The following is a 144,179-nucleotide window of genomic DNA, read 5'->3' as shown; positions in this document are numbered from 1 at the left end:
CTATGCCCCCTGCAGCTGAGAACTACTTTGACAGCATTATAAAGCATTATAAAGTGAGATTCTCAGAATTTCAAGGTCACTGCTTCGTATAGAGTGGAGCTGTTAATGTAACAATATCACAGATCAATTGTAAAAGTCTCAGTGCCATTGGTAAGATGTCTCAATATCGTTGTAAAAGACTCTCGCAATAGCTATAAGATCTCTGAGTGCATGCATATACATATATATATATATAGTCACTATAGTTTAATTGTTGGTTGCTGTATTGTGAGACTGCCTGACAACATGAGTGAAGGGAATCTCTCTGAGCCTGTCTGTCATCTAGGCTGCGCTCTGTCAGCTTCACCTGCTAAACTATTATAGTATATTACACTAATGTGCTTTAGAGGTATTTTCCTCAGTTAGCTATCACGTTGAGTAATCTGTTGGCCAGATTTAACTAGTATAACTTCCCAAGTCTTACTCTTCCCCTCCCTCCCGCAACTTTATCTCTATTTTGGGAATATGCTGGCCACTAAATTCTACTACAAGCCCACCTACACCTTAAACTACCTTGATTATACTTCCTCCCATCCAATTCCTGAAAGGACAGAAATTCATTCTCCTAATTTTCCTGTCTCTGCCGTATCTATTCGAACAATATCACCTTCCACACCAGAGCTTCAGAAATGCCTTTCTTTTTCCTCAGCCAAGGATTCCTCTCCACTGTGGTTAACAGAGCTCTGGGCTGTGTCAGACCCATTTCCTGCACTTACACCTTCACATTTCCACTCCCTCCCAGACCACAATGGGGCCCTTTAGTCCTCATCTTCCATATCATCAGCCTCCACGTCAATGGATCATCCTCCAGCATTTCCATCACCTTCAATGCCATGCCCCCACTGAGCACAGCTTCACATCCCCTCCTCTTTCAACATTCTGATGGAATCATTTCCTCCATGACATCCTGATTCACTCTTCCATCGCCACTACTAGCTACTACCCTTCTCCATGCAGCTTCCTATACAAGTGCAGGTGATGTGACATCTGCCCCTTCACCTCCGCTCGTCTCACAATTCAGGGTCCAAAAGATGCTTTCCAGATGAAGCAGTACTTCTTCCAACCCAATAAAGTCTAATTGGTACTCAAGACGCAGCGGCCTCTACATTTGGAGAGAGCAAACACAAATTGAGTGATTTCTTTGTTTGAACACCTCCATCCAGTCCGCAAGTCTAACCTTGAGCTTCTGGTTTCTTGTGCTGACCCAGTAAAAACACATACAGTAAAAACACACTGTTGAAATAAAGGGGCTAGTCACACAACAATGCACAGCATGTTGAAGAATAGGGGAGCTGGGTAAAAAGGGGCCAGGGCACAAAGATGGCCAAGAAATTGCAGAAAGTATAGAAAAACAGGAGATGTTTCCAGACACAATCCTTGTACGTACCAGATAAAGGAGTCTCCATGGATACGAGATATGATTAGATCCACAGTAGACAATGGGAAACTGTAAAGAAATGAAAAGGTTCTCACTGAACGAAATAAGTAATTATCAGTATGTCATTATACCAGACCCCTATGAGTTAGTAAGAGGGGTGGGTCTTGGAAATAAGATTTAACCCCTGACTGAAACTGGGGAAGGCACGAGTTCCCTGGGGAAGAACACTCGAGAAGACACCCTGAGCCAAGGGCTCAGAGAGCAGAAGAGCAGCCGCAAGTCCGAGACTGATCACCTCGTGCCTTGATGGGTAGTATACTGCGCATGTAGTGAGAGTTTGTATTTATTGATTTAGTGTGTGAATAAAACATTGATATACCTTTCACCAGTCAGCTTCTGTGAATTGTTTAAGAGTAAGTGCGGATTATGCACAACATAATTGGCACCCGAATGGCTGTCCATCCGACTGCTCACTACCTCTGGTCCAGTACACCTACTCATCATCTATGCTCCAACACTCTGCTCCCCACCTGAAGCTAAAGACCAGTTCTACGAGGAACTCCATAATATCATTAGTAACATCCCCAACACTGAACAGCTGTTCCTGCTGGGGGACTTTAATGCCAGGGTTGGGGCCGACCATGATTCATGGCCCTCCTGCCTTGGGCGCTATGGCGTTGGAAGGATGAATGAGAATGGACAGTGACTGCTTGAGTTGTGTACCTATCATAACCTCTGCATCACCAACTCCTTCTTTCACACTAAACCCTGTCACCAGGTTTCATGGAGGCACCCAAGATCACGTCGTTGGCACCAGCTAGAGCTCATCGTCACAAGGCGAGCCTCCTTTAACAGTGTTCAAATCACACGCAGCTTCCACAGTGCGGACTGCAACACCGACCACTCCCTGGTGTGCAGCAAGGTTAGACTCAGACCAAAGAAGTTGCATCATTCCAAGCAGAGGTGCCACCCGCGCATCAACACGAGCAGAATTTCTCATCCACAGCTGTTACAAAAATTTCTAAATTTACTTGTAAAAGCCCTTCAAAACATTCCCACAGGGGATGCTGAGACCAAGTGGGCCCACATCCGAGACGCCATCTATGACTCAGCTTCGACCACCTACGGCAAACGTGCGAAGAGGAATGCAGACTGGTTTCAATCTTATATTGAAGAGCTGGAACCTGTCATAGCCGCTAAGTGCATTGCACTACTGAACTACAAGAAAGCCCCCAGTGAGTTAACATCCGTAGCACTTAAAGCAGCCAGAAGCACTGCACAAAGAACAGCCAGGCGCTGCGCAAATGACTACTGGCAACACCTATGCAGTCATATTCAGCTGGCCTCAGACACCGGAAACATCAGAGGAATGTATGATTGCTTTCAGAGAGCTTTTGAGCCAACCATCAAGAAGATCGCCCCCCTCAAATCTAAATCAGGGGACATAATCACTGACCAACGCAAGCAAATGGACCGCTGGGTTGAGCACTACCTAAAACTGTACTCCAGGGAGAATGTTGTCACTGAGACTGCCCTCAATGCAGCCCAGCCTCTACCAGTCATGGATGAGCTGGACGTACAGCCAACAAAATCGGAACTCAGTGATGCCATTGATTCTCTAGCCAGCGGAAAAACCCCTGGGAAGGACAGCATTACCCCTGAAATAATCAAGAGTGCCAAGCCTGCTATACTGTCAGCACTACATGAACTGCTTTACCTGTGCTGGGACGAGGGAGCAGTACCTCAGGACATGCGCGATGCCAATATCATCACCCTCTATAAAAACAAAGGTGACCGCGGTGACTGCAACAACTACCGTGGAATCTCCCTGCTCAGCATAGTGGGGAAAGTCTTTGCTCGAGTCACTTTAAACAGGCTCCAGAAGCTGGCCGAGCGCGTCTACTCTGAGGCACAGTGTGGCTTTCGTGCAGAGAGATCGACCATTGACATGCTGTTCTCCCTTCGTCAGATACAGGAGAAATGCCGCGAACAACAGATACCCCTCTACATTGCTTTCATTGATCTCACCAAAGCCTTTGACCTCGTCAGCAGACGTGGTCTCTTCAGACTACTAGAAAAGTTTGGATGCTCGCCAAAGCTACTAAGTATCATCACCTCATTCCATGACAATATGAAAGGCACAATTCAACATGGTGGCTCCTCATCAGACCCCTTTCCTATCCTGAGTGGCATGAAACAGGGCTGTGTTCTCGCATCCACACTTTTTGGGAATTTCTTCTCCCTGCTGCTCTCAGATGCGTTCAAGTCTTCAGAAGAAGGAATTTTCCTCCACACAAGATCTGGGGGCAGGTTGTTCAACCTTGCCCATCTAAGAGCGAAGTCCAAAGTACGGAAAGTCCTCATAAGGGAACTCCTCTTTGCTCACGATGCTGCTTTAACATCTGACACTGAAGAGTGTCTGCAGAGTCTCATCGACAGGTTTGCGGCTGCCTGCAATGAATTTGGCCCAACCATCAGCCTCAATATTGGCGACCACGCTCTGGAAGTGGTTCAACAGTTCACCTACCTAGGCTCAACTATCACCAGTAACCTGTCTCTAGATGCAGAAATCAACAAGCGCATGGGAAAGGCTTCCACTGCTATGTCCAGACTGGCCAAGAGAGTGTGGAAAAATGGCGCACTGACACGGAACACAAAAGTCCGAGTGTATCAAGCCTGTGTCCTCAGTACCTTGCTCTATGGCAGCGAGGCCTGGACAACGTATGTCAGCCAAGAGCGACATCTCAATTCATTCCATCTTCGCTGCCTCCGGAGAATACTTGGCATCAGGTGGCAAGACCATATCTCCAACACAGAAGTCCTCGAGGCAGCCAACACCCCCAGCTTATACACACTACTGACTCAGCGGCGCTTGAGATGGCTTGGCCATGTGAGCCGCATGGAAGATGGCAGGATCCCCAAAGACACATTGTACAGCGAGCTCGCCACTAGTATCAGATCCATGTCACCGCTTTAAAGACCTCTGCAAATGCGACATGAAGTCCTGTGACATTGATCACAAGTCGTGGGAGTCAGTTGCCAGCGTTCGCCAGAGCTGGCGGGCAGCCATAAAGGCGGGGCTAAAGTGTGGCGAGTCGAAGAGACTTCGCAGTTGGCAGGAAAAAAGACAGAGGCGCAAGGGGAGAGCCAACTGTGTCACAGCCCCAAATTTTTCTGCAGCACCTGTGGGAGAGTCTGTCACTCTAGAATTGGCCTTTATAGCCACTCCAGGCACTGCTCCACACACCACTGACCTCCTCCAGGCGCTTACCCATTGTCTCTCGAGATAAGGAGGCCAAAGAACGAATTGGCACCCGAATGGGGACTTGGTTGTCGTGCCATTTCAAGTTATTTTGAATCGCCTCACCGAGTTCGAACTAGTTTATAAACCAAGTTACGAGTTTGATGGATCAGATTGGTGAACGGTTGAGTAAGTGAGTAGACAAAACAATACAACGGTTGAGTAATTATGGCCCTGGCCAGGCCAGAGTGGGAGTTTGAACTCCAAAAATGTTTGAAGGGTAAGTGGCCCTTGTGGATAGATTTTGCAGTTAAACAGTACACGGGCCAGGGGACGGTCGGGGTACAGCATTGGCAGGATGCGCGTACCCATCTAGACAAAAGGACCCCTAAGTTAGTGAAGGCCACTGCTTGTATGAAGGAATTAGATGAAAAAGAGAATGAAGTTGAAAGATTGACGCTGGGGATGCAAAAGTCAGAAAAAGAAAAGAATGAGTGGCGTGATCGGGCCCTGAAGGCAGAAACAGTTAGTGCAGCACAGATGGTGCATTATTCCAGTCTCAGGCCCGAAAGGCTGAATACAGTGGGAAGAAGGCTGAGAGGGAAGCGGACAAGACGAAGGAACAAAAATGCTCCGACTTACAGACCGCAATGACGATTATGCACCGCTCGCAGATGGAGCGGGCGTACCAATCAGCGGATCATACCAAATGTCAGCAGGAGATAAGTAAACTACAGTCTCAACTCTCAGCGCAAAGGGGTATAATATGTGTGTTTGCGGATAGGGAGGATGGTGACAATGACAACTTTAATCGGGCCGACTTGGCAGATAAGGCCAGTAAGTCCCATGACGATTGTTACAGTCCTTGGCATGACCACCCCCCCGAAACGCCCAAATCCCCAATTGAGCCTTCGGTCCCCAGCCTGGCCTTACCTATGGCCCATTTATAACTGGGGGTCAGAAGGCTCCATGACTAAGTTTATGGCAGAGTGATATAAAAAGACTATGCTTTAGTGAAATTTCAAGTGAGTAAAAACAAGTTACTGCGTCTTTTGATTCAAATGTGTGAATCTTGGAAGCTTCCACGAATGAAGAGAATGTCCTTGGGATGTGCAGCTTGTGTTCTGTAGAACTGACAATTATTAACTCTTTGTTGTCTGGCCTTAATGTTGAAAGCATGAGTCTGTTACTTGTTCTATTTTTTTGCATGTGTGTATTTTGTGGGAACCTTGAGTCATGTTTTGGTTGTGAACTAGTTGAACCTGTGTGTTCCGTGGCATCGGGACAGAGAATTTGATACAGATTTTGGTACTTTGAATTCATAACCCATTACAGGAATTAGTTTTCTAAGTTGTTTGGAATTGAATGAGTGTGAAAAGTGATTGTTGAGTGTATTCATTTCAATTTAAGATTGTGCACCCAGGAATGGGATATAAAATTGAATTATATTTTAAGTTAAAGTTTTATTTTTATTTTAAAAATTGGTTTTGCAACTGTGAAAAGGCAATGAACAATTTTCTAAGAGATAATCTTCAGCCTTGAAGGTCTGACGATGTCTGGCAGAAATTCAATTTGAAGTTTAAAACATTGCTTTAATTTGAGTTCCAGTTTAAAATATGTTTTTTTTTGCAGTTTGTATTAAAGACATGTTTTACTACTTTTTTAAATAGCAAATGTCAGGAATGAGATAAAAGCAGGTGCTGGAAATCTGAAATAAAAACAAGAAATGTTGGAAATACTCAGCAGGTCTGGCAGCATCTGTGGAGAGAGAAGCAGAGTTAACGTATCAGGTCAGTGACCCTTCTTCAGAACTGACAAATATTAGAAATGTAAAAGTTTTAAGCAAGTAAAGTGGGGGTGGGGCAAGAGATAACAAAATAGAAGGTGTTGATAGAACAAGGTCACAGAGAATAACTTACCAGAAGGTCATGGAACAAAGACAAACGGTATGTTGACGGTGTGCTGAAAGTCAAAGCGTTAGTACAGAGAGGGTGTGAATTGACTGTAAAGCACAAAGCACACCAAGCACAAACATTATTTTTTTAAAAAACAGAAACTGTGGGTAGGCACAGTAGAAACAAACTAACCAAACTAAAAAAACTAAAATAAAATAACCAAATAAAAAAGAAAAAAGCAAAAAAGAAAAAATAACTAAACATAAAATGGGGAGGGTGGGGGGGGGTGGGGGGGAACGTCATGCTCTGAAATTATTGAATTCAATGTTCTGTCCGGCAGGCTGTAGCATGCCTAATCGGTAAATGAGATGCTGTTCTTCGAGCTTGTTCGCTGGAATACTGCACCAATCCCAGGACAGAGATGTGTGCATGAGAGCAGGGCAGGGTGTTGAAGTGGCCAGCAACCAGAAGCTCGGGGGCATGCTTACGGACTGAACGGAGGTGTTCCACAAAGTAGTCACCCAATCTGCGTTTGGTCTCCCCAATGTAGTGGAGACCACATTGGACCAGGAATTGGATATTGGTTTCAGGGAGAGAAGGATAAACAAAGGAGATATGAGAAAGATTCTGTCTGTTTAAAGTTTGTTTAAGAAGTTGGTGTTAAATCTTTTGTTTTAAGAATGTTAAATAACTTTTTCTTTAGTTTTTGTTTTATTACAGTCGTTTGAAAAGGCGCCTGAAGGAAGAACAAGAAAAATGACGTAATTTACCTATCTTTAAAAAAAGCACGTGCTATTCTGTTCTGTGTGTAGTTAATAAGTATTATAAGTTAATAAGTCTGAATTAAGTTTATGCTATTAAGATTAACTGATCTGTTGAGTTGAGAAAACTGAAAATTTCATTTGTGGCCACAATGAACTTTCAAGTTTATTATGCCAAGTTTTGAAGGAGTCTTTAATTCTGGACATAAGACTCACTCGTATAACATTGACAGTTTTGATTTTTAAATATTCATTGCAGTGAATTGGAATTTGGAATCATCTTTGTTGTGTAAAAGACAATCCTTGGATTAGAAACCTCTCAAAAAAGATGCTAAAAGTTTGGAAACAATTGGAGTTTAATCTAAAATGCTGTCTTTCCTGATGGAGATGCTTTCCTTTGAAGTTAATAATGTTACTAATGATTTTGTTGTTTTCAAACCCTAAGGATACCAAAAGAATGGAAAAAGAACAGTTTAAAATGGATTGTAGTTCTTTTCGATAGAAAAAATAAGGTTACGTGAAGTGACGCAACTGAGAAGGTTTTGCTCCGTCCCCTTGGAGACAAGCAAAAAATTAACTCTGCTGCAGCTATTGTTTTTCCATTTAATGCACCACACAATTTTTGCATTGCTGAGAGTATAATTTATATATAGGACATTATTAAATCTTAAATTTTTAAATTAACAGATATAATTGGACAAATTAACCCATTGGGCTCAGGGGCAGGGCCACAATAGATTCTTTGTGTTTTTTTAAGCAGATGATGGTAGGTTCCAAAGCCACATGAGAACTGATGCCACAGCAAGAAATCCAGCAGCTTTAAGAATTTAAGAACTTAATTGCAGGCATCAAATGTCACAGCATCTTTATCAATGAGACAAAGTGCCTGAGAAGGAGAGATAGTTGCAAGCACTTCTGCCTTTAATGTTAAAAAAATGCAATACCACCAAGTCTGGGCATAAGAAATTGGAATCAATAAACAAAATTTAATTGATATGAGTGGTTAGTTAAAGCACTCAAAGGGAAATTTATCTGACATTTAAAAGGACAATCAAAGTTTTAGAAAACAGAAAAACAAAAATAGTCTAAGTGGTTTAGTGTGTTGGACATTAGCAATGGGGTTTGGTCCATACCGCTGGCACAAGAGTGTCAATATAAATTTGCGTTTACTTTCCAGGGACAACAGTAAATCTGGGCATGTCTCCCCCAGGGATTTCATAATAGTCCATCAATATTCCACCAGCGCTTGGCTCAGCGGTCAGGTCCTTTCTCCTGATCAGAATGTTTGATGCAATATGTGGATGATCTACTACTCCAAACGGAGAGTAAGGAGGAGCACCTAGAGCTACTTGAGGAGTTCGTTCCACTCCTCTGGAAGGTCAGAGTGAAAGTTAACCCTAAAAAGGCACAGATAATGAAAGAACAGATTTCCAATTTGGGTAAAGTGATAACACAGGGAAAGCATGAGATAGGGCAGATGCAAGTACAGACAATCCTCAAACTTCCCCTACTGCAAGATATTAAGGCTCTGAGATCATTTTTGGGCCTTGTTGGGTATTGCAGGTACCATATGGATGGATTTTCCTTTAAGGCAGCCCCTTTATATGATCTCCTGAAAAAGAACCACTACGTGCTTGGTGGACAATTTAACCTACCCGGGTGAACCCCATGAGTGTCAGGTTTTGACAGCAAAGGCCCTCAAGGGACTTTTTATATCAAAATCACTGGGGGATGTACAAGGGAAGGAGCCAGCAATCAAACCAGCAATCAAAATTTTTGTTGATGGTTCCTCTACAGTGGGTTTAGGCAGACAGAGTGCAGATTACATGTACAAGCTCATAATGGAAAAAACCAATTGAAGACATTGCCTTACAGTTATTGGCGAGTTTAAGTGTGCAGGGTGCAGAACTAGCTGCAGTTGCTTTTGCAGTGACACAACCACACATGTTTCCCCCACCGGTTGACATTTATTTTGATAGCATATACGTGTGTAACAGTTTAACTGAGTACCTACCCCTCCGGGAAGTGAGAGGTTTTGTGTCAGCAGATGGAAAACCTTTGCCGTCTGCCCCATTACTGAAGAGAATAGTAAATGCAGCAAGGAAAGGGGAAGGTCAGTATGGGATCATTAAGGTAAAGGCTCATAGCAAAGAGACCCCCAAAGGAAATAAGAGGACGATGAGTTGGCAAAGATGGGAGTAAAAGCAAGGAAATATTGGGATCTGAGGGGAGATGACACAAACCCCATAAGTGCGGTAATAGTCTCCCAGCTTAAGATTGAAGACCTGGTAGAGGCACAAAGCCAAGATTCCATCCTAAAACAGATGCAGAAGGGAGAGAAATGGCCAGAAGAGTATTCTAGATGGGAGTCTAAGATACAGACAGATACAAGAGTGGTGCTGAAGGAAGGAAAATATGTAGTGCCGATACAGGATAGGAATCAAATATTTATTCAGTGTCACAATGTGTAAGGACATCAAGGTGTGGAGGCAACAGAAGGTAGGATAAAGGAGTTGTGTTGGTAACCAGGAATGGGGGAAGATGTGGAGCATTGCGTGGAAAACTGTTCGATTTGTGCTCAAAATAATCCAAACCAGTACGCACAGAAAGGAGAATTACGACACACACATCCGGTAGAAGGGCCGTGGATGAATCTGCCGATTGATTATGTGGGGCCATTGCCTCCGTGCAAGGGAGGATTTAAATATGTATTGGTGATCATTCATACCTTCACTAAATGGGTAGAGGCTTTTCCCACTAGGACTAACACAGCACGAGTAACTGCTGACATCCTAGTGCAGCATGTTTTCACCAGATGGCGGCAAGGAGCACCAACCACAACGATTACTCCCACATCCAAACTACCGATGGGTAGGGTTACCACCCCGCAGTCACAAGTGACTGATCTCCCTTGCCCTGCCTTAACTGCAGGACCAGGAAATGGACATGCGATAATAAAAACAAACAAAATTGTATATGATAGTATACAGTATGCGTTGGTACCGGTAATATTGAACATCTCAGATATCCAGATACCTGACTGGTGCCTTGAGAAGACCTGAGAGTTATACAGGTATTACTGCAACAATTGTTGGGACAGGAATTCGGTGACGAGATAGTAATAAAGGGAAAGAGACGGAAATGTAGTTTAGTGAAAGATGCAGTCACAGTCTTTAATGCGGGAATTTCAATTGTCAATACTATAGATTTGGAAAATGTGGACCAGAAGGTTAGAACGCTCAGTCAGCTAGTAAAAGATATTTTGAAAAAGGAACAAAAGGGACAGAGTGGTGTAGCTAAAGTAGGACAAGATTTCACGAACACAGTAACAGGACTGGTGAGAGTAATGGAAGGTCATGCTCACATTATCAATGATATAATAGAAACGGTAAAGGAAGTCCATTACATTTCAAATAATGAAAGTGTAGTACGTGTGGTTTGTGGATGTCAGAACAAATTTGGGAAAATTTGAGGCAAATTGATGCAGGACAGGTGCCAGTTTCGATAAGTGACGCCCAGTTGGAGTATTTAGCTAGTCACAAAAATGATAAAATTACCAGGTGCTAACTCAGAAAACTTATGAGTATGGAAAGGTCAGGAGTGTGTGATCTATGAGTATTGGAGTAGTATTAGGAATACATGTAATTCAAAGAGATAAGTTAGGGATGCATTTATACGAAGTAGAAAATATAGGGATGATAAGGGGAAAAGATCACATAAAATACTATGATATATTACCCTATGTTGTGGAAATTGAAAAAGAGATAGTTGGAACAAGGTTGTCTGTGTGTAGTCTGGAAAACCAGGTAGTCATATGTCCTCATCCTATAGATAAAACAGCAGAATCAAAATGTGGATTTAATGCTACTGTGAACTGCACCATGGCGACTAGGAAAGCATTGTCAGGGCTAACCCATGTGGCCTATATGGAAAAAGGGAGATATTGCTTAACCACCACGGTGAAGGAATACCAGTACGGACAAAACCGAACTTGTCTGGTAAGCAACAGTACGTTTTGTTTCAACCCACAAATACCAACCAGAATAGGAAAGATGGAGTTGGTAGACATACATAAACGAAAGACAGAAACGATAACTGTGACAGAAAGTATTAAGGAGGATTTGATAAGTTACCTCTGGGAATATGAATATACTATTCATCCATTGCCCACACGCTTGGGTAAAGAGAGGCAGCAGCTAGAAGCCATTGGTGTAGTGTATTACAATCTGGAACAACAGTCGAAGAAGCTACAAGATGAGATTGACGAGATAAATGATTCTACCTGGTGGGAGGATTTATGGAACTGGGGGTCAAGCGTACAGCTGCACTTCTGGTTTAGAATTATCTCCCATGTCCTGATAGTGGTTTTGGGTATCCTGGTGATATATGTGACATACCTAATTTGGAAACTTAAGAAATTGATTAAGGAATGCGAGAGAATGTATGAACACAGGTTGGACAGCTACATTAAAGGCAATCAGTATTTGAATTTGTTCTATAAAAAGATAGACAATTAATTATATAACAAGAGGGTAATTGTATAACCTATTCATATATACTTAAAATGAATTAACGAATGATCAATGTACTCTAAAAATGAAATTGCGACGGTATTATGTTCGCCCAAGTGATTATGTAATGAAATGCTTAAATTGTGCTTTCTTTAATATTACACTGCTTATGCTTTTGCTTTGAAAATGAAATTGTAATTGCACAAGTGTACTACCTAAGAGACATGAGAGTGTGATTCCTTGGGCATAGCCCTGCAGGATCAAAGGGGGGACTGTAAATCCAGTAAAAACACATACGGTAAAAACACATAAGAACTTAGTTGAAACACACAACAATGCACAGTATGTTGAAGCATAGTGGGGGGTGGGGGGTGGGGGGGGGGCTTGGTAAAAAGGGGCCAGAGCAAACAGATGGACAAGAAATTGTAGAAAGTATAGAAAAATAGGAGATGTTTTCAGACACTGTCCTTGTATGTACCAGATAAAGGAGTCACCATGGATACGGGATACGATTAGACTCACAGTAGACAATGGGAAACTGTAAAGAAATGAAAAGGTGTTGACCAGGTTCTCACTGAACCAAATAAGTAATTATCATTATGTCATTATACCAGACCCCTATGAGTTAGTAAGAGGGGTGGGTCTTGGAAACAAGATTTAACCCCTGACTGAAACTGGGGAAGGCAAGAGTTCCCTGGGGAAGAACACTCGAGAAGACACCCTGAGCCAAGGGCTCAGAGAACAGAAGAGCAGCCGCAAGTCCGAGACTGATCACCTCGTGCCTTGACGGGTAGTATACTGCGCATGTAGTGAAAGCTTTTACTTGATGATTCTTGATACTGTGCAAGTTAGTGAGAGCTTGTACTTGATGATTTAATGTGTGAATAAAACATTGATATACCTTTCACCAATCAGCTTCCATGAATTTAAGAGTAAGTGCGGATTATGCACAACATACCTGCCACTTTAGTTCTCCATTCCACTCTGACCTCCCGGTCCTTGGATTCCTACAAATTTCAATGACGTTTAATTCAAGCTCAAGAAACAGTCCTATGATATTCACTATCACTCATGTTCTCTCATGGGCAATTGGTGCTGATATTGGAGATTAGCTGCACAACAGTCACTGGAGGAGGTATGAGCTGGTGCTTAGGATGGCAATCCCTTTCACGACCAGCGGTGTGGTCCACACCCCTGGGATCTACCCACCTTTCTCCATCACATTCCTGAGCTAAGGGAACCTCCTCTCCTTTACCAAATGTTTCATGCTTCCCTCTGCTATTCTGCTGTAACCATTTATACCTCCTTCACACGTATAATTTTATTCAGTATTTTTCTCACTATCTCTTCTTTTTTACATCATCCCTTGTCTTTTAATCACTCCTGCCCTCTACCCTATCACAGATCTCTCCTTTCTGCTCTTTTCTTGCCCCTGTTTTTCTGTCTCTTTACTCCAACAACTTACAGCTCTGATGAAGGTTCATTGACCTGAAATATGAACTCTGCTTCTCTCTCCACAGATGCTGCCAGACTTGCGTAGTTTTTCCAGCATTTTCTATTCTTATTTCAGACCTCCAGCATTTCAGTATTTTTCTTTTGTTTAATTACTTGTGTGAACCGAAAAAAATAAATCAGTAATCTCAATGGGATGAATTCATCTGAATCTGACACTGAATACAGTATTCTTTATCATGTATCATCGAAAATTACCATAGTTAAATTTTCATAGGAATCTACATTTCAAAAGGACAGTTTGACAATCAATAAACCCTTGGGCCCTTTAGTACACTGGACTAAAAAGTGATTCATTGCAATTGTTTGGAGCATTCTGAATGTAAAAATTGCAAAATATATCCAATTAACAAACCCATCTTAACTATTGGCCTTAATCAGTATTGTGAAGAAACAAGTCAAGTGAGATGTTCTAAATCAGATAACTTCAGATGTGAACAGAGGAACACAGGAACAGGAGTAGGCCATTCAGTCCATTGAGCCTGCCCCACCATTCAATAAGATCATGGCTGATCATCCACTTCAATGTGCTTTTCCCACATTATCCTGATATCCCCTTATGTCACTTGTATTTAGAAATCTGTCAATCTCTGCTTTAAACATACTCAATGACTGAGCTCCCACAGCCCTCTGGGGTAGAGAATTCCAACGATTCACCATCCTCTGAGTAAAGAAATTTCTCCTCATCACTGTCCTAAGTGGCTTCCCCCTTATTTTGAAATTGTGTCCCCTTGTTCTAGACTCCCCAGCCAAGGGAAACATCTTAGCTGCATCTATCCTATCTATCCCTTAAGTATTTTGTAAGTTTCAATGAGATCACCTCTCATTCTTCGAAACTCCAGAGAATACAGGCCTAGTTTCTCCAATCTCTCTTCATAGGACAGTCTCGCCATCCCAACAAGTCTGGTGAACCTTTGTTGCACTCCCTCTGTGGCAATAATATCCTTCCGAAGATACAATTGAAGCAATTGAAGCATTACCCCTGTACTCAAATCCTCTTGCAATAAAGGCTAACATACCACTAGCCTTCTTAATTGATTGCTGCACCTGCATGTTAGGTTTCAATGACTTATTGACAAGGACACTCAGGTCCCTTTGTACATCTACACTTTCTAATCTCTTACCATTTAAGAAATACACTGCATATCAATTCCTCCTACCAAAGTGGATATTCCCACATTTTTCCACATTACATTCCATTTGCCACGTTCTTGCCCACTCACTAAGTCTGTCCAAATCCCCTTGAAGCCACTTTGCATCTTCCTCACAACACACATTCCCACCTAGTTTAGTGTCATCTGCAAACTTGGAAATACTACATTTGGTCCCCACATCCAAATCATTGATATATATTTGAACAGCTGTGGCCCAAGCACTGATCCCTGCGGTACCCCACTAGTCACAGCCTGCCAATGTGAGAATGACCCATTTATTCCTACTTTCTGCTTTCTGCCTGTTAACCAATCCTTAATCCATGCCAGTATATTACCTCCTAGCCCATGTGCTTTAATTTTGCTAACCAACCTCCTGTGGGGACTTTATCAAAAGTCTTCTTAAAATCCAAGTATATCATGTCCACCAACTCCCCTTTATCAATTCTGTTAGTAACATCCTAAATAAACTCCAACAGGTTTGTCAAACATGAATTCCCTTTCATAAATCCATGTTGACTATGCCCAATCAGATCAACATTATCCAAGTATCCATTTATCACATCCTTAAGAATAGATTCTAGCATTTTCCCAATGACTGATGTAAGACTAACAGGTCTGTAATTCCCTGTGTTCTCTCTCCCTCACTTCTTCAATAGTGGGGTGACATTTGCTACCTTTCAATCTGTAGGAACCACTCCAGAATCTATAGAATTTTGGAAGAAGGTCACCAATGCATCCACTATCTCCATAGCTATCTTTGTCAACACTCTGGGATGTAGAATATCAGGTCCTGGGGACTTATCCATTGAGTTTCTACTTCTTGGAGATTTCTTGTATCTTCCTCAGTGAAGACAGACACAAAGTAATCATTTAGCTTCTCTGCCATTTCTCTATATCCCATTATAAATTCTCATGACTCTGTCTGTAATGGACCCACATTTGTCTTAACCAAATGTTTCCTTTTTACGTACCTGTAGAAGCTTTTACATTCTGTTTTTATATTTGTTGCTAGCTTACATTCATATTCTATTCTCCCTTTCTTTATCAGTTACTTCATCCTCCTTTGCTGTATTCGAAAATCCTCCCAATCCTCAGGTTTACAACTATTTCTGGCAACTTTATAGGCCTTTTCTTTTAATCTTATACAATCTGTAACTTCCTCTGTTATCCATGGTTTACTGTCTTTACTTTTGGGGTTTTGGTGCCTTGAAGGAATGTACCGTTTCTGTAAACTATATAATATTTCTTTAAAGACTACCCATTGCCTATGTACTGTCATGCCTTTTAATGTATTTTTCCAATCCACCTCAGCCTATTTGTCCCTCATACCTTCATAATTTCCTTTGTTCAAATTTAACACCCTGGCTTCAGATTGAATTACCTCACTTTCAAACATAATGTTAAATTTTACCATTTACTTTAGCCTGGTAATTTGGTTTGCTTCCCTCAGTTCACACAATGCTATGGCTTTTTCACTGGCATTAGCTATAGGTGGGATATATAACCAAAGCATATTTTTGCTCTGCCCTCATTATAGCACCCCTATTGCACAAACAGATTTTTCTATTTCTATTATTTGAGTCTACCTGACAATTTACTGACAATTAGTGCAGTCTTGTCCAGTGGAGCCATACAAACTAACAAATCATCATGCATTTATATAGCACTTTTAATATAAAGAAATATCCTATAGCAAACAAAAATCATATCAAGAGGGGAAAGTTTAGGAAGGATGACAAAAGGTTTTGGTAAAGAGATGAGTTTTAAGAAGAAATTTAATTGTGGAAAGAGAGGTGGAGGTGTACTGTGAGGGTATTCCAAAGAATAGAGGCAAGGGTGCGGAAGATGTACCAGCACTGAAGTGAAGAATAGTGGGTGCAGTTCACAAGAGGCCAGAGTAAGTGGAACAGTTTTTGGGAGGGGATATCGGGCTGGAGGCAATTGCAGAGAGGGAGCGGAATGAGGTCATAGAACAAGGAAAAGAATTATAAATTTAGTGCACTGGGAATGGGGTGCTAACATTAATCAGCGAGATGGAACTGATGGGTGGAAAGGACTTTCTGGAAGATTAAGGGTGGGAGGCCAGCAAGAAGAGTATTAGAGTCAGCAAGCCTGAGAGTAACTAAGATACCTATAAAATTTTCAACCATGAACAAACTGAGATACGGGCAAAGGTTACAGAGGTGATGAAAGCAACTGATTTGAGTCTGCCAATAGTAATTAGTTTGCTTTGGAACTCTTAATATGATCATAAGGAGGAGGTGTGCTTCCCCTCATACTGAGCTGGATTTGGATGACGATCTCGGGCTGAATTTTACCTGCCCCTCGACGCCGTGGGTCGCAGTGTGGGGGCTGATAAAATGCTGCGGGGAGAGGCCCGCCTTGACCCGCGACGTTGGGAAAGACCCACTGCATATTACCGGTGGCGGCAGGACCTCAGTGCAGCCCCCCCACCGCTGACTGGCGGCCGGCCCTTCATCAGCATATTTAAATTAATATTTAAAATATATAAATAAACTTACCCGCAGGCGGTGGCCGTCCCACGCCGATTTTACAGCCTCTGTTCGGCCTTCGCGTGCCTTTGGAACTCTATATGGAGTTCCGGGCAAGAACCTGGTGGGGAGGAGGGAGGAATAAAATTTTCAGGTTGGGAGGGATGGAGGAGGGGGGAAATCAATTTTTATTGGATGTGGGGATGGTGGGAAGGGTTGGAGGACAAAAGATTGAAGGTTAGGGGGGATGTTTGGTAGTTGAACAATCAATTGATGGTTATTTCATTGCCTGAAATGACCATGGGGGGTGGGGGTGGGGGGAAGGTTGGAAAAGGGCCTCAATCACTTATTTTTATATGTCGTAACAATCATTTCTATTTTCCCTTTGAAAATTATCCTTATTTGTAAGGGCTTAAAGCCCTTTAAAAATGGCGTTGGTGCCTGCGCGGTGGCGGCGGATGCCATTGCCGGGGACACGGAGACTTCCTCCTCAGGGAGGGCCGCTCCGCCCCCTCTCTTTAAATGAGCCCCCGCACATAATATCGCGGGGGCTCAGGGATGGCGCAGCTATTTTTAGAGTGCGCCGCTGCAAACTGCGGCGCACACATAAAATTCAGTCCCTAGTATAATTCGGATACCTCTGCAGTAGTTCCGCCCCTGCATGTCAGTCATGCACCACCTTCATTCTCCCTTGTTTTTCAAGCAATGTCTCCTGCATCTCGGAGAATTTAGACAGATGATGGCTTGGCAGAATCGTTCTCACTTGTCTGCCAAACATGATCTCTGCTGGTGACGTTAGGCCCATATTCATAGGTGTGACTCTGAGGTGTAACATGACAACACAAAAATCTTGTTTTGTTGTCCTACACTTCAGGATAAGTGATTTAACTGTGTGAACCATTCACTTGGCAAGACCGTTAGACCTAGGGTAATGTGGTGAGAATGTCACACGGTTTACACCCCATTTGTAACACATGTCCCTGAGAGGTCTGCCCGTATACTGTGGCCCATCATCAGAAATAATGTCTTTAGGTGCACCGAACAGAATATGGCACTCAATGTGTCTGCAATGTCTACATTTGCAGTGTCTTTTACCTGACTGACAATTGGAAATTTTGAGAAATAATTGATGACTAAAATAAAGTCGTCTCCATTCATGGTAAATAGATCAGTGGCGATTTAGACTCATAAGGCTCACTTATTTGCCCTTTCCCCCCCTCTCAAACACTTACCATTTCATTCCATGAGTTCTAACTTTGCTGACAAGCCTGTTACTTGGCTCTTTATCAAATGCCTTTTGGAAGTCCATGTATTGCCTTCTACCACATTACCCTCATCAACCTTCTCTGTTATCTCATCAGAAACTCAAGAAGGTTAGTTAAACACAATTTCCCTTTAACAAATCCATGCTGGCTTTCCTTAATTAATCCACATTTGTCCAAGTGACTGTTAATTTTGTCCCATATTATTGTTTCTAAAAGCTTTCTTGCCACCAATCTTAAACTAACAGGCCTATAGTTACTGGTCTTATCCTTACACCCTTTTTTGAACAAGAGGGTATTTGCAATTCTCCAGTCCTCTGGCACCACTCCTGTATCTAAGGAGGATTGTAAGATTATGGCCAGTGCCTCTGCAATTTCTACCTTTACTTCTCTCAGTCTCCTTGGATGTATCTCATCTGGTCCGAGTGGCTTATCCCTTGTGACAGCCAGCCTATCTAATACCTCCTTTTTATCAATTTTTATTCCATCCAGTGTTTCAACTACCTTCTCTTTCACTATGACTTGGGCAGCATCTTCTTCCTTGATAAAGACAGATGCAAAGTATTCATCTAGTACCTCAGCCCTGCACAAATTGCCTTTTTAGATCCATAATCAGCCCACTCCTCCTTTTACCAACCTTTTACTATTTACTTGCCTATAGGAGACTTTTGGATTGTCTTTTATGTTAGTTGCCAGTCTCTTCTCATACTTCCTCTTTGCTTCTCTTACTTGTTTTTTCACTTCCCCTCTGAACCTTTTATAAACAGTCTGGTTCTCAATTGTATTATCCACTTGACATATGCACCCTTTTTCTCCTCTATCTTAGCTCAATCTCTTTTGTCATCCAGGGGGATCAAAATTTGTTTGCCCTACCTTTCCCCCTCATGAGAATGTACCTTGACTCTACCTGAACTATCTTCACTTTGAAGATCATTGTTACATTACATTTTTGCCTTCTAATCTATGATTCCAATTTACTTGGGCCAGATCCGTTCTCACACCATTGAAGTTGGCCCTCTCCCAATTAATTATTTTTACTCTAGGTTGCTCATTGTCCTTTTCCATAGTTAACCTAAGCCTTATAATACTATGATCACTGTCCCTTAAATGTTCCCCTAATGACACTTGACCCACTTGACCCACCTCATTCCCCAGAACCAGATCCAGCAATAGATCTGTTAGGACTGGAAATGTACTGATGTAGAAAATGCCCCCAAACATACTCTAGAAACTCTTGCCCCCCTCTGCCCTTTACACTATTACTATCCTAGTTTATATTAGGATAATTAAAGTTTCCCATTATAACTACTCTATAATTTTTGCAGTACTCTGCAAGTTCCTTGCAAATTTGTTCTTTTATATCTGTCCCACTAGTTGGTGGCCTTTAGAATACAACCAACAATATAATGGCACCTTTGTTTCTTAGCTCTAACCAAATAGATTCTGTCCATGACCCCCTAGGTCATCCTCTCTCTTCAGCACTGCAATGTTCTCCTTAATTAATACTGCTACCCCCTCCTCCTTTCTTTCCTAATTTAGACTTTATTACTTCCCTCTTACCCTGACCCCACCTAATACCTTACTATTTCCTACTCTAGTGCTATTTGTCTCTCCCAATCCTCTGTATACCTTGGTTTTCCTCTCTAATATATTATCTCCTGGTTCCTACACCCCTGCCAAATTAGTTTAAACCCTTCCCAATAGCGTCAGCAAATGGCCTCACAAGGACATTGGTCCCAGTTCTGTTCAGGCACAACCCATCTGACCTATACAGGTCCCATCTCTCCCAGAATTGGTCCCAATGTCCAAGGAATCTAATGCCCTCCTGTCTGCACCATCTCTCCTGCCACACATTTATCTGCTCTATCCTATTTCTATCCTTACGTGCAATGCTGGGAATAATCAGGAGGTTACTACTTTTGAAGTGCTGTTCATATTAATTGAGGATAGTAGACCTTGGGTCAAAGTAACAGGGGTCTTAGCTGTAAGGTCCTTGTGACATCACATCTGCCCATCAACAGCTTATGTACATTATAATACACCTTCCCCCAAGTCTCTGACTTTATTCATCAGGTCTCTAATGCTGTGGGGCTCTCTCACCTCTGCCATGGCATGTTGAGTCATTGAGAGATACAGCACCGAATCAGACCCTTCAGCCCACCGAATCTGTGCCAACCATCCATTTATACTAATCTGACATTAACCCCATATGCCCTACCACCTCCCCACCATTCTCCTACCACCTACCTACACTAGGGGCAATTTACAATGGCCAATTTACCTATCAAGCTGCACGTCTTTGGCTGTGGGAGGGAACCGGAGCACCCAGCAGAAACCCACGCAGTCACAGGGAGAACTTGCAAACTCTGCACAGGCAGTACCCAGAACTGAACCCGGGTCGCTGGAGCTGTGAGGCTGCGGTACTAACCACTGCACCACTCTCACTTGCTTGCAGTATTGAGTCTTTCAGCTCTTGGTTCTCACTTTCCTATGTGTGAGTGGAACTCATATTGGATGACTCATGTTCTCTGTTGTTGGTTGTATCATGGGTTCATCAGCTCTTTCTGGTAGCTGATTCTCTTGATCTAAAATCATCTCTTCTGGATGGTATCATTCCTTTGCGAGATGGAGGTGAACCATAACCATCCCTTTTGCATGAGAGAGGTCCTTTTGATCCACTTCCTCTTTCCCCCATTCCTCCACTTCACACTGGCTTCGAAGGAAGGGGCCTTTTAGTTTTTTTTTATCTGTTTGTGGGTTGTGGGCGTTGTTGGCTAGGCCAGCATTTATTGCCCATCACCAATTGCCCTTGAACTGAGTGGCTTGCTATGCCATTTCAGAGGGCATTTTAAGAGTCAACCACATGGCTGTGGGTCTGGAGTCACACATAGGCCAGACCAGATAAGGAGGGCAGATTTCCTTCCCTAAAGGGAATTAGTGAACCTGTTGTGTTTTTACAATGGTTTCATGATCACCATTAGACTAGCTTTTAATTCCAGATTTATTAATTGAATTCAAATTTCATCATCTGCCGTGATAGGATTCAAACCCATGTCCCCAGAGCATTAGCCTGGGCTCTGGAGTACTAGTCTAATGACATTACCACTATGCCACTGTCGTTCCTCTTTACTCTTGAGGTAGCACAGTTCTTTCTCCTGAATTATTCACTGTGCCCACATTTTTGAGTGGGACTTCTCATTCCTCCTCGAATCCTCCTAGGAGGACCATGGCTTCTTGCGGCAGAGGTGGTCTACATCATCTACTATTTTCAAATGCTGGTCTAGTAGCTTGCTCAACTTTAATGGGTTTTCCATCCAAAGGCTTCCCATTCATATCCCTGGCTGCATTCCTCGTATCTCCTGGGCTTTCGAAGGTAACAAAAGCAAAACCCCTCAACTTATTTGTTTCATTGTTTTTCATCAGCAGGACTTCTTCTATTCTTCCATATTTGCCAAACACTGCTTCAAGTGCCTTTTCATTTGTTTCTGTATTCAGACCCCCAATGAAGTGTTTTCCGGGAGGATCTGCTTCCACCCTGCATTACATCTGTAAGGCTAGACAAGCTTTCTTACTGAGTAGTGAATAGGCTTTGTTCCTAATAACATACAGGGTTTCTGGAATGCTGTTATTTCTGTATGTTGAGGTTGTCTGTAGTTCTCCCACAACCTTCAACTGAATCCCTCCCGGCCCCTATAATTTTTTGTTGGTTTCCTAAACTTTTCCTTCCTCCGCCAAGGTGTTTGCTCAGACAGGATAGAAACCGCTGCCCCTAACTTGAAATCAGTTTTATTTTCCTCCACTAGGATTTATGCTTCCCAGCAATCTTCATTTTTCTCTTGAACTTCCACAAGAAAGGAAGTACTGATTATTTGTTCTTTCTTTACTTCTTCTATCTTTTTACTAGTCTGCAGTGATTGTTTTCTGCTGCAACACACCCGCTGAAAGTCCCCCCTTTTCTTGCACCAGAAACATTCAGCTTCCCGGGCTGGGCAAATTTCCCACCAGTGCTGCTCTCGGACACACTTACTGCAATTTAGAATTGCTGCCTGTAGGTGTCTTTCCCACCTCCTGGCTTTTTGGTGCCATTATTCTCTGTCTTCTCAATGGACTCATCTGATTTCAAAACTTTCAAGGCTGCACTCCCCTGATCCCTCCAAACTAGTAGATGATTAAATTTTTGGACTTCTGCCTGCTAAATAGAATGGCTTTTCTCAAAGTCAAATCCTCTTTTGACTGAAGCTGGTCTGACAGCACTTCATTTATAGCCCTGACTACTATTCTGTCCCGAGTCAGTTCCTCTTGTAAACTCTCATAGTTGCAATCCTCAGCTACTTTATACAGATCATTAATAAATGAACCGATCCTTTCTTCAACTTTTTGGGTGTGTTTATTGAACTTCGCCCTTTCCACAATTACATTTTTCTGACCTGAAAGTATCCCTCCAATGCTTTGATTACTTTGTCATATGGGGCTCCTTTGTCATCGATCCCCAGAGTAGTCAGAATGTCATTTGCACTGTCTCCCATGTCCGGCCGTGCTGTTAAACCCGATGTGGAATGGTACCTGCCGAATTGTCGAATCCACCTTGGCCACGCTTCGGCCTGGTTGGGCCCCACCACTCACTTGAAGCTCTCTGGTAAGGGTATTGATTTTTCTGTCTTTTTCTTTGAAGTTTTGGATCTCTTCTGTTTTCTATGCTACAGAAGTGTTTTTACCGCTGCAACTATATATTATATTGTCAGTGTGCTGTTCGTATTAACTGATGATAGTAGACCTTGGGTCAAAGTAACAGGAGTTTATTTACAGGGGTCTCATCTTTAAGATATCTACATGAACACTGAACAATATGAGGTTCAAACTCGTAACATCACATCCTGTGATAATGCTTAAGGTCTATACACATAATCTACCCAGCAACAGCTTACGTACATTGTACTACACTTTTCAGCTCCCTAAACTCTGCCTGCAGGACCTCATCCCTCTTTCTAACTATGTCCTTGGTACCCATATGGACCATAACCATTTGCTGTTCACCCTTCCCCCCACCCCCCCCCCCCCCCCCCCTCAGAGTGCTCTGCAGCTACTCAGTAACATCCTTGACCCTGGCACCAGAGAGGCAATATACCATCCTGGATTCATGCCTGCAGCTGCAGAAACACCTATCTGTTCCCTAACTATCCAATCCCCTATCACTGTTGTTTTTTGATTCTTCCTTCTGCACCCCCATACAGCTGAACCGACCATAGTGCCATGGGCAAGGCTCTGGCTCACACCCCAGATGAACCATCACTCTCACCAGTATTCAGAATGAAATACTGCTTGGAGAGTGAGATACACTGAGGGAACTCCTGCACTACCAGCCTAGTTCTTCTTGACTGCCTGGCAGTCCTTAAACTGCATGTCCTTAAACTGCAGGGTGATCGCATCTATAAACGTGCTGCCCACAAAACTCTCAGCTTCGTGGATGTAATGCAGTGATGCCAGCTGCTGCTCTTCAGGGGCTGAAGAAAGAATTGCTCTCCTTTCTCTTCTCCACAGAAAGGACAGTTAACAAAAAGCAGCTCTTCTCTCCCTCTGGGTCTGGTGTTTGAGTTTCTCCTTCTGTCTCTGTCTCTTTGGGTCTGGGTCTCTCTCTTTCTCTCTGGGCTGAATTTGATAAGCCTGCCGCAGCGATTCCAAGTATGGAGACTCATTTAAATAGCCAAGGTGGGCCGCTACCCCCCACTCCGCATCCCCCCCCCCCCACCCCCCCGATCAGGTGGAGGTAGGGCTGTTAGCCCAGCTGGCAAATCTAAATATTTAAAGAAATATTTACTGAAATGAAATAAATACATCTCTTTTGCCCCTCGGCCACCCCTCAATAACAGTTAAATTAATTATTTGCCCTTCCCCCCCAAAACACTTACCTTTACCATCTGACCTTTCCCCCCCACAACTGCACAAACTTTAAACTATAACCCTTCCCACCATCTCCTACACCCATGACGCTAATTTGACAAACCCTCCCACCATCGCCCCCACTGCACTGAGAAACTTACCTCCTACTCCCTCCCTATCAGTGTTGCGTCTTGTTTCCCTGGACGGGAATCTGAGGCACAGCAATGCTGGCTGCCAGGATGAAGATTGCGACAGGACTTCAGGAGGCGACAGTAGAGTAATGAATGCAGGTATTTTTATTTATTTAAATATTTAAATTGTGGTTCCCGTCGCTGACTGGCAGGGTGGGGGGATCGCCATGAGGCCTCGCTGCCGCCAGCAATATCAGGCTGGGCCCTGCTGGTGTCGAGGTCTATGGTGGGCCTCATCCGGGACACCCTTCAGGACCACTCGCCACTGATCCTGATGTTGAGGGCTCTATAGGATCCTGCCCTCTGTCTCAGTGTATGTCCAGGTCTTTTCTTTCTCTTTGTATCTGGCGTTTCAGTCTCTCTCTCCCTATGTGTGTGTGTGTGTCTGTCTCTCTCTGTCTGTATCTCAATCCACTCCCTCATTGAGGTTCTCTGGGTCTGGTGTCTAATCTCAGGTGGAATTTTATTCTCTCCCCTGCAGCGGGTTTGGAGGTGGGGAGAGCATAAAATTGGGTGGGATGGTGGTAGGGAGTGGGTTGAGTCCATCATCTCGCCTTCATTGAAATTTGGTCTGAGGCGTGAAGGCCTGTGAGTGGCCTTCCTGCCCCACCAATTGAGACCCCAAACTGGGTAATTAACCCCCAATTAAGGGGCTCTTAGAGCAACATCTGCAATTACCAATGCGGCGGGCGGTGCTGTCGTCACACGGGAAGCAGGGTAAGAAAAACCGTGTGGCTGCTTCCCGGCTCCATGGTGGGGGGGAGCAGGGGGAGCGGTGGGGTGGTGGAGTCCCTCGTTCAAAGGTACTTAGTGCCTGAATAAGGGACCCAGCATCAGGAACGGGGAGCCCACTGAGGGCCACTCCAATGCCATTGCTGTCAAGCCCTCACCCTGTGAGACCCCGCCCGCCCTGACCTACCTGAGGTCTGACTCCAGCAATGTTCCTTGGCCTCCAGGACGGTCACCTCCAGCACCATCCACCACCTCCATGGTGGTGCCGCAGCCACCTGCACCTAATTGACCAGCAGCTCTCCAAAGCCGGGACTTCTGGCGACGGGGTCCTAAATCCTATGGAAGGCCCGCTGCTGTCCACGTAAGTGCTTGACTGGCACTAAATTTGGCAGGACTTCCAGAAAAGAGGCAACATGGGGATCTTGTTGTCAGTTTTCCACAACATCGAGACCCCCGCCGCCAGGGTGAACGTCCCCCCTGAGTTTCTGTCTGTCTCCTTCTGTCAGTGTCCAGGCTCTCGACCCCAGTTTCTCTCCTTCTTTGCATATGTCCCTTCCCTCACTCTCTCTAAGTCTCTATGTCTCCATTTCTGTCTCTGTATCTGTCTCTCTCCCTCTCAGTTTCTCTCCTCTTCTCACTCTGTCTCAGTGTTTAGGCTTTCTGAGTCTCTCTGTTTCTCTGTCCCAGTTTCTCCATCTCTCTCAAGGAATTTATCAGTAGTAAGCTATGCCAATACAAAGGGCCAATCCAATGTGATAATTTCTGTCATTTATTACAGGAAACAAGAGTTGTCATTAATTGCCCCAGCCAATGCTACAAAACCAATGTGCACAAAGGAATCGGAAAGGAATCCTACACCAAGCCCTTGCTGCGAGGTAACTTTAAACAATTAAATCATGACTAGAAAGTTAATAGAGAGAAACTGCAGTTTAAAAATCACAATCAGCCAGTCCAACTGGGAATTTAAATTGTCTTTAAAATATCAGGTGGCATGGATATTTCCAGAACAAAGGACAGGGGTCCTTGGCAACTTTGAAGGAATTAAGTTACTTGTTCATTTTTACATGTAGATGTGTTTTGAGAATGAATGTTATTTTGTCGTAGGCAAATAAACATTTGCATTTCCTTTGATATTTTAATTGCAGTACATGTATCGATTGGACTGGTAATTTGGATTTTTTGAAAATCTTAAAGAATGCTACATTTTAATAAAACATTGAAACAAGGTTAATATTGCGACTTTAATTTGTCGTTCGTGTTTAAGTTTGAATTATAAGTGGAAAACGGGACTATGGTCATTGAGCGATGTCATCGTCCTTGATTCACTTTTATTTGCGAATAAAACATCCAATTTGGACAATGAAATCTCAGGCAAATTCCAACTCGAAAGATTATGAATTTAGTGCTTGTTTTCTGAAAGCACTCTATTAGTAGTATAATGACGTTTCTAAATCCAAGTTTTTGCATATCCTTTCTTTAAATTTGTTTGAAGAGTTGGGGTGGGGATGGGGGTGGGGGAGTGGTGGGGGGAAGAAGCTTCTTCTGAATCACTCCAGTCATTTTCAATGCATTTCCAGACTAGGAAAGAGAAGGAGGGAGATTCATGTGCAACTACTGTGAGATGTGGTCTGTATTTTATGGAAACACCGTCTGCTCATTTCTCTGATAGTTTTAAATATTTCAAGCTCTAAGGTCCACTATGGACTCACAGCTCCTACTTAAACCAAGGCAGTTTGTACAAGATGTTCCCCAGGGACAGTCACTGGACATTCACACACGAACACAAGAAATAGGAGCAGAAGTAAACCATATGGCCCATCGAGCCTGCTCCGCAATTCAATACAATCATGACTGATCTTGGGCTTCAATTCCACTTTCCTGCCCGCTGCCCATATCCCTTGATTCCCTGCAAGACCAAAAATCTATCTATTCCAGCCTTAAATGTATTCAACAATGGTACATCCACAACCCTCTGGGGTAGAGAATTCCAAAGATTCAGTGTAGTAATTTCTCCTCATCTCAGTCCTGAATGATCGGCCCCTTGTCCTGAGACTGTGCCCCCGTGTTCTAGGTTCCCTGACCAGCGGAAACAATCTCTCAGCTTCTACTCTGTCAAGCCCTTTCAGAATCTCGTATGTCTCAATTAGATTGCCTCTTATTCTTTGTAACTCCAGAGAATATAGGCCCAATTTACTCAGCCTCTCATCATAGGACAACCCCCTCATCCCAGGTATCAATAACTGCACACAGTATTCCAGGTGCAGTCTCACCAAAGCCTTGTACAATTTTAGTAAAACTTCTTTATTCCTGTACTCCAATCCCCTTGCAATAAAGGCCAACATGCCATTTGCCTTCCTAATAGCCTGTTGCACCTGCATGTTAACTTTGTGCTTTCCTTGCACAAGTACACCCAGGTTTCTCTGTTAATTAATGATGGTATTAGCATAATAGAGAGGGATGACCTAAGTTCAGGAAACTAGGATGTAGAAGCAGTTTGGGTAGAGGTGAGAAATCATAAAGACAAGAAGTCACTTGGAGAGTAGTGTACAGGCCACCTAACATTAACCACACTGTGGGAAGGGGTATAAAGGAAGAAATAATGGCAGCTGTCAAAAAGGTACAACGATAAATATGAAGGATTTTAACCTACATATGGACTGTAAAAATCAGATGGGCAGAGGTAGCCTAGATGAGGAGTCCATAGAATGTTTTTTGGGATAATATCTTGGAACAATATGTTCTGGAGCCAACCAGAGAGCAGGCTATACTAGACCTGGTATTGTGCAATGAGATAGGATTAATTAATGACCTCATAGTTAAGGCACCCGTAGGTAGAAGTGATCATAATATGATTGAATTTTACATTCAGTTTGAGGGAGAGAGGAATGGGTCATAGACTAGTATTTTAGACTTAAATAAGGGCAATTATGAGAGCATTAAAGCAGAGCTAGCTAAAGTGAACTGGCAAATCAGCTTAAGGGATAGGTCAATAGAGATGCAGTGGCAGACATTTAAGGGGATATTTCAGAAATAGATACATTCCAACCAGAAAGAAAAATTCCAAGGGTGGAACCCACCATCTATGGTTAACTAAAACTAAAAATTCAAGGTAACCAAGCAGCGTCAACATGGTTTTGTGAAAGGGAAATCATGTTTAACTAATTTATTTGAGGTCTTTGAGGGACTTACATGTGCTGTGGATAAAGGGGAACCGGTAGATGTATTGTACTTAGATTTACAGAAGGCATTTGATAAGGTGCAACGTCAAACCTTATTGCAGAAAATAAAAGCTCATGGTGTAATATATTGGCAGGGGTAATATATTGGCATGGATAGAAGATTGGTTAGCTAACGGGAAACAGAGAGTAGGCATAAATGGATCATTTTCTGGTTGCCAAGATGTAACGAGTGGTGTGCCACAGGGATCTGTACTGAGGCCTCAACTTTTTACAATTTATATAAATGACTTAGATGAAAGGACCAAAGGTATGGTTGCTAAATTTGCTGATGACGCAAAGATAGATAGGAAAGTAACTATGTGAGAATCTCTGAATCTAAGGAATTCTGGAAAATCATAGCTACTGCATCCACTATCTCTGCAGCTATCTCTTTTATCAGCCCTAGGATGTAGGCCATCAGGTCCCAGGAACTTATCAAATTTTAGTCCCTCAAGTTTCTCCAATACTTTTTCTCAACTGATATAAATTCCTTTAATTTTCTCACTCTTTTTAGCCCCTAGGTTACTGCCTATTTCTGGTATGGAAATGGCAGAGGCACTGAACAAATATTTTGTGTATGTCTTCATAGTAGAACTTGTGTCTTCTACTTTGAAGACAGACACAAAATATTTGTTCAGTGCCTCTGCCATTTCCTCATTCCCCATGATTATTTCTCCTGTCTCTGCCTCGAAGGGACCAATGTCTACTTTAGCTACTCACTTCCTTTTTATCTACTTATAAAAGCTCTTACAATTTGTTTTATATTGCTGGCTAGTTTACTCATTCTATTTTTTCCCTTTTTATCAACTTTTTGGTGGCCCTTTGCTGGTTTCTAAAACACTCCCAATCCTCAGACTTGCTACTATTTTTTGCAACATTGTAAGCCTCTTCTTTTAGTCTAATATTCTCCTTAACTTCTTGAGTGAGCCACGGATGGGTCTTTCAGGATGAGTTTTTGTTTTTGAATGGAATGTACTTTTATTGAACCCTTTGAATTGTTTCTTTAAATGTTTCCCACTGTTCATTTACCACCATACCTACCTTACCCAATTGACCTTAGCCAGTTCTTCCCTCATACTTCATAATTAGCTTTGTTTAAGTTTAAGGTTCTTATTTGTGATTGAAATGTGTCATTTTCAAACTTAACATGAAATTCAAAGGTATTATGATCACTATTTCCCAGTGGATCTTTTACTATGACATTTCTAATGAATCCTGTTTCATTACACAATACAAGATCCAAGATAACTTTATTCCTAGACAGTTCTACATCATATTGCTCCAAGAAACTGTCACGAAAATATTCTACAAATTCATCTTCTAGACCACAGTTGCCAATTTGATTCTCCCAGTCTATATGCAGATTAAAATCCCCCCACAATTAATATATTACCGTTGTTACAAGCTCCAATAATTTCCCATTTCATGTTCTGTCTAATAATATAACTACTGTTTGGGGGCCTGTAAACTACTCCCACCGGTGTTTTCTGACTCCTGCTGTTCCAAATTTCCACCCAAACTGATTCTACTTCATGATCTTCTGAGGCCAGATCCCTTCTTATTAATGTCCTTATGTCATCCTTTGTGATCAGGGCTACCCCTCCTCTTTTGCCATTCTGTCTGTCTCTCCGAAATATTGTGTATCCTGGAATATTCATTTCCCAACCTTGATCGTGTAACCATGTCTTGGTAATGGCAATTAGATCTAGATCATTTACCTCTGTTCATGCCACTAGTTCATTTATCTTATTACAGATGCTTTGTGCATTCAGATAAATGAACTTTTAATTTGATTTTTCAACCACAGTGGTGCAGTGGTTAGCACCGCAGCCTCACAGCTCCAGCGACACGGGTTCGGTTCTGGGTACTGCCTGTACGGAGTTTGCAAGTTCTCCCTGTGACTGCGTGGGCTTCCGTCGAGTGCTCCTGTTTCCTCCCACAGCCAAAGATTTGCAGGTTGATAGGTAAATTGGCCATTGTAAATTGCCCCTAGTGTAGGTAGGTGGTAGGAGAATTGAGGGAAGGTGGGGATGTGGTAGGGAATATGGGATTAATGTAGGATTAGTATAAATGGGTGGTTAATGGCTGGCACAGACTTGGTGGGCCGAAGGGCCTGTTTCAGTGCTGTATCTCTCTATGACTCCCTAACCTCTATTACCTGAAATGACCTTATTTGCTGATGTACAATTTTGGTTAAACTCTCTGCCCCTTCCTGTCCCATTCTGTTGGCATTTACCCACATCACGATCCTGCTCCAATGCCCTGACCTCTCTCCACGGATTTCTAAATTTCCCTCTACCCAGACCCTACCCCCCCACCCAATTAGTTTAACACCCAGTCCACTGCCCTAGTTATGCAATTGACCAGGACACTGGTCCCAGTCCAGTTTAGGTGAAGCCCATCCCAACAGAATAGCTCCCTCTTCCCTGAATACTGATACCAGTGCCCCAAGAATTGAATCTTCTTCCTTTGAGTTATGCGTTTAGTTCTCTAATCTGCTTGACCCTGTGCCAATTTGCACGTGTCTCAGGTAACAATGCGAAGATGATTACCTTTCATGTTCTGCATTTTAGTTTGGAGCCTAACTCCTCAGATTCCCTAAGCAGAACATTATTTTGGGTTCTACCTATGTCATTGGTTCCCAAATGGACCACAACAACTGGATCCTCCCCCTCCGACTCCAGGTTTCTCTCCAGCCGCGAGGAGATGTCCTTAACCCTGGCACTGGGCAGGCAACACAGCTGTTGGAGCTCCCGGTCAGAGCTACAGAGAACAATATCTATCCCCCTGACTATACTGTCTCCTATCATTACCACATTCCTCTTCACTCCCCCCACTGGAATGGCATCTTTCACTATGGTGCCATGGTCAGTCCGCTTATCCACCTTGCAGTTCTTCTCTTCATCCACACAGGTAGCAAGGACCTTGTACCAGTTGGACAAGGTCAGAGCTTAGGCTGTTCCATCACTACATGCTGATTCCCTTGACCTGCCTCACTCGCAGTCACACCCTCCTGTCAAAGTTTATTCATATATTTAAAAGTTTATAACAGTTTTTAAAAGTGTTTAAAGCATTTAAAAGTATTTAAAATCATAATAAAGTACTCACCTGCCTTTGAGCTGAAGGCTGACCACAAGGGGTCGTGGCTTCGCCAGGAATGAGACTCGCTGCTCGGCCTCACAGATCTTTTCATTGGTGGGTAATACTGCAGCAAGAAGTTAAAATTCTCACCACAGCCAATGAACCAGACAATTTTGTCTTTCTCAGTGTCGCCAGTAGCAAAATCCAGGCCAATGTGTTTGGGTAATATGGCAGTCACAGTTGAATACTTGGCAGTGGGTGCAAGCTGTAAGATGTGAGTGTGAGGCTTTCAGCAGTGCTAATTGTGGGAGGGTGGAGTGAAGCTCTGAATGTTAGGTAGGAGTCCTGATTAATAGAGATTGTTGGAAGATGAGTGAAGGTGTGTGGTCAATTAAGCAGTCTGAGGCTATTGGTGCAGGTGGTGGGATTTGACACTTGAAGATGCACTCACTGACCTTGGCCACTCATGAGTTAATTGAACTTCTTGTGGCACTGCATCCAGATCCTCAGAGCTAAATCTCTGGCATTGATCACCACAGCTATATGGTCCTACACCTCTCGCAAAGTTTGCCTGGAGGGTTTCCTGGCCCCCTGTGGATAGATAACATCTCTCACCTCTCCACTTCTGGCATCAAGTCCTCCAATGCAGGATCAGAAAATCTTGGAGACTGCTCTCTGCCAATATGTGCCATTCTTGTATTTCTCCTCGGTCAGAATCAATCGTAGAATGACTTACAGCACCTGGTCTAGCCAGAATGCACTTCCCCTTTAAAAGGTGCAGACTGACATGAAGTAGCATAGGTTAGTTTTAACTTGTGCTAGTCTTTCACAATTTTGTACCTCTTGCTCAGGTGTGCACTTGCTCAACAGCATGTTTAGTGCTGGCTGCCTGCTGCAATCATATAAATTAAAAAGCAGCACACAGTTTGTGTACTGCCTGCATTGGAAGCAACAGGCAAGTGTTAATCACACATTTTCAGGCATTATCCAATTTTGCAGCCTGAGCCTCTCCAGACCTCAAATCCCAAATCCAGTTAACCAGAGGGTGCTAGTTATGAAAATGAGGATAGCTTATTTGATCAGTTATTATCCTGCTTTAAACAAATATGCAGCAAAGATTTATACTGTACTAGCCCCAGAAGAATGCTCAGCTCTCGGTGGCATAGTGGTATTGTCACTAACTAGTAACCCAGAGACCCAGGGTATTGCTCTGGGGACATGGGTTCAAATTCCACCTCAGCAGAAGGTGGAATTTGAATTCAAATAATAAATATGGAATTAAAAGCTAGTCTAATGATGGCCATGAAACCATTGTCAATTGTTATAAAAACCCGTCTGGTTCACTAGTGTCCTTTAGGGAAGGAAATCTGCTGCCCTTACCTGGTCTGGCCTACATGTGACTCCAGACCCACAGCAATGTGGTTGACTCTGACATGCCCTCTGAAATGGCTGAGCAAGCCACTCAGTTGTACCTAACCACTACAAAGTCAATAAAAAAGAATGAAACTGGACAGACCACCCGGCATTGACCTAGGCACCAGAAACGATAACGGCAAACCCAGCCCTGTCGACTCTGCAAAGTCCTCCTTACTAACATCTGGGGGCTTGTGCCAAAGTTGGGAGAACTGTCCCACAGACTAGTCAAGCAACAGCCTGACATAGTCATACTCACGGAATCATACCTTACAGCCAATGTCCCAGGCACTGCCATCGCCATCCCCGGATATGTCCTGTCCCACCAGCAGGACAGACCCAGCAGAGATGGCGGCACAGTGGTATACAGTAGGGAGGCAGTTGCCCTGGGAGTCCTCAACATTGATTCTGGACCCCATGAAGTCTCATGGCATCAGGTCAAACATGGGCAAGGAAACCTCCTGGTGATTATCACCTACTACCCTCCCTCAGCTGATGAGTCAGTATTCCTCCATATTGAACGCCACTTGGAGGAAGCACTGAGGGTGGCAAGGGTGCAGAATGTACTCTGGGTGGGAGACTTCAATGCCCATCATCAAGAGTGGCTCGGTAGCACCACTACTGACTGGGCTGGCCGAGTCCGAAAGGACATAGCTGCTCGACTGGGTCTGCGGCAGGTGGTGGGGAACCAACACGAAGGAAAAACATACTTGACCTTGTCCTCACCAATCTGCCTGCCACAGATGCATCTGTCCATGACAGTATTGGTAGGAGTGATCACTGCACAGTCCTTGTGGAGACGAAGTCTCGCCTTCACATTGAGGATACCCTCTATCGTATTGTGTGGCACTACCACTGTGCTAAATGGGAAAGATTTTGAACAGATCTAGCAATGCAAAACTGGGCATCCTTATGGATAGAAGTGGGGATGTTTGCTGATGATTGCACAAGGTTCAGCACCATTCACAACTCCTCAGATACTGAAGCAGTCCATGTGGATATGCAGCAAGACCTGGACAATATCCAGGCTTGGGCTGATAAGTGGCAAGTAAGATTCGTGCCACACAAGTGTCAGACAATGACCATCTCCAACAAGAGAAAATCTCACCACCTCCCCTTGACATTCAATTGCATTACCATCGCTTAATCCCCCACTATCAACATTCTAAAGGCTACCATTGACCAAAAACTGAACTGGAGTAGCCATATAAATACAGTGGCTATAAGAGCAGATCAGAGGCTAAGAATCCTGCAGCAAGTAACTCACCTCGTGACTCCCCAAAGACTGTCCACCATCTACAAGGCACAAGTCAGGAGTGTGATGGAATACTCTCCACTTGCCCGTATGGGTGCAGCTCCAACAACACTCAAGAAGCTCAACACCATCCAGGACAAAGCAGCCCACTTGATTGGCACCCCATCCACAAACATTCACTCCCTCAACCACCAACGCACAGTGGCAGCAGTGTGTACCATCTCCAATATGCACTGCAGCAATTCACCAAGGCTCCTTCGACAGCACCTTCCAAACCCGCGACCTCTACCACCTAGAAGGACAAGGGAAGCAAATGCATGATAACACCACCATCTGCAAGTTTCCCTCCAGGTCACACGCCAACTTGACTTGGAACTATATTGCCGTTCCTTCACTGTCGCTAGGTCAAAATTCTGGAACTCCCTTCCTAACAGCACTGTGGGTGCACCTACCTCACATGGACTGCAGAGGTTGAAGAAGGCAGCTCACCACTGCCTTCTCAAGGGCTCTTCGGGATGGGCAATAAATGCTGGCCTAGTCATCGATCGCCCACATCCCATGAATGAATATTAAAAAAATTTAGTCACCTGAAATCATTATTAAGATGATATGGAGGAAAGTTAAAATTATTTATTTCATGTCCACATGAAACAATGACCACTCCAGGTTCTGAATAGTCACCACCTGTTTGTCTATACCTTGGACTCCAGCAGGACCAACTGCAGAATCTACTAATTTTGGTCCAGCTCCATTTACTGTGTAATCAGTCCTGATCACATATCATAGCATCCTTTCATCATTCGCAATGGGAAACTGCCATTTATTACCCAGCCCGGTAATAACACTCATTTTTAAATCAGAAAGCTTTCTTTTAACTTGACAAATTAATTTCCTCTTGAGTCTTCCATTTTAAAGTGATCATTATCTTCATTATTTATTTACATGTATCTGAGAGAGGACAATCAAAACTTAAAGGAAGGGAATTCTGGAAGGACTGTACCATTATCCAAGTATGTAGGGATTTACATAAAAGCACCTCAAATTTATAAATATTACATCAGCACGAGCTTTTTAGTAACACAAAGTTATGTCAAAGAGGGGTTTGCTGAAACTTTTTAGAAGTCTTGGGTTTTTAGTCCTCACTATTAAAAAAAATCCATCTTCCAGCCCAATTGAACAGTGTAGGAGAGCACAGTCTTCCACCATGATATGCTTTGACAGGCATTACAATTTGTCTGAATGTTGCTTCGAGTATTGTATTTTGCAGAGTGAATGAGAGAATGAGCAGATTGAGATTTAGTGAGACATTAAATTGAGGTCCCATCTGCTTGTTCAAGTGGATGGAAAAGATTCCAGTCCAGGAGAATTCGATATGTTGGGCCTCTATTTGACCGTATCAGTTGTCCATTGTCTTGGATGCCTGGCATGGTTTGAACTCACCTTTAGCTACAATGACTGAGTTTCTGCCTGAAATATATCCTCTTACAGGTTATGCCTTGGACATCAAAGTACCCTTGATGAGGATATTAAATCTGTTGGTTATAATTATAGCCAACTAGCTTTAGCCTTTCATACTGGATGAAGTGCTGCCAGAAAGAGGATTTTGTGATACTGGTTAGGAACACAAGAGCAGCAGTAGGCCATTCAGCCCTTCGAGCCTGCTCTGCCATTCAATATGATCATGGCTAATCATCCACTTCAATGCCTTGTTCCCACACTATCCCCATATCCCTTTATGTCGTTGGTATTTAGAAATCTGTCAATCTTTGTTTGAAACATACTCAATGACTGAGCTCCCACAGCCCTCTGGGGTAGAGAATTCCAAAGATTCACAACCCTCTGAGTAAAGAAATTTCTCTTCATCTCGGTCCCAAGTGGCTTCCCCCCTTATTTTGAAATTTTGTCCCCTGGTTCTACACTGCACAACCAGTGGAAACATCTTACTTGCATCTACCCTGTCTATCCCTGAAAGTAATTTGTAGGTTTCAATAAGATCACCTCTCATTCTTCGAAACACTAAAGAATACAGGCCCAGTTTCCCCAAACTCTCATCATAGGACAGTCCCGCCACTCCGGGAACAAGACTGGTGAACCTTCTTTGCACTCCCTCTGTGGCAATAATATCCTTCCTAAGGTAAGGGGACCAAAACTGCACACAGTACTCCAGGTGCAGGCTAACCAAGATTCCATACAATTCAAGCAAGACTTCACTACTCCTGTACTCAAATCCTCTTACGATAAATGGTTATCTGGGATTAAGTATCGAATAGGCACCTGAGCGCCACATGATCTATCTCTGCAGGCTGAAAAGGGCAGTCCTCAGCAAGTTAATCAGAAGAATCCATTCTCATTCAGTAAATGTTAATGACACTTAAATTTGCAGCAGCTTTAGGCAGGGCATAGAATCATTGGCTCATTGATGTCTGAATATAGGAGGCCACCTATTTGACTATAACCTGAGGTCTGAGTATCCTGGTTCATTTTGATCTCTCTAAATGCAGACAATTCTTCTTTCATTTTGTAGACCTGGAGATTGAGAGCTGACATACATGGTGGTATTCTCCATTATTCCTTGTTTAGTTACTACTCAGGACCCAGTATATTTGAGCCAATCGGCCCTGTGGGACCATTGCTGCTTGGATTGTGGGGTTGGCTACAATCAGCAGTGTCTGGAGGGGAAACAATCAACAAGGTTTCCTGTTTCTGACTTCAATCCTATGGTGTTTACCCATCTTCCACTTAGTGGAAAGTGCAAATGAGTAAATGTTGGGTGAGGGCAGGGTTGGTGATATATATTATAGACCGCTGATGTCACTGTCAAGCTCACACATGAAATATAGCCAATTGGATGAGCTACTGGACAGTTTTCAGTGCCCACGGAATTATTCCCCTATGTCAGTCAAATCTATCAGGAAGTGAGAAAAGCAGAGAAATTGGAAGAAAATGAACCATTACGCATTAGGGGACATTACAAATCTACATCCTATTGGCAGAAAGTCACCTTAGAGCTTAATTTACTGGTTGGTGCACTTGTTTTGATTTTAAAAACCTACATTAGGTTGCCAAATATATGAACTTGTCTGGCATCAAGTCCTCTGGTGCAGTATCAGAAAACCTTGGAGCCTGCTCTCTGCCAATATGTACCATTCTGTGCCTTTCCCAGGTCAGAAACAGTGGTAGAATGACTTACAGCACCTGCTCCAGCCAGACTGCACCTCCCCTTTAAGAGGTGCTGGCTGACTTTAAGTAGCATAGGTTAGTTTTATCCTGTGCTAGTTTTTCACGATTTTGTACTCCTTACTCAGGTGTGCAGTGGCTGAACAGCATGTTTAGTGCTGGCTGCATGCTACAATCGTTTAGGTAAGAAGGCAACACAAAGTTTGTGTACTGCCTGCATTGAAAGCAACGGGCAAAGATTAATCGCACATCGGAACCTCCATGCTCATTTCCGGGTTGGGGGGTGGGGGAAGGGTGGGTTATTGAATTTTGCGGCCTGAGCCTTTATACAGACCTCACATACCTCATCCAGTTTACCACAGAGTGCTATTTATGAAAATGAGGATGGCTTATTTGATCAGTTATTATCCTGCTTTAAACTGATTTGCAGCAAAAATTAATACTGTGCCAGTCCCTGACAAATGCTCAGCACTTATATTTAGTCACCAGAAATCAATATTAAAATGATATGGAGGAAGGTCAAAATTATTTGTTTCATGTCAACATGAAGCAATGACCACTCCAGATTCTGGATAGTCACCACCTGTTTGTCTTGACCATTATTAATGACTTGGAGGAGGGAACAGAGTGTAATATATCCAAATTTGCTGACTATACAAAAATAGGTGGGAGGGCATATTGTGATGAGGACATAAGGAATCTGCAAGGGGATATAGATAGGTTGAGTGAGTGGGCAAAAACTTGACCGATGGAGTTTAATGTAGGAAAGTGTGAGGTCATGCACTTTGTTAGGAAGAATCAAAGGAATCATTTAAAGAATCATTTAAATAGATAGAGACTCCAAAAAAATACTGCACAGAGGGATCTGGGTGTTCTTGTGCATGAAACACAAAAAGTTAGCGTGCAGGTGCAGCAAGTAATTAAGAAGGCTGATGGAATTTTGGCCTTTGTTGCTAGGGGGTGGAGTTTAAAAATAGGGAAGTCTAATTGGGTGTTGGTGAGGCAGCACCCGGAGTACTGTGTACAGTTTTTGTCCCCGTTTTTAAAAAAGGATATACTGACATTGGAGGCAGTTCAAAAGAGATTCACTAGGCTGATTCCTGGGATGAAGGGGTTGACTTATCAAGAACGGCTAAGCAGATTAGGCCTTTATTCATTAGAGTTTAGAAGAATGAGGGGTGATCTTATTGAAACGTACAAGATTTCGAGGGGGCTTGAAAGGGTAGATGTTGAGAAGATGTTTCCACTAGTGGGGGAATGTCGAACTAGGGGACATAATTACAGAATAAGGGGACACTCATTTAAAACTGAGATGCGAAGGAATTTCTTCTCTCAGAGGGTAGTGAATATCTGGAATTCTCTACCCCAGAGAGTTGCGGAGGCTAGATCACTGAAAGTATTTAAAGAGGAGGTAGATAGATTTTTGAAACATCGGGGAGTTGAGGGCTGTGAGGAGCTGGCACAAAAGAGCAGTTGAGGTCTGGGGTAGATCAGCCATGATCTTATTGGGGCCGAATAGACTACTCCTGCTCCTATTTCTTATGTGCCTATGGACTCCAGCAGAACTAACTGCAGAATCTACTAATTTTGGTCTAGACCCATTTATTGTGTACTCAGTACTGACCACATATCACAGTGTCCTTTAATCACTCACAACAGGAGACTGTGATTTTATTATACAGCCCGGTAATAGCACTCATATGTTGAATCAGTAAACTTTCTTTTAACTTGACAAATTTATCTCCTTCTGAGTGTTCCATTTTAAAGAGATCATTGTCTTCATTATTTATTTACATGTATCTGAGACAGGACAATCAAAACTTAGAGGAATGGAATTCCGGAAGGATTGTACCATTATCCAAGTATGTAGGGTTTTACATAAAAGCACCTCAAATATATAAATATTAGATAAGCAGGCGCTTCCTGTTAACACTATGTCATGTTGAAGAGGTGTTTGCTAAATCTTTTTTGAAGTTTTTGGTTTTTAGCCCTTGCTGGAAAATAATATCTTCCAGCCCAATTGAACAGTGTAAGAAATAATAGTCCTGCATCATAACATGCTTTGACAGGCATTAAAATTTGTCTCAATGCTGCTAGAGTATTATATATTCCAGAAAGTAAGAGTGAGCAGAATAAGCATTGGCTTAGTCAGACACTAAATTGAGGTCCCATCTGTTTGTTCAAGTGGATGGAAAAGATTGCAGGCCAGGAGAATTCTATATATTGGGCCTCTATTTGACCCTGGCAGTTGTCCACTGTCTCGAAGATTCATCCATAGGATGCCTGGGATGGTGAACTCACCTTTGGCCACAATGATGTGGTACTACTGACTGAAATAAATCACCCTGCAGGTTATGACATGAACCTCAAAATACCCTTGAAGAGGATATCAAATCTGTTAGCTACAACCAGAGCCAACTAGCAGCCTTTCTCACTGGATGAAGTGCTGGCTGAAAGAAGATTCTGTGAGACTAGTTATCTGGGATTAAGTATCGAACTGGCACCTCCGCTCCACATGATCTGACCCTGTAGGCTGAAAAGGGCAGTCCTCAGCATGTTATTCAGAAGAATCCATTCTCATTCGGTAAATGTTAATGACACCATGATTTGCAGCAGCTTTAGGCAAGGGACAGAATCATGTCTGAATATAGGAGGCCACCGATTTGACTATAACCTGAGGTCTGAGTATCCTGGTTCATTTTGATCTCTCTAAATGCAGACAATTCTTCTTTCATTTTGTTGACCTGGAGATTGAGAGCTGACATACATGGTGGTATTCTCCATTATTCCTTGTTTAATTACTACTCAGGGCCCAGTATATTTGAGCCAATCGGCCCTGTGCGACCATTGCTGCTTGGATTATGGGGTTGGCTACATTCAGCAGTGTCTGGAGGGGAAACAATCAACAAGGTTTCCTGTTTCTGACTTCAATCCTATGGTGTTTACCCATCTTCCACTTCGTGGAAAGTGCAAATGAGTAAATGATGGGTGAGGACAGGGTTGATGATATATATTACAGACCGCTGATGTCACTGTCAAGCTCACACATGAAATATGGCCAATTGGATGAGCTACTGGACAGTTTGTGTCAGTCAAATCTTTCAGGAGAGGAGAAAAGCAGAGAAATTGGAAAACATGAATTATTACACATTAGGGGAGATTACAAATCTACATCCTATTGGCAGAAAGTCACCTTAGAGCTTAATTTACTGGTTAGTGCACTTTGTTTTGATTTTAAAAACCTACATTAGGTTGCCAAATATATGAACTTGTCTGGCATCAAGTCCTCCGGTGCAGTATCAGAAAACCTTGGAGCCTGCTCTCTGCCAATATGTACCATTCTGTGCCTTTCCCAGGTCAGAAACAGTGGTAGAATGACTTACAGCACCTGCTCCAGCCAGACTGCACCTCCCCTTTAAGAAGTGCAGGCTGACTTTAAGTAGCATAGGCTAGCTTTAACTTGTGCTAGTCCTGCACAATTTTGTATCCCAGAGAATCATAGAAAGTTTATGGCACAGAAAGAGACCACTTGGCCCATCGTGTCTATGCCAGCCAAAAAACGAGCCATGCAGTCTAATCCCGCCTTCCAGCATTTGGTCCATAGCCCTACAGGTTACGGCACTTGAGGAGCCTATCCAGACACCTTTTAAATGAGTTGAGAGTTTCTGCCTCTACTACTCTTTCAGGCAGTGAGTTCCAGATCCCCACCACCCTCTGGGTGAAAGGACTTTTCCTCATCTCCCCTCTACTCTTTCTACCAATCACTTTAAGTCTATGCCCCCTAGTTACTGACCTCTCTGCTAAAATAAAAATGCCCTTCCCATCCTCTGTATCCAGGCCCCTCAAAATTTTATACATTTCAATCAGATCTCCCTGCAGCCTTCTTTGATCCAAGGAGAACAACCCCAGCCTATCCAATCGTTCCTCATAGCTGCATTTTTCCAGTCCCAGCAACATCCTCGTAAATCTCCTCTGTACCTTTTCTGGTGCAATTGCATCCTTTCTGTAATGAGATGACTAGAACTGCACACACTACACAAGTTGTGGCCTAACCAATGAATTATACAGTTCAGCACAACCTCCCTGCTCTTATATTCTGTACCTCAGTGAATAAAGGAAAGAATTCCGTATGCCTTCTTAACCACCTTATCGGCCTGTCCTGCTACCTTCAGGGATCTGTGGACATTCACTCCAAGGCCTCTCATTTCCTCTACACTTCTCAGTATTCTCCCATTAATCGTGTATTCCTTTGCCTTGTTTGACCTCCCCAAATGCATGGGCTGGAGCGTTTCAGCTATGAAGAGAGACTGAAAAGGCAAGGGTTGTTTTCCTTAGAGCAGAGAAGGCTGAGGGGGGGCATGATTGAGGTATACAAAATTATGAGGGGCATTGATAGATTAGATAGGAAGGAACTTCTTTCCTTAGCGGAGGGGTCAATAATCAGGGGGCATAGATTTAAGGTAAGGGGCAGGAGGTTTAGAGGGGATTTGAGGAAAAATAAATTCACCCAGAGGGTGGTTGGAATCTGGAACGCACTGCCTGAAGCGGTGGTAGAGGCAAGAACCATCACAACATTTAAGAAGTATTTAGATGAGCACTTGAAACACCATAGCATACAAGGGTACGGGCCAAATGCTGGAAAATGGGATTAGAATAGGTAAGTGCTTGATGGCCGGCACAGACACGATGAGCCGAAGGGCCTGTTTCTGTGCTGTATGAATGTATGACTGTATGACTCTATGACCTCACACTTCTCCGCATTGAATTACATTTGCCACTTTTCTGCTCACCTGACCAGTCCATCGATATCTTCCTGCAGCCTACAGCTATCCTCTTCACTATTTACCACACAGCCAATCTTTGTGTCATCTGAAAACGTCTTACATTGCCCCCTACATTTACTTCCAAATTGTAATATATACCACAAAAAGCAGGGGACTCAGTACAGAACCCTGCAATACGTCACTGGAAACAGCCCTCCAGTTGCAAAAACACCTGTCAACAATTACCCTTGTTTCCTGCCACTGAGCCAATTTTGCATCCACTTTGCTACATTTCTCTGGATCCCATGGAATTTTATTTTTTTAATCAGTCTGCCATGTGGGACTTTGTCAAAAGCCCTGCTAAAATCCATGTAGACCATATCAACTACACTACCCTCATCTATATTCCTTGTTATTTCTTCAAAAGATTTGATCAAGTTAGTCAGACAAGATCTTCCCTTAACAAATCCATGTTGACTATCCTTGATTAATCCATGCCTTTCTAACTGACAGTTTATCCTGTCTCTCAGAATAGATTCCAATAATTTGCCTACTCTGAGGTTAGACTGACTGACCTGTAATTATTCAGTTTTTCCCTCACTCCTTTTTTAAACAGAGGTACAACATTAGCAGTCCTCCAATCCTCCAACACCACACCTGTATCCAGTGAGGACTGGAAAATGATGGTCAGAACTTCTGCTATTTCCTCTCTTGCTTCTTTTAACAGCCTGGGATACATTTCATCTGGTCCTGGTGATTTATTTACTTTCACGGATGCTAAATCCCTTAATACGTCCTCTCTCTCCCTATGTTTATCAAATCCAATATTTCACACCCCTCTTCCTTCACTGCAATATCTGCATTGTCCCCCTCTTTTGTGAAGACAGACGCAAAGTATTCATTAAGAACCATACCAACATCTTCTGCCCCTACACATAAGTTACCTTTTTGGTCTTTTATGGGCACTACTCTTTCCTTAGTTATCCTCTTACTCTTAATATATTGATAAAACATCTTTGGGTTCAACTTGCTTTTGCTTGCCAATATTCTTTCATGCCCTCTCTTAGCTTTCCTGATTTCCTTTTTGGTTTCACCCCTCCACTTTCTATACTCTTGGCTTTTGGTAGTATTGAGTTTTCGGTGTCGGACATAAGATTTCCTTTTCTGCCTCATCTTACCCTTACCCTGGAGGCTCCTTGGGGACATCCATGGGGCTCTAGATTTGGGCGTCCCACTGTTTTTCTTTGTGGGAACATGTTTACTCTGAACCCCTTGAATCTCTCCTTTGAATGCCTCCCACAGCTCTGACACTAATTTACCTTCAAGTAGCTGATCCAATCCACTTTCACTAAATCACTCCTCAGTTTAGTAAAATTGGTCTTGCCCCTATTGAGAACTCTAACTTCTGTTCTATCCTTGTCCTTTTCCATAATTATGTTAAAATTGACTGAATTATGATCACAACCACCAAAATGCTCTCCTACTGCCACTCCTTCCACCTGCCCATCTTCATTTTCGAAAACTAAGTCTAAAACTGCACCCTCTCTTGTTGGACTTGTTACATACTGGCCAAAAAGATTCTTCTGAACGCACCTCAAGAATTCTGCTCCCTTAATTCCTTTTACAATAAAACTATCCCAGTTAATATCGGGGTAGTTAAAATTCCCTACTATTACTGCCCTATTGTTTTTTGCACTTCTCAGGGATTTGTGTACATATCTGCACTTCTATCACCCTCTGACTCTTTGGGGGTCTATAATACACTCCCAGCAGTGCGATTGCCTCTTTTTTGTTCCTTCGCTGGATCCATATGGCCTCATTTGAAGAACCTTCCAACATATCATTCTTCCTCATAGCTGTAATTGTTTCTTTGACCAGAATTGCACTCCCCCAAGTTTCTTATCCCCCTCCCTATCGCGTCCAAAAATTCTGTAACCAGGCACATTGAGCTGCAATTCCTGACCCTCACTTAAGCTATGTTTCTGTAATTGCTATGATATCATACTGCCACGTGTCTATCTGTGCCCTCAGCTCATCTGCTTTATTTGCTATACTCCTTGCATTGAAGTACCCTTGAGCACTGCCAAACTCTTTTTTTCTATTTTCTAACCTTTGTTTCCTCTGTCTTCCAGACTCATCCATAAATTTTCTGCCTTCCATTTTCATTTCTGATTTTGTCCCATCTGAGTCTAGCCCTAGGTCCCATCCCCCTGCCAAACTAGTTTAAACCCTCCCCCAGTGGAACTTGCAAAATGTCCTGCAATGTACTCAGTCCTGGCTCTTTTCAGGTGTAGCCCATCCGGCCTGTACAGGTCCCATCTTCCCCAGAGCTGGTTCCAATGTCCCAAGAACCTAAAGCCCTCCCTCCTGCACCAACTTTCCAGACATGTATTCATCTGTCTTATCTTTCTATGCCTGTACTTACTTGCACATGGCACTGGGAGTGATTCGGAGATTACTACTGTTGAGGTCCTGCTTGCTAACTCCTTACCTAGCTGAGTAAACTCTTTCTGCAGGATCACATCTCTTTTTCTGCCTATGTCGTTACTACCAACTTGAACCATGATTGCTGGCTATTCACCCTCCTCACTCAGGATGTTCTGCAGCCACTCAGTGAAATCCTTGATCCTGGCACCAGAGAGGCATCACACCATCCTGGATTCACCTTTACGGCCACAGAAATGCCTGTCTGTTCCCCTGACTATTGAACCTCCGATCACTATTGCTCTTCCAGTCTTCCTTGTGTCCCCCTGTGCAGCTGAGCCACCCATGGTGCCATGGCCTTGGCTGTGGCTGCACTCCCCAGGTGAACCATCACCTTCCTCAGTATTCAGAATTGAATACTTGTTGGAGCGTGCGATGCAGTCAAGGGTCTCCTGCACTACCTGCCTGTTTCTTCTTGATTGTACGGTAGTCACGCATTCCCTCTCTCCATGCATACTCTTAAGCTGCAGGGTGACTACATCTTTAAATGTGCTATCCACGAAGGTCTTATCCCCATGGATACACCGCAGTATCAACAGCTGCTGCTTAAGTTCTGAAACCTAGAGCTCAAGCTGCTGCAACTGACGACACTTCTTGCACATATGGTTGTCCAGGATATGAGAAGCATCCTGGAGTTGCCACATAGCACAGGATGTGCACTCTAGAGGTTGTAGCAGCCCTGCCATTCCTTTATTTATTAGTTAATAAACTTGCTACCGCTAATAAACCTTTACCAATACTAATAAACCTTACTACTATTAATAAACCTTACTAATGTTAATAAGCCTTATTAATACTGATTAACCTTATTAATATTTAATAAACCTTATTGATAGAAATAAAGTTACCATAAAAAAGCTAAGACACGTCAGTTTATTTCTACGTTTAGATAACGAGGAAATACGCACCAGCCAATCACCATCCTGCTTCCCTGTGATGTCACACCTCGATTTTTCTTTCTGAACACCAGCAGACCAATGGGAGTGGCAGCAGCAGCAGTCACAGATAGCCTCACTCTGCTCTTGCTATTTTCCACTCTCTCAGTGAACTTTTGCTCTCTCTCTCTCTCCTGGGCTCTTTATGCGCCTTCTGCTTGCACTGTTTCCCACTTTCTGACTGAACTCTTGCTCTCTCTCTTGCAGGCTCTTTATGCCCTGATCCGCTCTCGCTGTTTCCTGCTCTCTGGGTGAACTCTCATTCTCTCTTGCGGACTCTTTATGCCCCAATCCATGAACATTGTTTCCCACTCTCTGAATGAACACTCATTCTCTCGCAGGCTCTTTCTGACCCACTCTGCTCTCGCTGTTTCCCGCTCACTGAGTGAACTCTTGCTCTCTCTCTCTCTCTCGCGGGCTCTTCATGCAACGCTCCACTCTCGCTGTTTCTCGCTGTCTGAGTGAACTCTTGCACTCTCAGTCTCTCTCGCGGGCTCTTTATGCCTCACTCCGTTCTCACTGATTCCCGTTCCCTGAGTGACCTCTCGCTGTCTCTTTCACTCCCCTTGCTCAAGTAAGCAGTTGCTCAACAGCATGTTTAGTGCTGGCTGCATGCTGCAATCATTTAAATTAGAAGGCAGCACAAAGTTTGTGTACTTCCTGCATTGGAAGCAACAGGCAAGGGTTAATAGCAAATTGGAACCCCCATGCCCATTTCTGCAGGTTTTCCAATTTTGTTTTTAGCTCCCCCTTGGTGAATCCTTGTTCACTGCTTTCCAATTATAAGGCAAAGAAACCAGCCCAAAACAGGTTTTCTTAGGTTTAAAGAAGAAAGGTTGAAATTTTATTAAACTTAAATTCTAATTCGGTTAACACCAACGGATACACAATGCGACTATGCTAGCATGCATATGCCATACACATCTGCAGACAGAGACAGAAAAGAGTAGAAGAAATAAAGTGGAAAGGTTTGAGGCAATATCTGAAGATGGGTTTTTGTTATGGTTCCTCAAGCTCTCTGCAGAGTCCTTGACTGTAGGTAGGTCTTGCTTTTTGTTGGGGCCAAGTATTCTTCTTAAACCTTATTGGATATAGGAGACTTTTCTCTCTTGGGGTTCATATGTCCTCAGTGGATCTGGAGTTCCGTGAGAAAGAGAGGAAGAGCCAGACAGACAGGAGAGGTCTTTTCCAGTCCAGGAGTAAACAGACTTTCTGAGTTCAAACTCTCTGTGGCGAGTTCAAAAAACCCTGGACCAGCTAATTAGTCATGTAACCAGCTGGTTTAACCAGTCCTGGCTTTTGTGGATTGTATCACCTTAACAGTCTCTGGAATGCTCTTCTTTACACCTTCTATGTCTGGTGATAAAAATCCATTGTGGGTTGAATGTGTCAGTGAATGGTCCTTTGTCTCCACAAGCTCTGTTTGTTAGTATGTAAATGTTTTTTCCAGCCACAGCTGATCTGTTTAATATGTCATTTCTTCACTCCAGCAACAGTTTAAAATCAATGTTCATATGACAAAATTAATATGCCTCATTCCTGGCGGCTAGGGGCCTGCATGGGAGCATATTTTACAAACTGAGAGGTGACCTAGCGAAAGTGGACTGGATACAGCTACTTGAAGGAAAATCAGTGGCAAACCAGTGGGAGGCATTCAAAGGCAAGATACTACAGGCACAGTGCAGACATGTTAAAGCAGAAAAAGAAAGCTTATGATGATTATAAAAATCTTAATACTTTAGAAAGCCTAGAGGAGTATAGAAAGTGCAGGCATGAAGTAAAAATGGAAATTCAAAAAGCAAAGAGAGGACATGAAAAATTATTGGCAGAGAGGAAGAGCCAGACAGACAGGAGAGGTCTTTTCAAGGAAATCAAAAGATGATTTATCAATACATTAAGAGCAAGAGGATAACTAAAGAAAGGGTAGGGCCTATCAGAGATGTCCAAGGGAACTTATGCGTGGATGCAGAAGATGTGGGCAGGGTTCTTAATGAGTTTTTTGTCTCTGTCTTCACAAAGGAGAGGGTGTGGAACCTGAGGTGAGCCACCCTCGGACAAGGGGTGTGGGTTTGCCTGGTCAATATATTTCTCACACTAACTGTTCCTTAGGAATGTGTCATGTCTGGGTGATGAGATAAGAAGGGTGTTGTTGAAGCATAATGTCTCTTCCTGTTATTGCGCTGTACCAGCTGCAAGGCCAATGGTGAGATAGATATGTAAACGAAGGATTGAAAATTACTGTATCTTATTCGTTCAGAGCAAAAACTGAATTGTAATATGATTGGTGCTTTAGAATGCAAATTAAGGATTGAACGATTGTTGTAAGATTATTGGTTGCAGAATAGTATAATTGCCATTGTTTTACTGAAATTCTTCAGAACATCGCACTGAGTCTCAATGTGAGCTCTACTGTGTTTGTTCTCCTTGTGCAAAAGTTAATAAAGTAGGTTGTAAGTACTCGCCGTGCCAAGTCTGTTTATTTTACTACAGTTTCTTCGACAGTTACTTGGAGGTCCCACCGAGATGACGAACCCCCGGAGTGCTAGCATGAGAGAAGAGTGTGGTGCCTTGCGGGTCAACGGCTTGATGACCGCGGTTGCCTGATTTCAGCATTACGAGGTTTTGACCGAGGAAACGCACACGCTCACCTGTGTAGCACTACCGGGGTAAGTCAGAAGTTGAGGGAGGTTAGAGTCCCTCTCGGAGGGTGTTTAGAGTCCCCCTCGGGGTTAGAGTCCCTGTCCAGATCTGGAGAAGTTTGAGGGTGGTTAGAGGCCCCCTCGGAGGGTGGTTAGAGGCCCTCTCAGGGTTAGAGGCCCCGTCAGAACCAGGTCGATGAGATTGGTAGGTAATTCAGAAGCTGGCCGGCAAGGTAAAGTCTGATTAGCTTTTGTTGTAATTATGGCAAATTCGTTAACAAAGGGGACTGGGGCCCCCCCCAAGGGAACACCTAATGCACATATGTAGATACATTATGGGCCTGAAAGCATTCTATATGTCCCGAGATGGGTGAAGTGGACGCAGGGTAGGGAAAAGATGTTCCCACCCGACGGTATCTTTAATAAGGACCGAATGCAGAAGCACTTAGATGAGTCGCGGAAGAAGAGTCAGGAAAGTGCACGAAGGTCTGAGGAAGTGAGACAGGCACCCAAAGCCAGGATCCTGGTCGTGCAAACACAAAAGGGGCTGGCTCCTAAGAAGTCTGAACCTCCTGTTGAGCAGGAGGAGGAAATTTCAAGTGAGTAAAACAAGTTACTGTGTCTTTTGATTCAAATGTGTGAATGTTGGAAGCTTCCATGAATTGAATGTCCCTGGGATGTACAGCTTGTGTTCTGTACAACTTGTGTTCTGTAGAACTGACTGTCGTTAACTCTTTGTTGTCTGGCCTTAATGATGAAGGAATGAGTCTGTTACTTTTTCTATTTTTACACGTGTATATTTTGTGGGAACCTATTTTGGTTGTGAATTAGTTGAAGCTTGACATCAAGACAGGGAATTTGACAGAGATTTTGGTATTTTGAATTCATAACCCGTTACAGGAATCAATTTTCTAAGTTGTTTGGAATTGAATGGGTGTGAAAAGTGATTGTTGAGTGTATTAATTTCAATTTAAGATTGTGCACCCAGGAATGGGATATAAAATTGAATTATATTTTAAGTTAAAATTTTATTTTGATTTTAAAAGTTGCTTTTGCAACTGTGAAAAGGCAATGAACAATTTTGTAAGAGATAAGCTTCAGCCTTGAAGGTCTGAAGATGTTTGGCAGAAATCCAATTTGAAGTTTAAAACACTGCTTGAATTGGAGTTCCAGTTTAAAATCTGTTCTAGTTTTTTTTTGGAGTTTAAATTAAAGACATGTTTTACTGACTGTTTTAAGTAGCAAATGTCAGGAATTGGATATTGGTTTAAGGGAGAGAAGGATAAACAAAGGAGATATAGGAAAGATTCTGTCTGTTTAAAGTTTGTGTAAGGAGTTGGTGTTAAATCTTTTGTGTTAAGAATATTAAATAACTTTTTCTTTAGTTTTTGGTTTTATTACAGGCATTTGAAAAGGCACCTGAAGAAAGAAAAGAAAAATGATGTAATTTATATATCTTTTTAAAAAAAGCACGTGCTATTCTGTTCTGTGTGTAGTTAATAAGTATTATAAGTTAATAAGTCTGAGTTAAGTTTATACAATTAAGGTTAATTGACCTGTTAAGTTGAAAAAAAAACTGGAAATTTCATTGATTACCACAATGAACTTTCAAGTTTAGCATGTCAAGTTTTGGGGGAGTCTTAAGTTCCGGACATAAGACTCACTCATATTACATTGGCAGTTTTGATTTTTAAATATTTATTGCAGTGAATTGGAATTTGGAAACATCTTTGTTATATTGAAAAAAATCCTTGGATTAGAAACCTCTTACAAAAGATGCTAAAAAATTTGGAAACAATTGAAGTTTAATCTAAAATGCTGTCTTTCCTGATGGAGATGCTTTCCTTTGAAGTTGATAATGTTACAAATGATTTTGTTGTTTTCCAACCCTAAGGATACCAAAAGTATTGAAAAAAAAGATTAAAATGGATTGTAGTTCTTTTCGATCAGAGAAGAAAAGGTTTTGTAAAGTGATGCAGCTGAGATTTTGCTCCGCCCCCTTGGAGACAAAAAAAAACCCAGCTGCAGCTACTGTTTTTCCATTTAATCCACCACACAATTTTGCATTGCTGAGAGTAAAATTTATATATAATGGACATTATTAAATTTTAAATTTCTAAATTGACATATAGAATTGGACAAATTAACCCATTGGGCTCAGGGGCAGAGCCACAATGGATTCTTTGTGTTTTTTTTAAGCAGGTGATGGTAGGTTCCAAAGCCACATGAGAACTGATGCCACAGCAAGAGATCCAGCAGCTTGAAGAATTAAAAAACTTAATTGCAGACATCAAATGTCACTGCATCTTTATCAATGAGACAAAGTGCTTGAGGAGGAGAGATAGTTGCAAGCACTTCTGTCTTTAATGTAACAAATGCAATACCACCAAGTCTGGGCATAAGAAATTGGAATCGATAAACACAATTTAATTGATATGAGTGGTCATTTAAAGCACTCAAAGGGAAATTTATCTGATATTTAAGAGGACAATCAAAGTTTTAGAAAATAAAAAAAATAAAACAGTCTAAGTGGTTTGCTGTGTTGGATATTAGCAATGGATTCTGGTCCATACCGCTGGCACAAGAGTGTCAATATAAATTTGCGTTTGCGTTCCAGGGACAACAGGACGTGTCGCTCCCAGGGATTTCATAATACAGGATCTATGAGTATTGGAGTTGTGTTGGGAATACCTGTAATTCTGAGAGATAAATTAGGGATGCAATTACATGAAGTAGAAAATATAGGGGTGATAAGGGGAAAAGATTACATAAAATACCATGATTCTTTACCCTAAGTTATGGAAATTGGAAAAGAGGTAGTTGGAACAACATTGTCTGAGTGTAGTCTAGAAAACCAGGTGGTCATATGTCCTCATCCTATATATAAAACGGCAGAATCAAAATGTGGGTTTAATGCCACTGAAAATTGCACCATGGAGACTAGGAAAGCATTGTCAGAGCTAACCCATGTGGACTATATGGGAAAGGGGGAGATATTGCTGAACCACCACAAAGAAGGAGTACCAGTATGGACATAACCGGACTTGTCCAGTGAGCAACAGTACGTTTGTTTCAACCCACAAATACCAACCAGAGTGGGGAAGATGGAATTGGTAGACATACAAAAACGAAAGACAGAAAATATTAAGGAGGGTTTGACAAATTACCTCTGGGAATATAAATATACTATTCAGCCATTGCTCACACGCTTGGGTAAAGAGAGACAGCAGCTAGAAGCCATTGGTGTAGTGGACTACAATCTGGAACAACAGTTGAAGAAGCTACAAGATGAGATTGACGAGACAAACAATTCTACCTGGTGGGAGGACTTATGGAACCGGGGTTTAAATGTGCAGATGCACCCCTGGTTTAGAATTATCTCCCATGTCCTGATAGTGGTTTTGGGTATCATGGTGTTATACGTGACATACTTAATTTGGAAACTTAAGAAATTAATTAGGCGATGTGAGAGGATGTATGAATACAGGATGGACAGCTACCTTAAAGACAATCAGTGTTCAAACTTGCTCTATAAAAGATAGACAACTAGTTATGCCACACAAGGGTGATTGTATAACCTATTCGTATATACTTAAAATGAATTAATGAATGGTCAACTTGCTCTAAGAATGAAATTGCGGCTGTATTATGTTCACACAATTGATTATGTAATGGTGATGATACAAATGCCTAAATGTATGGGACACAACAATGTGCTGCTATTACTGTAGCCAAGTTACTGTTACGTGAATATGTGCCTAGGTTTGGAATCCCTGAAATCATTTCTAGCGACAATGGCCATTGACTTCTTGCTGGCGGCACAAGGGGGGTGGGGGCGTCTGTGCAGCTCATCCTGTACGTTGTCATCCAACTCTTCCTCTGTTGCATCCGCTCCGTTTGCCGGTCACAGAATCTCCAGGATCCTGGTGGCAGTCCAACAACCCATCTCCTCCCTCTCCTCAAGAGCTATGACCCCACTAAGGATGAAGCCCAGCAAACATAGAACTTGAGTGAGGACTGGAAGTTGTCCTTTTAGGACAAAAGGGGGGAGGTGTGGAACCTGAGGTGAGCCACCCTTGGACAAGGGGTGTGGGTTTGCCTGGTCAGTATATTTCTCACACTAACTGTTCCTTCGGAATGTGTCATGTCTGGGTGATGAGATAAGAAGAGTGTTGTTGAAGCATAATGTCTCTTTCTGTTATTGCGCTGTACCAGCTGCAAGGCCAATGGTGAGATAGATATGTAAACGAAGGATTGAAAATTACTGTATCTTATTCGTTCAGAGCAAAAACTGAATTGTAATATTATTGGTGCTTTAGAATGCAAATTAAGGATTGAACGATTGTTGGAAGATTATTGGTTGTAGAATAGTATAATTGCCATTGTTTTACTGAAATTCTTCAGAACATCGCACTGAGTCTCAATGTGAGCTCTACTGTGTTTGTTCTCCTTGTGCAAAAGTTAATAAAGTAGGTTGCGAGTACTCGCTGTGCCAAGTCTGTTTATTTTACTACAGTTTCTTCGACAAGGGTTGATGCAGTCATTGTAGTTACAGAGGAGGAGTGTGAAATATTAGATATGATAAGCATAATGAGAGACGAAGTACTAGAGGGTCTGACATCCCTGAAAGTGGATAAATCGCCAGGGCCGGATGGATTGTATCCCAGGTTGTTAAAGGAAGCCAGGGAGGAAATAACGGATGCGCTGAGGATCATCTTCAAAGCCTCACTAGATGCAGGCAAGGTACCAGACAATTGGAGGTCTGCGAACATTGTACCATTGTTTAAAAGGGTGTGAGGGATAGGCCAAATAATGCAAGGCCAGTCAGTCTGACCCCGGTGGTGGGTAAATTATTAGAATCAATTCAGAGGAACAAGATAAACTGCCCACTTAGAAAGGCATGGATTAATCAGGGATAGTCAGCATGGATTTGTTAGGGGAAGGTCATGTCTTACGAACTTAATTGAGTTTTTTGAGGAAGTAACAAGGAGGATTGATGAGGGTAGTGCAGTGGATGTGGTCTACATAGATTTTAGTAAGGCATTTGACAAGGTCCCACATGGCAGACCGGTCATTAAAATGAAAGCCCGTGGGATACAAGGGAATGTGGCAGGTTGGATCCAGAATTGGCTCAGTGACAGGAAACAAAGGGTAGAAGTCGACGGATGCTTTTGCAAATGGAAAGCGGTTTCCAGAGGCGTTCCACAGGGCTCAGTGTTGGGTCCCTTGCTGTTTGTGGTATATATTAATGATTTGGACTTAAATGTGGGAGGCATGATGAGGAAATTTGCTGATGACACAAAAATTGGCCATGTAGTTAATAGTGAGGAGGAAAGCCGTGGACTCCAGAATGATATCAAAGGTTTGGTTGAGTGTGTGGAAAAATGGCAAATGGAATTCAATCCAGAAAAGTGTGAGGAAATGCATTTTGGGAGGGCAAACAAAGCAAGGCAAATACACAATAAACAGGAGGATATTGAGAGGGGTAGAAGAAGTGAGAGACCTTGGAGTGCATGCCCACAGGTCCCTGACGGTGGCAGGGCAGGTAGACAGAGTGGTGAAGAAGACATATGGAATGCTTTCATTTATTGGCCGAGGTATAGAATACAAAAGCAGAGCTGGAACTGTATAAAACGCTGGTTAGGCCACAGCTGGAGTACTGCGTACAGTTATGGTCACCACATTACAGAAAGGACATAATTGCTCTGGAGAGAGTACAGAGGAGATTTACAAGAATGTTACCAGGGCTTGAAAGTTGCAGCTCTGAGGAAAGATTGGATGGGTTAGGGTTGTTTTTCTTAGAACAGATGAGGCTGAGGGATGACTTAATTGAGGTGTACAAAATTATGAGGGGGGCCTAGACAGAGTAGACAAGAAGGACCTGTTTCCCCTAGCGGAGAGGTAAGTTACCAGGGGGCACAGATTTAAGGTGATTGGTAGAAGGATTAGAGGGGATATGAGGAAACACTTTTTCACCAGAGGGTGGTGGGTGTCTGGAATTCACTGCCAGGAATGGTGATGGAGGCAGAAACCCTCAATTCTTTAAAAAGGTGCCTGGACATACACCTGACGTGCTGTAACCTGTAAGGTTATAGACCAGGTGCTGGAAGGTGGGATTAGATTGGGTGGCCGGTTTTTTCAGCCGGCATGGACACAACGGGTTGAATGGCCTCCTCCTGTGCCGTAATTTTTCTATGGTTATAAGAATCCATTCTTATTCAGTAAATATTAATGACAGTAGGTTTTCCAGTAGCTTTAGGCAGGAGATAGAAGCATTGGCTCATTATTATCTGAATGCAGGAGGCCACCTACTTGAGCAAAACCTGAGGTCTGGGTATCCTGGGGCATTCTGTCACTGATGGGGGGACTGGATGGTGCAGTGAGCTGGTAACTTGGATAGAAATTGGAACTCATTGCACCTGTTTTATAGGCATAAATGCACACAATCAGGCACAACTTAGGGGATTGGCATCCTGCACTCCAAGGACTCCTTAAGGACACCCGACCTGATATTGGGTAAGACAATTACTCAAGTGTCTCGGGTGACTGCCTAAAATAGGCATTAGGCCCCTCATTTACATATGTGGGGAACCCCTCAGGAAATTGGTGCCCTGTGGTGTAGAGCAAGCATTGGTTCCACTCAGCTTCACCTGGCATGAAAGTGACCAAAAAGCTGAGTTTTAGTCATTTTCTGTTAAATCCATTTGGGGCCAGAATAAGCAGAAATGCTCCTCCTTGCTCCACAGCATGTCTGCCACCCATTGCCAGCAGTGATTGGCCCACCTGTTTTAGCCCACTCTTGCCATTTACCGGACGCCAACACTGGCTCGGCTGGTGGCCCGAAAGTCGTTCATGCAAAAGGACAATCGTGGAGGCCCGACAGGGACTGACAGCTCAGCCAGTTTCGAACCTTCCACTTCAGACAAACATTGTGGCTTCATTAGTGCCAGAAACTGGGAGCTGATGAATTTCTACCCCACTGTTTTTTGACTCTCTGTGTTCTGGGTTCCAGATGAATAGATGTTGCTATTGCCTTCATGCGTTTGCTGTGAAATAAAATTGGCAAGGCTTAATCTCATTACCAATAGGCTGCAAAATTTAGCACAAACAATTAAAAGCTGCAAATACAGACCAAGGGCGTGAAATTTGGATTCGTATTCAGATCTGGATCTGAAATTTGATTTGAAGCCGCAGGCCCTCCAAGTGGAATACACAACGCCTCCTTTCTCTTCCAGTTTGGCCTGCATGGTGCTCCATGCTGGGAAGGGTATTTGTGCCTATGTGCCGTACATGTGCCAGAAGCCTCTCAACTGGCCAGATCATGACGTCAAAAGCCTTACTGGATGATTTGTCACATGATTTACAAACTTGGACCATGCAGGTCCATTCAGCATGCTTGCTTGTCACTCACCAAAGAACATGTGTCCTGCTGCAATAGGGATCAAGCACTGGTGTTATTTAAAGGATCAGGCACCCAACATGCAGGTAAGATGATTTAAACTAACTTCTGCTATTTCAAAGTCTTTGAAGTATTGTGAAGTGTTTTTGGAAGTGTTGTTGTGAATTGCTGGATTTGCAGGAAGTGTTGCTACATCTTCACGGGAGGGCAGAGGATTTGCCAACCAGTCCACAGAAAGCCTGTAGCAGGTATGGGGGCAGTAGTTGCAGTGCCTCTGGGTCTGCAACAAGACAGAGAGATGGAGCAGAGAATGCGGAGAGGGGAAGCTCTGCACAATGCCCTCTGCCAAATTGGAGTAAGAATCCTCCATGCTCCTTGACAGTGATGGGAGGCTGTTTGCAGGCCTGTCAATGCACCCAGCACCTTGTTGTGCAGTCTCATCAGTGTTTTCCTGTATTCCTGCCAACTGAAGTCCTCATCAGAGACCCGTGCAGTAGAGCACGCCTGCAACCTTGCCCTCCAGGGACTGGCACATGACGTATCCTTTCCTCTGGCCTGGCTGCAGCCACTTGTGCCCAGAAGACTTACCATTTGTAGATTCCAACTTTATACTGGCTCTAAGATTTGTGTGGTGCCAGTATCTGAGCTGGTGGCTATGAATGTCAGATCAAGTGACGGTGCCTCTTCATCACTGCTGTGGTGTTTCTTTCTTCTGCCTGGGTGTGCTGTGGCTGGGCAGACAACAGCTCTTGGGTGTCTGAACAAAGAACAAAGAACAAAGAACAGTACAGCACAGGAACAGGCCATTTGGCCCTCCAGGCCTGCGCCGATCATGATGCCTGTCTAAACTAAAACCTTCTGACACTTCCGGGGTCCATATCCCTCCATTCCCATCCTATTCATGTATTTGTCAAGATGCCTCTTAAACGTCGCTATCGTACCTGCTTCTACCAACTCCCTCGGCAGCAAGTTCCAGGCACTCACCACCCTCTGTGTAAAAAACTTGCCTCGCACATCCCCTCTAAACTTTGCCCCTCGCACCTCAAACCTATGTCCCCTAGTAACTGACTCTTCCACCCAGGGAAAAAGCTTCTGACTATCCACTCTGTCCATGCCACTCATAACTTTGTAAATCTCTATCATGTCGCCCCTCCACCTCCGTCGTTCTAGTGAAAACAATCTGAGTTTATCCAACCTCTCCTCACAGCCAATACCCTCCAGACCAGGCAACATCCTGGTAAACCTCTTCTGTACCCTCTCCAAAGCCTCCACATCCTTCTGGTAGTGTGGCGACCAGAATTGCACGCAATATTCTAAGTGTGGCCTAACTAAGGTTCAGCTGCAGCATGACGTGCCAATTTTTATACTCTATGCCCCGACCGATGAAGGCAAGCATGCCGTATGCCTTCTTGACTACCTTATCCACCTGCGTTGCCACTTTCAGTGGACCTGCATGCCAAGATCTCTCTGCCTGTCAATACTCCTAAGGGTTCTGCCATTTACTGTATACTTCCCACCTGTATTAGACCTTCCAAAATGCATTACCTCACATTTGTCCGGATTAAACTCCATCTGCCATTTCTCCACCCAAGTCTCCATCCGATTTATATCCTGCTGTATCCTCTGACAATCCTCATCACTATCCGCAACTCCACCAACCTTTGTGTCTTCCGCAAACTTACTAATCAGACCAGCTACATTTTCCTCCAAATCATTTATATATACCACAAACAGCAAAGGTCCCAGCACTGATCCCTGTGGAACACCACTAGTCACAGACCTCCATTCAGAAAAGCACCCTTCCACTGCTACCCTCTGTCTTCTTTGACCGAGCCAGTTCTGTATCCATCTTGCCAGCTCCCCTCTGATCCCGTGTGACTTCACCTTTTGGACCAGTCTGCCATGAGGGACCTTGTCAAAGGCTTTACTGAAGTCCATATAGATAACATCCACTGCCCTTCCTTCATCAATCATCTTCATCACTTCCTCAAAAAACTCGGTCAACTTAGTGAGACACGACCTCCCCTTCACAAAACCATGCTGCCTCTCGCTAATAAGTTCATTTGTTTCCAAATGGGAGTAAATCTTGTCCCGAAGAATCCTCTCCAATAATTTCCCTACCACCGGCCTATAATTTCCTGGATTATCCTTGCTACCCTTCTTAAACAAAGGAACAACATTGGCTATTCTCCAGTCCTCTGGGACCTCACCTGTAGCCAATGAGGATACAAAGATTTCTGTCAAGGCCCCAGCAATTTCCTCCCTTGCCTCCCTCAGTATTCTGGGGTAGATTCCATCAGGCCCTGGGGACTTATCTACCTTAATGCTTTGCAAGATGCCCAACACCTCCTCCTTTTTGATAACGACATGACCCAGACTATCTACACTCCCTTCCCTAGACTCATCATCCACCAAGTCCTTCTCTTTGGTGAATACTGATGCAAAGTACTCATTTAGTACCTCGCCCATTTCTTCTGCTCCACACATAGATTCCCTCCTCTGTCCTTCAGTGGGCCAACCCTTTCCCTGGCTACCCTCTTGCTCTTTATATACGTATAAAAAGCCTTGGGATTCTCCTTAATCCTGTTTGCCAATGACTTTTCATGACCCCTTTTAGCCCTCCTGACTCCTTGCATAAGTTCCTTCCTACTTTCTTTATATTTCTCAAGGGCTTCGTCTCTTCCCAGCCTTATGAATGCTTCCTTTTTCTTTTTGACTAGGCTCACAATATCCCTCGTTATCCAAGGTTCCCGAAACTTGCCAAACTTATCCTTCATCCTCACAGGAACATGCCGGTCCTAGATTCTAATCAACCGACGTTTGAAGGACTCCCACATGTCAGATGTTGATTTACCCTCAAACAGCCGCCCCCAATCCAAATTCTTCAGTTCCTGCCTGATATTGTTATAATTAGCCTTCCCCCAATTTAGCACGTTCACCCGAGGACTACTCTTATCCTTATCCACAAGTACCTTAAAACTTACGGAATTATGGTCACTGTTCCCAAAATATTCCCCTACTGAGATGTCGACCATGTGGCCGGGCTCATTCCCCAATACCAGGTCCAGTACGGCCCCTTCTCTAGTTGGACTATCTATATATTGTTTCAAGAAGCCCTCCTGGATGCTCCTTACAAATCTTCCCCATCCAAGCCCCTGGCACTAAGTGAGTCCCAGTTAATATAGCGGAAGTTAAAATCACCCACCACGACAACCCTGCTGCTTTTACATCTTTCCAAAATCTGTCTACAAATCTGCTCTTCTATCTCCCGCTGGCTGTTGGAAAGCCTGTAGTAAACCCCCAACATCGTGACTGCACCCTTCCTATTCCTGAGCTCTACCCATATTGCCTCGCTGCATGACCCCTCCGAGGTGTCCTCCCGCAGTACAGCTGTGATACTCTCCTTAACCAGTAATGCAATTCCCCCACCCCTTTTACATCCCCCTCTATCCTGCCTGAAGCTTCTAAATCCTGGAACATTTAGCTGCCAATACTGTCCTTCCCTCAACCAAGTCTCTGTAATAGTAACAACATCATAGTTCCAAGTACTAATCCAAGCTCTAAGTTCATCTGCCTTACCTGTTATACTTCTCGCATTGAAACAAATGCACTTCAGATCACCAGTCCCGCTATGCTCAGCAACATCTCCCTGCCTGCTCTTCCTCTTAGTCTTACTGGCCTTATTTACCAGTTCCCCCTCAGTTATTTCACCTGCTGACCTACTGCTCTCATTCCCACCCCCCTGCCACACTAGTTTAAACCCACCCGAGTGACGCTCGCAAACCTCACAGCCAGGATATTTGTACCCCTCCAGTTTAGATGCAACCCGTCCTTCTTGTATAGGTCCCACCTGTCCCGGACGAGATCCCAATGATCCAGATATCTGAAACCCTCCCTCCTACACCAGCTGTTCAGCCATGTGTTTAGCTGCACTATCTTCCTATTTCTAGCCTCACTGGCACATGGCACAGGGAGTAATCCTGAGATTACAACCCTTGAGGTCCTGTTTTTTAACTTACTACCTTACTCCCTGAACTCCCCTGCAGGACCTCGTCACTCTTCCTGCCTATGTCGTTAGTACCGATGTGTACCACAACCTCTGGCTGCTCACCCTCCCCCTTCAGAATGCCTCCTGTCCGATCAGGGACATCCTTGACCCTGGCACCAGGGAGGCAACATCCCATCCTGGAGTCTCTTTCACGTCCACAGAAGTGCCTATCTGTGCCCCTGACTATCGAGTCCCCTCTAACTATTGCTCTTCTGCGCTTTGTCCCTCCCTGCTGAACAACAGTGCCAGCCGTGTGCCACTGCTCTGGCTGCTGCTGTTGTTTTTCCCTGATAGGCCATCCCCCGCAACAGTATCCAAAACGGTATACTTGTTAGAGAGGGGTACAGCCACAGGGGACTCCTGCACTGACTGCCTGCCCCGTCCAGCGGTCACCCATGTATCTGCCTGCACCTTGGGTGTAACCACATCTCTAAAACTCCTGTCTATGACGCTTTCTGCCACCTGCATGCTCCTAAGTGCATCCAATTGCTGCTCCAACCGATCCATGCGGTCTGTGAGGAGCTGCAACTGGGTACACTTCCTACAGATGTCGTTGTCCGGAATGCTGGAAGCGTCACGGACCTTCCACATCTCACAGGTGAAGCACTTTACCCCTCTAACTGATGGGCGGCACAGTGGCGCAGTGGTTAGCACCGCAGCCTCACAGCTCCAGCAACCCGGATTCAATTCTGGGTACTGCCTGTGTGGAGTTTGCAAGTTCTCCCTGTGTCTGCGTGGGTTTCCTCCGAGTGCTCCGGTTTCCTCCCGCATGCCAAAGACTTGCAGGTTGATAGGTAAATTGGCCATTAGCAATTGCCCCTAGTATAGGTAGGTGGTAGGGAAATATAGGGACAGGTGGGGATGTGGTAGGAATATGGAATTAGTGTCGGATTAGTGTAAATGGGTGGTCGATGGTCGGCACAGACTCGGTGGGCCGAAGGGCCTGTTTCAGTGCTGTATCTCTAAACTAAACTAAACATTTCTAGCACTAATCAATAAATTAATTTCAAATAAATACTTCAATACTTATTAAATCCTTACTAAATTAAGTTACAATTAACTATATGGTCCCTAGCGCTTGATTTCTACAATAAATATTAAATGTTAAATACAGTAATCTCCTCCCTACTTTTTAGTTACTCCTCTACTTATTAATTAATTAGTTAATTAGGGTTTTAATCAATTTTAATCAATGTTTTATTTTCAAATTCAGTGCAGATTCCCTACCAGCCAATCAGGTCACTGCTTTCCTGTGATGTCACTTTTTCAGGTTTTTTTTTTAGGTTTTTTTCTACCCAAGGTAACTTACCATTCCGGAACTCCGCCCTCCGAGTCTTCTCCCTGGATGTAGACCGTGAATCCCTGAGGTAAGGTTCTTATACTTACCAGTCCAGAACTCCGCCCTCCGAGTCTTCTCCCTGGATGTAGGCCGCGAATCCCCGAGGTAAAGTTTTTATACTTACCGGTCCGGAACTCCGCCCTCCGAGTCTTCTCCCTGGATGTAGACCGTGAATCCCTGAGGTAAGGTTCTTATACTTACCAGTCCAGAACTCCGCCCTCCGAGTCTTCTCCCTGGATGTAGGCCGCAAATCCCCGAGGTAAAGTTTTTATACTTACCGGGCCGGAACTCCGCCCTCCGAGTCTTCTCCCTGGATGTAGACCGTGAATCCCTGAGGTAAGGTTCTTACACTTACCAGTCCAGAACTCCGCCCTCCGAGTCTTCTCCCTGGATGTAGGCCGCGAATCCCCGAGGTAAAGTTTTTATACTTACCGGTCCGGAACTCCGCCCTCCGAGTCTTCTCCCTGGATGTAGACCGCGAATCCCCGAGGTAAAGTTTTTATACTTACCGGTCCGGAACTCCGCCCTCCGAGTCTTCTTCCTGGATGTAGGCCGCGAATCCCCGAGGTAAAGTTTTTATACTTACCGGTCCGGAACTCCGCCCTCCGAGTCTTCTTCCTGGATGTAGGCCGTGAATCCCCGAGGTAAGGTTTTTATACTTACCGGTCCGGAACTCCGCCCTCCGAGTCTTCTCCCTGGATGTAGGCCGCGAATCTCCGAGGTAAGGTTTTTATACTTACCAGTCCGGAACTCCGCCCTCCGAGTCTTCTCCCTGAAAGCAGAAAATTAGAAAGGGGAAGGTTGTGGTGAGGGAAGGTGTAAAGCAAGAGGTCACACTAACAGCAGCTTGCTCACCATGTCAGATTGTATGATGGTGTGCTTGGAGTGGCACCAGATGCACAGGCTTTGTCACAGCTGACCTCATGATGTGGAGAACTATCTCCTCCATAGGGGTTAGCAGATACAGTCCTCCTTATCCTCCAATAATTCTGTTCTGCTTCCTTCCATTGTGTGTGACCTTGTCCTGCAAAAGAGGGGGCAGAATGGCAGTGGTTATGTTGCACTATTATTAGATGATGTGCCTGCCACAGTAAATAGCAATGGGAGCTTGGTATGAGGTTGAGGGTGACGAGAGTCTTGAGGGCCAGGGCTTGCTGCTGCATGAGTGATGGGGATGGGGTGCATTGAGCAGCATGAAAGATTGGTGGATTGGTGGGTCGGAGTTGATATATAAAGATGCATTCACTGACCTTGGTCACCCTTGTGAGGTCATTAAACATCTTGTGGCACTGCTGCCAGGTCCTCGGATCCAGACTCTGGGAGTTGACCTAACTGACTACCTGCTCCTATTCCCTGAGGAGGGAGGTCCTTGAGGGCCCAGAAACATAACCTCTCTCCTCCTGTCCACCTCCACCACTAATGCCTCCAGTGCCGCATCTGCGAACCTAGCAGCCCTCTCTCTTCCCTGGCACTCCTTTTGTGCAGATCCAGTGTCAGTACAGGCAGTCAGCAGCTGCTCTCTTCAACTGAGCACAAGTCCCTTTTAAGAGGGGAAGACTGCCTTTAAGAGGAGCTTGCTGCACCACTAGATATCAGCACATGCTGCTTGGTTCCCCTACTGAGCATGCAGGCAACGGGACTCGCTTGGGCCAATGCTACAATCATAAAAACAGGGGACAGCACAAGCTTGTGTGCTGCCTGCCTACACAGAAACAGTCAAGGGCAGGTCACAAACCACAACCCAGAATCACAAGAGAGATCTGCCCTATGCAGAAGGAAGTACCCTCGAGAGAGGGTCTAAAGTTTGAGGCTCAACTACTTGCAGATGTCCAAGAGGCAGGGCCAACAAAGACTATGCCTTTCCAGGGAGGCTGTTACAGACTCGTGTGCCATGATGCAGGATGACCTGTACCCCAAGGGACTGGGTGGCAATCCAATGCCAGTGGCCCGAAAGGTCACTGTAGTGCTGAAATTCTGTGCCACTGGATCATTCCAGGGATCCACTGGTGACATGTGTGGGATCTCACAGTCAGTGGCACATCGGTGCATCAAGGAAGTCACGAGTGCCCTGTTCAGAAGTGCCAGAGACTATGTGCACTTCCGCACGGATCCCAACTCAAAAGCTGAGAGGGCCATCGCGTTCGGGACCATTGCTGGATTCCGCCAGATGCAGGGGATCATTGACTGCACGCATGTGACCATCAAGGCTCTGAAACACCAGCCAGTGGCTTTCATCAACAGGAAGGGCCTCCACTCCCTCAATGTACAACAGGTCTGCGACCACCAGAAACAGATCCCGTAGGTCTGTGCATGCTTCCTTGGAAGTTGCCACTATGCCTACATTTAGAGGCAGTCCCACGTGCTGGAACTTTTCCACCCTCCCTCCACCCTTCAGGGATGGATCCTTGGAGACAAAGGCTAACCATTCTGGACATGATGACTCTTACTTGTGAGAAGCCCACACACAGATGCAGAGGAAAGGTACAATGCCTGCCATGGGACAAAGTGAGCAGGTCTGCTGAAAATGAGATTCAGGTGCCTAGATCAGTCTGGCAGTGCCCTTCAGTGTGCCCCGGCGTCATGAGTCATTATGGTTTACTGTGCGCTGCAGAGCCTGACTCTGCAGAGGAGGAAGCCAATGAGCTCTGCATCCTCATATGATGAGGATATGGAGCAGGAAGATGGACAAGCCAGACCAGATGAAGGATCCCAGGGGCTACAGGAGTGGCCATGAGAAATGCTCAAGGGAAGCTCATAATGCCCTTATACATTTGCGTTTCCTTTGATCCTTTGTGTCTCTTGTACCTTGGCTAATAAAGACCTACCTTTATATAGCCACGTTGTCGCTGTCCTTCCTTAAGGATGCATTGGCTTATTGAACATTCACGCAGAGCAGATCTGGTGAGGCTCCAGAGTTGACCCATCTAGCATCTTCAGTCGCCTCCAGCCTCTTCACAGGAGCTGGGATGCAACGAAGGGCCAAGCCCTTGACAGAAGAGAAAGGGAAGGAGTCCATGCCAAGTAGCAAAGATTTATTGACATTCAGAATGGAGACTGCCATTTTCATCTGAAACAAACACTCACCCGTGATAACCCCCTGTTTCCATGTGCATCTCTTAATGAGCTCCAGCCGAGGTGGAGTTTGGCTGCTGACCATGGCTATGGATAACCTTGGCAGTCATCTTCTGGATGCTTTGGGTGTGGAGAGTCCCAGCATGCTGTGGGCCTCCTGCACAGAAGCAGCACCACCCTCTTTCAGCAGGGATATTGGAGGAACTGGTGTCACTGGTTGAAGGGCAGAGGAACTGCTCACACCAGGAGCACCCTGAGAGGAGTTCCAGCTGCAGGAGGCTGACACTCCTCCTCAGTATCAAGGCAGACTTCAGCCTCCCTGCTGACCTGAGAGGACAGAGGACCTGGTGGTGACTCGAGGCCCCTGTCTCGTTCTTGCCTTGCCACTGCTGCCTTGTACATATGGGTAGGATTAGGGTATGGAGGTCTGCACAAATATCCAGCAAACACTGAGTGCTCTGCTGGATGTCGCTCTCCATCAGATCCACCAATCTCTCAATAGAAGAGGCCACTCATGCACTGGTCAGAGATAATGTCAAGGTCAAGGCCTGGATGGAGTCCTCCATCGACCATGCCTGGGCACACATAGCCTCTGGTATCTCTGCCACTTGCTGCTGCACCTCCAGCATTTCCCTTGATGCTGCTGAAACCAGAGGCATGGCATGTGCCTGGGGCTCAGCATGGGCCTAGCCTCCCACAGTCCTCCGACTGTCAGAAGCCTGGGCAGTCAGCGTCTCTGTCAGCGGCTCGGGCGCATGTGTGCTGTGCTCACCAGACTTTATGCCCAGATCTAAACTCGAGCACAAACCTACCAAGGTGTAAGTATCTGCACTGGTGGAGGGTGGAGGAGTATGAGGTGCCAATGGACCTTCTGAGGCTCCTTCCATCCCCTCAGAGGTGGCAGGATCCACTGCAGATTTGGTTGTTTTCTGATTTGGCATTGCTTGATCTGCATGAGAAAACAGAGGCATGCAAGTTTCAAGGGCCTGCCCTCCCTTCGTAGCACATACCCCTACAATGCAGACCCCTGTAGGCACTGGATGCCTGATGAGTGGCATGGCTCCATCATGGCAGATGCAGCCTTGTGCCCCATGGCGACCGTACTCACAGTCTTGGGAAGGTGCCCCTGTTTCTCCATCCACCACAGTCTGGCTGTATCACAATCCAGCCAGCGCCGTTGCCTCATCTTACAATTTTGTGAGAAATTTTGCAGCATAGGCAGCCCATGCTGGTCTTCACTCACTTTCTCCAATTATGTATTATCTTCTCCTGCAGACAGATGTTGGTCCACAAGTGACATCAATGCCAACACATAGGCTGCTGGCAATCCAGTTGCCACTGATGGGGGCACATAGACGCCTCCTGCATGTGTTCCCTCACCAGGGATCTCATGAGATCCCACGGGCTGCATTTCAAGAATCCACTGCCTCCGGGCTTTACCTTGAGCACACAATTTCTCAGAGTTCATAGCTCGTAGGCTCAATTAGCCAGCCACTGATGAATCGTGTGCAGCCGGCAGCTCCTGCCACTGACATGCCTTGTGCCCGGTTCCAGTCCTGACAATGGGACCATGCCTCCCAAATGAAATTCGGTCCAATGTGTCACAGCTGTGTTTCATAAATCACCTCATTCACATAGTCACCACTATTTTGCACCTTGCTCTCATTCACACGATCACAACTTTCACTGGATTTCCACTTTGGAGTACCAGATTTAAGCCTTTTAATGCAGAGTTTTTTGGAAACATTTTTTCACAAGTTTCAAACCAGGATAATCTGGGAGTAGCAGTCAAAGCGTTCAATTTGCACAAAGGTTCACAACTGTCAAAGCACAGTCAAAAGCCAAAACATATACGAAACAGTTTAACATGGCCGACTGGAAGTTCCAGTGCCACAAGCATGCTCAGACACATCCGAGTCACGGCGTGGGCATACAAACAAACAGGACAGATTCCTCGGTAGGTGACATCACACACCCGACTGGATATAGCCTATACGCTTACAAATATTTAGCTGCTTTATCGCTACTAAATGTAATCAATTTAAGTGCATCAATTTTGTGTCCGCAAGGCCGAAGATCATTTCCCCTGCCAAGTCCTGTACTCACAACTCTCAAATGGCCAACTTTCTGGGGAGGACAAAGAAAACGCTTCAAAAACACTCTGAAGCGCTCCATGACGTGCAGCTGCATTGACCCTAACGACTGGGAGGAGCTTGCTACCAATCACTCAGAATGGCAACAGCTCGTCCATCAAGGTGCATCACGCTTTGAGTCCCAAAGCCTTAATGATGAGGTAGAGCAACAGAGAGAAGGAAAGTAAAGGAAGCAAATTCTGCACGCCAGATCCCAAAAACTTGTGGGACGACCTGCCTCATGTGCCCAAAGATCTGCAGAGTGAAAATCGACCTGCTCAGTCACATGAAGACCCGTGGTTGAAACTCGCAATCCCGAGTAGACATCACCCTGGAATTGAGGGACAGCCGACTCCACTTATCTTGCATATATACAAATCAAACAAGATCAACAGTAGCATAAATCTTGCTTATAAAATCACATTGTTGTTGCTTGCACTTATGATGACTTGTGCCACTCACGCGGGAGCCAGTCTGGTTGTGTTATGTCACATGAGTTGTGAAGATGAGGATTCTGGCCTGTTCTCTGGTAAGGCCTTGGCTGTGACATTGCATGTCAGTCGCTTGCATTTTGGACCAGCCCACAGACCACCTGGAGGACCCTCGCAGACCACCAGTGTTCCATGAACCACACTTTGAGACCCGCTGCCCTAAAGCGGGAGAGGTCAATTGTCACACCCTCACTGCTCAATATAGTCAGCACGGAGTAGGGATGAACCTGGGACCTGCATGTCTATGCCAGGCGTTGGTCTTACTCAATAGCCAAAGGAATTCCACCTTCCTTCCAAAAATCTTTGGTAGAAATGTGAAGCCCAAGCAGTTAAACATATGTTCTGTGCTTTTGTTTTGATTGAAACATGTTTCCAGTCAGACTGGTGCAATTTCTAAATTGGTCCAATTTTACTTAACTTCCTGTTGGATGGGTTAATTTCCATGCAATAAATTACTGTGTGGTTTACATTTATGTCATGACATGTCCAATTGAGCAATAATTATTGCTCTAACTTCCTCCTTCATGAAGTCACATTTCCAGTTCATGCCCTTTTTCTCATTCCTTCCCTGATTCTCTCACATCTGTTCCTCATTCATGCCCTACCTTCACTCTTGTATAATTTTTGGTGCTTATTTCCTCCATGTTGCAATATGATGGCTCTCACTGTTATCCAGGGTCCTTTGGAGAAACTTGTTCACCTAGCACCACTCAAGACTTACCTCCATTCCCCTGGGGCAGGCAGCGATACCGACCATTACCTGTGTGGTTACCTGGCGTTCTTCAATGATATCAATCTAGTGACCTGCAGCGTTGCCTGCCCCATAGAATTGAGGTAAGTCACTGTAGCACCACGTGAATTTCTCCCCCAGTGTGTTTCTTTCGTTCTGAGCACAGCCCGGCTTTTAGGCAAATATTGGTTTCTATCTTCAAATGTTTTGCTCCTGTTCACTCTATATGTCAGCTAAAACACTGCCTGACAGGATTTCATTTCTTCATGACCTTATCTTTGAGAAGGTACAATACATTTTGTTACAGTTTCATTCCTAAGTTCCAGTTGCACTATATTATTTTTGTGCCTTACTTCATGTTTCCAATTAATCTGTCTTGTGACCATAGCCAGAGAGAAAGTACTTAGAGCCAATTAAGTACTTTTCACTGTTGTAATGTAACTAGAAAGAAAAAAGGTGCATTTATCTAATATGCCATTGTGTTCTCGGAGCATAACAAAAAGGATCACTGGCAATGAATATACTTTTGAAAAGTAGTCACGTTTTGTAGGCAAACAGCAGCCCATTTGTGCACAACAAGGTGCCACTAACAGCAATTAAATAAATGGTATTAATCAGTTTTTGGTAGTGTTGATTGAAGGAGAAATAGTGACAAGACACAAAATGAACATCCTGCTCTTCAACGCGTGGCATGGAATATTTTATGTCTAGCTAAGCAGACAGAGGCTCAGCTTAATACCTCATTTGAAAGATAGGATTACCCTATTCACTTCCTTGACATTGCACTGAAGTATCCAGACAGGTTATGCACTGAATTCCTGAAGTGGGGCTTGAACTTTACAGCCAGCACATTTTGATGTTATTCTGTAAACATAAAATGTGATCAAATCAAATTCCGCTGCTATTTTAATAGTAACAGTCAAATAGTGTGTGATATTATCGGACAAACACATAAAGCATTTAATTGGTGCTATCACATCGTATAATTCCCAAGCTCAGGTTTCTCTGCCAGCTATACCCTGTACATGTTATCTATTTCAGTTTATAGCCTTAGTCATTGATTGTGCCAGTTTTCCCTCTGTGCTACTCCCATTAATCATCAATGTGGAATCATGTCAAAAGCTTTCTCAAAATCCGAGCATATATTATCAATGGCGATTTGCTGTCCTCTCATTCAGTTATACCTATTTTTGAAGGTAAGTTCCACATCTCCCCTCCCTCAAGCACTCTGTCTCAGAAAATAACAAATAATCATGAATGGGCTAAAGCCAAGCCTTGGAGAAACAGGTTTCCCATGTGATAGCAGCCACCTTCCCCACCCCACACCTAACTCATTGTGAAATTATAATCCAACCCATGGTGTCTCACTCTGCGATGTTCATCCAGGGCAAACTAATCAAACAAGGTTTCAATCTCAGTTGTTCATGCTAACTATATTGTATAGAAAGCCTTATTCTAAAACGAAAGCCAGCAAAAGTGCTTTTCATAAAGTAAGTGATGCAGATTATTTGTCTGCATCTGAATGCGGCAGTACCCATTCCTGTTGTGTAACTTTGAATGCTATTTTGAGTTTGTGGAGGTCCCTTTGATACCATACAGTTACCGGGGAGCATGCTGACACATTCATGAGGAGATATGAGACGTGACATTCATAGTCAACTAAATTGTTAATAGATTGCAAACCCCAGACTCTGGACAGCAATTAGGTCCAACTGAAAGCAGATCCATTTCCCCAAGCATATTCCTGTAAATCATGTGGATATGCACTTTCAGTTTTGCCTAGTGCAAGAAAATAATTTTTTTGACACAGTTAAAGTTGCAATATAGACTGGAAATGGCCATTGGTCATGATAGTGGGAAAAGGTGTAATGTATGCCGTCCTCTGTCTGGTTGCTAATATATTCTTTTGGTCTACTTTTAATGGATTACCACCTCTTGTGTCAGCCTTGACTCAGTGGGTAACACTCTCACCTCTGAGTCAGAAGGTTGTTGGTTCAAACTCCATTCCAGCATCCTGCAATCCATCCCAGTGACTAAAGGAGTGCAATGTCAGAGCTGCCATCATACCAATAAGATGTTAAATCAAGGCCCCATCGTCCCTCTCAGATGGATGTAATATATTCCCCGGCATCATTTGAAAAATGAGAAGTTCCTGCCAGTGTCCTAGTCAATATTCATCCCTTAAACAACCATCAGTGAAAAAGATTATCTATCCATTTTTTCAATGCTCTTTGTGGGACTTGTGCAATTTTGGCTGCCATGTTTCCTACATTACAACAGTGAAGACATTTCATAAGTAATTCATTTGCTGTAAAGTGCTTTGGGACATTCCCTGTGAAAGGTGCTGTATAAATGCAAGTTCTTTCTTTGTATATTTTAAGATCGTAAAAACAAACTTAAAAGGCACAGCAGATTCATCAGAAGCTAAAAGGCAGAAGACAGGCTAATGTTGGATATAAAAGCAAAATACTGCAGATGCTGGAAATCTCTAATAAAAACAAAAAATACTGGAAATACTCAGCAGGTCTGGCAGCATCCGTGGAGAGAGAAGCAGAGGTAACATTTCAGGTCAGTGACCTTTCATCAAAACTGGCCAATGTTAAAAATGTAATAGGTTTTAAGCAAATAAAGCAGGGGTGGGGCAAAAGATGACAAAGGGAAGGTGTTGATAGGACAGGGTCATAGAGAATAACTGACCAGAAGCAAAAGCAAAGGATGTGTTAATGGTGTGATGAAAGACAAAGCGTGAGTGCAGAGAGGGTGGTAAATGACAGAATAATGAACAGCCCTGGCCAAAAGCAAAACATGAAAAAAACAGTGGGCAGGCACGTGGTTAAAAAAATGAATGATGAAACAAACTAAAATAAAATAAAAAGCAAAAAGAAAACTAAAAATAAAAAGGGGGGACGGTCATGCTCTGAAATTATTGAACTCAATGTTCAGTCTGGTAGGCTGTAATCGGTAAATGAGATGCTGTTCCTCGAGCTTGCGTTGATGTTCACTGGAACACTGCAGCAAGCCCAGGATGGAGATGTGGGCATGAGAGCAGGGGGTGGTGGTGAAATGGAAAGTGACAGGAAGCTCAGGGTCATGCTTTCGGACTGAGCGAAGGTGTTTGGTCTCCCCAATGTAGAGTAGACTGCATTGTGAGCAGCGAATACAGTATACTAAATCGAAAGAAGTTCAAGTAAATCGTTGCTTCCCCTGAAAGGAGTGTTTGGGGCCTTGGATAGTGAGGAGAGAGGAGGTAATTGGGCAGTTATTACACCTCCTGTGATTGCATGGGAAGGCGACGAGGTGATGGGGGTAATGGAGGAGTGGACCAGGGTTTTGCGATCCCTTTGGAATGCTGACAGGGAAGGGGAGGGGAAGATGCGTTTGGTAGTGGCATCACGCTGGATGTGACAGAAATGGCAGAGAATGATCCTTTGGATGTGGAGGCATTGGGTGGAAAGTGAGGACAAGGGAACCCTGTCACGGTTCTGGGAGGGTGAGAAAGGGGTGAGGGTAGAGGTGCAGGAAATGGGCCAGATATGGTCGAGGGCCCTGTCAACCACAGTGGCGGGGGTGGGGGGGTGGGGTGGAATCCTGGGTTGAGGAAAAAGGAAGACATATCAGAAGCACTGTTGTGGAAGGTAGCATCATCAGAGCAGATGTGTCGGAGACAGAGAAACTGGGAGAATGGAATGGAGTCCTTATAGGAGGCAGTATGTGAAGAAGTGTAGTCAAGGTAGCTGTGTGGGAGTTGTTGGGCTTATAATGAATATTATTAGACAGCCTATCCCCAGAGATGGACTCAGAGAAGTCGAGGAAGGGAAGGGAAGTGTCGGAGATGGACCATATAAAGGATATAATGTGAGCCTTCACCCAAATTCAAATCCCCAAATTTTCTTTTGAAGATATTGACTTACCTTTATCGTCCTGAAATTATTTAAAGTACAAATTGCCCAATTAAAATTATTACAACTGTACAGTCAGTCCAGGCAATCCCCATGTCTGTCTCTGGACTGTAGAACAGGGACAGGTGCAATTGGGAGCCAGTTTTCTTTTGTGAATGTCGAATGTACTGCTGGTTGGCATTATTGTAGATGGTGTTGTAGAAGACTTAAGGTCTGAATTTGACATGATATATCTGGGTTAGATTCCCAATAAAAGGAACTTGACATTGTAAAGGCGGATTGAAGTATTTCCGACTTTTATATTTCAACTATCTGTAATTCTTCCAGGAGATATTTGGCTTCAAAGAGTTACAAAAGGCCCCAAAATTATGGAAAATATACACCAAATAAAGATTCAGAAATCAATCTTTTTTGGGGGGAGGGGAGGGGGATGCTGGAGTTGTTCCCAGAACTTGCTAAAGAAAATAAATCTCATGCCTTCTGCACTTGCAAACCCTTCAGTGATTTCTAAATCCACCCTGTGTTTTCTGTACATTCGGTTTTTGCTCTACAGTAAAAGTGATGATCTGTTGGTCACAAGTGCAGCGTAAGTTATGACAAGCCTGTCCAACTCCTTATCATCCGATGTCATAAAATTTGATATCTGAGGCTACTTTCTGAGTTGTCGGCTTGTCCCAAGCTGTTGATTGGTCTCGGTTCGTTTTCTAAGTTTTACTGTGAGTCTGGCCCACTCATTAACTGGACACAAATTCCAGTCTCACTGCAGGTATGTAAGTTGTGCACTTGTGTCTCACTAATTAAATAACCTGCTTACAAGCACATTGGCCCAGAATTTGAAGAAAAACCAATGGTGCATGAATGACACAAATTGGCCAGCAACTTGTGGCGAGGAAGAGATTCCCCCTGAATTACCCTAAGATGCTGGATGATTTGTGCCACTCGGCCGTTAGTTTTGTAAAAACAATATCTTGCCCTTAACCTCATTGTAATTTTAATAAAGTTTCTGCGTTTATACATTAATTGCCCATTAAACTCACCACAGCAATTTAAGTTTAGTATTTAACAATGTAAGTATCCTTTTAAACATGTGACAATTGCTGATGACTGCCAATCAGAAAATAAGCAATTAAAAATGTGAAGTCTGATTTTTTTCAGGTTGCATTTAAAAAAACACTTGGCTATGCACTTGAGATGCCATAGTCTACAGGGCTATGGACCAAGAGCTGGAAGGTGGGATTAGATTGGATAGCTTTCTCAGCCAGCATGAGCACACTTGCCTGAATGGTCCCCTTCTGTGCTGTAAAGCCTTTCAATGTTTTTATGAATTGTTGTTGGAGATTTCAAAAAAGTGGAATTTTAAATTTTGGTTTTGTTACTTTTCCTTTCCGTCTCGTTTTCTCTTCCCCTCTCTTTACTTCTTTCTCTGTACCTGATTTGACATTGAATTAATCCATTCTAATTCATGCTGCTTCCTCTGTGTATTTCTCAATCCTTAAATCTGATTGGTGGAGAAGATACACTGTTGTTCCCCTAAGGTCCCCGATGCGCTGTTACTCTTTCTCGTGCTATGATCATCTTGCACTTTATGGGCATTTAAAAAAAAAATTAAACATGCACAAACAGGTTTAAGTAACAGAGAATGCCATGTGATATCCTGCTTCGAAAAATCTGGCCCTATATCTAATTCGTCTCAGGATTTTAGAGGACTTCATCCCTGACTTATGGACTGCTTGGCACAATTTTACTGATGCTGGCAGCTTCCTGAAGCCAGCCATGGAGATCAAAGAGCTACCATAACTCTTAGCTATCATTTCTCCACTTGTTAGGCACTTGAGATCTTTAAGTGTACAATCCAGTACTTTGAGTGCTAAAAATAAGAAATTGCTTTGAAAATATAACTGAGCAGCTGACTACAGTTATATGGTGTGACTGGTGCAAGCAATTGTAATTTACTGCAACAGCCAGTGAACTGGTAAAAATTGGGGAGATTGTTGGAGGAATTAAATATAGCATTCAAATCCATTAGTTTCAGACACACATTCGGGAGGATTCAGAGCTTGAGGTGAGTGGTCAAGGGTCTCACTCTGAATGGGATTAATTACATGGTGTAAACTTCTCATTCACTTTGGGCTGGGTGTGCATGGTTTAAAAAGTCATTTGGACAGGTGAGCTTTTCTTTTAGGGTTGGAATTGGGTTGGAGGTGAGGGGCTAGAAGAAGTATGATAGGAATTCCCAAATCAAATCTTTACAGCTTCGAATCACTTTTCAGGTTTCTACAATAATATTATTTTCTAAGTAGAACTTGGCTAATTTCTTATTTTCATCATTTCACCGTGTCTCGTGCCTGAACACACTTCTTTCAGAATGTTGTCCATCTGGTTGCTGACCGTATTCCTCTTTGGGTATTCCCTGCTTCAGACTGATGCAACAGGTAAGAGACTGAGACCCAATTTCCCTGATGTGGAATTGTTTAAGAGCCATAGAATGTTACAATGGGTCATTTTAGATTAGATGAATTGAGATAGTCTGAATGGACTTTCTCAACGGTAATTATCTTGTGATCTTGTGCCTCAGAGACTAACAAAGTAAGGCAGCTGACTGTTTAAGGAAGTTGACTATCGATGCAATTCCTTCAGAAAAAGTGAATCTTGGTGCCCCTAATATTGACCATCAAAGGTAGCAAGTTCTATCTGTTTAGAATTCTCCCCATATTTCGACTTCTTTACTGCAGTCGCCCTCTCTCCTTCACTTCAATTTCTCTCTTTCTCTCTCCCTTATCAGTCTCTATCACTCCGTCTTGTAGCACTATCTCATTACTTCATTCGTCCGTCTCTCTCCTTCATCAATTTTTTTCCCTTTCTCTCATTTATTAGTCTTTCAGCAGTCTCTCTCTCACTCCCATCACCAACCTGTATTTTTCCTTCACCAATCTATCTCTCCTTCTCTCTTTTACCAGTCTCGCTCTCTCCCTTTCTTTTTCATTGTCTCTCATGCCTCCCTGCTGTTTTGCTATCTCACTGTTCCTTTTACTTCTGTTCGCTTTTTCTCTTCCCCTTTTATTCCCTTATTTTACCACTTTTTCCTGTGTCTAAAACTGTAAAGAGGGAGAGGCAACAGCAGAGACTCTGACAAACGAGCATCCTAGAGACAGCAATATCATTGGTCATACAGTTTGGGGTGAGATGGAAAGGGATGCGAAAGATCCTACAATATGTGTGGGGGGTGGGTAGTGGTGGGGAAAGGTGGGGTGTGGGGAGACCAATGATAACTGCAATTTGATAGTCTCTCGGTTGCTTGCCATCCTTGGCAGGTAAACAATATGTTGGGAGGTAAGGATTCTAGCATTGAAGCAGATGATCTGCGTGCAACAAATAATAATTACAAACTGAAGGATAGCACCATGGCTTTCACAGCATGGCTGACAGGGCCGGGGCTCACCTCCTGCGAGGGGGCCGGGGCTCACCTCCTGCGAGGGGGCCGGGGCTCACCTCCTGCAAAGGGGCCAAGGCCACAAATCACGTCCTGTGACAGGGAAGAACTCACCTCCTCCGAGGGGCCAGGAATCATCTCCTGTGAGGGAGAAAAGATACCTCCTGTGAGGAGGACTAGGTGCTGTCTGATGGGATGTTGGAATCATGGAATGGGCAGATTTGGCCTATGATCAACAGCCCTGCCATAATATCAGAGGGAAAGGTCAAGAGTTACTGTTCTAACAAAGAGTTTGAAGCAACTGTTAGGTATCCATGTTGGCATAACATGAATTAGAATGTTTCTTCTAACTGATTTACAGGTCGGTTGATTAAGTGTATGTATTCAATTTTTTTTCTTTTCAAGCTATGATCAGTAGAAATCCTGTTGCGCTGGTTACATTTCACAAGAGCTTGAACTTTAGGGTAGCAGCTGTATCCTTTTTGTGTCAACAGATCCAGGGGAAGCTCTGGGCAGTCCCTTCATACACAGCGCTGTTCAGCAAGCTATCAAACTGGTGGACAAAGCATAGAGTCTCGAGATGGGTGAGTAATTACCTCAGAAACAATGGCCTCAGATTGGGGCCTGTGTGCAGGCTGAGGTGAGTGACTGTGTGTAAGGTTTTACTAACTGCGTTTTGGGAACATTGATTTGTTCAGAATAACTTTTCTTCTCTCTCCATCTACAATCCTCTCCCCCACCTGACACCCCACAACCACCACCCTAGTATTCACATCAATGTTCCCAGGTCAGTGACAGCAATAGTTAATTGCTAGTAAAATTGCACATACGGACCATAAATCAGCAACAACAGGCCTACAATTTCCTGACCAGTGCATCCCTGGAATTGCCACTGCCATATTCCATGAAAGGATAAAAAAAACTCTACTCTGGGGCACATAGTCAAGTGCTCAGCCCTGTAAGGCTGATGGAGATCACTGAGGTACAATGGAGTAGAGGAACTTGAAGGTGAGGACAAGGATTTTGAAACTGATTGATTTGGAACACAGTGAATCAGTAGATCGACACAAGGTTCAGGCTGATAGAAATGTAGGGCGTTGAGTGACCATGGATCCAGGCATCAGCATTCTGAAAGCGTTCCAATTTATGAAGAGTGGGAGCCGTGTGCTTGGCTTGGACAGTATTAGACAAATTGAGCTTTGTGGATGATAAAAGCAGGGATTAGATTCGCGGCAGCAGTGGGACAGAGGTATGGATGGTGTCAGTGATCATGTGACTGTTGTGACTAAGATTGATAGATTTTTGTTTGGTAAGGAGTTTTAGGGATTTGGAACTAAGGTGTAAATTGAATTAAATGACACATAAGACATGATCTAATTGAATGGCAGAAATGCTCGAGAGGCTGAATGGCCTACACCTCTTCCTATGTTAGAAACTTTGCAGATATACTGCAGGTATTCTCTTAGACTCCACATCGCCAGTCATATCCGTCAGCAGATCTCAGCTCGCCTGCAATCAGGCGTGCACCTTTACTGCCCACTAGCTAGTTAAACAATAACATGACTGAAAAATTGTAACATGGAACCTTTTGTTTCACCTTCTGGATACTGTTAACTTTTACATCCCACCATATATGTTCTCTGTCCTTACAGAAGGTCAACTTAAAAGAATTCTATTAATACAATTATAAACTGGTTTATTTTACATGGGGCATTCCACTGACATCAACTTAGAGTAAAGAAGATTGTCCATATAGTGGCTGAAGACATTTCCTCAATGATATGACCATTTGCTGGTTGAGTTTTGATGTGCTTCTCATTATTTAGAAGCGAACATAACATTACCCAGGCCTCACATATTGTCCAGTGACTATCGATGTTTTAATATTATGTCAAAATACAGCCCAAAACTTTGCTGTCAAAATAAAGGAAGGTGATTAGCATCACCATTATTTCGGTGCAAATGCCACAGCAATTAGATGCATGATGAACTGTGGGAAATCCAAAAGTTGTTGGAGTTGCGCCATTCTGCTGTTGGCTTCATGAACATGACATCTCGCTGCCTGGCTCCCCATCCAAATACATTAAGTGGATTGAAGTTGCTGCATTGTCACAGTAGATACAAACTAAGCTTGCCATAAAAACTTCGGGCATGTCGATTTTAGGATATTTTAGTCTAAGTACCCTTCTATTGCCGTGCCAGCTAGTCAACCTCTCTAGCTCTTAAAATTATCTACTGCAAATGTGAAGTCTCATTCCTTCAGGCTTGTATTTATTGTTGGAGGTTTTTAAAAAATTTTTCTTCTGTCTTTCTTTTAACCTTTTCACTCTCTCTTAATCCAGCCTTTCTTTCCCTCTCTTTATTTCTTTTTCGTACCTGATTTGACATTGAATTCAACCACTCTAATTTACACTTTCTTGTGCAAGACTTGTGCTGTTTATTTCCCAATCCTTCATTCTGATTGGTTAAGAAGATACACAGCTGCTTGTCCTGGTGCCTTAGATCCCAGATGCCCTTGAGAGGGTGTCATGCCATTGCAATCTAGTACTTTGTAAGCAGAATCTGATTTGAAATCAATAACATAACACAGATTAAAACAAAATTCCTTCCAGGCATATGGATAAATGTCCAAAAATACTACTGTGATGCAGTGAATATGGGAAATAAAAGTTAGCTCAGTGTCAAGATACAACCTTGGGTACTGCATCACTACAGCTAGTAGTTGTAGATCGGGAGGCTGATAGAATTGAGAGCAGAGCAAGTATTTACATACTTGGCTGCATAGTTTGGTGAAATCGCTGTTTCATTAGTCTCTCTACTCACTGTCCATGGTTATTTGAGGCAATATACTGAAATTATATCAACCTGAACTTGACTGCATTGCCTGCCAGCCCTCACTTTGTAAACTCACCACAGTAAATCCTGTAACAATTCTCTTTCCGATTTTGGCAATGAACAGGCAGAATCTGGATCAGGAAGTTTCAGAGTGCAATGCTTCAGCTCTTGGCTGTTTTCATTGCGAGTACAGACCTATTCAACCAAGAACAGAAAGAATGTGGCACGCATGCCGACAATCAGGTTATTACTTAATGCACAAATATAACGTGATCCAACTGGCATAGTGGGCTAATGTGACAATAAGAGCAGGGAACTGGAAAACATTGCATGTGGTGTGTCTTCAAGAACAAAAAATCAATTGAAATTGACTTGAAATTGAATTCTGTTTAACTCTTTGGCCTTAAAGTTGGACGGGGCCCAAAAATGGGCACGGGTATCGCAAAAGTTAATTAACCCATGGCCATTGTTTCTGATGCAGGCAGGATGCAAACTTAGTGCTGCCTGCTGATTTGCATGATTTTGCATGCATGATAGCTGCATGCACTAAGTGTGCTGGTGAGTGGCTGCACAGCTCAGCAGGGGTCCTAAGTTGTGCGATGTGGGCACCACTTAAAGCTAGCCTGCACTTCTTAAAGACAGCCTGCACCTCTTAAAGGGGAAGTGCATTCTTACTGCAGCAGGTGCTAGAACTGGTTGCAATAGGCCAGAGAGCCTGCTCCAAGTTTCTCCGATGCTGCACTGGTCACCTTGGTGCAGGAAGTGGACAGGAGAAGAGGAGTCCTTAATACACAGGGGGCCAGAAGGCTTTCCAGTAAACTCTGATAGGTGTGGCTGTCATTGCCAGGAGACTAGCCCCGAGGATCTTGATGCAGTGCCACAAGAAGTTAAATGGCTTCTCACAAATAGTTCAAGTCAGTGAATTCATCTTCAAATGTCAAGTTTCACAACTGCAGGACTAAGCTCAAGCACTGTTTAATGCAACACACCCCCATTGCTCATCTATCAACAATTAACATCAACCATGACTCATACATAACATTTATAGCTTCCTCTTATCCTCACGCATTTAACCACATCTCACAGGTTGCAAATATTGTCAGTTCTTCAAGCGTAACAGCCACACGCCCAAATACATGGCAACAAATTCATAGACCTCCTTCCCTCTCTTTCACAGGAATAGGTGGTGTATAACCAGAGGCAGATGTGCTTAACCAGTGGGGGACTGGTATGGCTGCATGTCTTTCCCTTGATGGCGCAGACTATGCTGACCATCATTGGAGTGGCCATGAAAGGGCTTTGGCCAGCACCAAGGCCACAACCAATGAAGCTGACCATATGGTTATATTTAATCCTCCTTCGCATATCCGACTTCCCCCTCATCCCACAATCTCTTCTAACTTACAAGCTGCAGATGGTCTAAATCTGAACCTCTTGCTTTCTCCCTCTCCCCTCTCCATAACCCTATCATTGTACCTTTCTCCTTTTAGAAACCCAATTACTGCACCCTGGCCAGGCAATAGTGAAAGAGATGGAAGAGCAGGAAAACAGAGATGATGAAGAAACATAGAATCATAGATTGGTGATACCACAAAAGGAGGCCATTTGGCCCATCATGTCTGTGCCAGCTTTCTGTAAGAGCAAGTCAGCTTGTCCCACTACCCCACCTTTTCCTGGTAGTGCTGCAAATCTTTTTTCTTCTGATAATTAATCAATTCCCTTTTGAAGGCTACGATTGAATCTGCCTCCACCACACTCTCAGGAAGTGCATACCAGATCCTAATCATTTGCTGCATAGAAACATTTTTCCTCATGTCGCCTCTGGTCCTTTGATCTATCATCTTAAATCGGTGCCCTCTGGTTCTCAATCCTTCCAACAATGGGAACAGTTTCTCTCTATCTATTCTGTCTTCAGCCCTATCACTCTCCTCTCAGCACCCTCTTTTCAAAGGAGAACAACCCCAGCTTCTCCAATCTATCCTCGTAACTGAAGTCCCTCATCCCTAGAGCCTCTTAAATCTTTTCTGCACTCTCTCTAAGGCCTTCACATCCTTCCAAAAGTGTGGTGCCCAGAACTGGGCACAATACTCCAGCTGAGACAGAACCAGAGTTTTATAAAGGTTAACCATAACTTCCTTGCTTTTTTGCTCTATGCTGGTATTTATAAAGTTCAGGATCCCATATGCCTTATTGACCACTTTCTCAACCACCTTCAACGATGTGTGCACAAACACCACAGGTCCCTCTGCTCCTGCACCCCCATTAGAATTATACCCTTTATTTAATATTGCCTCTCTTCTTTCTTCCAACCAAAATGTATCACTTCACACTTTTATGTAATAAATTTCATCTACCATATGTCTGGCCAGTCTATCGATGACCTCTTAAACTCTCACTATCCTCACAGCTCACAATAATTCAAAATTTTGTGTCATCTGCAAATTATGAAATTGCCCCCAGCACACCCTAGTCTAGGGTATTAATCTAGATCAAGAAAAGCAGTGGCGCTAATACTGAACCCTGGGGAACCCCACTGTACATCTTCCTCCACTCAGAAAAACAACCGTTCACTACTATTATAAAATAAAAACAAGAAATGCTGGAACCACTCAGCAGGTCTGGCAGCATCTGTGGAAAGAGAAGCAGAGTTAACGTTTCGGGTCAGCGACCCTTTGTTCCATGACCTCCTTGTCAGTTATTCTCTGTGACCCTCTGTCCTATCAACACCTTCCCATTTGTTCTCTTTTGCCCCACCCCCACTTTATTTGCTTAAAATCTATTACATTTCTAACCTTTGCCAGTTCTGATGAAGGGTCACTGACCTGAAATGTTAACTTTGCTTCTCTCGCCACAGATGCTGATAGACCTGCTGAGTATTTCCAGTACTTTTTTTGGTTTTATTTCAGAATCCATCCAATGTCTCAGTGCTGCAGTGAAAGCTCATCTTGCTGCCACACAGGCTCATACTGCTGCCATCATAGCTATGGATACCAGTATTCAAATGAGCTTGCAGACTGTCACAGCAGTCCACCAATCTGTCTTCCAGTATTGCTGAGGCACCGCACTGAGAGAGTGGCAGTGGCACCATGGAGCACATACCCGCTGTCCTCTCTCACCGCACTGACACACTGGCTGTCACCCATGCGAGGTGATGCATTCCAAAGACTGGCCTTCCAGGGCCAGGGCTGTATGAGGTCGTCCTACAAGGCCACCTGCAGTCGCCCCAAAATCAGCAGCTTCCACTAGTCATGCTGCAGCCACTGGTGCCACTAGCACAATAGTGCCCTTTAGTTCTGGACTCACTCACAAGAGGAAAAGTCCTTTCCATGTTCACCTTGTCAAGACCATTCAGGATCTTATATACTTCAATCAAGTCTCCCCTCACTCTTTTAAACTCCAGTGAAAACAAGTACAGTCTGTCCAACATTTCCTCATAAGATAGGTATCAATCTAGTAAACCTCCTCTGAACCATCTCCATTGCATTTCCATCCTTCTTTAAATAAGGAGACCAAAACTGCACACCTGTCAGATGTTCCAAATATTGCCTGCTCCAGCCTGGAAGGAACCAGGTGCAGAAAAGATCATGGCCACGGCCACCTTCAAAGGCACTAGTAATGCCGTCCTCGCCCCGCTCTGAGGCTGCAGTTGTGGCTGCCGCAGGTGCCAGATTTCAGGGAGGACCGCTTCAGTAAACCAGAGATGTCTGATGTATTCTTCCTCGCTGAGTTTCAGATGGAAGAATTGCTCCCTGAATACCCTGGGTGGATATTACGTCCTCCTGAGAGCCCTTCTCATCTACTCCTCCCTCTTCCAGCAGTTTTTCCTGCTCTAAGTTGCCTCGTCTCATTCTTCCTGTCACAATATTTCGCGCAGGTGCTCATTTAAATGGAGGGGGCAGAACGACCGCTCCCAATGACATGGGAGGGGGGGGGGGGCAGCCGCTCTGTCCCCAGCAGCTGCGTCCGTGTCAATACGCAGGTGCCAGCGTCATTTTTAAAGGGCTTCAAGCCCTTAGGAACAAATTGAATTTTTAAAGATACATTTCTGTGCATTATTTTCTTTTAAAGTAATTAAAAGCTGGAGGCCCTTCCCAAACCCCCAATGTCTTTTTCATTGGCCTATATCTCAAATATTTATTTTATTCCTAACCTGAACATCCCCCCCATCCCCAACCTCGTCACATTTGTCCTTCAGCCCCTTTCCACCATCCCCACAGCCAATAAAAAGTGCTCTTCGTGCTCCCCTCACTCCCGTACTGATAATTTCACTCCTCCCCACCAGTGTCTCGCCTTGAATCCCCAAACGGGTGTTGGAAGACGTGGGACTTCCGGCCACCAGCCGCAATATCGACATGGGACGGCTGCACAGTCCAGGTAAGTTAATTAACATTTTTTTGCATAAGTTTGAGTAGGCAAATGAAGACCCTGCACCAAAGCCTCGCAACCACCGGCAAAATGCGGCAGTGCCTTCTCGGCATCGGGGGTCAACCCAGGCCTCTCCTGGAAGAATTTTCCGGGACCCCCCGCCAGGACCCTCGACACAGGATGTCTCATATAATTCAGCCCAATATATCTGTACATTTTGAAAGCATCTGGGGAAGAGGTAGCCGAGTCAAAATTACACATATTTAATAATTCATTACGAAAAGGTGTAGTGCCAGAGGACAGGTGGAAATCTGAAATAAAAACAGAAAGTGTTGGAAATACTCAGCAGGTCTGGCAGCATCTGTGGAGAGAGAAGCAGAGTTAACATTTCAGGTTTTGACCTTTCATCAGAACTGGTAAAGGTTAGAAAAGTATGAGGTTTTAAGCAAGTGAAGGGGGGTGGTGAGGAAGGGAACAAAAGGGAAGGTGTGTGATAGGGCAGAGGGCAGGAGAGATTAAATAACAAAGATGTCATGGGACAAAGGCAAAGAGCGTGTTAATGGTTGTGGTGAAAGACAAAGCATTAGTTCAGAGAGAGTGTTAATGGCAAAATGATGAGCAGCTCTGTCCAAAAGCACAACATGAAAATCAGGCACACAGTTTAAAAAATCAAATCAAATAATACTTTTCTAAACTTTGCCAGTTCTGATGAAAAGTCACAGACCTGAAATGTTAACTCTGCTTCTCTTTCCACAGAGGCTGGCTGACCTGCCGCACTTTCTGTTTTTCATTCTGATTTCCAGCATTTTGCTTTTCGACTGGTGGATAGCAAAGACAGATAGAACATGCCCAGGAAACTATAGACTAGTCAGCTTAACATTGGTATTAGGGCAAGTAATGAAATTTCCAACTGAAGGAGAAAATAGAAACCAAAAATATAATAATAAATAAGCATCATAGATTTCAAAAGGGAATGCCTACTTTACTAATCTCAATCAATTCTTTGATGAGATAACAGAGAGAGTAGACAATGGTAACGTAGATTCAATTAATCTAGATTGTCATAAGGTCTTCAATAGTACAACTTATAATAGACTAATAAATAAGGCCGGAGCATGCAGTCAGGGTACAAGTAACAGAACGGAGAGCTGACTTCAAGACAGAAAGCAGAGAGTAGGAGTAAAGGACAGCTATTCAGAGTGGCAGGAAGTCCCACAAGGATCAATGCTGGGACCACAGTTGTTCACAATTTATATTAACAATTTAGACTTTGGAATCAAAAACATAATTTCTAAATTTGAGAAGACAATAAATTTGGAGAGTTAGTAATGAGAATTGCAAGATGGCATGAATAACATTGCAGAATGGGCATATAATTGACTAATTAACTTAGATAAGTGTGAGGTATTATTTTTAGTAAGAGAATTATGAAGATCACATATTACTTAGAAAATACGATTCTAACGGGGGTAGAGGAGCAAAGGGATCTCAGATTTCAATGACACAAATCACTAAAAGTAACAATGCTGATTAATAAGGCCATAAAAAGAACACCAAGCACTAGGGTTTATTTCTACAGGGATAGAATTGAAAAGTAGAGAGGTTGTGCTAAATATGCATCAAGCATTAGACCACACTTGGAGTACTGTGGACAGTTCGTGTCACCATATTATAAATAAGATATAGAAATATAGGAGTGGGTGCAAAAAAGGTTTACAAGAATGATACCATAAATGTGAGGTTATACCTTCAGGAAAGGATGAACAGGTTGTGCCTATTCTCTTGAATAGAGAAGGTTAAGGCATGACGTAATAGATGTTTTTAAAATTATGAAAGATTTTGATAGAGTAGACACAGAGAGAATGTTTCCACTTGTGGGGAAGAGCAAAACTAGAGGCTGTTAATAATAGTAAGGAATTCAGAAGATACTTATTTATGCAGAGAATGGTGAGAATTTGGAACTTGCTACCAGAGGGATTCGTTGAAGCAAACAGTAAAGATGTGTTTAAGGGAAAGGTCAATAATCATATGAGCGAGAAGGGAATAGTGGGTTATGCTGATAGAATTAGATGAGGTAGGATGGGAGGGGGCTCGAGTGGAACATAAATGGCAGCAGGAATGAATGGGCCAAATGGCCTGTTTCTGTTCTGTATATTCCATGCAATTCTATGATTCAGTTTTTGTTGCTTTACAAGTATTTGTGCTATCTGTATCTTATTGTTTTTCTGCTCTTTGTGAGCATCTTAATTGCACTTTTATGCAAGTTCACTGTAAGGAAATGACTGTCAAGAGGCACAGTTGGGGGCCTGAATGAATCGATAATTTCAAGAGACAGTTGGATAAATACCTGGAAAAACATTTGCTGGGATGGGGGGAGGTATAAAAGGTATTGTAGGTTAAGATATTTCTAAGACTGAAATTTTCCAGATCAAACTCAATGGTCTTTTCCAATTGATTAAATACGTGTCAATCAAAAACTAGCTCCCTTCTATGAACAGGTAGGAAAATCTACCAAACAAGCAAACATCACAAAAATAAATGATCCAGTTGCTTATATTTTTTCAAGGCTAATGTTCACAGACCAGCGATGTTTCACACAACCTGCCTGTCACAGATCTATGCTGACTGTCTCTGATTAGCCCATGACTTTCTAACCATTCACTAATTTCATCTCATACTATGAACTAGGGCAAACTTCTATGTGATTTGCCTCGATCTCTTGTGGTAACTTTGATGGAAGGTGGGCAGAAATCCTGTCGAGACAGCATAAACAGCTATTTTCACCATTTTGCTGGGGGTTCCACTGATATTATGCTGAGGTCACAGCAGGTGAACTCAAACAGAAATGCCAGACATTGAAGTTTACCTATGATGTAAGACTAACTCACCTATATGCCTGAGTTAGCTGTTAGACTTTTTGGGTTCAGTCTAAATTCAACATTGTTCCCACTGTTTATGAGCCAAATATGGGCAGAATGATAGCCAATTCACCAAGGCAGATGTCCGTGCTTGAACTGCACAGATGGTTGGACCACTGGTAAATTGGTTGGAGCAACTTTAAACATAAGAAATAGGAGACCCTATGACCCCTCAAGCCTGATTCACCATTCAATACAAACATGGCGGATATGCTTTTGTGCAGGCCTTGATTGAAATAAGGGTCCTACATCCATTTCAAACCTCAGGTTGTTAAATTTATTCAAACTGCATAGTGTTTGTGATGCTCAAGATTTGACTTGTATTTCTGGAATATGAGCTGCCTAACTGACTGGAGACTGCTCCAAAAAAAGGCCCAAAACATACAGGAATGTGGCATTTGTGGAATTGGAAAATGCAGGAGTGCTTTTCCTGGGTTCACAAAACAACTACAGACCATTACTGACCAGCTCTCTCTCACTCCCCATTCTGATCACTTTTGCCACCATGCCCTCAAATCCACAGAATTACCTGTGGCCTTCAGTGCCAAGTGATATTAGATAGGCCTGACAGACAAGCTGTGCCCAGCAGCTAACTGCTGCCTGCAGCTCATCTACATTATTATGATGAGGACCAAGTATGTATTTAGGATGGTCCATGGGCCTCTTTTTTATGATACACCATCGCTATGCGCCACCAGAATTGCACCTGGTTTGGCTCACTAATGAATTTAAGTCCCATGTCACCATCTGCTCCTGTAAGTGAACCCCATATCCCCGATGAACAGGAGTGCACCTGCAGTTACCCAATATTTATTTATTTAGAGATACAGCACTGAAACAGGCCCTTCAGCCCACCGAGTTTGTGCCGACCAACAACCACCCATTTATACTAATCCTACATTAATCCCATATTCTCTACCACATCCCCACCATTCTCCTACCACTTACCTACACTAGAGGCAATTTACAATGGCCAATTTACCTATCAACCTGCAGGTCTTTTGGAGGTGGGAGGAAACCAGAGCACCCAGCAGAAACCCACGCAGACACAGGGAGAACTTGCAAACTCCGCACAGGCAGTACCCAGAACTGAACACGGGTCGCTGGAGCTGTGAGGCTGTGGTGCTAACCACTGCGCCACTGTGCCACCTGGGTAAACACAGTAAAATACAGGGATAAACCAAAGGCAAGTTTCCTAGAATAAATCACATGACCTCCTCAATTTGGAAGTACAAATAACTTATAATGTATTGGACTATGGTTCAGGAGATCAACCAACAGGTAAATGAACAGTATTCAGTACAAAATTTATTTACAGCAATTACAAACCTTACTATTGTCCTTTGTCTTCAATCCTTGAGTCATAGTCGTTCATTTATTACATGGTAAAAATGGCACCATGGAGACTCAGACTGACTGTCAACTGGACGAAAATCAACCATCCATGTAACATTCATAATCCTTTGAATAGAGGCTGATGGACTAAAATTTCACTACCATTCCAGTGCGTTCCCACCACAACTCCTGTGGGAGTATGACAAAAGGGCCAAAAACAGGCCAGATAGAAGAACAATAACTCGCATTTATATAGTGCCTTTATCATAGAAACATGTCTCAGTGTGCTTCACAGAAGCCTAAGGAAATATAGGCACTGGGCCGAGAAAGAAAGATTAAAAGGAGGCCTAAAAGCTTGGTGAAAGAGGTGAGTTGTTAGGGATATCATAAAAGAGGACATACATGGACTAGCAGAGTTTTTCAGGAGAAAATTCCAGACCATGGGGATTGGTAGCTGATGGCACTGTCCCAAATAGTGGAGCAAAAGAAGGGAGGGATGCTCAGGAGGATGGCAAAACAGTGTCATTATTGCACACGCAGAAACTGACTCCATATCTGTGAATGCTCCTGCCAAGGGTCAGCATGTAGATGCAGAAAAGAATGAGGCCAAGGAATGGATCCTTTGTGGAATGGTGAGGTGTGGAGTGGAAAGATAATCTTTTGGTAGAGATGCTCTAATTATCATCAGATAGATAAGAGTGGAACCATTTGACAGCAATCCCATAGAGCTGGACAAGAGAGGGGAAGGACTGGAGGATGACGGACTGGTCAACCCACTGAAGGGATAGTGCACCACAATCACAGAATGTGTCCTTCTGACTCTTCCCAGTCATCTTTTTCACTTCCTTTCTATGTTCTTGGTGCTTTTCCCTTCAGCAGAAACTCAAGTTACTGCAATTTTGTGTCATGAGTTCTGAACTACCAGGAACTGGGCTCAGGCAGAAACTCTTTTCACATTGCAAGCTTTACTGGATGGTTAATTTTTCTTTTCTGGAGGTCAGTGATCAAAATTTTTTTTCCTCCTTTGAGGTCTCTGTATCGATTACAATATTTTAGCATGCTTATTATACATAATGACAATGTCATTTGTGCTACATTGCAGTATCAAACGGAAACTCTTTAAAAGATCTGCAAGTCTAAAGGACCGAATGAACTTCTTCATGCAGCCTATGGCAAGACCAGGACGGCAGCACAATCTGCAGAGTATGTGCAAACTGCACTGGGTCTCATCCAGTATCATGTTCAATGAGTCCACAAATGTTCAATCAACATATCAGGTCAGTTTAAAAACAGCTTTTGAACTGCTACAGTATCAGGATCAGTTTGTATGTTTGCATCAAACTGGAATATTGCTGTTAAAACCTACTCATTGGAGTGGAAAATTAGGTTTATTATCTTGCAGACTGAAGGGAAATGGACTCTTTTGCCAGATTTTCCACTAATTTTCAAAGAAAAATAATCCAACCAGCATTCTCTGCCAAAAGATCCATCCATCACAAATGCAAACATTTCAGCCAATGGAAAAAATTTCACTGGTAAATATTTAATTTTTTGAAGCAAAATTCAGCTGCAACAATTGAGCTTTGCTGCCCTAATTTTTCAGATCTCTGCCGCTTGGGCTGGCAATGATTTTTTTTTTCACGCAGTACATCGTCATTAAGCAGATGAATATAGTGCCCATTCTAGACACACAAAACCTAAATTCTCCACATTGCCTTTGTACGTTATTGCGGCACAATTGTTAATATTACAAATCCCTGGGCTCCAAAGTAAAATGCTTTCCTACTGAGGGCTATCAAAATCTTAAAAGCAACACAAACATCAGGTAAATGTAAGGAGCACAACAATGATTTATCAAATAACACTTGGTAGATGATGGCTTAACAGGAATTCGATCAGGAAAAGAGGAAACTTAAAATGTGCAGAATAAAAGTCAGCTGCAGTATTTTTTTTCTCAAAAGGACAATGGATGCAACGGTAGGAGCAAATAAGGTGCAGCTATTCCGTTGCTCAGCTTATTGCCTTAACTGTTCCATTTCTTAATGTTGTGTTGGTGACTTGTATGCTTTGTGCGTGGAGTCTATGGGCTAGATTTTCCCAGTTGAGTCTCAATTCCAAGGTCGGCCTCAATTCCAGGTCTGGAACCCGGATGTGGCCATGGCAGGCATTGCTCACGATCTTCCTGGAGGCACCCAATCAAGAAGCCAATTCCGGAAACCCTGTCCAATTAAGGACAGCGGGTGGTCCAGGAAAGTAGGAGGCACAATCAGAGGGTCCACTGCATTGTCCAACTGGCAGCCCCACTGGGAAAGCTGGGTGCTGCTGAGGCAGGCAGGAGCCGACGAGGGCATCCCAAGATGGAGTTGCTTTTTGCAGCATTACAAAAAATTAAAACTGATGTACGGTCACAACTGTCAGCCCATTATTGTGGAGCGGGTATCTTCTCCGGCAGATGGCTTGCGGCTGTAGTCGTCGCATCCCAGTTAACCATGCTGGGGTGATGGAAAGGAGACGTCTATGGTTCTACCCGGCCTGCTGCTAGGAGGCCGACTCCAGTTAAATTCCAGGCTCTGGCCTCAGTGAGGGGGCCTGTTCGCTGTCGTAAGATCCCAGGGGCAGCATCACCTTTCCCCCCATTGGCCCATTAATGGACCTAATTGGCTACCTGCTGCTGCCAGGTTGGCGGGTAGCCTCTGCCGCGTTGCCCCCGCCTCCAGCAAGATCACTCTGAGGCAGGAATGACCCGACATGATATATTCTGACTTTTGTCTCAGTCCCAACTGCTGACCTGCCTCCACAGGATCAGTAAAATTCAGGCCCACAGGACTGTTTGGAAAAATAGCACTGCTATAATTAATTGGATCTTCCCACTAAGTAATACCCAGAAGGACTATTTTCAAAGAACTGACAGAAAATTGCTGCTGCCATTTTAAAAATATTTCAGAAAAAGAGACCAGCATCAATGCTGTCATCTTTATGCATTTTTCACAAAGAAGTAAGCTAATCAAACCATTATCAAGATACTGAAAATCAGCTCCATGATTGACTGAGCAACAGCAGAGACTAAAAAGCTGCAATAAAGGGTACATAGGAACAAGCAGTACAGGGTACAGGAAGGTGGCAGAAAGGAATAACAGCAAAGGTAAGAAGGACTCATCAGCTGGAGCAAACAGATGCTGGCCATCAAATTCCCCTCTTTTTATTCTGTGCATGATGCCTTTATTTACATATTAATCCATACATGTTACAAAAATGTTGTTTGAAATGTAATGAGTTAATGCAGTGTAGTTAGTTCTCAACAAAGTCTGTAAAGTCATTGCTTTCCCTTTACATCTTTCAGGTGAGATGTTAAACTGAAGTTCTGATGAAAGGTCATTGATCTGAAACAGTAGCTGTTTCTCTCTGCACAGATGCTGCCAGACCTGCTGAGTATTTCCAGTACTTTTTGTTTTTATTTCAGATTTTCAGCATCTACAGTATTTTGCTTTTATTTTAGTGTTAAACTGAAGCCCTGTCTGTCCTCACAGATGGATGTAAAAGATCCCTTGGCACTGTTAGCGGAAGAACAGGAGATTTCTCTTGCTTTCCTAGCAAAAATTTATCCCTCAAATAACAACACTAAAACAGATGATCTGGCCATGTGTCTAACTGCTATTTGGAGGACCCAGTGTGCAAATTGGGTGACACGTTCCTTATATCACAAGAAAACCAGAAAATAGTGAAAATACTCATCAGGTCAGGCAGCATCTGTGGAGAGGGAAACAGAGGGCGATATTTTATGTATACGATGGGGGTCTTGGCCACCTGCTGAAGAGCCAGTGAGAGCCCTGCCTCGCCTCTTAGCAGAAAGGCCCACCACATTGATTTGGATTTTGTATAGGAGATGGGGCTCCTATCGCCGGGCTGAAAAGGCAGGAAGAACCCCGCTTCGGTATTTTTCTGGCTCCCCCCCCACCCCTCCAGAGTGATCCTCTGGTATTTTGAAGCCCAAGTACCCGGCGTCAGGATCTCCGTTCCTTTAAAGGTGGGCATCCTGCCTCCAATTATCTGCATAAATAAAGTAAAATCATTGTAGGTTTGATAATGGAAGATTCTGATTGACTCTGTTTCATTCATTATCCTTCACAAACTAAAGGAACTTGTTTAATCATACTGATTTTGGGGAAATACCATGCATAAACACACCAGGGTAGAATTTCCATGGAGGCTCCATACTTATACACTGTAACTTCAGCAATTTATGTAGTTTCTCTAGGGTTTCCTCTGAGATTATAGCAAACAACCAGGAAACCCCTGTGAAAAATGCTGGTGACCATTTTTTTTCATTGTAACGTCATGAGCGAGTCACACACACATGTACATCTACTATATATATATACTATATATATACTATAATGGTGCAGTACTATATATACTCAGGTCTCTATAGCAGAGATAGTTCTTTTTATTCCTTGATTTGGGAAAGCTCTCTGTTCCTAGCATTACATTTACTGATGTCAAAGGCCAGTACTGAAGTCTCAGTAGCATGTTTAGGAACAGCAGTTTATTATTCTCATTGCAGATCAGTAAAAATTTGAAAATAGATACATCAATTCCAAATTGACAAAGATTCCTTTTGTTTGAAATAGCTCTTGGCTTGTTTCTCAGCCTTTGTTGCGTTTTAGCCATTAATCTGTTTTATTACATTTTCTTTTCAGCTCTGAACTCATGTCATATTTCAGGAATGACTTTTTCCAGAGAAAGGATTGAGAAAAGGATTACTTTTAAATGTTGGGTTGTTAAAGCAAAGTCTGAAGGATATGCTGATAGGGTAAGATGAAATAAGGTGGATAAGACAGAATGACATTTTTTATTCATTCCTGGGATGCAGGCGTCACTGGCCAGGCCAGCATTTATTGCCCATCCCTAATTGCCCTTGAGAAGGTGGTGGTGAGCTGCCTTCTTGAACCGCTGCAGTCCATTTGGGGTAGGTACACCCACAGTGCTGTTAGGAAGGGAGTTCCAGGGTTTTGACCCAGAGACAGTGAAGGAATGGCGATATAGTTCCAAGTCAGGATGGTGTGTGACTTGAAGAGGAACTGGCAGGTGATGGTGTTCCCATGCATTTGCTGCCCTTGTCCTTCTAGTTGGTAGAGGTCGCGGGTTTGGAAGGTCCTGTCTAAGGAACCTTGGTACGTTGCTGCAATGCATCTTATAGATCGTACACATTGCTGCCACGGTGTGTCGGTGGTGGAAGAAGTGAATGATTTTGTGAACGGGGTGTAAATCAAGCGGGCTGCTTTGTCCTGGATGGTGTCGAGCTTCTTGAGTGTTGTTGGAGCTGCACCCATCCAGGCAAGTGGAGAGTATTCCATCACACTCCTGACTTGTGCCTTGTGGATGGTGGACAGGTTTTGGGGAGTCAGAAGGTGAATTACTCGCCGCAAGATTCCTAGCCTCTAACCTGCTGTTGTAGCTGTGGTATTTATGTGGCCACTCCAGTTCAGTTTCTGGTCAATAGTAACCCCCAGGATGTTGATAGTGGGGGATTCAGTGATCGTAATGCCATTGAATGTCAAGGGGAGATGGTTAGATTCTCTCTTGTTGGAGATGGTCAGTGCCTGGCACTTGTGTGGCGCGAATGTTACTTGCCACATACTAGCCCAAGCCTGGATATAGTCCAGTTCTTGCTGCATTTCTACACGGACTGCTTCAGTATCTGAGGAGATTCTAACGATGCTGAACATTGTGCAATCATCAGCGAACATCCCCACTTCTGACCTTATAATTGAAGGAAGGCCATTGATGAAGCAGCTGAAGATGGTTGGGCCTAGGACACTACCCTGAGGAACTCCTGCAGTGATGTCCTGAAGCTAAGATGATTGACCTCCAACAACCACAACCATCTTCCTTTGCGCTAGGTATGACTCCAACCAGTGGAGAGTTTTCCCCCCGATTCCCATTGACTTCAGTTTTGCTAGGGCTCCTTGATGCCATACTCGGTCAAGTACTGCCTTGATGTTAAGGGCAGTCACTCTCAGCTCACCTCTTTTGTCCATGTTTGAACCAAGGCTGTAATGAGGTCATGATCTGAGTGTCCTGGCAGAATCTAAACTGAGTGTCAATGAGCAGATTATTGCTACGCAAGTGTCGCTTGATAGCACTGTCGATGACACCTTCCATCACTTTACTGATGATTGAGAGTAGCCTGATGGGGCGGTAATTGGCTGGGTTGGACTTGTCCTGTTTTTTGTGTACAGGACATAACTGGGCAATTTTCCACATTGCCGGGTCAATGCCAGTGTTGTAGCTGTACTGGAACAGCTTGGCTTGGGGCATGGCAAGTTCTGGAGCACAGGACCTCAGTACTATTGCCAGAATATTGTCAGGGCCCACAGCCTTTGCAGTATCCAGTGCCTTCAGTCGTTTCTTGATATCACGCGGAGTGAATCGAATTGGCTGAAGTCTGGCATTTGTGATGCTGGAGACTTCAGGAGGAGGCCGAGATGGATCATCAACTCGGCACTTCTGGCTGAAGATTGTTGCAAATGCTTCAGCCTTATCTTTCATAGAATATTTGGGCTGAATGGCCTGTTTCAGTGCTGTAAATTCTATGTTCGGTAATATAATTCATGCAAGTTTTTTCAAAAAACACTGAGACAAAAAGTGGTTGAAAGATAATAGTCTTGGTGAATGTAGGGTGATAGTTTACCGAACTGGTGGAGGTCCCGGTCATCGGGGTGGTTTTCGGGTGGCTGGCATGGTTGGACGGGAGCTGGGACTTCCCTTGCGATATTGCCAGGAGAAGGCGATTAAGAGCTGGAAGGCAGGAAAGGCGGATAATTATGGACAGCAGGCAGTCCTTCCGCACTGCCCACCCAATCAGAGGGCTGGCAGTTCTGGAGCCTTGTCACTGCAGTGTATGATTAATACTGTTCATACTAGATAGATTTGTAAAAGACAGAACTACCAAACTGATCTATTCACTGATCAGTTATTTCCAAGAGACAAGTAACAGCAATTTTTGGTAATGTTCCAAATATCTTAGCAACAGGAAAGATTTAGTACCTTTGGTCTTTCTTTGGATGTTTCTGGTGTTGGACAATTTTTTGGCAGCATAGCAGCACTTAATCCCTGTACAGGTGTTCCTCCCTAGAGATTGCATCTTGATTTCATGGTTGTCGTGGCAACCAAGGCATTTTTCTTCAAACTTGAGTAGCTAGTTCCACAAGCATTATACACAAATGAATACATCTGTGCTGTCAAATTCAATTGTCAAATTGCTTAATAGCCCAAAGATGCTTACATCTGCTCGTCATCAACATTATTGACTTGACCACTTCCTTTCAGACATGTTTTAGTATAGTAGCTCATTTCCCAAGCAAGCACTCTGCTACAGCTTTCCACCTTCTGTCTGCCATCTGCCTCAAGTTAAAATTGTCCTATTTGGCACCCAAGTTTTTATGGCTGAAGTTTGAACTTCCTTTATCCAAACTGCTCCTGGGTTTAGGACCTCACTGACTCAACTATAGATGGCCCTGGACTAGCCATGCTTTCCATGGTGATCTGCCATTTAGTTAGATGATCATGTAGCACTGCAAAGACCGAGGTAGTGAACTTCTCCAAAGTTGCTGCCAAACGCTGCAGGGTACTTAGCACACTCTTGAATGACCATACAAGATACTCAGATATCAGTTTTCTTTTGTAGGCCAAGTGACGGAAGGTGTTGTTGACAATGCTATCAAGTGACACTTACTCAGCAATAGCCTGCTCACCAATGCTGAGCTTGGATTTTTCCGGGGCCACTCAGCTCCAGTCCTCATTGCAGTCTTGGTCCAAACATGGGCAAAAGAGATGAACTCCAGAAGTTAGGTGAGAGTGATCCTTTTGACATCAAGGTATTTGACCGAGCTTGGCATCAAGGAGCCCGAGCAAAATTGAAGTCAATAGGAATTGGGGAAGATTCTCCATGGGTTGGAGTCATACCTAGCACAAAGGAAGATGGTTGTGGTTGTTAGAGGCCAATCGTTTCAGCCCCTGAACATTGCTGCAGGAGTTCCTCAGGGTAGTGTCCTAGGCCCAACCACCTTCAACTTCTTCAAAAATGACCTTCCCTCCATTATAATATCAGAAGTGGGGATGTTTGCTGATGATTGCACAGTGTTCAGTATTCATGACTGCACATGGGAGAACTGCAGAGCTTTGATCTGATCCTTTAGTTGTCGGATCACTTAACATACTGCTTCCGCCAATTAACATGTATGTAGTCCTGCATTGTAACCAGGAACCAGGCTGAATATAGAAGGTGTGCTAGGTATGACTTACAACTCCTCAAATACTGAAGCAATACATGCCCGCAAGCAGCAAGACCTGGACAACATTCAAGCATGGACTGATAATTGGCAAGTAACATCCGTGCCACACCAGTACCAGGCAATGACCATCTCCAGAAAGACAAAATCTAACCATTCCCCTTGACATTCAATGGCATTACCATTGCTGAATCACCCACCATCAACATTCTCGGGTTACCATTGACCAGAAACATAATGAGATCATCCATATAAATACTGTGGCTACAAGAGCAGGTCAGAGACTAGGAATCCTGCAGTGGGTAACTCATCTGATTCCCCAAAGCCTTTCCACCATCTACAAAGGCACAAGTCAGGAATGTGATGGAATACTCTCCACTTGCCTGGATGCGTGCAGCTCCAACAACACTCAAGAAGGTCAACACCACCCAGGACAAAGCAGCCCACTTGATTGGGACCTGTCCACCACCTTAAACACTCACTCCCTCTGCCTCTGGTGCACAGTGGCAATAGTGTGCACCACAAACAAGATGCACTGAAGCAAGTCACTAAAGCTCCTTTGACAACACTTTCCAAACCCCTGCAACCTGTATCACCTAGAAGAATGCCACCACCTGCAAGTTCCCCTCCAAGTCAAGATGGTGTCTGACTTGGAACGATATCGTCATTCCTCCATTGTCATAGGGTCAAAATCCAGGAACTCCCTCCCAAACGGCACTGTGGGTGTACATACTCCACATGGACTGCAGCAGTTCAAGAAGGTGGCTTATCTACACCTTCTCAGGGACAATAGGGATGGACAAAAAATGCTGGCCTTGCCAGTGGTGCTCACATCCCATGAACAAATAAAAAAAACCTATTTATGTTCCAGACCTCTGGAATATCTAAGTAATATATTGCTGACCCATTGTCTGGGGCACTGTCACCTGTGGTTTACTGGCAAGGAAGAGGCTTCTGAATCACTTGGACTGGAATTATTTCAGATAATAAATGGTTTTAACACTTCTTGTCAAGTTATGCTTGTGGTTTCCACATTTATTGAAAATTCAAGCTCAGCCTGTGGACATTGATGATGCTGAATCAAATGTGACCTGAAGCAAAGCCAAAGCACTCCAGTTTGAGAGTTATTAGTGAATTTGCTTGCATCACCCTTTCAGGCAGTGCATTCCAGATCATAACTATCAGCTGTGCCAAAAATGTTCCCTCTGTTCTTGTACCAATTACTTTAAACCTGTCTCCTCTGGTTACTGACCCTTCTACCACTGGAAACAGCTTCTCCTTATTTAATCTATCAAATCCTTTCATGATTTTGAACATCTCTTTAAATCTCTCCTTAACCTTCTCTGCTCAAGGACAACAACCCCAGCTTCTCGAGTCTCTCCACATAACTGAAGCCTCACATCCCTGGTAGTAGTCTAGTAAATATCTTATGCATCTTTTCTAAGGCCTTGACATCCTTCCTAAAGTGTGGTGCCCGTAATTGGACACAATACTCCAGCTGGGGCCTAACGAGTGATTTAACTTTTTGGCTTTTGTACTGTATGCCTCAGTTTATAAAGCCAAGGATCCCATATGCTATTTAAACAACCTTCTCAACTTGTCCTACCATTTCAAAGATTTGAGTATGTAGACCCCCCAGGTCTTTGTTCCTGTAGCCCCTTTAAAATTGTACAATTTAGTTAACACTGCGGCTCCTCATTTTTTCCTTTGAGGATAAATATCCACTAGGGAAAACTCCGCTGCTCTTCTTCAAATAATGCAATGGGATCATCTACCGACCGTAGACAGAGCCTCGGTTTAACATCTCATCTCAAAGGTGGCATCTCCATCAATGCAGGGCTCCCTCAGTGCTGCAGTAGATTATCAGCCTAACATTATGTGATTAAGCCTATGCAGTTGTACTGGAACCCACAACCTTCTTACTCACAGGAAGAGTGATAACCCTGATCAATGGCTGATGCTTGGTTGCATTGGAGGAAACATCCAGCTTTAGCCAGGGGTGTAAACCATAAAGTGTGAAGTCAAACAGGGTGTGTAATGAGTGGGTAATTTGATGCTGCCCCATTCATCAAGTTTGGAGTTTAAGTCCTTTCAATTGGAGAAGAAAGGTTTAAAACAGACAGTGGTTGAGAAGCTCCAGTGCTTAGACCCTAGGAAAACTGAGAAGAGTAGGAGACTGTGTAATGCAATACAATAAAATTGCAGGGGAGAGAAAGAGTTTGTAAAATCTGAGTTTTGCCTCAAGCCTCAAGAGGAAGTTTCAAAGGAGAATTATGCATAGTTGCATTCATAAAAAAATTAAGGAGACAAGAATGGTTGCAATGGGGCAAGATGTGAAAGCCTAGATGTGTGAGAGAGGCAAACCTTTTCTTTCATCCTGCCTGGAAATGTGAAATTTGTTGTAAGAGTCTCCCTAGACAGAGAACAGAATTGAAGCCTTTGATTGACTTGAGCTTGATATAGTTGCTGAGAGAATAAAGCATATCACACACAAGAAAATCCAACTGCTTGAAGGCAGATAGGTAGATGAAGATAGAGTGAATCTGAATTGTGTGGTCTGATAATTTTCTAATCTCACTCCAACAAGTAACAATCCACTCAGATGTATCAAACCATTACAATGCAATAGGCCACCATCACCTTCTCAAAAGCAATTAGAAAGCCCACACCTCAAGAATGTACAAAAAAGGAAGTTAATGTATGTCAGTGATGAGATTTCTCATATTTTAGCATTTTTAGTACTTCTGCTCCTTCCTCAGGCCCGAGAGGTGTCTAACAAGATTCTGAAGCTGCTCCATGATTGTATACCCATGGACATGGAATTCTCTCAAGTTATTATGCAATGGGGCCAGTGGATTGCTCATGATATTTCTTTAACTGTTATGTCTGGAAGTAGTGATGTTGACTGCACCGTGAGTTGTTCCCAAGAAGCCCCATGCTTCCCTATTACGGTAAGAGATGCCAGCACTCAAGAAATGCAGCTGTGTTCTACTTTATTCACTCAATGTCAACTTCAAATACTTGGTCAGGCACAGCACGGGTTAGATATAAAGTAAAACTCTCTCTACAGTATGTTACACTGTCCGATCAAATGCCTTCATTTAGGTTTCGTATGGAACAGTGATGTAGTTGTCTTGTCTAGAAGTGTTTTAATACAAAAAATCAGTCCTAGTGCAATGGTACTTGAACTGCTGTTGTCCAGTTACTGTACAAGCCTGTAGTGCCTTGAGTTCATCTTGCACAATATGGCAAGGCCAACACATAGAGGATATGGCACTGCGCACAATGCATGATGTGCTGAGAATGCACCTGGGCCAAGGGGCAGATTGTCTTCTACCAGTCACCACTAAGGGGGCAGCAGGTTGATCTTATAGTTTCCTTGCTTATGAGCAGGAGAAATGGCTGGCACAAGTCTGGTTGACTCTATTCCAGTATGCAGTTTGGGAGTCTGTTGCTGGGTGTCAGTCCTGCAGACAGGGACGGTGCTTTTTCAAGCAGAAACAAATCCTCCACTGAAGAGAAGTACCAGAGCAGGCTGGATGGAAATAGCCGTGCCTCAATCCTCAGAGCTGGTGAGGAAGAAATCAGTGGTCTCTCATGGGTTTCCAAGGTGTCCAACTATACTTAATGTTTTACAGCTTTACTTGACATTACTGCCTCATACGAACATACAAATTAGGAGCAGAGGTAGGCCATTCAGCCCCTCAAGCCTGCTCCGCGATTCAACAAGAACATGGCTGATCTGTTTGTGTTTCGAATTCCACAGTCCCATCTACCCCGATAAGCTTTGATTCCCTTGCCTAACAAGAATCTATATGTACCCTCAAAATTATTCAATGACCCCGCCTCCACCCCTTCTGAGGCAGAAAGTTCCAAAATCGCACAACCCTCTGAGTGAAAAAATTTCTCCTCATCTCTGTCCTAAAAGGACAACCCCTAATTTTAAGTCAGTTCCCCCTAGTTCTGGACTCACCCACAAGGGGAAACATCCTTTCCACATCCACCTTGTCAAGACCATTCAGGATCTTATATACTTCAATCAAGTCTCCCCTCACTCTTCTAAACTCCAGTGAAAACATGTCCAGTCTGTCCAACCTTTCCTCATAAGACAAACTGCTCATTCCAGGTATTAATCTGGTAAACCTCCTCTGACACATTTACATCCTTCCTTAAATAAGGAGACTACAACTGCTCACAGTATTCGAGATGTGGTCTCACCAATGCCCTATATAACTGAAGCATAACATCTTTATTTTTATTTTCAATTCCTCTCGTAATAAAGGGTAGCATTTCATTTGCCTTTTTTATTACCTGCTGTACCTGCATATAACTTTTTGTGACTCATGCACTAGAACACCTAGATCCCTCTGCACCTCGGAATTCTGCAGTTGTTCTCCATTTAAAAAATACTCTGCTTTTTTATTCGTCCTGCCAAAGTGAACAAGTTCACATTTTCCCGCATTATACTCCATCTGCTAGATTTTTGCCCACTCACTCAACCTATCTATATCAGTCTGCAACATCCTTATGTCCTCTTCACAACATACCTTCGTACCTATCTTTGTGTCATCGGCAAATTTAGCTACCAGGCCATTGCTCCCCTCATCTAAGTTATTGATATAAATTGTAAAAAGTTGAGGCTCCAGCATAGACCCCTGCGGGAGTCCACTTGTCACATCCTGCCAATCAGAAAAGGACCCATTTATGCATACTCTCGGTTTTCTGCCAGCCAGCCAATCTTCTATCCATGCTAATATGTTACTCTCTATGCCATGAGCTGCTACTTTGCACAAGAACCTTTTATGTGGCATCTTGTCAAATGCCTTCTGGAAATCCAAGTACAGTACGTCAATGGGCTCCCTTTATCCACAGCACATGTCACTCCTTCAAAGAACTCCAATAAATTGGTTAAGCATGATTTCCCTTTCAAAAAAACCATACTGACTATCCCCGATTGCCTTGAGATTTTCTAAGTTCCCAGCTACAACCTCCTTAATAATCGATTATAACACCTTCCCGACGACAGACATCAAGCTAACTGGCCTATAGTTACCTGTTTTTTGCCTCCCTGCCTTTTTGAATAGAGGGTTTATATTTGTTACTTTCTAGTCTGAAGAAACCATTCTAGAACCTAGAACATTTTGAAAAATTAACACCATCCACTACCTCATTAGCCACCTCTTTTAAGACCCTAGGATGAAATCCATCAGGACCCGGGGACCTGTCAATCCGTAGCTTCATCAATTTGGTCAGTACCACTTCCCTGGTGATCGTAATTTCACCAAGTTCCTTTTTTCCTTCCACCTCCTGATTTACAGCTTTGCCGGAATGTTTTTTTATCCTCTATAGTGAAGACAGAAGCTAGACCTGCTGAGTATTTCCAGCGTTTCTTGTTTTTACTTCTTGCTTTCAAACTGGATGTAAAATTCAATCATATTGTGGTCGCTGCTACCTGGACGTGCCTTTACTCTGACATCATTCATTAATCCTGTCACATTACACAATACCAAGTTTAATATAATCTGTTCTCTGGTTGGTTCCAGAACGTGCTGCTCTAAGAAACTATCTCGAAAGCATTGTATGAACTCCTCATCCAGGTTACTATTGCCAATCTGATTCTTCCAGTTTATATATAGATTAAAATCACCCATCATTGCTGTCCCATTATCACAATCACCCAATATTTCTTCTGTCTACTTCATCCTACATTGTAATTACTGTTAGGGGGCCTGTAGACCACTCCCACTAGTGACTTTTTTCCGCTACTATTCTTCATCTCCACCTAAATCGATTCTACATCCTGATCTCCCGAACCAAGGTCATCTCTAACTATTGCACCAATGCCATCCTTGATTAACAGTGCTACCCCTCCACCTTTACCTAGCTTCCTATTCTTCTTGAATGTCACATACCCCTCAATGTTCAGGACCCAATCCTTGTCATTCAGCAGCTACATCTCCATAATGGCTATCAGATCATATTTATTTACTTCAATGTGCGCTTTCAGTTCATCTACTTTGTTATGAATGCGATATGCATTCAGATATGGAGCCTTTAGTTTTGTCTTTTTGTTATCTTTATAACATCTAATCTCAACTGTTGATCTGTTCTTAGGTTCTTTCTCTCTTTCCCTTCCTGCCATTCTCTAACCTTCATTTCCATATTACTATTCTGCTCTCCTGCCTTGACTCTACCCCTAGATTTGTTACATCTACTCAAGCTTGATCCCTCAACCCACTTGTTTAGTTTAAAGCCCTCTCTAATTCCCTAGTTATACGGTTTGCTAGAACACTGGTCCCAGCACAATTCAGGTACAGACTGTCCCAATGGTATAGCCCCCACTTTCCCCAGTACTGGTGCCAGTGCCCCATGAACTAAAACCCACTTCTCCCACACCATTCTCTGAGCCACGTATTAATTTTATTAATCTTATGTACCCTCTGCCAATTGGCACGTGGCTCAGGTAATAATCCAGAGATTATTACCTGAGGTTCTGCTCTTCAATTTGGTGCCTAGCTCCATATACTGTCTCAGCAGAACCTCTTTCGTCATCCTACCTGTGTCGTTGGTACCTACATGGACCACAACAACTGGATCCTCCCCCTCGCAATCCAAATTCCTGTCCAGCCCTAAGCAGATGTCCCAAACCCAGGCACTGGGTTGGCAACCCAGCCTTCTGGACTCACACTCTTGGCTGCACAGAACAGTGTCATTCCCCCTCACTATACTATCCCTACTACAACTACATTCCTTTTTGCTCTCCCCACTTGAATGGCTTCCTGTATCACAGTGACATGGTCAGTCTGCTCATCCACCTAGCAGACCTTGCTTTCGTCTACACAGGTTGACAGCACCTCCAACTTGTTTGACAATTGCAAAGTCTGAGCCTCCTCCACTACTGTCTGCTTGGTCCCATTCCCTGACTCACTCATGATTACATCCTCCTTTTTTTTTTATTCATTCAGGGATGCGGGCGTTGCTGGCTAGGCCAGCATTTATTGCCTATCCCTAATTGCCCTTGAGAAGGTGGTGGTGAGCTGCCTTCTTGAACTGCTGCAGTCCATTTGGGGTAGGTACACCCACAGTGCTGTTAGGAAGGGAGTTCCAGGATTTTGACCCAGCGACAGTGAAGGAACGGCGATATAGTTCCAAGTCACGATGGTGTGTGACTTGGAGGGGAACTTGCAGGTAGTGGTTTTCCTGTCCCTCACTGGAGACAAAAACAGATGATCCTGTTCTAAGAGGTGTAACCACCTTCTGGAACAAAGCGTCCAGGTATTTCTCCCCTCCCTTATGTTGCATGGTGTTTGCAGTTCAGTTTCCAGATCAATAATTCCGATCTGGAATTCCTCTAACTGCTTACAATTTCTGCAGACGTGTTTGTCTTGGATTGCCTTGGCATTCAAAAGCTCCCACATACCACAGCTTCAACATAACACCTGTCTTGCCATTGTTACTTATGCTATTAGTTAATTTACTTTAATTTCTTTCTTAATTAACTTAGAATAATTCCTATGCATAGTAGAATTTACTGTGTTTATTAAATGCTAGTACCACTTACAACGAAAGTTATATTTTTCTTAATTACACAGCTATGTGTTTTAGGTATTTATTTTAATTATTTTATCTTTTCCCTAAGCTAGCTATTAACACTGTCCCTTACACAAAGCGCTTACCGGCTAATCAACTAATGTTCACAAGACTGGTCAGGATCGCCGAAATGAGAATTGAAAATTGTCTTCCCGAACACAGGAGCGTAATGGGCCCATAATTGGAGGCAAGCAGCTTCCCTGTTCCCTCCCCCGCCGCCCTCACATTAAAAATCGTGGTCTGTCCCAGAGGCATCCTCTAGGACTGCAATTTTCAAATCATGTCTGCTCCGGTTCCCAATCCCGCAGCTGTTTGAAATTCTAGTATATAGAGTCATAATGGCACAGAAGAAGTCCATTTGGGCTCTCTGTCGAGCAATTCAGTCAATCCCATTCCTCCACTCTATCCCCATAGCCCTGCAGGTTTATTTCCCACAAGTGCCTATCCAATTTCCTTTTGAAATCAATGATCTCCTCCACTTCCACCACCCCAGTAGGCAGCGATTCCAGGTCATTAACATTTGCTGCTTAAAGTCCTTCTTCACATCTCTCCCATATCCCTTGCTCAAAATCTTAACTCTGTAACCCCTAGTTCCTATTCTAATGGGTACAGCAATTTTTTGTCGACATTATCTAAACCTGTCACAATCTTGTACACTTATCAAAATTCCCCTCAATCTCCTTTGCTTCAAGGAGAACAACCCCAGCTTCTGCAACCTAACCTTGTAGTTAAATTACCTCGACCCTGGAACCATTCTGGTAAACCTCCTCTGCACCCTCTTAAGGACCCTCACATCCTTCCTAAAGTGTGGTGACCAGAACTGGACGCAATAGTCTAGGTGGGGCCTTAAGCACCCATATGCTCTGTTAACTATTTTCTCAATATGTCCTGCCACCTACAAACTCCAAGCTTCCGCTGTCCTTGTACACTCTTTTGAACAGTGACATTTGGTTTATGTTGCCTGCCCCATCTCTTCTGCCAAAATGCATCAGTTCACACTTTCCTGTATTAAGTTTTATCTCCCACTTATCTGCCCATTCTGCTAGCCTATCTATGTCCTGTTGCAGTTGATTGCTCTCATCCTCACTGTTTGCCACACTTCCAAGTTTCATATCATCAGCAAATTTAGAAATTTTACTCTGTATTCCAATGCAAAGTAATTTATATTTATTGAAAAAGCAGTGGTCCTCACATTGAACATTGGAAAACACCACTGTGTACCATCCTCCAATCTGATAAACAACCATTTACCATGACTTGCTGTTTTCTGTCCCTAAGCCAATTTTTTAAAATCCAAAACCTTCCTATTCTATAAACACCAATTTTATTCACCAACCTTTTATGTGGTACTTTGTCAAACACTTTCTTAAAATCCATATGGACTTCCATTGCATTCCTTTCATCAACCTTCTCTTCGGATGTAGTCCATATGGATTTTAAGAAAGCATTTGCTAAAGTACCACATAAAAAGCTGGTTAACAAAATTGAGGCTCATGGAATAGGAGGGTCAGTGTCCAATTGGATAAAAAAAAAATTGGCATTCGGACAGAAAACAAGAAGTTGTTGTAAATGGTTGTTTTTCAGACTGGAGGATGGTAGATAATGGTGTTCCCCAAGGGTCAGTGGTAGGACCACTGCTTTTTTTTTGCTATATAAATGACTCGGATCTTGGAATAGAGTAGAATTTCAAAATTTGCTGATGAAATCAAACTAGGAGGAGTGGCAAACAGCGAGAACAATACCAAATTGCCTATAACCGGACATAGATATGCTGGCAGAATGGGCAGACAAGTGGCAGATGGAATTTAATAGAGACAAGTGTGAGGTGATGTATGTTGGCAGAAAGGATAAGGGGAGGCAATATAGACTTAATGGCACAGTTCCAAAAAGTGTGCAGGAACAGAGGGACCTAGGGGTGATCTTTGAAGGTAGAAGGACAGATTGAGAGAGTGGTTAGCAAAGCATATGGGATCTTCGGCTTCATAAATAGAGACTTTGAGTGCAAAAGCAGGGAATTTATGCTGAACCTTTATAAAGCTCTGGTTAGGTCCCAACTAGCAAATTGCATTCAGTTCTGATCACCACACTTTAAGAGGGATGTGAGAGTCCTTGAGAGGGTGCAGAGCTGATTTACCTGAATGGTTCCAGGGATGGAGGATTTTAGTTACAAGGTTAGGTTGGAAAAGCTGGGATTGATCACCTTGGAGCAAAGGAGATTGAGGGGAGATTTAATAGAGGTGTACAAGATTATGACAGGCCTAGATAAGTTAGACGTGGAAAAACTGTCACCATTAGCTGATGGTACAAGGACTAGGGGACACAGATTTTAGGTTTCGGGCAAGAGATATAAGGGAATGTGAGGAAGAACCTTTTTACACAGCGAGTGGTAATGTCCTGGAACTGGATGCCCACGAGGGTGGTGGAAGCAGAGATAATCAATGATTTCAAAAGGAAATTGGTTGGGCACTTAAAGGAAATATATTTGCAGAGCTACGGGGATCAAGCAGAGGAGTGGGACTGAGTGGATTGGTCCAGAGAACCAGCATGGATTCGATGGACCTAATGGCCTCCTTCTTTGCCATAAATGGCTCTATGACTCTATATAACTCCAGCCTCTGGAGCGTTTTCCCCCCCCCCAATTCCCATTGACTTCAATGTTACTAGGGCTCCTTGATACTACATTTGGTCAAATGCTGCCTTGATTTCAAGTGCAGTCACTGTCACCCCCACCCCCCCCCCCCCCCCCCCCCCACACCTTGAATTCAGTTTGTGTCCATGTTGGAATCATGGCTGCTGTGAGGTCTGGAACCAAGTTTTTTTTGTGGAGCATAAACTGAGCATCAGTGGGACAGTGCTGCATAGATCTGTTGATGATTACTTCTATCAGTTCGCTGATTGGCCAGGATGAATTAGTTTCTTTTTTATGGGCAGAAAATATCTGGGCAATTTTGTAGCTGCACTGGAACAGCTGAGCTAAGTGTGTGGTTCCTCCTGGAGCATAAGTCTTCAGCACTATACTGCAGCCAAGATATTGTCAGCATCCATAGTCTTTGCTGTGTCCAGTGCACTCAGCCATTTCTTGAAGTCAGGTAGAATGAATTGTGTTGGCTGAAGACTGGTTTCTATGATGGTGGGGACCTCAGGAGGAGGCAGAGATGGATAATCCACTCAGCATTTCAGGCTGAAGATAGTTACAAACACTGCAGCTTTGTTTTTTGCACTCACATGCTAGACTCTGCCATCATTGATGATGGCAATGTTCATGAAACCAGTTCCCCTCATTAGTTGCTTAATTGACCACCACTGTTCATGACTGCACATGGGAGAACTTCTGAGCTTTGATCTGATCCTTTAGTTGTGGGATCACTTAAAGTACTGCTTCTGCCAATTAACATGCATGTAGTCCTGCATTGTAACTAAGAACCAGGCTGAATATAGAAGGTTCGGGGGGGGGGGGGGGAGTGAAAAAGCAAATAAGAGAAGCAAAGGGAGAGTATGTAAAGACACTGGCAGCTAGCATAAAAGGAAATCCAGAAGTCTTTATAGGCATATTAACAGTAAAAGGGAACTCAAAAGTCTTCTATAGGAATATTAATAGTAAAAAAGTAGTAAAGAAGGTGTGGGGCCGATTAGGGGCCAACAAGGGGATTTACGTATGGAGGCAGGGGGCATGGCTGAGGTATTAAATGAATACTTTGCATTTGTCTTTACCAAAGAAGAAGTTGCTGTGCAGGTCATGGTGAAAGAGGAGGTAATTCAGACACTTGTAATTGATAAGGAGGAGGTATTGTATAGGTTAGCTGTACTTCAAGTTGATAAGACACCAGGACCAGATGAGATGCATCCAAGGATACTGATGGAAGTGAGAGTAGAAATTGCAGAGGCACTGGCCATAATTTTCAAGTCTTCCTCAGATTCAGGGGTGGTGCCAGAGGACTGGAGAATTGCAAATGTTACACCCTTCTTCAAAAAAGGGTGTAAAGATAAGCCCAGCAACTACAGGCCGGTCAGTTTAGCCTCAGTGGTGGGGAAGCTTGTAGAAACAATAATTTGGGACAAAATTAATAGTCACTTGGGCAAATATGGGTTTATTGGGGAAAGCCAGCATGGATTTGTGAAGATCAAATCATGTTTAACTAACCTGCTAGAGCTTTTTGACAAGGTAACAGGAAAGGTTGATCAGGGTAATGCTGTTGATGTGGTGTACATGGACTTCCAAAAAGCATTTGATAAAGTTCTCTGCCACAGACTTGTGAGCAAAGTTATAGCTTGTGGAATAGAAGGGACGGTAGCAGCATGGATATTAAATTGGGAAAATGACAGGAAAAACAGTAGGAGTTAATGAATGTTTTGTCAGACTGGAGGAAGATTTGTAGTGGAGTTCCCCAAGGGTCAGTGTTAGGACCCTTACTCTTCCTGATATATATCAATGACCTAGATCGTAGTGTACAGGGCACAATTTCTAAATTTGTGGATGATACAAGACTTGGAAACATTGTGAACAGTGGCGAGGATAGTGCAGAACTTCAAAAAGACGTAGACAGTTTGGTGGAATAGGCGGACAAGTGGCAGATGAAATTGAATGCAGAGATCTGTGAAGTGATTCATTTTGGTTGGAAGAACACAGAAAGACAATGTAAAATAAAGAGTGCCATTCTAAAGGGGGTGCAGAAGCAGAGCGGCTTGTGTGTATATGCGCATAAATCATTGAAGGTGACAGGACAGGTTGAGAGCACGGTTAATAGAGCACACAGCATCCTAGGCTTCATTAATAGGGGCATAGAGTAAAAAATAAGGAAGTTATGCTAAATTTGTATAGAACACTAGTTCGGTCTCAGCTGGAGTATTGTGTCCAGTTCTGAGCACCGCACTTTAGAAAAGATGTGAAGGCATTAGGGAGAGTGCAGAAAAGATTCAAAAGATTGGTTCCGGGGTGAGGAACTTGAGTTACGTGGATAGATTGAAGAAGTTGGGATTGTTTCCCAGGGAGAAGAGAAGGTTGAGAAAAGATTTAATAGAGGTATTCAAAATCATGAGGGGTCTGGACAGAGTAGATAGGGAAAAGCTGTACCTATTGGTGGAAGGATTGCGAACAAGAGGGCACAAATTTAAGATAATTGGCAAAAGAAGCAATGGCAAATCTTTGTGAACATGAGGAAAATCTTTTCCCGCAGTGAGTGGTTAGGATCTGGAATGCACTAGCCTGAGAGTGTGGTGGAGGCAGATTCAATCGAGGCATTCAAGAAGGAATTGGGTTGTTATCCGAAAAGGAAGAATGTGAAGGGCTATGTGGAGAAGGGATGAGTGGCACTAAGCGAATTGCTCTTTTGGCAACCAGTGCAGACATGACAGGCTGAATAGCCTCCTTCTGTGCTGTAACAATTCTGTGATTCTGTCGCTTCACCAGATTGGCACCTCACCTGCAGGTACACACAGTGCTTCTCTTAGAATGGTGTCCTACAGTGCTCATAGAACCAGGGTTGATAGCCTGACTTGATAGTGGTGAAGAAGTGAGCGGTATGTCAGGTCATGAGGTTACAGATTATGGTGCAATACAATTCTGCTGCTGCAGCACCTCATGAATGCCCCATTTTGAGCTTCTGGATCTGTTCTTAGTCTATCCCACTTGGCATGGTGGGATGTAGGGTGCTTTCAGTGTAAAGTCAGGACTTGATCTCTATGAGGACTGTGGACTATAGAAAGGATATAGGAAGAACATTAAAGCTACATAGAATGTATTGCACTATGGTAATATCAGGAGTGAGAAACAATAATTATCAGGAGAAACTTGAGAATCTTGGATTTCAAGTTCTTCAGTACAGAAACTGAGTAATTAGAGGAGACCTAAAAAGGAGGGGATAGGAAATTGAGTGCAAATGTTATCATATTGCTGTATAGAAAAGTATTATAATAGCAAATGCATTAAAAATGAGAGTTAAATAAATTATAAGTAATAATACCTATCATTATCTACCCAATTCACTTACACAGATTCCATCAAATGATTCTAGAATTACAGACACCTGTGAATGTCTTCCTTTTTTCCGTTCTGCTCCTGTGTGTGTCACTCAACAGGCGGCCAAAACCTTTGGCAAACTTTGCACTCGTGAGCAGTTGAACAGTATAACATCCTTCATCGATGCCAGCATGGTTTATGGCAATACTGAGACAATGGCAAACCGCCTGAGAGATCATTCGAACGAGATGGGCCTTTTAATTGCGAATGATGTCTTCACGGACAATGGACTGGAACTCTTACCATTTAGCAACATTTCAGCCAATCCTTGTACACAACATGGTGGTGAGACAGCTAACGATGGTCACGCTGAAATTCCTTGTTTCGTAGCTGGTAAGAAAAGGTTCAGCAGAGTTCGGATGGTGTACCTGATATATAAAGAATCCTGTTCTTCAATGTACAGTGTATTGCTTGTTATTGTTTGCATAAAACACTTAGCAAAGTTGCAGATGAGAATTGATTTTGCTCTTTGTATTGAAATTTGGAGTAGCTTAGACAGTGTAGAGACTTTAAATGTATTTCAACATAGGACTTTGCTTTAAAGCAGCTTACTGTTAATTCAATCAAGATAGGGAATTTCAAATTAGACATAAAAACAGAAAATACTGTAAATACACAACAGGCCAGGAAAAAGACATGTTTCAAGAGCAGAACCCTTCATCAATTTGAGTCTGCTGATGTATACATATTTGAAATATCAGAACATGTCATTTCTCTTTTCAGGTGCAGACTGAGCTGCTGCACTCTTTGTTTTATTGCAGATTTCCAGTATTTGCAATTTTTTTCTTTTGCATTTTTAAATGCATATCCTCTCCATCTTGCAAAGTCTGGTTACTTTCACTTCAACAACGTTGCTCGCACCTGCCCCTACCTCAGCTCTTCCATTCACTGAAACCTCACACATGCCTTTGTCACCTGCAGACCTATCCATTTCCCTGCCTGTTTCTGTTTCCAGATTTTTAAACAATCTGTTCGCAGACCATCTAGCCAATTAAGTCTTTGTAGCAGAAGTTAGCATTCCTTACTCTTGACTTGTATCTGTGGTTCTCTTTCTCACCTCCTTTTTTCATTTTCTGCAGCCCTATAAAGGGCATCACTTACTTCCCAGTTTCCAGTTCTGAAGAAGGAATCTACACCCAAACATTAACCACTATTTTGTCTTCTCAGATGCTGATGAACCTCCTGCCTATTTTCAGCATTTTCCATTTTTGTTTCAGTTTTCTAGAACTTATTGTCTCTTTTAACCACACAGGTGACATACGTGCAAATGAGCAGTTAAGGCTCAGTACTATGCATACACTTTTCTTACGGGAACTCAATCGCTTAGCAAAAGAGCTGAAGAGACTGAACCCACACTGGAGTGGAGAAACAATCTACCAGGAGGCGAGGAAAATCGAAGGAGCAACTCAACAGGTGGACAAAATATGGGGCCCACAAGCCTACAATAATATTTTTACTCATCTGTTCGTCTGCCATATATGTGCATGCACATGCATATGCACACATGCATGTGCACCTGTGCATAGTTAGCATGTGACATGTACAGTGTGCATATCCCAGCTCATATAACATAAACGCCAAGCTTTCAGGAAGTTGTTTTGTTAAAGATGAATGGTTTGAATTTGGGTATGTGTGTGGACTTCTGTGTTCCTCTTCAGGTACAGAAGCAATGAAATGTTGCAGTGTAGATTCAACCGAAATTTTGCCAGGGATGAGTGATTATAATTATGAAAAGAGACTTTGAGATGCTTAATTCCCCTCTCAATGTCAGATGGAAGGTGACCAAAGCCCATTTATATGAGTCTGCCAGTAATCCATTGCAATTTCCTCACAGGACCTTAATTATACAAGCAGACCAGGCTTGGAGCAGTACTGCACTCCTGATTGGTTTGCTGCCTCTAGAAGAGAGGAAAATCAGTTCTGGTTCTGGTTCAGCCTTTAAAAAGTTGCAATTAATTAAAAGGCAACATGACTTTCTGCTGTCAGTGCTATCTCCACCACCCCAAGAATAGCCGCAGAGTGCGGGAAGAGGTCCCGTGATCTCACAGAGGTAGCTAAGGTAAAACAAGGCACTTGTGCCAGTATACATTTTCAACCACTTGTTTCACCTTTGCTCACCTCCTCACCTATCATTCTTTCTCTTGCAACACCTGGTAAAAGTTACAAGATTTTCTTTTTATTGCTCCAAATTGGGGCCCTTGAAGGAAGATGTAACAGGTTAGCAGCAGATTCATGTTGGCAGTGTAGCTGCTCCATCATTAATCCACCAACAAGAGAAGTCAACACAGAATGTCTTGCATTTGTTTAATAAAGTGGTTTATGGTGCATCCAATCATTATCATAATCACGGAGAGGACCTGGATTACTCGAGGCGGGTATGTTATTTGGGCATTGCTGTCTTCTCACACAGCTACCACTTTTTATAATGGGGTATTGGTCATGAAATCATGCTCCGTTCCCAACACATCCATTAAAAATGTTGAGTTTTCTCCTCCAATAAAATCTCAATTCCAAAAGATAGGTTGCTGCTTCCACCCTGCTGATGCAGCATCTCCCCCAGTGGGAGCAAGTGAGATTCCCTGCCAGCAATGTAAAGGCAGAAATATACCCTTTTATGTTCTCCTACAGACATGCAAAGAGCTGTGGACCATTCCATGACTCTCAACCTCCTGATTGGTTTGTTGTTTTGAGGAGAAGCATTCTAAATTAGAAGTCATGCTGATCTGGACAAGAACTGGTAAAAACACATTTCAGCACCAAATGATAGTAACTGTTAGTTTCTGATAATTCTGATTATAGTTAATAACTCAGGCCCAGAGGTAAAATGAGAATATTCTGATCTTGTTTAAAAGAAGGGACATCTTCATTCCACATGTTGATCTGAATTTGCACTCAAATCCTAAATTTGGAGGATAATTAGCTGCTGCAGTGCACTTCTCAGTTCTTTACTACCAAGAAATACTTCTTTCCCTTTGTGTTATACTTAATCCCCAAGGGAAAAATATAATGCTCTAACTCACTGATGACAGTACTTCTGACGTTATCGGGTATTTTTTCAAATTAATTCATTCAGTGAGTTCTTTTCTCACCCTTCAACAGGTGATAACTTACAATGACTACATACCCAAAATAATTGGCCCAAAAGCAACACGCAAATATCTGTCTAAATACAAAGGATATGATGATTTCATTGATCTAAGTGTTAAGAATGCTTTTGCCACTGCAGTCAACAGATTTGCACATGTTACTATTGACGCAGTAGTGCCACGTCTGGATGAGCAGTATAGGGAACACCACAAATATCCAAATCTGACGCTGCGTGATTCCTTCTTCAATCCAGCGAAATTGATAAACGAAGGTAGGTCATGCACTGCAACATGACTGCACCAGATATTGATGCACTGAATGGTTTCATTACCTTGATACACAATTGTTATTATATCTTAAAATCATTGGCTCCAAAATTTGTGGGGCTGCAGAGAATGGAAGGCCTCATTTCTAGTTCAGTTGGGGGTGAACGGGCAGCAGGAGTTTGGAGAAGAATCCAGTTACACCAGGATTCCACCCCATTTGCTGTGTCCCTTTAAATTCTGGTAGAGGAGCCTACATGTGGATCTTCTGCCCACCTGCATCAAGAGGGCATGTCTGTGGAAGCTTCTTCCCCTTTTTGGCCGCTTTTGCTGTTCAGGCTAAGTGTAGATGTGAATGTCTAACTGCTTTCACAAAGCTAACCAACAGTGCAACGAGCTGACTTCCCATAACCTGCATCTTGAGATGCTACGAGTTGAAAAAGCACATGCTGAATGACAGACATTATTCACAGCTGATGTACAACTTTTGCCTGGAGTAATGGTGGGGACTGCAAAATCACCCTTTATCTGAAATTAAAAGGGTTTCAGCCACTTAAAGATCAGTATGCAAAATGAAGGGGAATAGCAAAAAAATACCTACAGCCTTTTGAAATGCTCCAACTCCATTTCAATCTCTTGGCAGGCCTTGCCAAAGCAGAAGCTGTAGTGGACAGGAAGCAGAACCACGAAAAAAATGAAGTGAAATGAAACAAATGTGGATGAGCAAGACAGAAATGACAACAATAACAACTTGCATTTATATCGCACCTTTGACATAGTAAAAATATCCCATGACCCTTCACAGGATCCTTATCAAACAAAATTTAACATTGAGCCACATAAAGAAATATTAGGACTGGTGGCCAAAAGCTTTGTCTGAGAACTAGGTTTTAAAGAGCAACATAAAAGAGGAGAGAGAGGTGGAGAAGTTTAGAGAGGGAATTACAGGCAGCTGAAGGCACAGTCGTCAATGGTGGATCGAGTAAAATTGGGGATCTGCAAAGACCAGAATTAGAGGAGCGCAGAGATCTCAGAGAGTTGTAGGACTGGAGGAGATTACAGAGATTGGGAGGGGTGAAGCTATGGAGGGAGTCTATGGGCCTCGACAACATCCCAGCTGTAGTACTGAAGACTTATACTTTGGAACTAGTTGCTCCCCTAGTCAAACTGTTCCGGTACAGATACAACACAGGCATACACACAACAAAGTGGAAAATTGCCCAGGTATGTCCTGTCCACAAAAAACAGGACAAATTCAATCTGACCAATTATTGCCCCCATCAGTCTACTCTCGATCAATAGCAAAGTGATGTCGCTGGTAGTGCTATCAAGTTACTCACCAAAAACCTGCTCACCGATGCTCAATCTACCAAGACCACTTGGCTTCATACCTCATTGCAGCCTTGATGCAAACATAGACAAGAGAGCTGAATTCCAGAGGTGAGATGAGAGTGGCTGCCCTTGACATCAAGGCAGCAATTAACTGAGTGTGGCATCATGGAGCTAGTAAAACTGAAGTCAATGGAACTCAGGGGGAAATGCCCCACTGGCTGGAGTCATACTTGGCACAAAGGAAGATGGTTGTGTTTGTTGGAGGCCAATTATGTCAGCCCCAGGACACCACTGGAAGAGTTCCTCAGGGTAGTGTCCTAGGCCCAACCATCTTCAGTTGCTTCATCAATTGCCTTCCTCCATCACAAGATCAGTAGTGGGGATGTTCACTGATGATTGCACAGTGTTCAGTACCATTCACAATTCCACAGATACTGAAGCAGTCTGTGCCTGCATGCATCAAGACCTGCACAACATTCAGACTTGGGCTGATAAGTGGCAAGTAACATTTGAGTCACACAAGTACCAGGCAATGACCATCTCCAAGAAGAGTGAATCTAACCATCCCCCCTTAACAGTCAATGAATGGCATGACCATCACTGAATCCCCCACCATCAACATCCTGGGGTCACCATTGACCAGAAACTTATATGGACCAGCTACAAAAATACTGTGGCTCCAAGAGCAGGTCAGAGGCTGGGTATTCTTAAGCAAGTAACTTACCTCCTGATTCCCCAAAGCATGTCCACCACCTACAAGGCACCTAGGGAAAGACAATGGCAAAGTGGTAATGTCACTGAACTAATAATCTAGAGGTCCAGGTGAATAATCTGGGGACCTGGGTTCAAATCCCATCATGATAGCTGGTGAAATTTAAATTCAATTAGTTAATAAAAAAAAGTCTGGAACTGAAAGCTAGTCTCTGTAATGGGGCCATGGAAACTATCATCGATTGTCGTAAGAACCTATTTGTTTCACTATACCTTTTAAGGAAGGAAATTGCTGTCCTTACCTGGATGACTCTTAACTGCCCTCAAAAATGGTCGAACAAGCCATTTAGTTGTCAAGGGCAATGAGGGACGGGCAACAAATGCTGGCCTTGCCAGTGACACCCACATCCCATGAAAGAATAAAAAAAAGTTAGGAGTGTGATGGAATACTCTCCAGTTGCCTGGATGAGTGCAGTTCCAGCTACACTCAAGAAGCTCGATATCACCCAGGACAAAACAAGCCACTTGATTAGGATCCTATTCACCACCTTAAGCATTCACTCCTTTCACCACAGCTGTGCACTGGCCACAGTGTGTGCCATTTACAAGATACACTACAGCAACTTGCCAAACCTGCAAAGCTCCACCACCTAGGAGGACAAGGGCAGCAGATGCACGGGAACACCACCACCTGCAAGTTCCCCTCCAACTCACACATCATCCTGTCTTGGAACTATATCACTGTTCCTTCACTGTCGCTGGATCAAATTCCTGGAACTTCCTCCCTAACAGCACTGTGGGTATACCTATGCCACATGGATATCAGCTGTTCAAGAAGGTGGCTTATACCACTTTCTCAATGGCAATTAGGGATGGGCAATAAATGCTGGCTTTACCAACGATGTCCACATTTCATGAACAAATAAAAAAAAACACAAGAATGAGACGTGTCAGCAAGCGAAGGAGCAGCACAGCACCAAACTCTGTTCCATGGCTGCGGAATTGAAATTCATCTGGGAGCTTAAATGGGAAAAGACATTTACAAAAGGGCATAGACACACTAAGTGAGTGGGCAAAACTAGGGCAGATGGGAATTCAGTGTGGGGAAGTGTGAGGTCATCTATTCAAATCTGAGAAAGAAAATTGGAATATTTTCCAAATGCTGAGAGACAAGCAGCTGTACAGAAACATTGGGATTTAGATGTCCATGTAAAAGCTAGTGCACAGATGAAAATAGTAATCAAAAAAGCTAATGAAAAGTTGGCCTTTATTAGTGCAGAATTTGTACAGAGTCTTGGTTAGATCCCATCTGAGCACTGCATCCAGTATTGGGTACTGAAAGTCAGAGGAGATATATTTGTCTTAGAAGGAGTACAGCACAGATTCAGCAGAATGATACCAGGGTTTAAAGGATTAAATTATGTGGACAGAATGCATAAACTTGACTTGTATTTCCTTGAGTTTAGAAGGTCGAGGGGGTGATCTAATCAAGGGATTTAAAATGAGAAAGAGAATCGATGGGGTAGATACAGAGAAAGTATTTTCTGCAGTGGGCGAATCCAGTACAAGGAGCATATGGCTAGAAATGCGTTGGTGCCATTTTTTGGGTGCAGGGTTTGCAAATCAAAACCTGCCCACATCCATTGCTGTGGAGGTAGGCAGCACACACATTTAGTGCAGCTTCCTCAATTAAATAATGACAGTGTGCAGCAAACGCTGCTGGCTGACCGCACACTCCACAGGGAGGCTTAGAGCTTGCAAGGCTAGTATGTATTCCAGCTAGCCTCCAGCTATTAAATGCAGTCTGTCCCTCTGAAAGGAAATTTGCACTGGATAACAGAAGGCTGATTCATATTTAGAATGGTGCAAATCTGAACAAGGAATATGGAGCACCAGGTCAGGGAGAGGGCTCCCAGGTTCCCAGAAAGAGCGCTGGAGGCATTAGAAACCAAGGTGGGCATAAGAAGAGAGGCCGTGGTTTCTGCAGGGGGCCTTGAGGTCCTCAAGGCAGTCACTCCAATGGGAATGGGAGCAAGTGGCAAGGGAGGTCAATGCCTGGAGCCTGGCTCCGAGGACCTGACAGCAGTGCCAAAAGAAGTTTAATGACCTTACACACATGGTTAAGGTCAGTGAATGCATCTTCGCAACACATCTCCTAACCACCAAACCACCAGCCTCTCACAATGCTCAATGCACCATATCCCCATCACCTACCCAGCTGCACTCACTGACACTTAGATCTCACGCATCATATTCAGATACTCCACCTCATCACCACACACCTTCCAATGATACCAACCTCATATATACCTCTCTCTGTCTCCACATACCTCCAATTATTCAGCAATTATAGCAGGCACATCACCCAAACACAGTGCAACACATTCACCGCTGACATTCTGCCCTCTCCCTTGCAGGACAAGGTGGCTCATAACAGAAGAGAGAACCAGAGAATCAAAAACGGGCCAACATGACTCCATCCACTGGGCTCGACGGAGGAGATGACGTGCAGAATCAAGGGTGCAACTGTGATGAACCCAAGGCATACAACATCACTTTCCATAGAGGATGATGCTAAGTTACTGCCTTATGCCCCTTGTGAACTTACTCACCCTCATCCTGATATCTGGTATGAAGTGAAAGTGGCAGATGGTGTGACCATGGACCTCCTGTTCCCCCTCCCTCACCCCAATAACCCCTCCCCCATTTCTGTTCTTCGCTTTCAGCCACTGTGCACCCAGGAAGAAAACAGAGAGCAACTCCACACCAGTACTGAGGAAGTGCCATTACTTGATCTGACACCAGCTCAGATATTGGCATTCCATGAACTTTAGAGGCTAGTATAGAGTTGGGATCTGCATGTAGCGAGTCACCAGGCATGAGTGTGCTGCAGCCTGGGCAACAGGAAAGGATATTTCGTTTGCTAGCTCCCCAGAGGATGATGTCACGAATGACTTATGCTACAGGGGACTCAGATGAGGATTTCAATGGGTCGGCCTTCAGTAGAACGCTGATGAACGTGCATACTGAGATGCTTGGTATGCTGGCAGGTCCACCAGACAGTCTTTTGTTACTGTCAACAAGCATGGAGGAGTCCGGCTCCAACATGGCACAGGGAACACAGAGAGCAAGAAGCCCATCCTTTCCACTGTGGAAGTGGTGGCTAATTTCATGACTGCACGAGCAGACCCAACCACGATGGAGCGTCTGGTGTCCGATTGCTTCCACTGCAGCATGGCTGGAAGCCACCCAATGTTTCAGTGCTGCAGGGGAAGCTCAGTTGGAGGTCATGAGATCCATCCTTGCTGCCATACAAGCTCAGACTACTGCCATCATGGCTGTGGATCTTAGTGCTCAATAAGGCTTGCAAACTGTCATGGCTGTCTAGCAATCTCAGATTATGACGATTGCTGAGGAGCTGCCCTGTGGGAGTAGCAGTGGCACCATGGAGCACAAACCTGCTGTCTGAAATCAGGATGATAGCATTCGTCCTCCCACCATTGCCACTCCACCAGTGCCCCTGCTGTTGCCTGTCACCAGGCAACCCAGACTGCTACACCTGGGCTGAGGCGATGCAATCAAAGCCAAGCCCTCAAGGCGCAGAGCTGTTCAAGGCCATCCTACAAAGCCATCTGCAGCAAAAACAGAAAATGCTGGAAATACTCAGCAGGTCAGGCAGTGTCTGTAAAGAGAAAAACAGAGTTAACATTTCAGGTCTGTGACCTTTCCTCAGGAAGCCATCTGTAGTCTCACTCAAGACAGTCAGCAGCCTTCTGGGTCGCACTGAGTAAGAGTAATAGGCCAAGCAAAGGCACTTGCAAGACAGAGACTAAGGGAATGCACAAGAGCTGCACTCACATGACAGTCAGATTGTATCAGATGTGGCAGACCACCACGCATTTGGATACACACTCCAGCAAGTACTGAAGGGCTCCCAATTGATCTGCTTATTTGGGGTTTACTGAGTGGTCCAGTCAGCAGAACAGATGCGTCAGAACGCTGATGATTTGCTCCACAACATTCCCTGCTGGCAGCACAGCTCTCATTGTATGCATGCTCTTGGGTGGCAGAAGGCAGTCGTGAGCCATGTGTAGAGCGGTAGCCCTTGTTACCAGGTACCCAGCTGCTGGTTCAGCGGGGTGGCTTGAATATGATGAGAATGGCTGAGTGGTGCATGATAAAAGCATCGTGGCTGCTGCCAGGATACCAGGCATTCACTAACATGATGCTCTGTGCACGGTTACATACCAACCACATGTTAAGGGTGTGGTACCCCTTACGGTTCCAATACATCTCCCTGTTAACATGCAATTCCAGCAGAGTCGCTATTCACAAGTTGATTTTAAAGTTGCCATTTTCAAAGGATCAAATATTCTCACATAAAGGCCCAAAGCAATGCAAATTACATTTACATGCAGCGTCATTTAATATTTTACCAAGACAATTGCAAATGGTACAGTCTCCCTGCTCCATTGTGAATCCCAATACTCGTTAAAGTCACAGGCCCACTCCTCCTGCTTCTCTCTGGGGTGATGGATGAATGGGACTTGGTGCAAGTTAGGATATGGGCTGTAGAGTTTTGGATAAGCTCAGGTTTATGGACAGTTAAAGATGGGAGGCTGGCCAGGAAATTTTGGAATAGTCAAGTCTGGAGGTAAGAAATGGATGGGGGCTTCAGCGGCAGATAAGCTGAGGCAAGGGTGGGGTCCATAACCTCCATAACCTTTAGCTCATCAAAAATCCTTCTGCCTGTGTCCTTTTCCACTCAGCCATAATTCCCATGCTTATTGACCTATATTAGCTCCAGGTCCCCCACTGCTTCAAGTATTCATCTCATCATCATGTCTAAAGCCTGTCATGGATTCACTCCTCCCTGTCTCTCTCCATTCCCCTCTCATCTTCCTTACCCCATCGCCATGCTTGACTTGAACTGCCTCCTTGGACTTGACTCCCTATGTGCAACAAAACAGCAGGCTGATTAATGGTCCTAAAAAAAGTGGACAGAATTTCAGTAAAAGGCTTTTTTGCTTTTTTTAGGTGGAATTGGTCCGCTTCTCCTGGGATTAATGGGTTCTCCAAACAAACTGGCGAAACGGGATGTATTGATGGTGGATGACCTGCGTGATCATCATTGAGTCGCATCGGTGAGGACCTGGCTTCACTGAACATCCAACGAGGCCGGGACCATGGGCTTCCAGGTAATCAACAATACCCAGTAATGTCTGAAGGTGATCCAGTTTTAATGCCATTGTATTTCTTCTATCGGACCAGGTGAACTGTAACTGAGGGAAGTGGAGAGAAACAGATTAGGGTGAGGCCATGACGGAAATCGGGTGAATCAAGTGAACTTTAACCTTTTGAAGAGTCACTCATTCTGTGATTATTTTCCCTCTAATTTTCTGATGACTGTATTTGTGCCAGCTCAATAGGAAGCCAAAGACTTGACTGACCTCTCATCCTCACCCAGCTTTCCATGCCAGGGATTGGCTATTTGAGCAGCCAGTTAAATCTGCCACTGTCCTCCTGGGTGAGGGGCCTCTGGTATGCAGGAAGGGAAAAGCCTGCTCATAACCACAGGAAGGAAGGGAAATCAAGATAGAGTTTAGCAATTAAAAGCCTGTGGGAGACAGAGGAGCTGGAGAAAGGCTGTCGGGTTCAGGTTGGCAATGGGAAGGAACTTGTATACAATTGTGAGTTTTTGCCATCTGCCGATATTTTGATGACTTGAATGGCCTCTTGCTATTACTCAACCGCATTATTTGATTCACAAGTACCATCCTAAGATGTTCCTCACAGGTTCTGAACACTGACTGAAAGAAGCAGGTTAGCAACTCCAGAGGAATCCTTCCTATAATTCACTCACTCCATCATAACACCTTACTTAAGCAAGCACCAGCCCAGATACACCTTCATGACACAAGGAGCACAAGGGCAGAAGAGATATTAATGGGTAAATCACAGAACACTAGTGAGCAGGAGGAGTTGGGAAGGGGCAGAAATGGCTGCCTTTGGCTGTGGAGGTATTGACCAAGATCACACGGACAGTCCAACAGATCAAAGAACATTCATAATGTCAGAAAGAGGCTCTAAGAGTAGTTGTTGCATCTACAGTTGCATCAATGATTGCTTGCATAGATAGTCTGCAGAGCACAATAGCTCAAGACTCAAACTTAATTGGGACTATTTAACTTGCACTTACACAGAACACTAGCCCACTGAGTTCATGACCAGCACTAGCGGTCTATAAGGAGTGATTTTAGATATTGCTGTGATGGATGTCTGGATCAATGGAGCCCCTCCAAAGCCTACATCAGCCTCACTAAGACGAGTGCCATCTCAGTTTTCTAGGTTCTTTTGATACCATCCAAAACTTCCCATGATGTTTCTAAGCCAGTGTCAAAACTATTGACTGACTCATGACAAATGTTGCCAGAGGCCTCTTGGAACCACGTGGATACATAAATATTCAGTGCTGTTGTCATCTTCAACACAGACAGAACAGTGTCCCTGGTGGAGAAAGGCTACAAGTCAGATTCCAATAGTTGGCATATCTCGGTTATGGTGTCAGGCAGACTTCCTAGATACTGCTAACAGGCAAATCACAATAGGCTCTACTGACCATGGAGAACCTATGAGGAAGATAAGTTTAGGACAGGTGTTGCCTGCGTGCGGGATGTCACACTTTTCTGACATCCATTCTTTCCTCCTTCTTTTCCTCGTTATCCTCTTCATCAAAGTGCAGGAAAATTGAATTCCCAAAGGGGTACAATTATTGACACCCTCATCAAAGAAACATTGGGGACACATTGGCGCAGTGGTTAGCACCGCAGCCTCACAGCTCCAGGGACCCTGGTTCGATTCTGGGTACTGCCTGTGCGGAGTTTGCAAGTTCTCCCTGTGTCTGCGTGGGTTTCCTCCGGGTGCTCCGGTTTCCTCCCACATGCCAAAGACTTGCAGGTTGATAGGTTAATTGGCCATCATAAATTGCCCCTAGTATAGGTAGGTGGTAGGGAAATATATAGGGACAGGTGGGGATGTGATAGGAATACGGGATTAGTGTAGGATTAGTATAAATGAGTTGCTGATGGTCGGCACAGACTCGGTGGGCCGAAGGGCCTGTTTAAGTGCTGTATCTCTAAACTAAACTAAACCTACTCCTGAGCACTTTAGAGTACTGTTATCTTCCCTCCCCATATAAGTTACTTACTATGGCTATTTACAAAAGGCTAAAAATTCTTTTGCCATATTTTGTGGTCACAGGAGTCACGACTCGCAAAGTGCCCACGGTAGCTCTTTAGAGGTGGGTCGCTCACAAACTCAGTGCTGCCACTTCATTTACCTGATAGTATCCTGGGACTGAGTGGGTACCTGGTTGCTGGCATCCTCTTCATGCTGTTGGCTGCCTCTGCGCTTAACAGAGATCACGTGGTGCAGCCAGCACTCTGTTTTTAAAGGCAGTCCGTTATTCTTAAAGGAAAACTGCACTGAAAATATTCCTGGAGTTTAAAAGGTGGAGAATGCAACACAAGCTCAGAGAGAAGGTTCTGGGATGACGGATACGGCACTGGAAGCAGCAGTGGTGGAGGTGAGCAGGAGAAGAGATGCCATTTTTCTGCAGAGGACCAGGAAGCCCTCAAGGACCACCAACAGAAGGGAATGGGAGCAAGTGGTCAGGAAGGTAAACTCCAATGGTCTGGAACCAAGGACCTGGCAGCAGTACCACAAGAAGTCTAATGACCTCACGTGGGTAGTCAAGGTCAGTGAATGTATCTTCGCATGACATCTCATGACCACTACACGACCAACCTCTCACACTGTACAATGCACCACTCACTCACTCACATCACTCAGCTGCCAGCACTCCCTGGTACTTAGGACTCACACCTAACTTCCAGATACTCCACCTCACTCTCACATACCTACCATTGCTGCCAGTCTCATATTCCACCTCTCGTTGCCTCCATATACGTCCAGCTATTCAGCTATTGCATGCACATCACTCAAACACAGTGCTACAGTATCACTGACATTCTGCCCTCTCTCTTGCAGAACAAGGTGGTAGACATTAGAAGGGAGCAGAGCAAAATGACCAGGGAACAAGGACACTTGTATCTCCTGAGTCCTACAGAGTAGATGGCTCTCAACATCATGGAGACAACTGTGATGGAACCCATGGCATCTGGCATTACTGAGAACATTTGAGGATGACTGTATTTCCCTATCTTAGGCCCCTTCTCAACTCCCAGCACATCATCATCCTGCTGCTTGGCACGATGAGGAAGCTGCTGATGATGTGATCATAGACCTCCTGCTTTCCACCCCATCTGCCTTCCTTCATTGCAACCTTCCCCTTCTGATTTCCTACTTTCAGACATCCAAGAACTTGATGCCTGTCTAGCCATAGCAACCCAAGGAGGAAACACTGAGAGCAATAGTACAGCACTAATCAACAAGCCCTATCATTTCAGCTGACACTCACAGCCACAAGCTCAGATACTGGCACTGCACGTACCTTGGAGGTTGGTATAGACTTGGGATCAGACTCATCTGGGCACAAGTGGACTGCAGCCAGGCCAGAAGTAAAGGATAGTTTATTTGCCAGCTCACTGGACAGCAAGGTTGCAGTCATGTTCTGCTGCAGAGAACTCAGTTGAGGACCTCTACTTGGCGGCATACAGGAGAATGCTGATGGGCATGCACACCAAGATTCTGGATGCATTGGCTGGACTGCCAGCTAGTCACTGTCAAGGAATATGGAGCCGTCTAGCTCCAACTTGGCAGAGGGCATCAACAGAGCTTGCCCTCTCCACAGCCTCAGCTCTATTTCCCTGCCATGCTGCATACCCAGAGGTGCTGCAACTTTAGCCTCCATTCCTGCTGCAGCCTTTGTGTGTACAGGTCACCAAATCCTATGTTCTCCCTTGAAAGATGCAGCAACACTCCCTGATCAATCCAGCAACTCACCACAACATCTCCAAAACCATTCCAGAGTACTTTCAGACACTTTGCAATTGCAGTCATTCTTAAAAATTACCTTACTTGCAACGTGGGTGGCTGATCCTTTTATCAATGCTAGTGCTGGACGTATCTTGCAGCTTAGCACTAGGTGGTTGGTGAGTGATTGATGAATTTGTTGTCTGGACCTATGTGATCCAAATTTGGTATTTTGGCATATCATCAGTCTATTGGGCTGTGTGACATCAGGATAGCACCCATTCACCACCTTCCTGCGCACACTGGGGACATCCCAATGTGCACCCGCATCCTGGTGGAACAATGTGGGGGCCTCCAGCAGCGCTACCACAATGGATTTCATGCCCAAAGTGTCTCCGAATCTATTGATCATCAGCACAATGACTTCCCTCTTACCAGCTGTCATATACATATTCTCATGCTTCTGCTCTGGGCAGAGTCTGTGAGAACAGCACGTTAAGTAGCTGACAGCTGATAGGAATAAACAGGTCATTCTCGTGTTGGCAGGCTGTGGCTAGTGGGGTACCACAGGGATCAGTGCTTGGGTCCCAGCTGTTCACAATATATATCAATTATTTGGATGTGCAGACCAAATGTAATATTTCCAAGTTCGCGGATGACACAATACGAGGTGGGAATGTGTGTTGTGAAGATGCAAAGTGGCTTCAAAGGGGATTTGGACAGACTTAATGAGTGGGCAAGAACGTGGCAGATGGAATATAATGTGGAACAATGTGAGGTTATCCACTTTGGTAGGAGGAATAGATGTGCAGAGTGTTTCTTAAATGATTAGAAAGTGTAGATGTACAAAGGGACCTGGGTGTCCTAAACAATAAGTCACTGAAAGCTAACATGCAGGTGCAGCAAGCAATTAAGAAGGCTAATGGTATGTTAGTCTTTATTGTAAGAGGATTTGAGTACAGGAGTAGTGAAGTCTAGCTTCAATTGTATAGAACCTTGGTCAGACCGCACCTGGAGTACTGTGTGCAGTTTTGGTCCCCTTACCTTAGGAAAGATATTATTGCCATGGAAGGAGTGCAATGAAGATTCACCAGACTTGTTCCCAGAATGGCAGGACTGTCCTATGAAGAGAGATTGGGGAAACAGGGCTTGTATTTTCTAGCGTTTCAAAGAATGAGAGGTGATCTCACTGAAACCTACTAAATAATGAAAGGGATAGACAGGGTAGACTGAGTTGGATGATCAGCCATGATCATAATGAATGGCGGAGCAGGCTCGAAGGGCCAAATGGCCTACTCCTGCTCCTATTTTCTATGTTTCTATGGTAGATGCAGCTATGATGTTTCCCCTGGTTGGGGAGTCTAGAACCAGGGGACACAATTTCAAAATAAGGGGTAAATCACAGGACAAAAACGAGGAGAAATATTTTCACTCGAGGGTTGTGAATCTTTGGAATTGTCTACCCCAGGGGGCTGTGGAAGCTCAGTCATTGAGTATGTTTAAAGCAGAGATTGACAGATTTCTAAATGCAAATGACATAAGGGGATATGAGGATAGTGTGGGAAAAAGGCACTGAAGTGGATGATCAGCCATGATCGTATTGAATGGTGGAGCAGGCTCGATGGGCTGAATGATTTACTCCTGCTCCTGGGTTCCTATGTTCCTATGTATAAGTGCAGATCAAAACATCAGCAAGAGGGCAGTGCTAGGGAGCAATCATTCCAAAACCCCTTTTCTGTGGTTTACTTCCATGGCACTCTGGCCTGGTTCCACTCCTCTTCTTTCCATTAAACCATCTCCACAATGGTTTCTTATCTCACCAAAACCACAAAGACAACAACTTATATGATGAAGGGTCACTGACCTGAAACGTTAACTCTGCTTCTCTCTCCACAGATGCTGCCAGACCTGCTGAGTATTTCCAGCATTTCTTGTTTTTATTTCAGATTTCCAGCATCTGCAGTATTTTGCTTTTAACTTATATTTATATGGTGGCTTTTAAAGTAATAAAATGTCCAAGGAACTCCACAAAAGCATTATAAATTAAAATCTGATACCAAACTTGGTCAAAGAGTTTAAGGAGTTTTAAGGAGTGTCTTAAAGGAGCAAAGAGAAGCAGAGAGGTTTAGGGCCATATGGTTACCTCAGGTGTACCTGATGACACTCACCTTAACCACCTTCTTTTCCTTATTTAAACTTAGTTCGTTGGCAGGGGGTCAACTTTCCCCTTTGCACTGACATCATCACATCGATCCCTGCATTATTCCTGATGTTTCAACTAACTTTATGCTGTTGAACTACTTAGATGACTTTAAGTCCTTGTTTAGTAAAATGTTTCATCAACTCCACACTGGAAATACTAAAATCATCCTCCTCAGCTCCCATCTCTAAAATGTTATACCTTTTCCCTGACTCCATTCCTTTCACTGGCAGGCCAATCAAGCTGAGCTCACAATGACTAATCTGAGTACCTTTTTGGCATTGACCTGAGTTTCAAATTCCACATTCATCACCACCAAGACTTTCACTTTTGTAGTCACCCACCACTGTCCCATTGGACCTTTTTTGTTGCTGAAATATTTCCTTCATCGGCCTGCCAACCTCCAAAACTCCACCACCCAAGACCCATCGCACATAAAGTCAGGCTCCCTATCGTCTTTGTTGTCGCCAATGCTCATTTGTTCCCACCTCCCAACACATCAATTTCAAATCTCTTTCCTAATGTAGAGGTTCTTCCGTGGAATTGCCCCTTTGTAATTCTGCAATCTCCTCCAGGCTGAGGTTCCTGCTCACACCTTCTACTCTTCTAACTCTGTGCTCCACTGTATCCATTTACCCTTTAGCAGAACAGCCTTTAGCCTCAACACCTGCCACTGCTCCATCCCATCCCACCCCACCACTCCATTTCTTCCTTCAAAGAATCCCTCGAATCTTCCTCATTGATTTTGCCTTTTGTAAACTCCCTTACCTTTCTCCCACTCTGCTTGGTATACAGGTCCTTTCTTCACCTCTGTAAAAACGGTTGGGATGTTTTATTACACTAAGGTATTTTAAGTGCAAAACGTTATCGTAGACTGAGGTCAGAAATTGACTCGAATGGGTACAAAGCTATATGTTGCCATTCATAGTCCTGGATTTTAGTGCACCATTCTTTCTTTCTTTCTTTTTCTTTTGGGCCTCCTTATCTCGAGAGACAATGGATATGCGCCTGGAGGTGGTCAGTTGTTTGTGAAGCAGCGCCTGGAGTGGCTATAAAGGCCAATTCTGGAGTGACAGGCTCTTCCACAGGTGCTGCATGCACCATTACATGAGTTAATTATGTATTGTACTATAGAATAATAACCCTATTAACCAAGAGGTAGCTTTGAGCCTGAGGGCAGCTTTCTAACACCATGCCCGATTCATCGACATCCTTCAATCAGTCCTGATTATTGCTTTGCAAAGCATTTTATCTTTTTCTTCTACATGTATATTTATAAAATTTACATGGTTTGATTTCATGACAAATAGGTTACATTGCAATGATTTTTAAAAATTCTGCGAGAACCTAACTCAGATCCGAGTCAGCTTCTGCTGTCATTACGGCTTCAGTTGGCAATCAGTGTGTTTCCATTTCTACCACATATACAAACTAACTCTTCCTTCTCTTTGCTTCCAAATGTTACACAGGGTACAATTCCTGGAGAAGGTTCTGCGGTCTTACTGCACCCAAAGATGGAAAGGAACTCAGCAGAATCCTCAAAAACCATGAACTGCCAAATCAGCTCTTCGACCTGTACGGAACTCCAGAAAACATTAACTTGTGGGTGGGAGGAATCATTGAACCCTTCAGGAAAGGTGGTAGGGTCGACTCCTTGTTTGCCTGTCGATAGGAAAGCAATTCCATGACCTGAAAGAAGGAGACAGGTAATGGAAAGTATTACCAAAAGAACACTCACAATGTTTGTTACAAAATTATGCTTTCTCCACTAAGCTTCATTAAGAGCAGGCTCAGTGCATCCCCACGATAGTGGGAGGGGGAGGTAGTTTTAGCACCCAAAATCAGGCGGTTTTGGGTTGCATAGGTTGCTATAAGGTTAAAAAATATAAATCGCAACCCCAACCAGCCTCTAACCCAGTCACTTCTAGTTTTAACGGAGGCAGGAGAGGGGGATGAGCAATGAACCTGCTCCCAGGAGGCAGGTTGGCAGTTGAAATATAATGAGGTTGTGTACCTTATATTTTGCTACCCTTTTAAATGTAACCCTAGCTGGCAGAGATTTCCAGGCCTTGCGAAACCTGACAGCTAAACAGCAGACACGCCTTTCCACATATCTGCCAGCTCCAATTTACCTGCTTCACCAACTTGACCCTTTCGATCCCCTCTATGAGCCCTCTGATCTCCCCCACATCCACCCCTCGCTCTGGTCCCCAATCTCGCCTGTGGCTTCAGATTTCTCCTAACACCAACCTCTGATCATCCCTCTGCCCTCTGATATCCTCCGATCTTGCCTCTGGCTTTCAACTCCCCCTCCCATCCCTAACCCTACCCTGGTCTTTCCAATCCCTCTCTCTGTCCTCCCTGCTCCCTGGCTGTGGCCCGGAGCTGAAGGCCTACCCAAGCAACAGTTCCGAAGAAGGGTCACTGACCCGAAACGTTAACTCTACTTCTCTTTCCACAGATGCTGCCAGACATGCTGAGTGGTTCCAGCATTTATTGTTTTTATTTTATACCCATGCAACAGCCAGCCAGTCTCTCAATTATGGCTGGCTGTGATTGTGAAATGGAAATATAAAGTTGCTAATCAGGTCCTACCATTAAATGTGACAGGATATGCTGGAAGCCAGTTCTTCCAGGTACCTTTTTATTCATCTCATGGGATGTGGGCATCACTGTCAAGGCCAGCATTTGTTGCCCATCCCTAATTGCCCTTGAGAAGGTGGTGATGAGCTGCCTTCTTGAACATTGCAGTTCATCTGGTGTAGGTACAGCCACTGTGCTGATAGAGAGGGAGCTCCAGGATTTTGATTCAGTGACAGTAAAGAAACGACGATATATTTCCAAGTCAGGATGGTGTGTGGCTTGGAGGGGAACTTGCAGATGGTGGATTTCCCACGTGTCTGCTTCCCTTGGCCTTCTAGGTGAAAGAGGTTGTGGGTTTGTAAGGTGTTGTTTTGAGTTGCATCTTGCATATGGTACATACTGCTGTCACTGTGCGTTTGTGGTGCAGGGAGTGAATGTTTAAGGTGCTGGATGAGGTGCCAATCAAGCAGGCTGCTTTATCCTGAATGATGTTGAGCTTCCTGAATGTTGTTGGAGCCACACTCGCCCAGGAAAGTGGAGAGTATTCCATCACACTCCTGACTTGTGCCTTGTGAACATGCTTTGGGGAGTCAGGTAGTGGGCTACCTGCCATAGAATTCCCAGCCTCTGACCTTCTCTTTTAGCCACAGTATCTATGTGGCTGCTCCAGTTCAATTACTGGTCAATGATAACCTACAGGATGTTGATAGTGGGGTATTCAGTGATGGTTATGATGTTGAATCTCAAGTGGAGATGGGTACATCCTCTCTTGTTGAAGATGGACATTGCCTGGCATTGGTGTCATTGAACTTCATTGAACTCAAAGCTGAGTTCAGCAATTTCAGATTTTTACCATTACTCCCATTTTTTCAACCGGAAGGTGCTGGTAATAGTTTCCATTTACAGCTCTCGCAGACCCATTTTTTGTTTCTTTATTTGCCCCATTACCACTCACTTTTGTCTTGCACCTTTATCCTTTTTGCCATTTAATCACTCCTTCCTTCTACCCCATTGATTTGTTCTTTCCACCACCCCCTGCCAAACTTTCCCCTCTTTGTACTTGCTTAAAAACGGGCACATCTTGAACTTATTCCAGTTCTGACAAAAAGGCACTAAATTGAAATGTTATAATATAAATAAAAACAAGAAATGCTGGAAATATTCAGAGGAAAAAGGAAGACATATCAGAAGCGCTGTCATGGAAGGTAGCATCATCAGAGCAGATGCATCGGAGACGGAGAAACTGGGAGAATTGAATGGAGTCCTTACAGAAGGCAGGGTGTGAAGAAGTGTAGTCGAGGTAGCTGTGGGAGTCAGTGGGCTTATAATGGATATTAGTAGACAGCCTATCACCAGAGACCCATTCATCCGTCTCCAGCATTCTCCCTCTACCTGGACCCCTCCCCTTGGCCTCTTACCCGCTCTTGATCTTTTCATTGAAAACTATTGGCACGACATTGGTCATCTCAATTTCTCTGCCCCCCCTCACTCACTCTAACCTGTCCCCCTTTGAACTTGCCGCACTCCGTTCTCTCAGGTCTAACCCCGACATGGTCATCAAACCTGCAGACAAGGGTGGTGCTGTTGTTGTATGCTGTACCGACCTCTACCTTGCAGAGGCTCAGCGCTAACTCTCAGACACTTCTTCCTACCTCCCTCTGGACCATGGCCCCACCACGGAACATCAAGCTACTGTCCACAGGACTGTCACTGACCTCATCTCCTCTGGAGATCTTCCCTCTACAGCTTCCAACCTCATAGTCCCACAACCCCGGACAGCCCTCTTCTACCTCCTTCCCAAAATCCACAAACAGGACTGTCCCGGCAGACCCATTGTGTCAGCCTGCTCCTCCCCCACTGAACCTATTTCTTTCTATCTTGACTCTATCTTTTCTCCGCTGGTCCAGTCTCTTCCCAACTACATCCGTGACTCTTCTGACGCCCTACGTCATTTTGACAATTTCCAGTTTCCTAGCCCCAACCGCCTCCTCTTCACTATGGATGTCCAATCTCTCTACACCTCCATCCCCCACCAGAACAGTTTGAGGGCTCTCCGCTTCTTCCTTGAACAGAGGCCCAACCAGTCCCCAACCACCACCACCCTCCTCCGCCTGGCTGAACTTGTTCTCACATTGAACAATTTCTCCTTCAATTCCACTCACTTCCTTCAAGTAAAAGGTGTTGCTATGAGTACCCGCATGGGTCCTAGTTATGCCTGTCTTTTTGTGGGATATGTCGAACATTCCTTGTTCCAGTCCTACTCAGGCCCCCTCCCCCAACTCTTTTTCCTGTACATCGATGACTGTATCGGTGCCGTTTCCTGCTCCCGCCCCGAACTGGAAAACTTTATCAACTTTGCTTCTGATTTCCACCCTTCTCTCACCTTTACATGGTCCATCTCTGACACTTCCCTTCCCTTCCTCCACTTCTCTATCTCCATCTCCATCAGCGCTTCTGATATGTCTTCATTTTTCCTCAACCGAAGATTCCCCCCACTGTGGTTGACAGGGCCCTCAACCGTGTCCGGCCCATTTCCCGCACCTCTACCCTCACCCCTTCCCCTCCCTTCCAGAACCGCGACAGGGTTCCCCTTGTTCTCACTTTCCATCCCATCAGCCTCCATATCCAAAGGATCATCCTCCGCCATTTCTGCCACCTCCAGCGTGATGCCACTACCAAACACATCTTCCCCTCCCTTCCCCTGTCATCATTCTGAAGGGATCGTTCCCTCTGTGACACCCTGGTCCACTCCTCCATTACCCCCACCACCTTGTCCCCTTCACATGGCACCTTCCCCTGCAATCGCAGGTGGTGTAATACCTACCCATTTACCTCCTCTCTCCTCATGATCCCAGGCCCCAAACATTCCTTTCAGGTGAAGCATCAATTTACATGTACTTTTTTTGATGTTGTATACTGTATTCGCTGCTCACAATGTGGTCTCCTCTACATTGGGGAGACCAAACACAGCCTGCTTTGCCGAACACCTCCGCTCAGTCTGCAAGCAGGAACCCGAGCTTCCGGTTGTTTGCCATTTCAACACTCCCCCCTGCTCTCATGCTCACATCTCTGTCCTGGGATTGCTGCAGTGTTCCAGTGAACATCAACGCAAGCTCGAGGAACAGCAGAGATTAAGCACACTACAGCCTGCTGGGCTGAACATTGAGTTCAATACTTTCAGAGCATGACGGGCCCCCCATTTTACATTTATTTTTAGTTATTTTTCTCTTTTTCCTTTTTTTATGTATTTTTTTGCGTTTATTTAATTTTATTTCATCTTAGTTTGTTCAGTTTGCTTACCCACTTTTTTTTTATGTTTGTACTTGCGGCTATTCAATTTACAGTCCATTAATACCCTACCTGTACTAATGCTTTGTCTTTCAACACACCATTAACATATTGTTTGCCTTTGCTCCACGACCTTTTGGTCAGCTATTCTGTGACCTTGTCCGATTTACACCTTCTTTGTTATCTCTTGCCCCACCCCCGCTTTACTTGCTTATAACCTTTTACATTTCTAATATTTGCTAGTTCTGAAGAAAGGTCACTGACCTGAAATGTTAACTCTGCTTCTCTCTCCACAGATGCTGCCAGACCTGCTGAGTATTTCCAGCATTTCTTATTTTTATTTCAGATTTCCAGCATCTGCAGTATTCTGCTTTTATTAAATTCAAATGTTAACTCTGTTCCTCTCGCCAGAGATGCTGCTATTTCCAGAATGTTTTTCTTTTGTTATGACCAGGTGAGAAAGAGGTCTAGGGTTCCCTTTCAGCCTTCACGTGGTCTTACTGTATCAGGGTTCAATTTTTAAACACACTGTGTTTTCAGCTCCCCCTTGGTGAATCCTTTTTCAGCACTTTCCAATTATATTGCAGCACAGTGGTGCAGTGGTTAGCACCACAGTCTCACAGCTCCAGCAACCCGGGTTCGGTTCTGGGTACTGCCTGTGTGGAGTTTGCATGTTCTCCCTCTGACCGTGTGGGTTCCCGCCGGGTGCTGTGGTTTCCTCCCACAGCCAAAGACTTGTAGGTTGATAGGTAAATTGCTTCTAGTGTAGACAGGTGGTAGGAGAATGGTGGGGAATATGGGATTAAGGAAGGATTAGTATAAATGGGTGGTTGTTGGTCAGCACAGATTCAGTCAGCCAAATGGCGTGTTTCAGTGCTGTATCTCTCTATAAGACAAAGAAACCAGCACAACAGGTTTAAAGAAAAAAAGTGAATTTTTATTAAACTTAAATTCTAATTCGGTTAATGTCTACTCATAGACAACGCGCCCACGCTAGCATGCACACGCGATACACACATGCAGATAGAAACAGAAGAAATAAAGTGGAAACATTTGAGACAATATCTGAAGAATTGTTGTTACGGTTCTTCGAGCTCACTGCAGAGTCCTTGATTGTCAGTAGATCTTGCTTTTCGTTGAGGCCCAGTATTCTTCTTAAACCTTGTTCATTGTGGCAGTCCTTTCTTTCTTGGGGTTCATGTGTCTTCAGTGGAATCAGAGGCTTGTGAGAAAGAGATGGGAGCAGACAGGAGAGATCTTCTCAGTTTAGGAGCAAATAGCTTTCTTGCCCAAATTGTTTGTACAAATTCAAAAAACTCAGTTTGCCCAGCAGGTTAGTCGTGTGACTAACTGGTTTGACCATGTCCGTTTCTGAATTCAGCCATCTTAGCAGTCAAACTGGAATGCAAGTTCCCCCACCTTCAAAGTCTGGTGATCAAAAGTCCATTGTGGATTGAATGTGTCAGGGAATGGATGCTTTGTCCTTCCAAACACTGTTAATATGAAAATGTCTTTTCTAGCTACAGCTGATCTGTTTAACAAGTCCTTTCTTCACTCCAGTAACAATGTTCATGACAAAATTAACATGCCTCATTCTTGGCAGGTGGGAGCCTAGCATGACACTTTTAATAACACAAGTTGCTTGGCTGGATTAATTTTTCTTTTGTTCAAGTAACAGAGGGTCACAGCAACTATCCTGTGCAGAGGCTTGAGGGTTTTCTCCTCAGCCCTTGGCAACAGGTGCAGGGAAACCAGGAATGCTGTGGGGAAAATGCAGAGATTTTATACTTGTAAGAAAAATGGAAGCCTAATCAGTAATTGGATTAATAATTGGTAATATGTACTATTCAATGGCTTGCACTCATGGGATTGGCATTTTCTCACTCAACTTTATTGTGAATTATTTTATGTACAAAAGTTTATCATATGGAATATTGTTTGATAGTCCTATTTTATGCTGCTTTCAGTATACTGCTGCCTACTGATTGCATTTGCTTCCTCTCTAGATTCTGGTGGGAACATCTAGGTGTTTTTACTGATGAACAGCATAAGGTTCTTGGTCAGATTTCCCTGGCTAGGATAATCTGTGACAACACCAAAATTAAAATTCTTCCAAAGGATGTATTTGTATTTAATTAATTACCAAACCATTGTGTCCATTGTAACCAGATTCCAAAGCTGGACCTTAGAGCTTGGAGGGATATGAATGGTATAGTGTCACTGTTCAAACTTTGTATAAATTTTCAAACACCTGGTTATTTTAATCTAAACTAAGCGGAGTTCAGTTGATTTAAGAAAATGCAGAATGTGTTTATGTTTATGTATCTAAGATGAGAAAAGGACCTCTAGGTCATACTTGCTGAACCCCAGCCTTGGCTCCCCATACACTAATTCTAACTTCCTCATTCTTCCAGAGAGAAGCATAAAGAACAGGAATCCGTAACCATTTCAATAGTTCTAGCTCCACAATTTCTCTTTAAACCCTCAAGGCTGATTAGGCAAGCTCAAGAAGGCCTCAACCCATTAATTATCAAATGATTTACTGTTAGCTTCCATATGCGAGAGTTACTTCTTGTTCCATCTAATGCCTTCTAAAGACTGAAAAGACACCTTCTCTGAAATCCTGTTCCACAAGTTGATCATTTTATCAGAAAACTAAAGATTCTGAACATCCAACCTCACACCTGCTTCTTCAATTTTTAATTGTGACCCCTGGTTGAATTTTTCCCCATCATCTCAAATGGAATTTTTACTTTCCTGGACAAATATACAGTTAAGACCGTGATGGCTGACTGGTATTAATACTGCTCCCTACATTCCTGGCAGAATGGCCATTCATCAAGTTGTGCTCTTTTTTCTGGCAGATTCCTGGCAGAAGGATTTGTTGTTGCTAGCCTGTTAAATTATGTCTTCTCAGCAACGCCCATATCTATTGTAACTAATTAGCTAACCTTACTTTCCAGGCTTGTTCAGGAGCATCACTGGCAGCTCAGATTGATTTACAAGATTTATTGCTGCTCTCTTCTCAATGTTTAGTTTACTGTGTGCCAGAATATTTCCACATTTAGGCTGAAGACTAGAAACCCCAGGTAATTGTGGTAACACACTATAGACACTTGACATCCAGATAAACAAAATCCTTAAAGATAGCAGGGTAAGTTACTAAGGTGGTTAAAATTGTGTTTATATTTAAAAGCATAGAATATAAAATTAAAGAGATCATTCTAATACTTTATAAATCACTGGTTAGGCTTCAACTGGTGTATTGTGGGCAATTCTGGGCACCACACAGCAGGAAAGGTGTAAAGACCTTAAAAAAGGGGTCGGGAAGGTTTACCAGGATGTTACCAAGAATAAGGGATTTCAGTTGTGACTGAAAAATTAGGAATCTTCAAAGCAGAAAAGATTAACAGGTGATCTAATCGAGGTTTTGAAAATAATGAGAGGTTTTGATGGATTGGATAGAGAAAAACTATTCCCTCAGGTGAGACGATCAATAACCTGAGGTTATAAATATTACATTTTCAAACGATCTAGAGGGGAGACAGAGGAGAATTTTTTCTCACTCTTGGAAGTTGTTTGGATCACGAATGCTCCACCTGAAAAAGTGGTGGAAGCTGATTACATAAATAATTTTAAAAAGGAGTTGTACTGGTATTTGAGGACGAGGACTTACAGGGTTACAGACAAAAAGTGGTACTAATTATGACTACTCGTTTTAAGAGTCAACACAAACACAATGGGCTGAATGGCCTTATTCTGTGCTCTATGTTTCTATGATTCTAAAATTCCTCTCTCTCACCAGTGACCTGCATATTTTCTTCTATTCTCTGCTGGTAAGTGTTTTTTTCTCTATATAATGAAGAATGGAAAATACCCCATCATCTCATGGATTGAATGGTACAATTTCCATCACTGGCCCTTATCCAACAGCTTGATTCTCAGTTCCTACTACTCACCATATAATGATAAATATTACAGCACAGTGAGGCTCTAATTCTTCAACTGGAGCTATCTAGTCAAAACCTTAACCTTTTATAATCCATTCCAAATATTTATCCAGTTCTCTTTTACATCATTTGTATGAAATAGCTCTGTCTGAGTTCTTATTAATTTCTAATGATAAGCTATGTGTTCCACTTTTAAAACTCTTCATCAGTGTGAAGGGTTCAAATTTAACTGTTGGTCTGACATCCAGTACTGGATGAGCAGAGTTTTTTTCCAATTAGATATTGGGAAGATCAAAACCATTGTCTTTAGTCGCTGCCACAAATTCCGTTGCCTAGCCATCAACTCCTTACCCCACTCTGGATACTGTCTGAGGATGAATCAGACTGTTCGCAATCTTGGAGTCATATTTAACCTCGACCTGATCCAAACCCACATCCTCTCTATTGCCAAGACTATCTATTTCACCTGTCAGAGAGAGAGATACGGCACTGAAACAGGCCCTTTGGCCCACCAAGTCTGAGCTGGCCAACGACCACCCATTTATACTAATCCTACATTAATCCCATATTCCCTACCACATCTCCACCATTCTCCTACCGCCTACATACACTAGGGGCAATTTACAATGGCCAATTTACCTATCAAGCTGTAAGTGTTTGGCTGTGGGAGGAAACTGGAGCACTCAGCGGAAACCCACACGGTCACAGGGAGAACTTACAGGCAGTACCCAGAACCGAACTCAGGTCACTGGAGCTGTGAGGCTGCAGTGCTAACCACTGCACCACTGTGCACCTACCTCTGCAACATCATCCGTCTTCACCCCTGCAACAGCCCATCTGCTGTTGAAATCCTCATTCTTCCCTTTGATAGCTCCAGACTCAATTGCAATGCTGTCCTGGCCAGTCAACAACCTACCAAACTTCTTTAACTTGAGCTCATCCAAAACTCTGCTTCCCATATCCGAACTGTTATGACTTCAGTGAGACCGTCAATGTTAAAACACGAGATATGAACTCCCCAGACCAATTTAATGAATTACACAACAAGATTTCATGATTTATGACTTTTATTATAACAACTAAACTAAAAATTCCCACTAACTAAATCGTACTTTGTAAGTAGCCGATCCTCCAAATTACAGAGAAAGGTATTTTCTTCACTTTACTAAAACACTTCAAAACCTCACATCACATTTATACATTACACAGTCCTCCGTGAAGCAAAATCTTTGTAGCTGAAAGTTCCAAACTCCTCCTACTTGCAATTGGTTGATCTCCCAGATCCTTCTCAAAGTCAATGTCCTCTTCGCTTACTTCTTCAGAGCACTTCTGACTTAGACTTTTGTGAATACGATATCTCTGGTCACCCTGTTCATCTTTTTCTTCTCTGCAAACCTCAACTTTTAAAACACGTTCAAGATTTTGCAGCCTTTCGCTGTATCAGTCTTCTGAGAGCAGATGTTCCCTTTCTCTCTTCCTTGAGGCTGCCACTGCTGGTCATTGTCTTCCCTACAACCTGCAGATTTCCCAAAGTCTGTAGAATTTATCCAGAGTCAGAAGGTCAATAGCCATTTGTTTTTTTCCCATTATGCAGAGCCCATAAGTCTGGCTACAGCAAAGCCACCCGGGCTTTCTTTTGTTTCCAGGTGTAACAATTGTAATTCATATTTGCATTTTACATAGAAAATAGGAGCAGGAGTAGGCCATTCAGCCCTTCAAGCCTGCTCTGCCATTCATTATGATCATGGCTGATCACCCAACTCAGTGACCTGTTCAAGCTTTCGCCCCATACCCTTTGATCCCTTCAGATTCAAGAGCTATATCTACCTCCTTCTTGAAAACATACAATGTTCTGACGTCAACTGCTTTCTGTGGTAGTGAATTCCACAGGCTCACCACTCTCTGGGTGAAGACATTTCTCCTCATCTCAGTCCTGAAAGGTTTACCCCATATCCTTAGACTATGACCCCTGGTTCTGGACTCCCCCACCATCGGGAACATCCTTCCTGCATCTACCCTGTCAAGTCCTGTTAGAATTTTATAGTTTTCTATAAGATCCCCCCTCACTCTTCTGATCTCCAGCGAATATAATCATAACCGACTCAATCTCTCCTCAGACATCAGTCCCGCCATCCCAGGAATCAGTCTGGCAAACCTTTGCTGCACTCCCTCTATAGCAAGAACATCCTTCCTCAGATAAGGAGACCAAAACTGCACACAATATTCCAGGTGTGACCTCACCAAGGCCCTGTATAATTGCAGCAAGACATTTCTGCTCCTGTACTCAAATCCTCTCGCTATGAAGGCCAACAAATCATTTGCCTTTTTTACTGCTTGTTGCACTTGCATGCTTACCTGTTCGGGTGCCAGCACACCCTGGAGCTAATATTACCATATATGACTAGCATTTTCTGCCATTTTTTGTTCCTTCATAAGAAGTAGCTGTGCTGATTGCATTCCAGTTGGTTATATTGCACTGCTGCATGGGGTCAACATATGGTCCATTTGCAGCTCTGGGACTTCTGTACTAGTGCAATCCAAATGGAATTTCCCTGTGTGCTGGAGATGTTACAACTCATATCCTGGCCTACTGTCCCTGTGCCACTTTTGTCCTTTATTTATGAAGAAATATAATTCTTTCTTATGACATTATGATTGATAGTGTATTCACAATAATCAGACTATGCATCCACTTGACATTCAGCCTCAATCATCTGTTGACAGTAATTGAACATTGTCAGAATGTAATAAATCCATGGGATTTATATCCCAGCTGCTGCTTTACTTTAGAAAGTTAGAGACACTTATTTAAGTTCATTACTCTCATTGCGTTATGGACCTGTCCTCATATATTACTGTCCATGAATATATATTTTCTGCTTTGATCTTTCTATGTACCAACTTCAGAGCAGCGGCTATGAGAAGTTGAGTGAAGCCCTGTGACAATTCTCAGCCAATGAGAATTTTTCTTCCGTGCTTTGTGACAAATGCCACTGGCTGCAGGAACTACCCATCTTGTGTGGGATCTCACTGGGGAGAGGAGCTGTCCCTTATTGTACAGGATCCCCACTGGCTGTAGGTTGCTGTGGGTCCTGCCCTTTATATCTGGAACCCCCCGCAGGATGCAAGTCCTACCCCTCCCTATCTGGGTCTCCACCACCAACACCCCTCCACCTACCTCCTCACTGCCTTCAGGATGCTGGTCAAAGTTACTGGTAACAACTTGTGCAAAAAAATGAAATACAGAAGAAAGTCTCCTCTTAGAGCCATAGAACCATAGAAAAATTATGGCACAAAAGGAGGCCATTCAGCTCTTCATGTCCGTGCTGGACAAAAAAACTAGCTGTCCAATCTAATCCCACTTTCCAGTACCTGGTCCATAGCCTTGCCTGTTACAGCACTTCAGGTGCATGTCCAGGTACCTTTTAAATGAGTTGAGGGCTTCTGCCTCCACCACCCATTCAGGCAGTGAATTCCAGACACCCACCATCCTCTGGGTGAAAAAGTTTTTCCTCATGTCCTCTCTAATTCTTCTACCAATCACCTTAAATCTGTGCCCCCTGGTAATTGACCTCTTCGGTAGGGGAAACACGTTCTTCCTGTCTACTTTATCAAGGCCCCTCATAATTATGTATCTCAATTAAATCACCCCTCAGCCTCCTCTGTTCTAAGGAAAACTACCCAGCCTATCCAATCTTTCCTCATAGCTGCAACTTTCAAGCCCTGGCAACATTCTTGGAAATCTCCTCTGCACTCTCTCCAAAGCAATTATATCCTTTGTGTAATGCGGTGACCAGAACTGTGTGCAATACTCCAGCTGTGGCCTAACTAGTTCCAGCATCACATCCCTGCTTTTGTATACTATACCTCGGCCAATAAAGGAAAGCATTCCATATGCCTTCTTCACCACTCTACCTGTCCTGCCACCTTCAGGGACCTGTGGACATGCACTCGTACTTCCTGTATCCCTCTCAATATCCTCCCATTTATTCTGTATTCCCTCACTTTCTTTGCCTCCCCAAATACATTACCTCGCACTTCTCTGGATTGAATTCCATTTGGAACTTTTCCGCCCATTCAACCAAATGATTGATATTATTCTGGAGTATACAGCTATCCTCTTCACTATTAACTACATGGCCAATTCTTGTGTCATCAACAAATTTCCCAATCATGCTTACCTTCAGCATCTGGTGTACGAGAACACCCAGGTCTCGCTGCATATTCCCCTCTCTCAGTTTATAGCCGTTCAGACAATAATCTGCCTTCCTGTTTTAGCTACCAAAGTGGATAACCTCACATTTATTCACATTATACTGCATCTGCCATGCATTAGCCCACTCACTCAACTTGTCCAAATCACCCTGAAGCCTCTCTGCATCCTCCTCACAATTCACCCTCCCACCCAGTTTTGAGTCATCTGCAAATTTGGAGATATTACATTTAGTTCCCTCATCTAAATCATGAATATATATTGTGAATGGCTGGGGTCCTAGCACCAATCCCTGCGGTACCCCACTAGTCACTGCCTGCCATTCGGAAAAAGACCCACTTATCCCTACTCTTTGTTTCCTGTCTGCCAACCAATTTTCTATCCATCGCAATACACTACCCCCAATCCCAATTTTCAAAGCCACTGACTCCTTGATTAAGATCTGAAAGTCTGGGAAAACCCATTGTTCTTCAGGGCATAATAATCTTGCACTGTCTGCTTTTCAAAAGCTCCTTGTTGTCCTGGTAACCAAGATTCCTGTCTTGTCCTTAGGCAGACCCTTCTTCGGAACTGCCAAAGAGTCACTGACCCGAAACGTTAACTCTGCTTCTCTTTCCATAGATGCTGCCGGACCTGCTGAGTGGTTCCAGCATTTCTTGTTTTTATATCAGATTTCCAGCATCCGCAGTATTTTGCTTTTATCAATGAGTAATCCTGTATTCATGCACTGAACCATTAATGGACTGATTGTTTTCCTAATTGATGAAACAAATACTTGCTTTGTACTCATCAATGAGGGGTGCAGTGAATCACTTTCTCCCTTTTTAATATTAAAATATTGTTCATATTTCACACTTTCAAGATATTTTGAGACGTTACTTATATGAAGTGGTGTAACAACACCAACAACTTGTGTTTGTATAGCGTCTTTAATGTAGCAAAACATTTCAAGGTGCTTCACGGAAGTGTTCGAGAAAATTTGACACCAAGCTACACAAGGGGATATCAGGGATGTTGACCAAAAGGTGGTCAAAGAAGTAGGTTTTAAGGTGTGTCTTAAAGGAGGGAAGAGAGGCTGAGAGGGTTTAGGCAGGGCACGGTGGAGTGATTAAAATCGGAGATGCTCAAGAGGCCAGTAATGAAGGAGCACAGATATCTTGGAGGGGTGTAGCGCTGAGGAGATTACAGGGATAGGGAGGGGCAAGGTCATGAATGGATTTGAAAACAAGGATGAGGATTTTAAAATCCAGGTATTGCTTATCCAGGAGCCAATGTAGGTCAGCGAGCAAAGGGATGATGAGTGAATGGGTCTTGGTTCGCATTAGAGTTTTGGATAGCCTCAACTTTACTAAGGGTACAATGTGGAAATCGAGTGGTAACAAATGCATGGATGCGGGCTTCAGTAGCAGATGAGCCAAGGCAGGGGTGGAGTCAGCAATGTTATGGAAGTGGAAATAGGTGGTCCCGGTGAAGGTGTGGATACATGGTTGGAAGCTCAACTCTGGTCAAATACAACACCAAAACTGTGAACAGTCTGTTTCAGTCTCAGACTGTTGCCAGGGAGAGCAATGAAGTCAGTGGTTAGGGAACAGTTTGTGGCGGTGACCAAGTACAATGCCTTCAATCTTCCCAATATTTAGAGGGAGGAAATTTCTGCTCTTCCAGCACTAGATGTCGGACAAGTGGTCTGATAATTTAGAGAGGGGTCAAGAAAGGTGATGTTGAGGCAGAGTTGGGTGTTGTCAATGTACGTATGGAAATTGACACATAACCAGCTCCAACCAAAGGCATCAAAAGCAGCCTTCGTTCAACCACTGATGGTTCAACTCCAGATCTGAACTCTTGGTTTCCAGGTAACAATGCCACTAAGTTTTAATCTTTTGCCTTATGTGACCAAAATCATGACACTCTTCCACCAGGTGTATCCCATAGATATCTCCATGAGGGAAGCAATTCGAATCCAGGAGGGAATTGCAATACTGAAACCAATATCCCACCAGGGTGTGGAGGCTATTTCTCTAACATCATTCCCCGTGTCTTTGTTCCTCTGTTCAAGAGTGTAATAGTGCTTTAGAGACAGTTCCACCTCCTTCACCAATTTCATGAGGTACTCAGGCAGGGATGGAATATCATATCCAAAGTGGGCTATGTATTCTAGGAGGTTTGGGAGGACACTGCTTACGATGAGGTTCACCGATGTATGATCTCAGATAAGATTTTTTAGATTTTTTTTTTTAGATTTTTAGATACAGCACTGAAACAGGCCCTTCGGTCCACCGACTCTGTGCCGACCATGAACCACCCATTTATACTAATCCTACACTAATCCCATATTCCTACCACATCCTCACCTGTCCCTATATTCCCCTACCACCTACCTATACTAGGGGCAATTTATAATGGCCAATTTACCTATCAACCTGCAAGTCTTTTGGCTGTGGGAGGAAACCGGAGCACCCGGAGGAAACCCACGCAGACACAGGGAGAACTTGCAAACTCCACACAGGCTGTACCCAGAATTGAACCCGGGTCGCTGGAGCTGTGAGGCTGCGGTGCTAACCACTGCGCCACTGTGCCGCCCTATCCTTTCCTGCAAAATCTGAACCTCCATCGGGGGCTTAAAACAGAAGGTTGGGTCCTGGATGGGGCAGCTGGTGTCATTGTGTATCCTATACTGGTAGTGGCACAGTAGGTTCCGTTACCCTCATATGCAACCTGGGGAGGGACATGGTCCTGAGCCATCACCTCCATAGTACAGCTGATGGGCTGTGTTCTTTCAGACTCAAACCCATACTGGTCAGTCAAACTCATTTAGGTGATATGGACACAGCATTTCATATGCGCCTTTTCCCCAACACCCCTTCAGGTCAGTGCCAATCATAGAGTTCCCCCACTTAGCCACATAACCTCCTTGCTCTTCCTTCCACCACTTGTTCCAACACAATTTCACACACCCCTTTGTCCATGTAATCCATCTGTGTATGTCGTTCTGCAATCTTTTCCAATCCCCGAATTCATCACCCGTCGCCTCGTCTGCCTTATGTAACCACCACCACCATCCCACGGGAATACTTCCCGACACTCTAGGCCACCCACCTTCCCTCTATCACCTGTACCTTGCTGGTTGTGATATATAATTGTGGGCAGGGCACTGATGCTTCAACGAATGTGTACCCAGTGTGATTGGAATACTTGGTTGAATTTGACCCCAACCAATCTGGCCACCTTCCCTTATGGAAGTATGTAGCTATCCCGTCAGTGCCCTGTGTCTCACCCCACTGTGTTACAGTGGACCTGGCTCCTCCCATACACCCGTAAGTGATGCACCCTTGATCCGTCTGTCCTGCTCCAATCAGGATTATCATCACATTCAGCCACAGGGTACGTCTTGTCTTGTGTTCCTGGCTCAACTTTGCTTCTGCAGAATAGGCTCAGCAAGAAATTACATTTAGTGGTGGAGGTTCCCTCCCCTAAAAGACATAAGCAAATCAGTTGGGATTTTACAACAACATAATTTTTTCTGATCTCAGCGTCAACTTGGTATATTGAGATTTGAACTCATGAATTACTGAGTTAGCTAGTCCAATTCCATTACCACTAGGATACTGTATGCTGTGATCTTGTTTTTGTAGATCTTTTATGATTTCAGTTTCAAGAATTAGGAGTTCACCACTCAATGCCACTTCCACTCTTCATTCTCTGATGTGCTCCCCATAACCTCTCCACCTCTCACTGTCTTCACCCTTTCACTCTCACTTCCTGCCCTGGTTGCTTTCCCTTTCTTTCTCCCTTCTGTCTCCCTTCCTCTTCCCTTCCCTTCACTTCCCCCTCTTTTGTCTCATCTCCCCTTTATGTCCCGAACCCTTTTCATAGCTTCAAATTATCCTGCCTGTTTTGGTCTTCACCTCCCTGTCCCTCACCTTATGTCCTTTTGCCTTCTCTTTTGAACCTCTTGCCTGCTCCCTCTCTCCATGGATAAGACTTTGTCTATGGTCTTGCCTTTGCCTTTGTCCCCCGCAACCCCCCCCCCCCACCCCACTCACCCCACCCTCACCTTGCTCTTCCTTTTATTAAGAAAATGTTCGGACCTGCCAGACATCTTCAGCAGCAGGAAATGGCTGTTGATTCTTTAAAGCACTTGGAATATATTTGATATATAGAAACAACAAGCTCAGTTAGAAGCATAAGGAGTGCTTTTTAAACAAAAGTAAACAGCTGGCTGCCCACCAGTGAAGATCAGAGACAAGGGGTGTGGGGCGATGACAGGAGGCTGCTGCCTGCAATTGATTGCCCAAATGTCTACCTGCTCTGCCACTGGCACGTTGACATCTCTAGGCTTGAGTTCCTGTTCCACTGGTTCCACTTCTTTGAATTGAGTGGGTGTATGTGTTGGAGCCAGCAGTTGGCAGCAAGGTGACACAAACTTCCATTCTTGTAGTGCTAATTCATTCCAAAAATAAATATGCATGCATAACAAAGTGTCTTGCCTTTGCAAGGATAGGGGATACATTATTCACTGTCATTGATTCATAAAACATCCCAATTATAATTGGTCAATTGATTAAATCTGACCTTTATCATTCAGTTTCTCTTCCTCACATTTTTTAGATCTGATGTTGAAAGTGCTGGCAGGAAGTCAGTATCATACTCAGGTGCTGTAAAGCCAGGCAGTGAATGTTGAAGGGTTATCTTATGATAGGGGCATCACGGCTGAGCTCAGGAGTACGGTAGCAAAGTAGAATAGCAATTAGAAGGCCTGGACCAATGATCTGGAGACACAAGGTCAAATGGCGGCTGGCAAATTTAAATTCAGTCAAGTAAATAAAACATGGAATAAACAGCTGGTATCATTAATGGGGCCAAAACAAGAGGATTGTCATAAAAACACATCCAGTTTTCTAATGTCCTTTAGGGAAGGAAATCTGCCATTCTTACCTGGTCTGGCCTACATGTGACTCGAGAACCACAGCAATGTGGTTGACTCCTAACTGCCCACTGAAAGGGCTGAGCGAGCCATTCAGTTGTATTCCAGAAGGCACACACCATCACCTTCTCAAAAGCAATCAGGGATGGGCAAAAAATGCTGGCCATATCAGTGATGCTCACCTCTGGCGAATGAATTAAAACAAAAGATCAATTCTGTCCTCACGCAATTTCCAGGGCGCCCTCATTGTATCCAGAAGAATGTCGCTTTTGAGAAATGCCATGGTGAAAGGCAGTTATAACCAACTGTACACTAAATTATTGATGGGCTTCTAGTTGCCCTTTAATTTAGCTGTCACTGTATGAGTGAGGAAGTGAGTTACTCACTGCAGAATACCTAGCCTCTGACCTGCTCTTATAACCACCATATTTATGCAGCTGGTCCAGTTAAGTTTCTGCTCAATGTCGACCCCCAAGATGGTGATGGTGGGGGATTCAGTAATGGTAATGTCATTGAACGTCAAGGGGAGGGGATCAGACTCTCTCTTGTTGGAGTTGGCCATTGCCTGGCACATGTGCAGCATAAATGTTACTTGCCACTTATCAGCCCAAACCTGGATGTTGTCCAGGTCTTGCTGCATGAGGAATTATAAATGGAGTACTGTGCAATCACCAGTGAGCACCCCCATTTCTGACCTTATGATAGAGAGTAGGTCATTGGTGAAGTAGCTGAAGATGTTTGGGCTTGGAACACTGCCCTGAGGAATTCCTGCAGTGATGTCCTGGGGCTGAGAT

General features: G+C 43.7%; 1 pseudogene; it reads left to right on the top strand.

The window, feature by feature from the left end:
- Positions 1 to 67,206: 67,206 nt before the first annotated feature.
- On the top strand, positions 67,207 to 132,437 carry LOC137346492 (myeloperoxidase-like; annotated as a pseudogene).
- The last annotated feature ends 11,742 nt before the right edge of the window (positions 132,438 to 144,179 follow it).

This window comes from Heterodontus francisci, chromosome 30 (genome assembly GCF_036365525.1).
Source record: "Heterodontus francisci isolate sHetFra1 chromosome 30, sHetFra1.hap1, whole genome shotgun sequence".
Classification (NCBI taxonomy): Eukaryota; Metazoa; Chordata; class Chondrichthyes; order Heterodontiformes; family Heterodontidae; genus Heterodontus; species Heterodontus francisci.
Note: the sequence above shows the minus strand (reverse complement) of the source record. Positions and strands in the feature narration are given on the sequence as shown.